Source organism: Macaca fascicularis, chromosome 4 (genome assembly GCF_037993035.2).
Source record: "Macaca fascicularis isolate 582-1 chromosome 4, T2T-MFA8v1.1".
NCBI classification, from domain to species: Eukaryota; Metazoa; Chordata; class Mammalia; order Primates; family Cercopithecidae; genus Macaca; species Macaca fascicularis.
Genome location: NC_088378.1, coordinates 119,419,987 through 119,564,165, shown reverse-complemented (window position 1 = coordinate 119,564,165; position 144,179 = coordinate 119,419,987). Strand labels below are relative to the sequence as shown.

Below are 144,179 nucleotides of genomic sequence, written 5' to 3'. Positions count from 1 at the left end.
AATAAGCTTCTTATATTACAGACATTCCTCTGGCTTCTGGCATTTCCAAGTGGCAAATGGCACTTCTCGGCACTCTGTACTGAAGCTCATCAATGTGTTTTATTCATGACCACACATACGTGTGCAAGGAGTGGGTGTGCTGGGGCAGGAGGGTATGAGAGGGGGTGCAAAAGAGTGGAGAAAGAAGGATGGAGGAGAGTATGGTGGAAAAAGAAAGATTTTATTAAAAATACCGAAAGCAAATACTGCATTCCTGAACTGTATATTTTCCAAAAAATTAGTTGCATGTTGGCAAGTAGCATCTTTTTATTTAATCCACAGAATGCTTTTCAATGAAGAAAAAGGACTCCAAAAGAGTCCCAAGGGGAATTGGCTTGAAGAATTATCAAGAAGCAAACATTTAGAAAACAAAAACCCAATGGAGAGTGTAAACACTAAAAAAATTATCTGTGTGTTACTAGTTCCGGGTATGTCTCTTTGTTATCTTATTTTCCTCTCTCACTTCTCTTTGTCCCTCCCTGCCTCCATCTCGCTGGGTCTCCCTGGGAGGCCCTGCCTTCATTGTGTACATCATAACGAGTCACAGTATTATCAGGCTGGGCCGAATCTCTGAGCATCACTCCCAGGAGGGAGCCTTGGTTCCTTCAGTCCCAGGGACACCACCTAGCCCAGTCCTTCAATCATTTACAAGAATGTTGCTGAGTCCTTCCAGCCAGAGCTGCCAAGCTTCAAACTGCTAAAACAGTGGAGGAACTGAGCCAACAAACCTTCCCTCTGCATCAGCTTTAGGTGGGGAGTAGGGGGAGGTAAATAAAACCAGACCAGGAAAAAGCCAAGAGCATCCGGGAGTGAGAGCTGACATGACTACAAGCTGGGGCCTGTGTAGAGCACCCTATTTCCATGGAACTCACCCAGTATGTGTTGGTCATCATTTACGCCACTCCTACTTCCCCCAAAGAACACAGATTGTAGACACTTGGTATTACAGTTTTGACTCTTCATCAGTGACTCCAAAAGTCCATGATGTACTCATTTATAATTTAACTGAAACAGAAATCTGTGCTCCCTCTGAGGCTGTTGTGTAGAAGTGAGTCATTTAGGAAGTGAGTGAGTCCCAGCAGGCTACCCTGCACCTGCCTCTCAGCTTTAAGGGTTCTCATTTCATTCACAATCTCATTTAATCCTGAAAACAACCTAGCTGATGGCTGTCTTTATCGGCATGTTGAAGATGATGAGCTGGCAAAATCAAATGCTTCAATCAGGTACTTGAGATTTAGATAGTCTCAAAGATTTTAGAGCACTTAACAACATAGAGTCAGAGTATGGTCTGAAATAGGTACATAAGAGAAGAACCTAGAACTTGGGAAAAGATGGTCACTGCTGTCGGCATTAAACCTAGCCATGAGCTTCCAGAATGGCAGCTGAGGCAAGGAGGAAATACAAAAACGTTCAATCAACTAAGTAGCTTAGCATTTCAGTCTTCATGTTATTGTTTACTGAATCATCTATATTTGGTTGTTAGATAGATACATGCTGAAAGACACTTATTCAAAGAGTAAGGGCTCATCAGAGTTTGAGCTTTTGTCTCATGGGTCAGTTCTCTCACTGGAATCCAAGTGACAAATCTCACCATTCACCTCATACTAACACATCATTGCTACTAAAACATGTGTGGTCATCAGTGAAATTATTTACTTCAAAGGTTTATCAAAGAGGACTACTTCTTAGAGTTGTTTTTACGTTTTAAAAAATTACAAAATGGTGTTAAATGTACCCCCAAAAATACCTCAATGGATGGCCAAGAAAAGAAACAGGACAATTCACTAGTAGCCAGCATGCCAAATGATCATAAAAATTTCCAAGGACCATATTCTTCTTATTAGTATGTTTTTCTTATAAATGTATTTGTGATAAATATAATAATAAAACAAGAATGTTAAATGAACATAAATGGTAATCTAGAACCACCAAGAAGCCTCTACAGGTGAATGTTACCAAAACAGAATTAATACTCACTTTAAAGACTGCCCAGAAAATAGAAACAGAGAAAATGCTACCCAATCCATTTTATGAGACTAGTGTAATCTTCATTCTGAAACCATTTACAAACTATACAAACAAGATTTTTCTCTCATTTTTAGTTTTGAGTATGAATGTGATCATCCTGGGTAGAATACTTGCCAATCAAATCCAAAGAGTAATAAAACAATAATAATATATCATCATCAAGAAGACTTCCTCCCTCAAGAAATATGAAAGATAGTTCATTTTTAAAATCTGTTAATGTAATCTACCACACCAATCGATTAAAACAGTAAAATCATCTAATTATTTCAATAGGTGCAGAAAAGGCATCTGATAAATTTCATCAACTATTTGTAACTTTTAAAACAACTCTTAACAAATTAAGTTGATATTTCAAATTGGTAAAAGTTATACACCAAAAATTAGCAGCAAACAACACTTCATAGAGAAACTTTGATGCATTTTCTTTAAGATCAAGCACAAGGTAAAGAATCCCCCTCCTTCCCAGGCCGGGCACGGTGGCTCATGCCTGTAATCCCAGCACTTTGGGAGGCCTAGGTGGGCGGATCATGAGGTCAGGAGATCAAGACCATCTTGGCTAACACGGTGAAACCCCATTTCTACTAAAAATACAAAAAATTAGCTGGGCGTGGTGGCAGGCGCCTGTAGTCCCAGCTACTCGGGAGGCTGAGGCAGGAGAATGGCAAGAACCCAGGAGGCGGAGCTTGCGGTGATTCCAGATGGCGCCACTGCACTCCAGCCTGGGCGACAGAGCAAGACTCCGTCTCAAAATAAATAAATACATAAATAAAAATATTTTAAAAAAAAGAATCCCCCCCAAATCACACCCCCCACCCCCCCACACACACACTACTATTTCAAACATGGAATTAGAAGTTGAAAGGACACAAAGATAGATGTGTACCCGCCCCCCACCCGCTACACCCTTGTTCTGCTCTCTAATCTTTGCACATACCAGAGATTTCGTAAGTTCTGTGAGTACCTGGTTTTCTGCACGTACCAGAGATTTTGTTTTGCACATACCAGAGATTTTGTAAGTTCTGAGGCAAGGTCACAAGACGTGTTTAAGTAAGATAAACTCTTGCTGCCCATAAGCCTGCTCTCCCACCTCAAAGTTTGAACCAAAATATCAGAAATGGCGGGAACCAATCATAGTTAGCCAAATCGCCTTGTTCAAACACTAGCCAATCATATATCTGATTTGTATAATAACTCTATGCCCACTTTTCTTAGACTATATAACACTGCTCGGAGCTCAGTGGGGGAGCTCTCCTGCCCGTCTCGTTTCACGAGCGAGGGAAAGTTCCAGGTTTGAACCTGTAATAAAGATCCTTGCTGCTTAGCTTTGACTCTGGACTCTGGTAGTCTTCTTCGGGGAATAAACGGTCTAGGCATAACAAAGTCTCAAACAACATTGGGTAGGGGAGAAAAGAGGTTTAAACATTGGAAAGGAAGAGATAAAACTATCATTGTAGATGGTATGATTATCCCACAAATAAATACCAACAGAATCAACAGATAATCTATTAGAAAATAAAAAAATTAAAAAGAGAATTCAGCAGAGTGGATGGATACAAGATCAGGCATTAAAAAAAAAAAAAGCAATAACATTTCTTTAATATCAGCAATAACCAACTGCAAAATATGTTTTGAAAATTAGATACCATTTGGAGTTGTACCAAAACCATGCAGTATTTTAATTGAGAAGTTCTCCTTAAAGAAAACTTTTAAACCCAATAAGGGACAGAGAGAATGATCTGAATACATGGAGAGGCATTCTTTGGAATGGATGTTTGATATCATATAGCAGACAATTCTTCCCATTAACCTGTACATTTAATGTAATCTCAAATGAAATTATATGAGTTACTTTTTTTAACAGATCAATTACATTTAGTCAGAAATTAATGAAAGAATTAATATCAACAGCTGGTTAAGTCAACCTATAAAATAAGATAGGTATCTTGCCCTAATAGATAATAAAACCATAGTTTAGTGCAGTATTAATACAAAACAGAACAATAAACTAATGAAAAATATTAGAGAGGTTAGGGACAGTTCCATACACATAGAAAAACTTAATGTAAGATTTTTTAATAGTCCCATAAATCAATGCAGAAAAAAACGCAGTATTATGAAGATGGTGTAGAGAAAATTGGCTCATTTTATGGAAAGCAATGAAACCAGATTTCCATCTAACATCACAATCAAAGGTAAACTCCAGGTGGAGTAGAGTTAAATGTGAAAAGTAAAGCTTTAAAGTTAATAGAAGAAAATGTAAAAGGACACCCTTGATGCCTAGTGGAGAAGCACTTTTAAAAATCTCCAACCATGAAACAAAAATATGGATGAGTTTGATTATATCAAAATTGTGAATTTCTGTTCAATAAGAAACACCCATGCAAACACCAACAAATAGACCTTTGATTCAGAGATCTTTTCAAAGTATAAAACAGGTACTGTAAGTCTAAACAACTAATATTTATAATACACAAGTAAATTCCACCATTCAACAATAAAATGAAGAAATCCAAAAAGCTAACAAGCCTAAAAAGAGATGTTCAAAGTTAGTTATAATCAGAGAAATGCTGACGAAAACAACAGTGAGATATAACTTGACTAGTAGATTTGCATAACATCTAGAGCTGGCTCTAGGAACCATCACGTACTTCTGGAGGAAAGAAAGACTGAAGAGAGCTCTGACACATCTCCCTAGAGTAGATCTGACCAGACTTTGTGACTCAGAATTTCCACTCCCATGTATATATCTTAAATAAGTTCCTATCAAGTCTGCAAATGGCACGTACAAGGATATTTGTGTGTAGTAGAAGCAGAGGGGGATTTGGCAGCAACCTGAAATCCATCCCTTTCTGAAAGAGGGGCTGGCTGAAATGCACAGCATACACACAATGGGGTCAGAAACAATGGTCAAGGTGTTCATGGAGCAACTTGGATGGCCCTTATAACAATATCATTTGGGTAAGTTTAAACAATACATGTGCACAAACAATATGCGTTTTGCAAAAAGGCATACAAGCAAAAGCATACATATTAAACTCATTTTAATTCTTGCTTGGGATGAGGTGGCTGAAGATGAGAAGAGGATAAGGGAATGAGATGAAAGAGGGAAAGGGAGGAGGAAAGAAAAAGAGGCCTTGACCCAACCAATGTTAATGTTTAATAAATTGAGAATTAGTAGCCCAACCTTGTGTTACAAAAGAGGGTAAAATAATATATTCATGAAGAACTTTGAATGTACTCTTAAAAATGAAGTTTTCTTATATAGTTGTCTTTTGTCTATGAATAAGCCCATTACCACCCATCTGCCCTCCTTGGCATCCACCTCCCTCCATCCTTCAATATCCAACTGCAGCAGCAGACACTAGGCAAGAGCAAAGTTAACATCCCTTAAAATGCTGTTATGAAACCATAATGAAAATAGGTCACCAAAGCTGAATAGTTACAAATATATGAATGTGATGTATTGCTCAATTACAAATTAGCTTTTGGGAAATTGATTTTGGAAATCTAACACAGAGTCATCAAGAAACTTAGGTTCTGATTCTCTCTGTCTGACTTATACTTTGAAACAAAGTAATTTTCCTAGCCTCAAATTCTATATTTATAAAATGGGGGAAAACAGTAAATGAAAAATAATTAACTTTATAAGCAAATAAATATTCATCAGGCTCAAAGGCTCAAAAGCCAAAGAATGAAATTAAATAGTTTCCATAAAGAATGTTTCCTCACTCAAGGACAATAATATTCCTTCAGTAGTTACAGGACATCTACTATGCACTATGTACTGTGGTAGGAATGGGTACAAATTTCAACATTTGATATAAAACATACTACCCAGGACAAATTTCAAAGACTATATGCCCAGTAATTATCAAAAGTATGGCATAAGTGAAGTAATATAAAATGAAATGTAAATATATCTATAATTATTAATGCATTTTGATAGGCAAAAAAAGACTGGAACATTAAGACTAATACTGAACCATTTGTTTTGTTTCTTTACTTCTTCTGTTGAATTAACCATCACTCTACACTGCCCCCCTAAAATAAAAGCTTTAAAAGATCATAAAGCAAATGTTTTGCCTTTAAATATGCATCCTATTTCAAATATAAAACAAAAAGCCTTCAGAGATGGTTTGGCTCTGTGTCCTCAGACAAATCTCATCTCAAATTGTAATCTCCATGTATTGAGGGAAGGACCTGGTGAGAGGTGATTGGATCATGAGGGCTGTTTCCCCCATGCTGTTCTCATGACAGTGAGTGAGTTCTCATAAGATATGATTATTTAAAAGTGTGGCACTTCCCCCCTCACTCTCTCTGTCTCCTGCCACCATGTAACATGTGCCTTGCTTCCCCTGCACCTTCCACCATGATTGTAAGTTTCCTGAGGCCTCACCAGCCATGTGGAGCTGTGAGCCAATTAAACCTCTTTTCTTTATACATTACCCAGTCTCAGATAGTTCTTTATAGCAGTATGAAACAGACTGATACAGAAAATTGCTACTGGAAGAAGTGGGGCATTGCTATAAAGATACCTGAAAATGTGGAAGTGACTTTGGAACTGGGTAATGGGCAGAGGTTGGAACAGTTTGGAGGGGTCAGAAGAAGGTAGGCAGATGGGGGAAAGTCTGGAACTTCCTAGAGTCTTGTTGAATGACTGTGAGCTAAATGCTGATAGTGATATTGACAATGAAGTTCAAGCTGAGGTGGTTTCAGATGGAGACGAGAAACCTATTGGGAACTGGACTAAAGGTCACTCTTGCTATGCTTTAGCAAAGAGGCTGGTGGCATTTTGCCCCTGCCCTAGAGATCTGTGGAACTTTGAACTTGAGAGAGATGATTTAGGATATCTGGTGGAAGAAATTTCTAAGCAACAATGCATTCAAGAGGCAACCTGGCTTTTTCTGAAAGTATATAATCATGTGCATTTACAAAGAGATAATCTGAAATTGGAACAAATTTAAAAGGGAAGCAGGGTATAAAAGTTTGGAAAATTTGCAACCTGACCATGTGGTAGGAAAGAAAAACCCATTTTCTGGGGAGAAATTCAAGCTGACAGCAGACATTTGCCTAAGTAATGAGGAGCCAAATGTTAGTAGTCAAGATAATGGGGAAAATGTCTCCAGGGCATTTCAGATATCTTCACTGCAGCCCCTCCCATCACAGGCCCAGAGACCTAGGAGGAAAAATGGTTTTGTGGGCCAGGCCCAGGGCCCTGCTGCTCTGTGCAGCCTTGGGACATGGCACCCTGAATCTCAGCTGATCTGGCCTTAGCCCTGGCTAAAAGGAGCAAAAGTAAAGCTTGGGCAGCAATCCCCAAGCCTTGGGGCCCACATTGTGTTGGGCCCACAGTTACACATAAGCCAAGAGTTGAGGTTTGGGAACCTCCACCTAGATTTCAGATGATGTATGGAAATGCCTGGATGTCCAGGCAGAAGTCTGCTGCAGGGGCAAAGCCCTCATGGAGAGCCTCTACTAGGGCCATGAAGAGGGGAAATGTGGGGTTGGGTCCCCCACACAGAGTCCCCACTGGGGTGCTGTTGAGTGGAGCTGTGAGAAGAGGGTAACTGTCCTCTAGATGCTAGAATGGTAGATCCACTGACAGTTGCACCATGCACCTGGAGAAACTGCAGACACACAATGCCAGCCTGTGAAAGCAGCCACGGGAGCTGTACCCTGCAGAGCCATAGGGGTGAAACTGCCCAAGGCCTTGGGAGCCCACCCCTTGGATCAGTGTGACCTGGATGTGAGACATGGAGTCAAAGGAGATTATTTTGGAGCTTTAAGATTTAATGACTGCCCTGATGGCTTTTGGACTTGCATGGGACCTGTAACCCTTTTGTTTTGATTAATTTTTCCCATTTGGGATGGGAGCATTTAGCCAATGCCTGTACCCCCATTTTATAACACCTTGGAAGTAACTAACTTGCTTTTGATTTTACAGGCTCATATGTGGAAGGGACTTCCCTTGTTTTAATGAGACTTTGGACTTGGACTTTTGGGTTAATGCTGGAATTAGTTAAGATTTTGGGCAACTACTGGAAAGACAAGATTGATTTTGAAATGTGAGAAAGACATGAGATTTGGGAGGAGCTGGGGCAGAATGATATGGTTTGGCTCTGTGTCCCCACCCAAATCTGATCTCGAATTGTAATCCCTGCATGTTGAGGGAGGGATCTGGTGGGAGGCGATTGGATTATGGGGGCAGTTTCCCCTATGCTGTTCTTGTGATAGTGAGTTCTCATGAGAGCTGATGGTTTAAAAGTGTGGCACTTCCCCCTTCACTCTCTCGTTCTCTCCTGCTGCCATGTAAGACATGCCTTACTTCCCCCTTACCCTTCTGCTGTGACTGTGAGTTTCCTGAGATCTCCCCAGCCTTGAGGAACTATGAGTCAATTAAATCTCTTTTGTTTAGGCCGGGCGTGGTGGCTCACGCCTGTAATCCCAGCACTTTGGGAGGCTGAGGTGGGCGGATCACAAGGTCAGGAGATCGAGACCATGGTGAAACCCCATCTCTACTAAAAATAGAAAAAATTAGCCAGGCGCAGGGGCGGGCGCCTGTAGTCCCAGCTACTCGGGAGGCTGAGGCAGGAGAATGGCGTGAACCCGGGAGGCCGAGCTTGCAGTGAGCCGAGATTGCGCCACTGCACTCCAGCCTGGGCGACAGAGCGAGACTCCGTCTAAAAAAAAAAAAAAAAAAAAAAAAAAAAAAAAAAAAAAATCTCTTTTGTTTATAAATTACTCAGTCTCGGGTAATTATTTATAGCAGTGTGAAAATGGATTAATACACTTTCCTTTTAGGTACTCTCCATAGACAAAGGTCTTTGCAATATTTTAAGCAAATTTTAAATGCATATTATGAATATGCCACAGAAACAACAGCATTTCAAACTGTAAGGCTGGAGGCATTTAAATAAAATGGAGTTTCTACTGCTTCTTTCCTGAATATCAGTGGAACACTATCTTAGTGACTCTCCCCACCTACGGTTGCTTAAGCATATTCTCTCCACCAGGTGTTTCTGAGAGTCCCGCAAAGAGTTTGGTCCTATTGTTTCTAGATTCTCTTTTAGCCATTACAACGTTTGTAGAAACAAAACCTTAGTTAGAAGACTGTCATGCAAATGAAGTGAAGGAGGTGGTATTGATAGGTTTCTCAACCCCACCAGCCAAACACCTACTTCATTCTCATTCCTCTCTCATGTATGTTGAACCTGTAGTTCATCATAAGGCCAGGCTTGAAGAACAATGATCCTGTCCAATCCCATGATTTTCTATAAGAGAAAATGAGACGCAGAGAAGGGGAATATGACCAAGGTCAGACTAATGTAAGTCTCTCTTGAAACAAGAAAGTATTATTAACTAGGTAGCATTAGAGCTAAACCTCAAAACCAAATCTCCAACTTCTAGTTTATTCTCCTTTTTGGCCATCTTAGCTTAGCTGTTCATTGTAAAGCAGTTGTTAAGAGCACAGGCACAGGAATCAGATCTCTTGGAGTTACAATTCTGACTCTACAATTTATCAGTGATGTGATCTGTGCGAGTTACTCAACCTGTCAATGCCTCAATGGTATGAAAAGAAGATAATAACGATATCCACTTCATAGAAGTTTCATAAATACTAAATAAGATAATCCATGTGAAGCACTTAAAACAGATCCTGGTCTTTAGTACAGTTTCAACAAATATTGGTTATTGTTATTATTACCTGAAGAAAGATGACCTAAGACATTAGTTTATTATAAATCCTAGTTATTTCAAGAACCTTAATCATATGAATCTTAATTTGATCATATGCTAGAGGCAAACACAATCAGAATCCATTTTGCCAAATATCAAGAGAACATCACTGTTCAATGTAGAAGATTTCTGCTATTCCTCAAAGTTGCCACCAGATGACAGCAGTTGATAATAAGAAAGACAGTTCAGGTATGACCTGACTAATGCTTCCTCCTTTGAAATAAAAGCATCCTTTACAAACTTTGTAAAGCCCTGTAAAACTTTGTAAAGTCCATTTCCTTTCCTCACTACTTTTTTCTTACTCCCACAAGGGTCGTGGCTGACATCCCTATAATAAAAGACACATTAAAAAAAGAAATATGTAACAATTTAACAAGGTTTTACATGAGTCTTCAGAAATGAAGACCCAAAGACCCAGGGAAAATTGTGGATGTTTATGTTAAGTCTGATGAAAGAACTGGATGGTTGTGGAGAAATATGATCCTCCAAAAAGGAGTATGATGTAATGGTAATAAATAGGGGGAGCTCAACAAGGCCTGTTTGTTCATATTCTTTTCTGTGTCTCTGTGGGACATGCATTCCCTGCAGATACAGGGCAAGACACCTGTCACATAAGGACCAACTAATAAACAAGTCTTTAATTCTATCAAACTGCACCCAAGAACCAGTGTTCTCTCTCTGAACTCTCCAGGTCTGAGAATGATCCAGGGATTGCATCACCACTGCATCACATAATTCTTGTTGTAATGCATGTGTTGGCATATGTTGTCTTTTCTACTATCTTATGAATGATTTTTATGTTATTGTATGTTGAAATGATAGCATTTTAGATACAATTTGGTTAAATAAGATATACTGTTAAAATTAATTTCACCTGTTTCTTTTCACTTTTTTAAAAATTTGAAATAATGTATATGTCTCTCATTATATCTCTGTTACACAGTGCTGGTCTAAAGGAGCTACATTTAGAGAGTCACCTTATCAGGAAAGAGCCTGAAACAGGATTTGGCCCCTCACATACACTCCTTGGTGCTATGCCTTTGTGCTTTGAATATGTTAAGTTGCTTCAGCTTGAACTAGAACAAGACACAAAAATTGACTCAAGATTTCTTAGCTCAGTGGTGAAATCCATGTGTAGCAGATAAAAGATAACTGGCTAGGGAGTAAGATAGCAGGAAGCTCATCCTGTCATAAACCAGCCTTAGCCTTGACCAAGTTGTTTAATTTCCTCCTACGTGCTTCCTCACCCAGGGTGGGCTAAGATACTTCCTAAGATGTATTGATATTGTAAGCTTCATGATTAAACCAAGCTATCCTAGAAGAAAACCTAGTAAATACCATTCTAAACCTTGGGAAATAACTTATGACTAAGTCCTCAAAAGTGTTGAAACAAAAATAAGGATTAACAAGTGGGATCTAATCAAACTGAAGGGTTTCTGCACAGTAAAAGAAAACTATCAACAGAGGAAAGAGACAACTTAGAACAGGAGAAAGTATTGTAAACGATGCATCTGACAAAGTTCCAATATCCAGATTCTGTAAGAGACTTAATAAGCAAAAAGCAAATAACTCCATTAAGAAGTGGGCAAAAGACATGAGCAGACATTTCTCAAAATAAAACATACAAATGGCCAATAAACATATGAAACCAATAAACATATGAAAAAAAATTTCAGCATCGCTAATCATCAGAGAAATGCAAATCAAAACCACAATGAGATACCATCTTACAACAGTCAGAATAGCTATTACTAATATTAAAAAATCAAAAAACAACAGATGCTAGCAAGGCTTCAGAGAAAAGGGAATGCTTATACATTTTTGGTGGGAATGTAAATTAGTTCAGCCACTGTGGAAAGCAGTTAGGACATTTTTCAAATAACTTAAAATAGAACTACCTTTCAACCCAGCCATCCCATTACTAGGTATATACCCAAAGGAAAATAAATCATTCTACCAAAAAGGCACAGGTACTTATATGTTTACTGCAGCACTATGCACAATAGCAAAGACATGGAATCAACCTAGGTGCCCATCAACAATGGATTGAATAAAGAAAATGTGGTACATATACACTATGGAATACTGCGCAGCCATGAAAAAGAACAAAATTATGTCCTTTGCAGCAACATGGATGCAGCTGGAGGCCATCATCCTAAGTGAATTAACACAGGAATAAAAAATCAAATACTGCATTTTCTCACTTATAAATGGGAGCTAAACATTGAACACACATGGATATAAAGATGGGAACAATAGGCACTGAAGACTACTAGAGGGAGGATGAAGGGAGCAGAGAAAGGGTTGAAAAACTAATTATTGGGTCCTATGCTTGGTACTTGGGTGAAAAGATCAATCACACTCCAAACCTCAGCATCACACAATACAGCCAGGTAACAAACCTGCACATGTATCCCCTGAATCTAAAATAAAAGTAGAAATTATTAAAAACAAAAGCAAAAACCTTCTGTTCCCTTTCCCTGTGGGCACCAAAAAGTTTTCCCTCCCCTACATCATCTTAATCAGTCTCTAGTCTCTAGTCCCAGAGACCCTTGGATGGGTCTCACCTCACCCAAATATGGAGTGAATCTCATTAAAGGAAAATGAACTGCATCAGTTTTCCTCAAACCCCACCTCACTTCAGTCTCTCTGTTACAGCATGTATTAGTTCCTTTCATGCTGCTGATAAAGACATACCCGAAATTGGGAACAAAAAGAGGTTTAATTGGATTTACAGTTCCACATGGCTGGGGAAGCCTCAGAATCATGGTGGGAGGTGAAAGGCACTTCTTACGTGGTGGCAGCAAGAAAAAAATGAGGAAGAAGCAAAAACGTAAATCCCTGATAAACTCATGAGACTTATTCAGTATCACAATACCAGCCCCCATGTTTCAGTTACATCCCCCTTGGTCCCTCTTATAACACATGGGAATTCTGGGAGATACAATTCAAGCTGAGATTTGGATGGGGACACAACCAAACCATATCATTTCACCCCTGGCCACTCCAAATCTCACGTCCTCACATTTCAAAACCAATCATGCCTTCCCAACAGTCCCCCAGTCTTAACTCATTTCAGCACTAACACAAAGTCCAAAGTCTCATCTGAGACAAGGCAAGTCCCTTCTGTCTGTGAGCCTGTAAAATCAAAAGCAAGCTAGTTACTTCCTAGATACAATGGTGTTGCAGGTATTGGGTAAATACAGCCATTCCAAATGGGAGAAATCGGCCAAAGCAAAGGGGTTACAGGGCCCATGCAAGTCTGATATCCAGTGGGGCAGTCAGACTTTAAAGCTCCAAAATGATCTCCTTTGACTCCAGGTCTCACATCCAAATCACACTGATGCAAAAGGCGGGTTTCCATAGTCTTGGGAAGCTCTGCCCCTGTGACTTTGCAGGGTACAGCCTCCCTCCTTGCTGCTTTCACTGGCTGGTATTGAGTATCTGTGGCTTTTCCAGGTACAGGGTGCAAGCTGCCAGTGAATCTACCATTCTGGAGTCTGGAGGATAGTGGCCCTTTTCTCACAGCTTCACTAGGCAGTGCTCCAGTAGGGACTCTGCATGGGGGCTCCAACCCCATGTTTCCCTTCTGCACTACCCTAGCAGAGGTTCTCCATGAGGGCCCCATCTCTGCAGCAAACTTTTGCCTGGGCATCCAGGCATTTCCACACATCTTCTGAAATCTAGGCGGAGGTTCCAAACCACAGTTCTTGACTTCTGTGCACCCACAGGCTCAACACCTCATGGAAGCTTCAAGTCTTGGGGCCTCCACCCTCTGAAGTAACGGTCTGAGCTGTACCTTGGCCCCTTTCAACCTAGGCTAGAGCAGCTGGAACACAGGTCACTAAGCCCCTAGGCTGCACACAGCACGGGGACCCTGGGCCCTGCCAATGAAACCACTTTTTCCTCCTGGGTCTCCAAGCCTGTGATGGGAGAGGCTGCCATGAAGGTCTCTGACATGGCCTGGAGACATTTTCCCCATGGTCTTAGGGATTCACATTAGGCTCCTTGCTACTTATGCAATTTTCTGCAGCTGGCTTGAATTTCTCCTAAAAAAAATGGGTATTTCTTTTCTACTGCATTGGCAAGCTGAAAATTTTCTGAACTTTTACGCTCTGTTTTCCTTTTAAAACGGAATGCTTTAAACGGCACCCACATCACCTCTTGAATGCTTTGCTGCTGAGAAATTTCTTCTACTAGATACTCTAAATCATCTTTCTCAAGTTCAAAGTTCCACAAATCTCTAGGGCAGGGGCAAAATGCTGCCATTCTCTTTGCTAAAACATAACAAGAGCCACCTTTACTCCAGTTCCCAACAAGTTCCTCACCTCCATCTGAGACCACCTCAGCCTGGACCTTATTGTTCATATCACTCTCAGCATTTTTGTCAAAATCATTCAACAAGTCTCTAGGAGATTCCAAACTTTCCCACATTTTTCTGTCTTCTTCTGAGCTCTCCAAACTGTTCCAGCCTTTGCCTGTTGCCCAGTTCCAGAGTCGCTTCCACATTTTTGGGTATCTTTTTAGCAACACCCCACTCTACTGGTATCAATTTACTGTATTAGTTCATTTTCATGTTGCTGATAAAGACATACTCAAATCTGGGAACGAAAAGAGGTTTAATTGGACTTACAGTTCCACATGGCTGGGGAGGCCTCAGAATCATGGTAGGAGGCAAAATGCACTTCTTAGATGGTGGCGGCAAGAGAAAAATGAGGAAGAAGCAAATGCAGAAACCCCTGATAAACCCATCAGATCTCATGAGACTTATTCACTATCACAAGAATAGAATGGGGAAAACAGGCCCCCATGATTCATTACCTCCCCCTGGGTCCCTCCCACAACACATGGGAATTCTGGGAGATACAATTCAAGTTGAGATTTGGGTGGGACATAACCAAACCATATCACAGCATCAGATCTAAGATCCACTTACCTAATCAAGCAGGTCCACAACAAACTCTTCACTCATCTGCAGCTACATGAGATTAAGAATGCTGGAGTGTGGCTCTCTAAGGGGGTTCCCACAGTCTCAGGAGATAGTTTTTATTATGGAAGCATGTACTATTTCTAATGACCAGGAATGTGCCGTGTAAACCACAGCCTCTGGGGCCTGTTAGCCTGGGGCTCAGATACCTGAAAGGTATCCAAGGGCATCTGAGGCCTCTTAAAGTGTCGCATGCAAGAAAGAGGATTATTTCCTCCTCAGTTGTGCCAAGATGCTGGTATTCTGCAAACTCTGACATCAGAGACATCTGAAGAACAAAGCTCACAATTATACCCATTTTCAAAAGATGCTTAAAATTTTGGAAAAAAAAATTGTATTTTCTGACCATTTTTCCTTTCCATTTGTATTAATTCACCTTAAAGAAATCGCTTTTTATGAAAGATAAAAAATTATAAAATATTTGTTACCCTAACAGTGAAGATTTCATTTCAGTTATAATTTCATTCCTTCTTATATTTCCAGTATTTAGCTTTGATACATTTTTCGGGCTGTCTTTCTAACTGCCATGTTGTTTGAGATATCAAATCAAAGTCATTATATTCTTATTCAATATATCTTTCTCATTCCATGCCATTTTACTTATACTTCTAAGACCACGTTTCTATGCCATCTTTTCATCAATTTTTTTATTTCTTCTAACTTTTCATCAATTTTTTTTATTTCTTCTAGGGATTGTATTGTCAGATTGTTAACTTCAATCAGAAAATCTTTTTGTAGGGAAAATACAACCCTTTTACTTCTCTCATCTTGTCGATTTCTCGTCACTAAGGTATGATCTCTTTTTATTTGCATAGTTTCTGTTAGTAAACTTGAAACTTTATTTCCTTAGAAAATACGTCATAAGGGCCAGGCACAGTGGCTCACCCCTGCAACCCTAGCACTTTGGGAGGCCAACGAGGGCAGATCACTTGAAGACAGGAGTTTGAGACCAGCCTGGCCAACATGGTGAAACCCTGTCTCTACTAAAAAATATATATATATACATATAAATTAGTTGGGCATGATGGCGCATGCCTGTAGTCCCAGCTCCTAGGGAGGCTGAGGCCTGAGAATCATTTGAACCCAGGAAGCAGCGGTTGCAGTGAGCCAAGATCATGCCACTGCACTCCAGCTTGGGTGACAGAGCTAGACTCTCTCTCAAAAAAAAAAAAAGAAAAAGAAAACAAAACAAAAGGAAATAGGTCATCAAATAATCTTAACTATTAAGAATCCATCTATTTTTACTAACAGCCAATGATTAGTAAGCTGCAACCCAGCAGTTTAAATTATAGTATTAACCTATTTTGTTAACTCAGCAACATTAGATTATTCTGCCAGTTGATATAAACTATGGATCCTTCTTCCCTTAATAATCTTAATAATACCTCTTAATAAAGAAACTATGTTCAGTGAACTTCCTCCTGTTGCATTTATTTGTACTTGATTGCCTGAAACCTATTAGACATTCTCTTTTTATACCTCATAGTTGTAATACGGATCTAATTTACCAATGAATTCTACTTAGTTAAATTTGAATTCATTTATTTCTGAAGTGTCTCTTTATTAAAAAGCCCTACTTTTATTATATTTAGCATATGGGAATTTAAGATACATTGTCTTAGCTACTTTGCTTTTAAATATATCTTTCTGCCCTTAAATATGATCCACCTCAATTCTCAGTATCCAACATTTTTAACTGACTGCAGTGAATTGATCACATTCCCATCAATTAGCAATTAATTGACTAAAGATGAAGAAGCATGGTTTAGGAAGTTTGTATAGTTTATTTTAAATAACTTAGATTGTAGAAGAGCCATGATTGTGACCCATGTATCTGACTCCAAATACCCTAAAAGAGCTTAGAATATTACTGGAAAAGATAAACACTCTCACAAAGAGAGAGAGACAGAAATAAATGTTAAAACCCCTTTTATTTTAAACAAGTGGTACATGCAATATGTGTCCTCAACTGAAGTGTATGGTGGGGGCTTATTCAATGAAATCTTCTCAACCTCATCCCTAGTTAAGAGGATAGTTCCAGGAGGAAAGAGTGAGAGATTAGTCAAAGGTCAGCAGAGATAGCCCCATGGATTTGAATGTGATCACAGGACAGGTAGGTAGGCTATGGGGCTGTGGGAGTGCTGTAAGTGAAAGACCCTTCTGGCAAACATCAATCAGAGCTGCAGAAAGGGAGTTCTTTTCACTACCAGCTGCGCCATCTTGCTTTCCATCGTTCAGCTAAGATACACCCTATCACCCTCCCCCATATACCCTACCACTTTCCTAAGTTGCCTCTTCTTCAGAGTCACATCTTCAAAACATCTTTATCAAGTATTGAAAGGAAAAATTACGATAAACAAATATGAAAGCAAAAAAAGCTGAACATACAAGATGGCAGATATGAAACTTAGATAGCTAAACTCTAGTCACAAATTTCTTAACCAGGAAAATGTTCTAAAGACATACAGGTCCCTGCACCTCTTTTCATCTGCAAGGATACCCCTACCTGAAATTATTTCAGGGTGGCCTTGTTAAAAAGGAGATTAGTCCTTTCCAGAATTCAGTTTTTAGTCTTTCAAGGATGCCCCACATTCCCCTCCTCCCAACTAGTCAGTTGCATCCTACCCCCAAAATCAGTGCTCTGGATCAGCCAAATCTGTGATTTCCCTAATCTTTGGCCTCTTCAGGTGAGAAAAGTCCTGTTCCAATCCGGGCCTAAGAAGTCTTGGGGGACTCTGACCCTCTCGGGGCTCTAGGATCATCTTGTATGTGTTCTCCTGGCCTATAATAGTGCTTGGCTCAGCCTTTAGTGAGACTTGGCTTCTTCCCCTTGAATTTCCCCAAACGCAGCATCTAAGCAAAGACTCCATCACTACAGTATAGCATGAGGTGGCAAGTTTCATGTTGGTCTGGCTCAGTCCCAACTTCCCACACCCTTTTGGCCAAATCCCTAATTAAAGCTGTTTGCCAAATGTCAGCTGTGGATTCACCCCCTGAAAACAAATGCACACACAGATGAATCTTTGCATGTGATTTTAGGAGGTTACAGGTATTTGGAATCTCATTCATGGATTCTCTAGAGATCCATGGACTCTACATTAAGAACCCCTGTCTCATAACCTCCCATCTTTCCCAGGTTCTGGTCTAAGGAAACCATACAGTACCTAGCTCATGTGTAAGCACAGATGTCTCATAGCTGCAAATCTCATGTCGTCAATCTATCCTCTAAACTCTGCTCTCCTACAATGGACTAATAACAAAAGTTGAAGCCTTTATCATTGCAGTTTTCAAATCATGTAGCCATACAACCGTCAAAAAGAGAGGGACTGTCTACTCTCTGAAGAAATAATTTACAGGAGAAAAGACGTGGAGAAACAATGGGAGCACTTTGAAAGACAGAAAACTAGCTGAACAGAAGCAGAACTGGAGTTATAAAGGAAGAGGCTGGGCAAGAAGGGCAGTCCCACATGTGGAGGCCTTGATGTAAAACTGAAAAAGTCCAAGCTATCCCATAATAATTTTACCTAGGAAAACCTTTGAGGAGAGCAATGGCTTAGAAAGATGGATGTGGTTTTGAGGAGCAAGATGGACAGCAAGGATGAGGGTCTAGAAACAGGAAAGTCCACAGCAGGATGTGGTGACTAAGGTAAAAGCATGAGGGAGTGGGGGTCTGAACAAGGATAGAAAGAACTTCTCCAACTACATGGCAGAACTATAGAGAATCAATAGGATTCCACAGCAAATTGAAATTGGTGACAAGACTCAGAGGGAGGTAGAAGGGGAAGAGGAAAAGATAATGAAAAAGCTTTGGGCTTAGTTGATTTGGAAGATACTGCTTAAGGATAAAACAAAACAAATTAATTGGATTTGCAACTAGAATTAGTTCAGTTAGAAATGAAGATAAATTTCCACTGCAGTTGTAGCATCTCTTTCATTGAATGTGTTTAGATAAAACATAGATGCTTAGCAAGTTTCTAACACCCAGCAGATTGACTGGATACGCTCTCAGGACAATTTCTGTTTTTCATTCTGTAAGTCCATGAGTCTAACACCATGTAGACATGCTGCCCAAAGTGGCAGATGAAAAGTGAAAAATCAGCCCATCTGGCTATTATGGTACATAACTAAGTTATATTTGTCAACTAGTAGGCAAGGCATTCTAATGAGCTGGATTTTTCTTTCTTCAAATGTCTTGTTATTTCATGAATCCACCCCATGTGAAGCAATCTCCTACTTACAGTGACAGCCTGGGCAGGTAGAACTTGTTTTCTATATATTCCACAATGTGTAAAATTTTGAGCTTCATCAGAACTCATTATTGTAGATGATGCTTAAAAACAATAATACAGGCCAGGCCTGGTGGTTCACACCTGTAATCCCAGCACTTTGGGAGGCTGACGTGGGTGGATGACCTGAGGTCAGGAGTTCGATACCAGCCTGGCCAACATAGTGAATTCCCATCTCTACTAAAAGTACAAAAAATTAGCCGGGCATGGTGGTGGATGCCTATAATCCCAGCTACTCAGGAGGCTGAGACAGGAGAATCGCTTGAACCCGGGAGGCGGAAGTTGCAGTGAGCCAAGATCGTGCCATTGCACTCCAGTCTGGGCAACAAGAGCAAAACTCCATCTCAAAAAATAAAATGAAATAAAATAATAATAATACATAATATTTACAATTCTGTCCAAAGAGCATTATAAATGGCATCTACTCTAATCCTTATAGTAACTTTATGATGTAAGTGCTATTTTTATTATTGCCATTTTAAAGATGAGGTGCTTGAGGCTTAGAGAATATTGAGTACCAAGGTCATGTAGCTGGTAGGAAACAGAGTAGATCCAGGTGTGTTTAACTCCAAAGCTTTTCTATTAGTTTGTGAACAGTTTGAGTGTGTCTAAGCCAGTAGTCCTTGTAAAACTGTATATTCCCTGCTGCTTTTTTTAAAAGTAATTCTTCAATAAATGTTTATTAGATGGATAGATAGGATGGTTGAATGAATGGATAAATGGATGGATGGGGATGTTTGATGAATTAGGACAACCAGTAGGCAATACATATCTGCTAAGAACCACGCTCCCAAACAAAAGCATTTGTAGAGCCTTCCTGTTTGTACACCAGATACTCAGCTGAAGTGCCTCTTCTAGCAACAAGCATAAAGGCAGGAGATGAGTGTGTTTCTCACCTGTGTCAAGTGGTCTGTCAACCACTTCCCTGATGGTTATTAACTCATCATCTCCAGCAGATGTTGTGTTTATCCCAGATAGGGCCCTGGCTCCCCATCTCTCACTTTCAGGTGTTAACCTCACTACATGTGGTTGCAATGCTTTATACAGCATATCTTACCAAAAAAAAAAAAAAATCTAAAAACCACATAGGTTCAGCAGGATCCACATAGACGTGTATAAAGCACATAACTATTTTTAAAGGTGACAGACAAAATGTCTACATCCAACCTTTCCAGACAGGGAGGGCATCTTTAAAAGATAATAAATAGACATGTACTATACATCTATCATTTATGTTTTGCACAATACTAAGAATTACAACTTAATAAATTTAAGTGGAGATGGACTAAAAAATTTATAGATGTAGATATACACACAAAAGTACATATATGGATTACATAACACACATACACATGCACCTTATATATAAGCTATATATGTGTGTATACATAATTGAAATATAATGCAATAAATAAAATAGAAGCAATTACAACACACAGACTGATGAGAAATAATAGAGCTCAGAGCTGGAGGCATTCTTGCCGAGACTCAATGGTATGAAGGGAAGAAACTGTGCCGTCTACATACATTTTTCCTCTGTTGTGGAGAAAATTAACTTAGAGTTCACAACTTTTAGAATATCTGCCCAGCCCACACCTCTCTTTGAGAACCAGCCCCCCAGCATCCCTGTGTGTTCTACATGATCCTGTCCAACCATTGCTAAATAGATACATGACTCAAGTCAATCAGACTCTCCTGAAAATGTGGCATGGAACTGAGAAACGCCTATTAAAGGGGACCTGAGAATGTGTGAACTTGGAAGAGCCAGAAGCATAAAGACAAAGATTATAGGAATCTACCAAGAGAGAGGAATGATGCAGTTCAGGAAAGAAGGATTTTGAGAGATTAAGAAAGTAATTGCCTTGACACCTGTTAGTTTTTAGTTCTTGTTCCAGTACTTTCCTGAATCCCTGCTTTAATTCCTGCCCTTATATCTTTGAGGCATCTTTATATCCTTATAATTGATCTCTCATTTGTGCTTAAACTAGCTCTATTGACTTTCTATTACAGGCAAAGAAGGGAACTATATAAACTTCAAGATTCTTTAGCAAACATAGGCAATAATATAAAACCCCTTATATATCCCACAGTATAATATGTATTTGAGCACAAATCTGACTAATATGATTTTTATCACTGTATTAATAGTAAATACTTTAGAATGATTTTAAAATACATTAATAGAAGACAAAATAAATTATAGTACATACATACAATTGAATTCTAGCCAAACATTTTTAAATGATATATACATCAGAGAGTTTTCAAAATTAGTTATTTTTTACCTATTATGTTCTTATGCTTGGCATCAGGTTCATGGAGCAACTTAATACTGGTCAAATATTTAAAACGCTGACTACTGCAAAGTTTTTCTACAAAAACTAAATGCATAGCTAAATGCATTATGACTATAATGTCCTAGTCATTCAGAACAAAATGAAAACCAATCTGTTCACAGCCATCACATAAGATTCCTCTGTGACTCTCATATGTTAATTATGCTTCCTTCAAAGCCCTTTTTAAGAAAAAATAAAAGGAAAAGAAAGAAAAGTTCAATGATCTTCTAATCCAGCCAGGAAATTAAGCACAAATCCTGTTACCTCGATCCTCAGTAAAACATAGACATATATGCACCTGTCTTTGCACCTCCCTTATTTTTTTATGGAAATCTCTACTTTGATGGGATTACAAAATAAATAAATGTTGGGATTCTCATAATCTAGACACAGGAATAGCCTAATCTAGCACTAGACAGAGAGGGGTTGTCACTAACCCCTCTAAAGCAAAGATAATGGGCAAGGGTAGATGAAAGAGGTGATACCACCAAATGGATAAACCAAAGATAATTTGACAATTTTTGAGACTTCAAAATATCAGAAAGTCATATGCAAAATAGTTTTTTAATTGGCTTTCAGTATCAGTGTTTTTAGTGTGCCATAGTGGAAAAACCCATAGACTTGGAAGTCAGCAACATCTGTGACCAAACAGGATGCCCATCTGCCCACTGGATGACTTCAGGCCAGTCACTGAAACCTGCCAAACCTTAGTTTTCTTGCCTGTATATTTGGACAATAGTATCTTAAGGAATTGTTGTAGAGATTAAATGAAATAAGAGAATGAATACTTTTTTTAAGTCTGACTCTTTGATGTCTACAATACTATTTATGTCATTGACCTTTGGTACCTACCATATGGCAAACCACTTTTTTCCATAGTCATTAGCCTTTATCTTGTAAATATTTTTGTTGATATCTTTTTTTATGACTATTGCCTCTGTAATTACTTAGAAGGTTTAACAAGCTTCATAGATCTCTGTCAATTTATCTTAGGCATTAAAATAAAAATTTGGGAGCCATCAAAATATTTAACAGTAGGCAACCGGTTAAATTGCCTATTTCTCATCTCTTTCTCAGGATGTTAGGTGATCAGTCTGTTTCAAACACACACATACACATACACAAGCTTTAAAAAAGGGCAAAGTGTTTAGAATATACTGTAAGATGAGAAAAAAGTTTACAAAACAGTATTACAATGTGGCCCAATTTTGTAAAACAAAATACGTTTACTAGAACAATACACTTAAAATGATCCCAATTTTGTAAGATAACAGAAGGTGTACCTCAAAAGCTTATTTCTAACAACTAGGATTATGGATTAATTATGCTTTCTTTCTTTTGCATATGTGTGTATGTGTGTAAATAGATAGCTATATAGAAAAAAAAGATAGGCTTCTAAAATACACACAGAATGGCAGTTGGTTAAATTTAGTATAATCTATGGTAAACCTTGAAATCTCTTAATTGTTGGTGCAGTAATATATAAATCAGGAAGACAACTTCATAATTTGTAGCAAGGACTATTCCTTTCCAGTAAAGGAATAGAACGCCTGTGTCTGCTATCCAGGGCCCTGGTTTCTAGGTTTCCTACCTGAGAAGCCTAATTCATTATAAGCAAATAGTCTGGTAAACTCAAAATATGAATAAATGGACTACACTACCCTGAATGTCAGTTTCTTAAAAGCAGGGCTTTGTTTGCTTCCCCTGCTCTATCCTGAGTCCAGCACAGTGCCTGGCACATAACAGGTGTTCAAGAAACATTTGTTTAATGAATGTCTATTTCATCTAGGACACGTGGAAGCCTGAAGATATCTCCCTACTTCCTCACAGAGTAGATATTCATATGAGCAGATAACTAGTGTCCCTCAGACCCAATGTCTCCCTTTCCTCAAAAAGTTTCCTCTGACAGAGTCTCACACACACACACACACATTCCTGTTCATATTAACATTGAATCAATATTCACTGAGCACTTAATACACGCCGGGCCACACGTATTATTTCATTTACTACCTATAAGGCATGTTCTATTGTTATTTTCACGTTGTAGGTACGGAAACTGATATGTAGAAGGTGTAATTTTCCCAAGGGCACACGGCTATTAAGGTGGAACTGGGATGTGATCATGGGAATGTCTGAAGCAAAAAAATTGTCCTTAGCCAATATACTATATAGGACCATCTATAAGCCTCAGACAAAGATTTTATCTTAAAATGTAATGATAGGAAAAAAATCTACCTCAGGAATTAACTAGCTTTTTCCTTCTGAAAATGACACTTATGTAATTGAGCATTTCTCCTTTTTTCTTTGGCTGCCAGGAAGCTCGGAGACAAATGTAAATATGTTGGCCCTTACAGACAATAACTTTGGGTTTTCTTTTCCTAGATCTTGATTTTTGTCTCTGTTTCCACATCCTCTAAGCCTGATTGATATTTCTACTTCTACTTTACTTAGCTGAATTTTTGCTATAATTACCTTAAATTCTCTGGAGGATTTCAGAATAAAATAATTATTTATTTGGGATAGAGAAATACATCATTATGTGTTGACATTTTCATATTTCCAATTCACGAAGCTACCACCTCACTATAACAACCTCTATATTGCCTTTAAAAAAACCAATTAGCAATTTGTTCCAGGTTCATATACTGTATCTTCCTTTTAAGTATATTATGTGGTTGTCTTCAAATGATATTAACTTCAAAATTGCTGAAAAGAAAATAAAGCTGATAACTTAATAGCCCAACCACAATGTGTGGTTTGGTTTCCTTGTTTAATTTTAGACCCTACTTTTCAGTGACATCCGTTCAGACTTGAAACTTCAGTCACTTGCTGACCTTAATTCTTATAGTATCAGATGAAGTCAGCATTACCAAAGGGAAGTCCACCGTAAAACAAATTTGCATGTGCCTGCTAACATATAGGTGTATAATTCTACATGTATTGTTTGAAAAAAAAATGGAAAGTTTTCTGACCCACTTTAAATCAGTGTTTCAGTAGAAGACTAATGATATACTCACCTAAGGAAGAGGTTTGGTTTCCATGAGGTTAGTAGTTATTACTCAAAGGAGAAATTGACATGCTCATATTATCTGCTTGATTGTGAATTTTGATGTAGGGATTGGGGAAACACTGTTGATGGCAGTTGTTTTAAGATGACGTGATATGACACATTTTCTTTCTTGCATGGTTTGGTCTCTAATACAGCTTCCAGTCACTATCTCAGTGCTTTGAGATTAGTGAAGAGGACGTGTTAAAGGCAAGCCCCATTTACTCAGGCGATAAAGGCATTACACATTATTTGGAAGTCACCAGACACAGAATGCCTTTCTATCAAACACTTCAAATGAATAATGACTGTTCAATGTTCTTTTGACCATACAGGTTGGGTTTGTTTTTCACAGATGTCCGAACAGTTTTGTGATCTAGTTCCATCAGATAAAAACAGCCTGGTGTGCACTAGGTAGAGGAAACATCAAAAACCAATAGTAGAAAAAAGAAAATTAGTCACTCAAAGGAGCTGCACAGATGGTCTTCATCTGGGCAAAATACCTACCAAGAGTTAGAATGACCAATGGTGAGGAAACAGGACCCAAATGTTGAAAAAGGATTCTGCCTGCCATCTCTCAGCACTCACCATTAACAATGACTCTACAAAAACATCCTCATTGTTAATCATGCCTTTAATTCATCATGTCATATAAAAAGAGAATTTTCTCCAGCAGGAATTCCAGTACAGGATGAAGCCTGTGCTCACCCGCAAAGTGTTCTCATTCATCAGCTCACTGTCCAGGACGGCCCTCAGGAGCACAGTCATGTGAATACAAATAAGCATTATGCCGGAGAACAACAATGATGCTATCAGGCTGGTACCAAGATTGATACTTCCTATTTAAGAAACCATGTTAATTACATACGTATTAAGTTCTGGTTTTTGCAAGACAACACCGGTAACCTCAGAGATGAACTTCTAGTATATAATAGTATTGATACCTTCAAATTCGGGGTAGATGATCTAGAGCTTGATAAACCGGCTCTAAATCTGAGTCTCAATTAAAGCCTGACTTTATCAACTCCCCAAGGCCTTCCAGATGGCTCTCCATTGCAAATATTCTCCTCTCTAAACATCATGTCTTCCTTTTAAATGTCTGTTTGACATTGCTCCTCTTGTGCTGGCCCATCTGCAAAGTATCAGGCCCCACGTTTAAATTCCAAGAGAATTCTCTCCAGTGACTCATTATTCTCTCTATATTAAGTGAAGATCAAAAGAGTAGTCTTGCCTGGTGATGTGCACAGCATTAATCAAAATGGCTCCAATCTTTTTAAACAGCCAATGTCTTTCATTAACTTTAAGCAGAAACAAAGGCATGATGCCTCCTCCTATATTGAGACCTTTGTTACTTTTTATAAAATGGATATAGAATATGAATTTAAAATATATTAATCTCTCAATGATAACCTTACTACCTAAGCAAAAATTAAAATTAATTTATTTATTTTATCTTTTAGCAAGCCTTAATTTTCCACCACATTGAGACAAAAGACTAAAAAATACTCTGTCCAGGACACAAAAGGAAAAATGTTTCTTTCCATCCCTTACATTATTCTCTATTGCAAGTAGAAAGAAATACTGTTTAATGGCCTAATAATTTCAAGGAGCCTTGAAAATCATTTCTCTAAATCAAGAAGGGCAGAAAAATTTTACCACTATCATCCCTTCAAATGCATGTTTGGCTCCTGGGTATCTTTCCCTGTCTCCAGTTGCATACTTGGCCCCACCCATTGAAGCTCTCAACTCACAACATGCAGTTCCCCATTGCTCGTGGTGATCTGTTTCATGCTCTCAGAGAAGCAAGACTGATAAACCTGGAAGACAATCACTAACAAAATAATCATCCCTAATTTACTACTCCCATTTGTTCTTTACTATATTCATTCTCCAGAAAATCATAGACGATCAAAAGATTACCTGGTGCAAAACTCATTTTATAAGACAGAAAACTAAGCCTCAAAGAGGTGATGTACCCAAGGGCATGGGTAGTTAGTGGCAGATTCACAATGAAAACAAAGGTGTCCTCTCATTCAATGTTCTAGGCACTCTAATGCCCAGTCCAGCGTGCACTACACCTCAACAGTCTCAGATTGAAACCTGAGCCAGCTGCCTCGGCAGACAAATGCAGAGGAAGAGCCCTCCCCACTGTACACACACTCTTACACTTCCAGCTGCTCCTCCAGGGGCCACAGGTTCCAGCTCAAGCAAATGTCTGGGAAATGAGCCATACTCAAGGCTGGACACACTCAGCTCCAACCACCATGTCAAAATGATCATTTTTAAACTTTTGTGAAAACATATTTTGTTTCCCCATTTTATTTTAAAGTATTTCAAAGCATAGCAAACAGGCTGAATTACATAGGCACGGGAGGCAAGACTAGGGAAAACAGCTAGAGTCAGCTGATCCCCCTTCAACTTCAATAAAAATAGTCGACAGTAAGCACATTCTCCCCTCTTTCTTCCTTGCCAGAAAGCAACAACAAGGAATCCTCCACTCCAGGGTGATCCAGAATAGGCTATAGCCTCATCACACTACATTCAAAAGGATTAGAATGCAGAGCCAAAGCACTAGACAACTCAGTAGGGTTATTGAGATGCAGGTAGGTTCTAAGAAGAATATAGAAAATTCCGAACTTCTCAAATAACATTACTCATACTGTCAATTAATCAAAATGTTGACCAGTTATTATTTACTAGTCACTATGCTAAGTGCTACAAAGACCAATAAGACTACTTGTCTTCAGGTAGCTTGCAGTCTAGCAAGAAATGAGCTACAAAGCAAACAAGAAAGTCAATATGTAAATGAATGGCATGCAGTGCACGAGAAATATGCATGAACAGCCCTGTATCAGAGAAGGACAAGCAATACAAAAGCAGTCTGTGAAGACCCATGTTGTATAAAGGGCCACATTAGGCACCACAGGAGTCACAAAGATGAAGAACTTACTAGCCTTGAAGGCTGACCGTAAAATCTAAACATGGAAATAAACACATGTCTTACCCATAGCTTTTAAAGCCAAATAAAACACATTACAAAATGAAATAAAAGTTACTAGAGAGGTAGGTGTAAGCTACATGTGATAGATGGAACTATTTATTTCCAGGTGTCAGGTAATCAGGCCAGGTAATCAGGCCAGACCTAGAAGATACATTTAAACAGGATTTTGAAGTAGCATTTTCATAACCTGAGAATGGGGAAGGGCATTTCAGAAACAATACCTTAACAAAGGGTGGGTAAGCTTTGAAAGAAGGCCTGGAGGCCGGGCGCGGTGGCTCAAGCCTGTAATCCCAGCACTTTGGGAGGCCGAGACCGGCGGATCACGAGGTCAGGAGATCGAGACCATCCTGGCTAACACGGTGAAACCCCCGTCTCTACTAAAAAATACAAAAAACTAGCCGGGCGAAGTGGCGGGCGCCTGTAGTCCCAGCTACTCGGGAGGCTGAGGCTGGAGAATGGCGTGAACCCGGGAGGCGGAGCTTGCAGTGAGCTAAGATCCGGCCACTGCACTCCAGCCTGGGTGACAGAGCGAGACTCCGTCTCAAAAAAAGAAAAAAAAAAAAAAAAAAGAAAGAAGGCCTGGAGAAAAATCAGGACCCCATCAGCCCAGGTCCTGGAGCATGGTGGGGCATAAGGCTAAAAAGGAAGTTGTACGAACTCAAATATTAATTCAAATGCTAAGAGGCTTACACTTCATTCTGTGTGCAAGCTAATGGCAGAAGCAAAGGCACAATCAGAGCCATGCTTTGAGAATCATTATTGCAAGGATGTCAAAGATGGTCTGAGGGAAGCAACTGGGAAAAGCAAGCATATCTCGTCCAAGTGGGTGAGAGTCTGAGTTAGAGGAAGCTTGGAAATAGATGATGTGAGAGATGCTGCAGCTTCTGAGATTGCTGCCTGGTTGTGTGTAGAGGAGGGGCAGTAGGGCTCATTCTGAATCTTGTCTTGAAAAGTAGGTAGATAGTGATGCCAAAACCAGGACTAGGGAAGTCACTTGAAGCTGCATCCTACTTCCTCTTCCATCTGTATCTGCTTCACCTATCAAGGATATCTACCATTACCACTAAAATTCAAGTGCTTATGGCCTCCCTCATTCATCAGGCAGGGTTTGTCTGGCCAGGAAACAGAAACCCCTTCAGGCATTTGCAACAGAGGGAGTTTGAGTCAGAGAACTGGTCACCCTGCTAGTTGAGATTGCCATCAGCAAGAGGCTGTTACCATTCCAAGGCTGCAGGGACAAAGGAGTGAGCAATCCTCTGGGAGACTGAGGAAGGAAGTTCCTGGTTTCTCCCCACTTTCCACTTCCCACTTTTACTCATCCGTCCTCCAATTCCCGTTTGGCTGAGCCCAGCTGAAACCCAGCTGACAGCGGAGTTTGAGCAAGCAGCCTCTAGGGTCAGCCCTCTGAGTTACAGGTAGAGCAGGACAGGGAGGAATGGATCTCAGGACAAACAGGTCCAGGATGCAGCAAACTAATTTTATACTCCAGCCATTGAATTGGAACTACTGGCCAGCCTCCCCCAAGTTAGCATGTAGAATATGGGATACCAGCTGAGTGCCTGAGAGGTATCATTCACCTCAATGGGGGTAGGGACAGAGAAGGGTAACATACAGTCAGCCACATCTATATCCACTGGCCCTTCTTTGTCCTAGCCCTCTGTATTCGTGAGAAGGAACTATTCTCAAGGACCTGAGTTCAAGTTCATCTTACTTAGAGTAGAGAGAAAAGAACAGCTAACTCCTTCTCGCTTTCCTTGTTATCTCCAATCATGTCTCCTCTCCCTTCTAGTTCTCATCACTCTCTACTCCCCACTGCCCTCCTTTTCTCCATCTTCATCACCTTTGTCCAGTTTCCATCCCCATTTTCAATTCCCTCCTAAAAACACCAAGTTGCTTGGTAGCATGCAGGGTTAGAACATGCCTTTAACGGTAAATCTCATGTCTCTTGAACCTAGTTATTTATTCCTTGAGCGGAATAGATATTCAACCAAAGAACTGTTGAATTCAATTAAATAGGATATATCTTATTATTAAAGTATTGATTCATTTTTTGTTTACTTATATCATGGGAACTTGAGTCATTTCTGGAATTGTCTCCACAGCACCTAGCCAAGAAATCTGCGAGGAAAAGAAAGATCAAATGGAAAATCAAGGTGCATGACACCAGAAGACCTATATGTTATGTCAAACTTTTTTTTTCCTCATGAACCATTAAAATAGAGCATAACTCTTCTGGCAGCTGTACATATGTTCATAAATACATGATATTGACCCATAGCATAGCACCTCTGCTCAGTTTCTAACGAGTAAGGATGAAGAGAGGACATGGTCTTTAGGAACATGAATTTCTGCCCTTCCCGTTTTCCTTCAGAAGAAGAGATTCTTCTATGACCTCATTTAGGACGGAAATTTTAACCAAAATGGTGTCACCCCTGAACCCACTGCGACACGCCACGTAAGTGACCACAGAAGGAGAAAAGCCCTATAAAAAGAGAGACGATGGTGCTACATTTTGTCCATCTCGTAGCAGGCACAAACTCATCCATCCCCATTTGACTGGAAGAAGCAACAATGACTCCTGGGAAGACCTCATTGGTGGTGAGTCTGCACTAACGTGCGATGCTTTTGTTGATTTGGACCAGATAGTATTTCCGGACCATGGGCATGAAATGCTGGGTTCTGACTATGGAGATCCAGGAATACCGTATATGTAGGATAGGAAATAAAAGCTTTGGTAGATATTTAAGTCATTGTGCAGCATTTTCAAGAACTGATATACAGCAGTTTGAAAGATAAGATTAAAACTGAAAGATAGCTATATTGGGGCTAAACCACACAAGAAGTGTCACATGATGCTGTGCAGTAAGAAAGAAAATTTATTGAAAGTCTGTTTTTCTGAGTACAAAGGATTTAATATAATTCTCCCACGGCATTTTTCTTTAAAATGGGTCACTATCCTTGAGATTTTGAAAGCCGTAGCAGCAACCTTTGTTTCCATTATCTCGTACCATATTCTCGGTACATCAAAACTATGCACTCTAACTAGATATAGGTGTAACTGTGTTTTAGAATAAATGGGTTTTATATTTTTTAAATATTTAATTTCAAGTATCTTTTTTGCAATCTGATTTTATTACAGAATCAATACATGTTAAATGTAGAACAACTGGAAAATATATCTAACAAAACATGAAGGAGATCGAGCTTTTAGTTGGATGACTGCCAGTAGCACCAACAGCATTTTTAGCACGAATATTGATACCACCTAGATTTTCTATAGCTCTTTCTTCCAATGTGAATGTTTGACTTCACATTGAGTTTTACAGAATGTGGGACTGAGAACAAGGGTGCAGGAGGACATTTCTACCTAGAAAATCAAGGTTATTATTCCTTCCCAGACCTGACAATGATGCATGTGCTGATAGGCTGATGACATGCCATGACTTGACATTTTTACTAAAATTATTGCCAGCCAATGGATAACATGTCTTTCCTAAGTTAAAAGAAGAATGTTGAAACTGTTTAAAAAAAAAAAAAAAAATTAAGTCATGGTGTTAACACTATGTTGGTCATCTACCTAGATTTTTCTCTAGCTGATCTGAAAAATGTAGTATAGATTGTCCTGGAACATTGTGTGTTCTCTATGATCATCATCACAATCAATTTGTTGAAAAGAACCACATAGTAATCCAATCTCCAACCTCTCTCTTGTTTCCCATTCAATTCTAGCTACTGCTGCTGCTGCTGAGCCTGGAGGCCATAGTGAAGGCAGGAATAGCAATCCCACGAAATTCAGGATGCCCAAATTCTGAGGACAAGAACTTCCCCCGGACTGTGATGGTCAACCTGAACATCCATAACCGGAATACCAGTACCAATCCCAAAAGGTCCTCAGATTACTACAACCGATCCACCTCACCTTGGAATCTCCAGTACGTAAAGCTTCCAGATAAAAATACTATATTCTTCATCCCTCTTATGCATCAGGCTGCCAGTTAAATCTCCCCAAGGGTGATTTTATTCATTTAGAATTACCAGTCAAACCTGGAAGGACCACCGTGAAGAGCAATTCTCAAACTTTCTATAGATATTTCTTTAACAAAGCACAGGACAGCCTCCAATAATCCCCATCCTGTTAGATCTAATTGTCACTGACACCAATAATCAACCCAAATTAATTATAATCATTATTCTAATATTTGTGAGACCCTAAGTCTATTGTTTATGTATTCAAAGAATAGACATTTATCAAAGGGGATTAATGTTTTTATTCTCTTAACCAGAGCTACCATTGAGAATATTTATTACAAATAATTAGTAATTAGGGTTTTTTACTTTTTTTCTTTTGCTTATTTTTGTTTTTGAATCCCAGTGTAATAAGTATCCCTGGGATATTTCCACCCCTTTGTGTGTTAGATAGTCTTGATCTTCTTCCTAACATACCTATGCTTCCTGTGTCCTCAGCATACCCAGTATTTAGACCCCATCAAGGGTTAAATACACAAAGTATTTTGATCATTTGACTTTATACAAATAAGTCTCTGTTCTGTGGAGCCTACAGATTGGTCTGATTGTAGGATTTCTTTTCTTCTTCCCATTACTAGGAAGAGTCAAAATAAATCAATTCAAAAATCCAAGCAAATTATTCACTGAGCTAAAAGAGAGTGGGAAGAGAAGGTGATAGAGACACTTAACTTTTTGTTTCCAACCCTTTATCTCAGCTCTGGGCTCTGTCCCATGAATGTGATCTCAGATAAAATTTTGATGTATTCCCTCTTCAAAGACAGATTTCAGCAAGTCAGATAAACAGCTATCTTATTCCAGATGGTTCCAAGTCTACTCTTCCTTTGGTCTTCTTCTGTCTGTCAAATATACCCTAAAAAAGTTATCGTTTGTGTCAAACTTAAATTTTTTCTGTGGCCTCAGTCTATCTTATTTTATTCATTCTTCAAATAAATTGGGGAAAACCTGATCATTGTCTTCTTTTCTGTAACAATTCATGTGCTTATCCAAATTGTCCCCAAAGTTCTTCTTCAAACTAACATCATTTAAAGAATTTGCAATGCCTATAACTTGTCATCCTGTGAACTTGCCTCTCTTCATGTATTCCTGCTTTATTTCTTTCCCACTTTACCAGGAATTTACTTTCCTCCTGATTTTTCTCCCCTCTGCAGCCGCAATGAGGACCCTGAGAGATATCCCTCTGTGATCTGGGAGGCAAAATGCCGCCACTTAGGCTGCGTCAAGGCTGATGGGAACGTAGACTACCACATGAACTCTGTCCCCATCCAGCAAGAGATCCTGGTCCTGCGCAGGGAGCCTCGGCACTGCCCCAACTCCTTCCGGCTGGAGAAGATACTGGTGTCCGTGGGCTGCACCTGTGTCACCCCCATTGTCCACCATGTAGCCTAAGAGCTCTGGGGAGCCCACACTCCCCAAAGCAGTTAGGCTTTCTGGAGAGCTGGCTCAGCCCCTCAGGAACCCTCATCCTTCAAAGACACAGCCCCATTTCGGACTAAACTCATTAGAATTCTTAAGGCAGTTCGTCCAGTTGAAGCTTCAGAGGTAACGCTTGGCCAAGAGATGAGATCTGAATTATCTATCCCTCTTTCCAAGAAGGAATTTGCTTCTTGTTTACTTTTTTAAGGGCTTTATTTATTTTTAATAGTACCAATTTGCTTCTTGTTTACTTTTTTAAGGGCTTTAAGTTATTTATATATTTAATATGCCCTGAGATAACTTTAGGGTATAGGATTCCATTTTAATGAATTACGTACTTTATTTTGTATGTCTTTTTAAAGAAGACAAGATTCTGGGCTTGGGAATTTTATTATTTAAAAGGTAAAGCCTATATTTATTTGAGCTATTTAAGGACCTATTTATGTTTAAGTATTTAGAAAAAGGTGAAAAAGTGCGATTATCAGTTCTGCCTAGGTAAATGTGAGATAGAATTAAATGGCAGCGGAAAATTTCTGAGTCTTTACAACATAAGGATATAGTATTTCCTCCTCTTTGTCTTTTAAAAGGCTGAAAAGAAAGACTAAACCTACTTTCATATTTATTAATTTAAATTTTGTAATTTGTTGAGGTTTTACAAGAGATATAGCAAGTCTAACTCTCTGTTCTGTTAAACCCTCATAATAAAATCATTCTGTAATAATAAAGTTTGGAAAGAAAATGTTTATTCGTTCTCATTAAATGTATTTTAGCAAACTCAGCTCTTCCCTATTGGGAAGAGTTATGCAAATTCTCCTATAAGCAAAACAAAGGATGCCTTTGAGTAACAATGACCTGGAACTACCCAATTCCAAGTTCTCCATTTCACAAGCCTTCAAGACTGACGACCCATTAAGGTTTTCATACTATTAGCCAATGCTGTAGACAGAAGCATTTTGACAAGAATAAAGCAAACAAAATAATGGCCCTGAGGAATGGCATGTCATTACTAAAGATCATATGGGGAAAATGAAACCCTCCCCAAAATACAGGAAATTCTGGAAGGAGACATTTTCTTCAGACTACAATGTCCAGTCTCTCACCTAGACTCAGGCTTCCTTTGGAGATTAAGGCCCCTCAGAGATCAACAGACAAACATTTTTCTCTTCCTCAAGCAATACTCCTAGGGCCTGGCTTCTGTCTGATCAAGGCACCCCGCAACCCAGAAAGGAGCTGATGGGGCAGAACGAACTTTAAGTATGAGAAAAGTTCAGCCCAAGTGAAATAAAAACTCAATCACATTCAATTCCAGAGTAGTTTCGAGTTTCACATCGTAACCATTTTCGCCCCCATGGCCCAGCGTGCTGTCTTGCCCTACTTCTGAAGGCCTCTAGAAATTCTCAGGCCACTCCACAGAATGCTTCTTGAAAGACCTTCCTCTTCGCTCCGTCCTGCTCCATCCCGTGTGCCCCAGCCCACCCAGAGGCCCACGGCTTTTCTCGGCCTTTTTCCCCATTCCAAATCCAGGGGTTAGCCTCTCCAGCCACCTCCTCTCAGTGTCATTTTGTGCTCACATCTTCATTCCTGTCACCGTCCCTGTCACCACCTTCCTACAGGAAATCCCCAGGCAGCTTCCAGGGACAGTTCCTCACAGCCTTTATGCTTTCAAGCTTCTCACTAAAAACCTGCTGCTCGTTTCCGAGCTTTCCCTGAACGGTGGTGATGAAAAGAAAAAATTGTTTTTGTTTTTGTTGGGAAGAGGGGGTTGCAAAAGAATATATATGTCTATATAGATAGATAGATAGATATCTATATATAGAGATATATATGTCTATATATATGTCTGTGTGTGTGTGTGTGTATCTCCATGATTCGAAACCATTATTTCCCACTAGATTTTGGGTGAGGGTGTGGGGGTGGGGAGAGGCAGTTGCTTTCCATGTACTCCTCCCCTGATATGCTTTGCTTTTATTCTCTCTTCATTTTCCCCAGTTAGCACTACCATGTAGCTAGTCATCCAAGCTAGAAATCTGTGTGGCTTCCCCGAATCTTTTTCCTTCTTCCTCTCCCTCATTCCTAACATCCACATATCACCAAATACTGTATTCTCACTTCCAAAAGTTCTCCAAGGAACCCCCTCCTCCCCACCAATACCATACTACCCAGGTTGAGGACTACATCTATTCTCATTTCTCCGCCCCATGAGTGCCACAGCCTTCCACCTGTTCTTGCTGCCATTGTTCCCGTCTCTCAATCCATCCTCCGACCTGTACCAATGATACAATTTCAAATACAACAAAAAGCACCCCCAGCAATCTGGCCCTGCTCCCTCTCCTGTTCTATCCCAGGGTGCTTCCTCCCTGACATTTTGCCCTCGAGTCGTGGCGAAGTTGTTGTGGACACCACCACGCTGTTCTTGACCTTGATGCTTATGCCATGTGGTCCCTTCTGCTGTGAATGCCCTTGCCACCTTCTCCCTGCTGTCCCTCAAGTCACACGCTGCCCTCCCCACTCTCCCCCACCTTTATTGATCTACTCACACATTAACACTTTCTTTAGGTCTCATCTTCTCTAAGAAGACTCCTGGACCCTCACTGCCTGTTATCCCAGATTAGGTCCCTCTCTCTCTTACGGGCTCCAAAAGCACTGTGCATATCCTTTATCACTGACCTTACATACTCTATCAGCTTTACCTATTTGGCCAGTTGGTGGTTCCTCAAGAGCAGAAACATCAGCACCTGACATGGCCGGTAGTACACAGTCAATACTCAGCTGAACTTTGAACCAACAGTCCACAGACACCTCAAAATCAACAAAGACAAAACTAGGCTCGCTGGCTTTACTCCCAAACTGGCTCCTCCTACTGTTTTTTTATCTACTGGAATAGCATCATCTACTTCTTTGAGCCGGAAACCTAGCTTTCTCTCCATCCCTCATTCCCCTCATCCAATCAATGACCACCTCTTCATCAGTGTCTCACATGTCCTCCCCTTCCTTGCTAACTCCAAGTTTGCTATTACAGTTGCATTGTATTATGACACTAACTGGCCTTTCTGCCTTGCTTCTTATATTTAATAATTCAGTATCTCTCAAACTTGTTGGGGAGTCTAGTCATAGTAGTTAATTAATAGCTTCTGAAACAGACAAAGTCCAAATAAACAAAGGTTTGTTTCTTGTGCATGTTACAATCCAGCAGGGATCAATAAGGAGCTTTGCTCTACTTGGCCACTGAGAGACCCAGGCTGACACAGAGGTTCTGACTTTTACAGCACCATCTAGCACTGCAATGTCTAACACAGTAGCCACAAGGAATTTGTAGCTATCGAGCGCTTGGAATGTGGCTAGACGCAGTTGAGTTGTGTTATAAGTGTCAAATACATACTAGATTTCAAATACTTAAGTTTTTTTAATGTAAAATATCTTTTGTTACTTTTTATATTGATAAATGTTAAAATGTACTTGGTTAAACATATTAAATTTATTAAAAATTCATCTATTTTTTTAATGTGCTTACAATAATTATATAATTAAAATGCGGCTAGTATTGTATTTCTGTTGGGCATATAACCAATGAAAGAAAAGAGAAGGCTAAAAACTACACATTCAGTGTTAAAGGGCCGATCTTATTGACCAGAACTCAGTCACACAGACCCAAATTAAAGCCAGTGGAAACTGGGAAATGAAATATTTCTATGGGTCCATGAAAAAGAAATGAAATGGGATTTGGTGGACACATAGCATTACTTCTGCCATCACACATATGATGAATGAAGGTTTGTGCATGACATCGTCTCACAGTCACATAATTCTAAACAGCTGAGCTGTTACACGGCCACTTCCTGGTGGAAGACGGTCTCGGGTGCAAGTAACAGTGACATTATTGTAAAAATAACCTTGAATCAATGCTAATTTTTTTTAAAATAACCTTTACAAACTTTGGCAATTAACACATTAGAAAACAACCCACATGGGACATACCTCACAACTAACAGCTGCACACCTGTGTTTCAAAATTACGCAGCAATTGTTACTCTTCCATCTCTCCCCATGTTTCAAGAGGTCCTCTCTAAAATGTAAATCTGATCACATTAATCCCCTGGTTACTCCTCAGTAACTCCTCCATACCTACAAGATAAAGTACTGCCAATTGTCTTGCATGACACAGAAGATACTCTATGACCTGGCCCAGTCCACCTCTCACAGTATTTCAACCCACCATCCTCCCTCCCTGCTACCAGTATCAATGCCATGCCTAACTGTTCTCACAATCTGGGACTTTGCTTATGCTTCCTGCTTACCTGGAATAGCCTTAGTCTTCCCATTTCTCATCACCATTAAACTGATGAAAATATCAACACATTTCTAAAAATCAGATTAAGCAAAAAGACATCTCTGGAGATGGAATTTGAGGAACTATTCTAACATGTTCCCCAGTTGATTTTGATGCATCATCTCCAGTAGCCATCCATTGACCAGCCTCTGGGAACCATTGATGGAGAACCAGCTAGAGATGCTATCTCAGAATACAGATGAAGATTAACAAAGAAATACATTGATGATAAATATAAATTGGGGCTGGGCACAGTGGCTCACACCTGTAATCCCAACTCTTTGGGAGGCCAAGACAGGAGGATCACATGAGGCCAGGAGTTCAAGACCAGCCTGGCCAACATGGTGAAATGCCGTCTCTACTAAAAATACAGAAATCAGTCGGGCATGGTGGTGCCCATCTATAATTCCAGCTACTCAGGAGGCTGAGGCACAAAAATCTCTTGAACCTGGGAGGCGGAGGTTGCAATGAGCTGAAATTGCACCACTGCATTCCAGCCTGGGTGACAGAGTGAGACTCTGTTTAAAAATATATGTATATTATATATATTATTTTTTATAGATGTTACATATTATACCATATATTTTATATAATATAATATGTTATATATTTTATAAATATATAGTATACATTTTATGTAATATATAATATATCATATATCATATACTTTATGTAATACATAATATATTATGTAATATATATTACATATTTTATGTTTTTAAATAATATACTTATATGATGTATTTTTATATATTACATATATAATTATATGTTTTATATTCTATATTATTTAAATTATATATATATATAAATTGATCTTATATAACAAAGATAGGGAGCAGAGATAAAATTATGTGAAAAACAGAAATTTCAAAGAAGAAATCTGAATAAATTAAGGAGACAATAAGGAAAGTTTTAATGGGAAAAAAAAGATTCCTGGGTTGGAAATTTATTTAAGTGCATCTGAAAACTACGTTTAGACAAATTAATTTTAAAAGATTATAACCAAAATATATTCAACAATTTTTTTAATTTTAAAAATAAAGAACATAAAAGACTCATATCCAGAAGGAATACATAAAATATCTAATCAGGAACCAAAATTATATTGACATCAGACTTTTTTACATAACACTGAAAGGTAATAAAGTAAAATTTTCAAAGCACTAAAAGGGAGAAAGTAAAGGTCAGGCAGCATCTGCTCAGGCAAGTCTTCCTTGACAACCCAATGAATGATAAATTTGTGATATTTTATTGAGTTGCACACTTATGGGTTGTGCATTTTTCTGTATGTATGTAATAGTTTAAATTCTGCTTACGTTTGACGGCTAGTTTCAGGTGTCAACTTGACTGGATTAAGGGATATCCAAATAGCTGGTGATATGGTTTGACTCTGTGTCCTCAGGCAAATCTCATCTCAAATTGTAATCCCCACGTGTCGAGGGAGAGACCTGGTGAGAGGTGATTGGATCACGGGGGTGATTTCCCCCATGCTGTATTCTCATGATAGTGAGTGAGTTCTCAAGAGATCTGATGGTTTAAAAGTTTCTGGCAGTTTCCCCTTCACTCTCTCTCCTGCTGCCATGTAAGATGTGGCTTGCTTCACCTTAGCCTTCCACCATGATTGTCAGTTTCCTGAGGCCTCCCCAACCATGCAGAACTGTGAGTCAATTCAACGTCTTTCCTTTAAAAACCACCTAGTCTCACGTAGTTCTTTATAGCAGTGTGAGAACAGACAGCTGGTAAAGCATTACATCTGAGTATGTCTGTGAATGTGTTTCCAGAAGACAGTGGCATTTAAATCATCGGACGGAGTAAAAAAGATCCACCATCATTGAATGTGGATAGGCACCATACAATCGGCTGAGGGTGCAGATAAAACAAAAAAGCAAAAGAAAGGCAAATTTGCTCTCTCTCTCTCTCTCTCTCTGCCTCCCTCTCTCCCTCTCTTCTGGAGCAGGGATACCCATCTGCTCCTTCCCTTGGACATCAGAATCCCATGTTCTCTGGCCTTCAGACTCCAAGACTTGCACCAGTGAACCCCGAGGTCTCAGCCTCACACTGAGAGTTATACTATTGACTTTCATGTTTCTCAGGCCTTGGGACTTGGACTGAGCCATGCTTGAGGCTTCTCTGGGTCTTCAGCCTCTCTGACAACTTATCATGGAACTTCTTAGCCTCTATAATTGTATGAGCCAGTTCTCCAACTCTGACAGAGAGACGAATCAAAGCTGAGAATTGAAGATGAATCAGTCGTGAGCCCTCTGTGAGCACTGAAACTGGGTCTACATTGCAATATATCTAAATAATGGTTATACATTTTTTTACATGAATCTTAAAGTCAAAGAAATTCTTTGCTAAAAAATAATATCTAAATTATAGTTTAATATTATTTAACCTATACAATATTATATAACCTATACTTTAGATATTACCATCATTTAAGTCCATACTCTAGATAATAATCATCATCTAAGTTCATAATCCAAGATTCAGTAAAGTAAGCAAAAAAATATAAGAGTGGAAAGGAGAGACAGAGTAGAAAAACACAAAATTCCTCTGCCTCAGTGGAGTAAAATCAAGTTATTGCTCCATTCTTGGCTTTGATAAGTAGACAATTTAAAAATGACCTAATGTGATAAATAGGCTAAAAATCTAAAGGTAACCATCAATATATATATATAACAAATTGGAATTCCTATAAACCTTAACACAGGATATAAAGAAACCAAACAATGCTCAAAAACCAAAACAAAAAAAAAAAAATCTGAAAAAAAAGCACAGAAAACATAAACAAGAGACAATATGAGTAAATATTTGTAATTCACCTCTTAAAGAACAGAGTCCAGCTGGGCGCGGCAGCTCACGCCTGTAATTCCAGAACTTTGGGAGGCCAAGGTGGGCAGATCACGAGGTCAGGAGATGGAGACCATCCTGGCTAACACGGTCAAACCCCGTCTCTACTAAAAATACAAAAAAAAATTAACCAGGCATGGTGGTGGGCGCCTATAGTCCCAGCTACTCAGGAGGCTGAGGCAGGAGAATGGCGTGAACCCAGGAGGCGGAGCTTGCAGTGAGCCGAGATCGCGCCACTGCACGCCAGCCTGGGTAACAGAGAGAGACTCCGTCTCAAACAAAAAAAAAAAAAGAAAAGAAAAAAAGAAAAAAGAACAGAGTCCCAAATTTGAGTACTTTTTTTTTTTTTTTTTTTTTTTTTGAGACGTAGTCTCCCTCTGTTACCCAGGCTGGAGTGCAGTGGCGTGATCTTGGCTCACCACAACCTCTACCTCCTATTTCAAGTGATTCTCCTGCCTCAGCCTCCTGAGTAGCTGGGATTACAGGCATGCACCACTACGCCTGGCTAATTTTTGTATTTTTAGTAGAGACAGGGTTTCCGCATGCTGGTCAGGCTGGTCTCCAACTCCTGACCTTGTGACCTACCCACCTCAGCTTCCCAAAGTGGTATCCTAAAAATACTGTGGTATTTTTAGATTTTTAAAAATTAAGTGCTTAGGCCAGGCACAGTGGCTCACGCCTGTAATCCCAGTGCTAAGAAATATCCCAATTTCTTAACTCCACAGTATTTTTAGATTTTTAAAGATTAAGAAATATCCCAATTTCTTAACTCCACACTATCCTTAAAATAACATAGAAAGTTTACAAGTAAAGGGATAAACAAAGAAATATATCAAGCAAATGCATACTAGCAGAAATAAAGATAACATCAATATCAGAAAACATAAATTTAGAATCATTAAATGGGAAAGAAATGTTATGCCATATTGGTAAGATTTAGATTAGCAATGAAAAAAGTTGATAAAATTTATGCACAGGATAACTTTTAAATATTTAAGTCAAAATATAGCAAAAAAAAATTTTAGTGCAGAGACACTATTATTGTTTAACATTGTGTGGAAGTCCTGCCCAGCAATAAAACAAACATTGGAGAGAAAGACACAAAATTATTATTATTTGCAGAGAATACCATTACATACCTAGAGAAAAAAAAAATGAGTTAATCAAGAGGAAAACCATTAGAGAATGCTCAGAAACTGGCTAGCTATAAAATAAATATTTTTAAATCATTCGCCTGTATAGTGGTAATAACAAGTCTAAAAACATAATGAAAAAAAATCATCCATTATGGAAAAACAAAAGCCTGAAATACCTAGAAATAGCCTTATTAAAATATGAGAGAGACGTATATAGAGAGAACTATGAAATAATGATGAATTACTATAAATAACTTGAATAAATGGTCAGAAATACATTGTTCATAGAAGGCAAGATTACATGCACAAAAAAGAAAACAGGCCGGGCGCGGTGGCTCAAGCCTGTAATCCCAGCACTTTGGGAGGCCGAGATGGGCGGATCACGAGGTCAGGAGATCGAGACCATCCTGGCTAACTCGGTGAAACCCCGTCTCTACTAAAAAAATACAAAAAACTAGCCGGGCGAGATGGCGGGCGCCTGTAGTCCCAGCTACTTGGGGGGCTGAGGCAGGAGAATGGCGTGAACCCAGGAGGCGGAGCTTGCAGTGAGCTGAGATCCGGCCACTGCACTCCAGCCTGGGCCACAGAGCCAGACTCCGTCTCGAAAAAAAAAAAAAAAAAAAAAAAAAAGAAAACAATTATTTTCTCTTTTTTTTCTTTTTTAGAAACGGTGTCTTGCTATATTGCCGAGGCTGGAGTGCAGTGGCTATTCACATCACAATCACAGCTCATTACAGCCTAGATCTTCTGGTGTCAAGCAATCCTCCTGCCTCAGCCTCCTGAGTAGCTGGGACTACAGGCACACCCCACCATGCCAATCTTCTAATCTGTTCCTATGTATAATGCAATACCAAACAAATTCTCATTGGTAAGGCTTTATGTGGTAATGTAGCAAATTTCTAAAACTCATCTGAGAAGATTTAAATCATCAGAGACCTGTCCTCAGGGAGTGAAACAGTTTAAAGTTGGCATTTTTAAAAAGTAATGAGATATGAGACTAGAACACTCAATGAACAAATTAAATAACTCGGAATATACCATAGGTGTATATGAAGAACCTAAAATATAGTAAAAGTAAACTGTCATCACAAAATGGTTTAGTGGGGAATTATTCAGTGAACAGGTTTGGGTTTCTTTATTGGTTAACTATTTGGAAGAGAAATAAAATCAAAGTAGAGCTTTCCATTACATCATGCATCCAAAAGAACTTCAGCTAGATTACAGAAGTAAGAGAGAAATCCTAAACTGGCAGAGGGGAAGCTGAGAACCAGTCCATTTTGTGCCACCAATTCTCCAAAGGCTAAGGCCCTAGCAGCACCAGGTCCTGCAGAGCAGGAGCTGGGAATACAGGGGGAAGAGGGGGATTTAGAGGGCCAGTGTGAAAGCTGTTTGAGCAACAACTTAGTCCCCAACTTTTCTTCCCAGCACTCCACTGCTAGGCAAATCCTCCTCCCAATTCCACCAGAAAATTGGCAGTTTATCTCTGAAGAGGGTAAAACAGAGGGTCTTTGGATTGGGGTCTACCAGCATGGGTGAGGGTGTGCAACCACCAAAAATGGAAGGATCAAGTGGTCATATAGATTCTGAATGCCAAGGATGATCCGACTCTCAGGCCCCTTTACTCCTCAGTTTCCAGAACTCTAACAAGACTTTTTCCTTCTGGCAAGAGGTTGAAGAATCTGATCATCCCAAAAGGAAAAGCCTAAATATATTTAGAGGGGGTTCCCCACAAACGGCCCACTCAGATCACACCATAGGGAAGCTCAGAATCCCCAAATTTCCCCACACACAGTGAGCTTCCAATCAGCTTTTATTTTAATCTTGAGCAGACCCCTAAGAAAATAGAACATGAAGACAGATACAAAAATAAACAAACAGAAAAGGGCATTAGGAGGTCAGGCGCAGTGGCTCACGCCTATAATCCCAGTACTTTGGGAGGCTGAGGCAGGTGGATCAACTGAGGTCAAGAGTTCGTGACCAGCCTGGCCAACATGGTGAGACCCCCGTCTTCACTAAAAATACAAAAATTAGCCAGGCATGGTGGTGTGCACCTGTAATCCCAGCTATTCGGGAGGCTGAGGGAGGAGAATTGCTTGAACCCAGGAGGCAGAGGTGTAGTGAGCCAAGATTGTGCCACTGCACTCCAGCCTGGCCGACAAAGTGAGACAGTGTCTCGAAAAAGAAAAAAGAAAAGAAGAGAAATGGAAAGGAAGGGGAGGGGAGGGGAGGGGGGAGAGGGAGGAGAGGGGAGAGGGGAGAGAAAGGGAAAGGGAAAGGGAAAGGGAAAGGAAAAGGGAAGGGAAGGGAAGGAAACGGCATTAGGAGGAAATAGAAAATATGCAAGAAAAAAAATCCTCAAAAATATAATTAATATCCTCAGATAGAGAAGATCCTTGAAATCAAAAAGGATACTACTTTAAAAAGGGAAATACCAAGAATAAAAAAAACAAGATTCTCTTGGAAATTAAAAACATCATAACTGAAATGAAACAGTCAATAGAATCCTGGAAGAGAAAGTTGAAAAAAATCTTCCAAAAAGTAGAGAAAGATTAAAATATGGGAAAAAAGATCAGTGGTCCTATCCAGGAAGAACTACTGTATATCAAAATAGAAAGAAAGAACAGTGAGTAATGGAGGAGAGGAAATCAGTAACTAAACACATGAAAGAAAGTTCCCAGAACTGAAGAATATGAGTTGCCAGAGAAGGACTCATCAACTATCTAAATGAAACACTCACACCAAGCCACATCTTAGTGAAATTTCAGAATACTGAAGGCAAACAGAAAATTTTACAGTCTTCTTGGGAGAAAAACAGATCAGGGCCAGGAATCAGAATACCTTCAGAATCCTCAACAGTGACCTTAGAACATAGAACAGAGTGGGAAAATGTACTCGAAATTCCAAACGAAAATTATTTCCAACATAAAACTCCAAACATGATGAAACTGTATGACGAAGGAAGAAAAAAGACATTTTCACATAAGCAGGATCTCAAATAATTTGCTTCTCATGCAACCTTTCTCACAAAACTACTTGAGGATGTGCTCCATCAAAACAAGATAGTAAACCAAGACATAGGAAGATATGAAGTACAGGAAACAGAGTCAACACAGGAAAGAGAATAAGGAATTTCCCTCCAGGATGGCAAAGGAGATCCCGGAGCGATAGCTGCACCAGGAGTCAAGAGTACCCAGTTTAGATTGGAGCCATGTGATTCAAGAGACAGACATGTTAAAGGATGTTTGAGCAACATCCCTGAAGCCATGGCATTGGTTTTGTGAATCTGAGGACAGAATGGCCAGGTAAGCCTATCCAAGGTTCTTACCTGTCCTTAGCTTCCCTTGGTTATAAGTTCATGAATTTCCTCTTATCTTCTCCTTGCCCCACTGACTGGATTCGTTAAAGGCACTCATTTCCCCTTCAACCACCAAAATGTCTGTGTAGACTTACCTTTGAAAACCGGAAATTAGGTAAGGTAGGCTCAGAAATGGAAAATGCAGAGCACCCTGCTCACTTTGACCCCATTTTGGGTAGAAATTAAGAACCTGCATTTTCAGTTAAGATAGGCTAAAGAGCTGAAGGACAGACTCAGACAGAAGTTTCTCACTCACATAATACTTCAAGTGAGGTGTTCCTAGTGCACATGTCTCCTCCATGTGGGGATTCCAGAACTCAGTCTCCTTTTCATCTCATGGATGTGGGGGAGCTGGGAAAGGAGGTCCCTGGAAGAGCAGATGCATCCCAAATACAACTTTACACTGGATTCTGGAGGCAGCCAGCCAGGTCTTCTTCACTGGCCCTGCCCCGTAGCCCTCAGGGTTCCCCCAAGTCTTCCTCATTATCTCCCCAGAAAGTGCTCTTGTAAAATCTCAAAAAAGCTGAAGCCAGACTATGAGCGAGATAAAGGAAGCAGCTTGGCTCCTGGGAGCCCCCACTAACAGTGGGAACGCTGCCGTCTCCTAACCAGCTGGGTTTGTGTTTGCCCATTTGGTTCTTCAAAACTGAGCAACATATCATTTAAGGATGCAAACATAGGTGTGATACGGCTATAAAGAAAAGCAAGGGAAAGTTGGACAGAAAAGTCAGGGTAGTGGTTCCTCCTAGACGAAAAAGAGGGAGAAAAAAGGGGCACCAGGACTTCAAGGTTCTGGCAAGGTTTCACTTCCTAACCCTCATGCTGTGGTGTCTGGTGTTTGGGTTTGTTGTTTTTCTAATTTTTAAATTATCCTTGTATATTTCAGTCATTGTTTTGCATATATGAAATACTTTAAAATTAAAAGTTTTTTAAAGTTAGGGAAGAAACCACAGAGAAAAAGAACAATAGATTTAGCTACACAAAACTGTAAATCTTCTGTATGTTAAACATTAAACAGAAAGGCTAACAACAAATTGAAAAAAATATTTGTCACAAATGCTGCAAGTGATTAATATCCAGGCTATGAACTATGAACCTGAATACTAAACACAATCCCATCTCACAGCCTTTGTGCTTTCTCCTTGCTGTTCCCTCTGCCAGGTACGCTCTTCCACTGACAGCCTGATGAGCAACTCCCTCCCTTCATTTGTGCAAATGTCTCCTTCTCAGGGAGCTACCTCTGGCTGGTCACCCTGGCACTCCCTTTCCAAATTCCCAACTTTATTTTTCTCTGCGGCATTCATGTCCTTTTCATATCTATTTAATTTTTTTATTCTGTTTTTGTCTCTCTCTCTCTCCACCAGAATGAAAGCTCTGTGCGGGCAGAAATTTTTGTCTGTTTTGTTCAATGCTGTGTCCCCAGTGCCTAGAACAGTATCTGGCACATGGTAGGTGCTCAATGAATACATGTCGAATAAATAAATGAATATGAAAAGTCCATGATAATTGATAAGACAAGCATTAAGAACACTGCTAAACGAACAAAAGATGCAAATAAACAATTTACATGACATAAGGCATCAAAATGTCTTAGAAGCACATGGATAAATATTATCACTAATAAACAAATTCACATGAAACAATCTTTTGTCTATCGAATTAGTGAAACTTGTTTTTTAACTGTAGTAAACAGTTTGGCAAGAATATGCTAAACTGAGCAATTACTCACTGCTAACAAGTATAAATGAATATAACATTCTGAAAAGCAATTTTATAACTTAATTCAAGAGTCTTAAAAGTGTTCATGCTTTCTGGCCCAGTAATTACACTTCTAGAAAGTTATTATAACAAAATAATTTAAAACATATAAAGAGAGAACCAAAACTGTGAATAAAACTTCCATAGTATTTGAAATAAGACATTGAAAAAAACAGAAAACAAATATGTAAAATGCCAACAGGAGGAATGGACAATTTTGACTTTTTCTTCATAATTTCTTATTTTGTATGAGTATCTATTTCTTCTAAAATGGGGAGTGCTATTCATGATCCAAAAATTGGCAGCTTTAAAAATAATTGCTGGTGCGGTGGCTCATGCCTTTAATCCCAGCACTTTGGGAGGCTGAGGCAGATGGATCACCTGAGGTCAAGAGCTTGAGACCAGCCTGGCCAACACAGTGAAACCGTGTCTCTATTAAAAATCTAAAAAATCTGCCAGGCATGGTTGGCGGGCACCTGTAACCCCAGCTACTGGAGAGGCTGAGTCAGGAGAATCATTTGAACTCTGGAGGTGGAAGTTGCAGTGAGCCAAAATCCTGCCATTGCACTCTAGCCTGGACAACAAAAGCATAACTCCATCTCAAATAAATAAATAAATAAATAATTGTTGTTCGGTTATTTCGATAAGTTATTTTCATTCTTAAATAAGTTATTTTCATTTTCATTCCAATGAATGGAAAAAATGAGATTATTTGAAAATGGCTCCAAGACAGAATCAACATTTGAAACCTAAAACCTCAGGTCAAAAAACAAAGAGAAAACAAAAACAGACCACTACGTCTATAGCCTATTGCATCCCCTGGTGGCAGCATACTCAAATAGAAAAACAGTAAAGTGAAAACCTAGTCAAGCTGGAAGAAAACTATATAATCTAGCAAATACTTTAAAAATAAAGCTTCATCTTCAGAAATCAGGAAGAAGATCTCATACACACAAAGCAATGCTAAAACATATGCTTTCATCTTTTTATGTTGTCAACATCAGCGCCCTAGGATTAAAGACCTGGAGCCACATATACTGTGTTCTATGTCACTATTAAGTAACCATTCATGTTGAATGACTCAACAAGTCTACTCTGAGACACAAATTTTCCAAATGGATTATTGATCAAATGAAATCATCTCCATCATTTCCCGAGCCTTGAGGTGTCTCAAGTGACAAATAAATCCAACAGGACCAAAAAAATGTTATGGTGGCAGGGCAGAGGTGGGGACACAGGAGGAAATTGGGTTCAGAAGCTTTTAAATATCAAAATACCATGAACTGAAATATTTGGATAGTAATAGTAATTTTCTACCTCTCAAATTGGGAAAGATTTTAAAATATCATTACACCCACTCTAATCAAGCTTTCACCCTGGCATTACCTCAAAACAGCTCCTGCCATCATCACCAATGACTATCATATTGCCAAATTCTACGATCATTTCTCAGTCCTCACCTTACTCTTCTCTCAGCAATGTTTGAAACCCACCAGTTCATCTTCCTTCTTCCTCTTATTTCCCAGGCTCTTATTCTATGGCTGACCTTCCTGCCAGCAAGTTTTCCTCATGTTCAAAAGCACTATGATTGAAGCATAAAAGACAAATGGAAAGATGAAATACAGAAGCCCCCCACTTATAAGCCCTTCCATATGCCAGGCGTGTTCCTTAGGTTATCATATTTAGCCGTCATGGCCTCCTTCCCTTTGTCTTCAACATCAAGAAATGCATACGATGTTCTCACGTATTTGCGGAACCTAAAAATTAAAACAATGGAACTTATGGACATAAAGAGTAAAATGATTACCAGAGGCTGAGAAGGGAAGTAGGGTGGGATGCGGGGCGGTGGGGAAGGTTAATGGGTACCCAAAAACCCAAAAAGAACAAATAAGACCTACTATTTGATAGCAAAACAGGATGACAATGGACAATAATAACTTGATTGTACATTTTCAAATAACTAAGAGTATAATTCAAGTGTTTATAACACAAAGGATAAATGATTGAAGGAATGGATACCGCATTCTCCACAATGTGATTATCACACATTGCATGCCTGTACCAAAACATCCCACATACCCCATAAATATATGCACCTACTGTGTATCCACAAAAGTTAAAAATAAAATTTTAATAAAAAACTTTAGTAAATAAATTTTGAAACAAAAAAATGGAAAAAAGAAATGCATACCTTTGATGGATTCCTGAGTTATGGACCTCACCAACCTTCCTCTCGGCCTTCGTCTTCAGGCTGCCTGGTTGGAAGGCCATATCTGCAGGCTTCTTCCAGGCTACTAGCAAGAAAGTCTGAGGAAATTTCCTGGAGGGAAAACAAAGGCCCCACCTTGAACAAATCCCAAGACCAAGGGAAATCCTTGCTTCCCGCACTTCTACAGCTGCCCCAACTCCAAGTTTGGCTCATACCCCCACCTGTGAACCCAGTGCACCTGGGTGGATTTCATGGTGGGAGGATGATCTTTTCCCTGAGTATCAATGTTTTGAGCTCTGAAAGATTCTCAAATTGTCCACCAAGAAGCCCTGTCTTATAGACCCACTGCAGGCCTGCCCTGGATAAAATTGTGAATGAGATGAAATCCAGCTTCTTTTGACCCATTCAGTGATCCTTTTCCCCAGCATTTTGTCAACTGGCTGTTGACTGCAGTTCACCTTGCTAACTGAGACCATATTTCCAAAAGGGAAATACATCAAGATATGAGGGATCTGTGGAGCTTGGGTACAGTGGCTTATGCTTATAATCCCAGCACTTTGGGAGGCCAAGGCAGGAGGATCGCTTGAGGCCAGAAGTTTGAGACCAGCCTGGGCAACATAGGGAGACTCCATCTCTACAAGTAATAAAAAATTAGCTGGCACACAACTGTAGTCCCAGCTACTCAGGAGGCAGAGGCAGAAGTATATCTTGAGCCCAGGAGTTTGAGACTACAGTGAGCTATGATCACATCACTACACTCCAGCCTGGGTGACAGAGTGACTCTGTCTCATAAAAAAAAAATAAAAGGGGTCTGTGGCCCACACTGGGAGAGGAGAACTTAAGATGAAGATGTATAAACTTCAAAGTTTGAAACTTTCAGGATAGAGTCAATGATTTACGGTGCAATGGAAAGAATATTTAAAATTCAAACTGGTTTACACAATTGTAAGACAAGTGGGAGCTGTTCCTTCATTCCAAAAGCATCCCTTTATTTACTTCTGCTCATCAAATCTTGCTTTCTATTCTCCCTGCGTCTTTTCCTCAGCTGCCTTGCAGGAGGGTTTTTGATCGTACTATGACATGAGTGGTGTACTTTAAATGTATCATCACTGCTCACACGTTTTCATTTTCAGAGTGAAATGAAGGAATTACTAAGCAATATTAGAATTACTAGAATTACTCTCATGGTGGGACATGCATCAGCAGCAGGTGAGTTAGAAAAGCAAAGAAGCCTTTTCTAAATCACCAAAAACTCGAGATAGCAGAGCATATGGTGAATACATAAACTCATTTCTGAGTTTTTCAGAGCTAATCAAAATCTGGTGTTAGCTTTAGTAATTTTGTGACTTTAGGCAAATTATATGATGTCTCTGTACCTCTATTTTACATCATAAAAATAAAAATAGCAGTAGGGAAAAAAATAAGTTTATTTTGAGAATTAATTGAGGTAACATGATAGTGCCAGGGTGTACAAAATGCTCAATAAATGTGGCTTGTTATTGTGTTTATTTATTGTATCTGCTAGGTAACTGGCTATACTATGTATAAAGTGACCAATGGGAAATTGTGACTTGCCACTAGTGTGGTGGTGAAGTATGAATAGAGAGAGGGTGACCCAACTGAGAGAGAGCTAAGATAACATCTGCTGCCTCACATTTGAATTTGATGCTGGGGTAGATTTCCTCTTCCGCTGCAAAGGCCCCTCTACCCTTCTGCCTGGATTTGCATCCCATTTGGAGGTCAGCCTGCACCATAGTTGCTGCCTTCTAATTGGCTCTAATCAAACACCAGTGCAAGGAACTGAAAAATTCAATGTAATAATGTTTTTTGCTGACTTGATGAGTTTTCTCATTCTTTCAAGTATTCATTGGGTGCTAAATCTGTGCATGTTTTATATTAGGCACTTATGGCAGTAGAAAAGAAACAAGGCCATCTCCCTAGGGTAGATAATACCTAGTATTCCTTCTCCTCCTCTTCTTTCTCTTCTTCCCCCTTCTCTCCTCCTTGTTTTTCTCCTTCTCCTCCTTATTCCAGCTTGCTTGTTTGAGATAAAAGTTCATCAAAAAAGTCAAAAGACACAGCTTCTCCAGAAGTAGGGGTGCATAAATAGGTCCATTTTACAGCTTTCCAAAGCCTTGGGCACTCTTTTGAGGGCCCATGCACATTCGACCCAATCATAAAAATGCATTCACATCCAACAATAAGCATTATTCATAAATAATTATTTTAATTGAATAAATTGCATTCATGACTAATATGATATTTGATTCTATAAAAGCAAGTAGTTTAACTTCATTTTGATGATTGTTAGCTTACTTTGGCATTTTAAATCCAATTAGTTTATTTTTCCAATTCTCAAACATGTTTTGGGGTCTGAAAAGCTTATAAACCCTGAACACTGTGCCCTAGGGCTTTAAGGACAAAACAGTTCTGGCTAACGTTGGGTTTAAATCCTAGCCCTATCTGTTATTTAACCCTGTGAGTTTGAACAAATTACTTAAGCTCTCTCAGCCTCAATCACCCAATCCATCAAGCGAACCCATTCAGACACACTTAGCAAGTGCCAAGCCCATTGCTTTTGAAACCACCTTTGCAAAAATTATAACTGAGGGCCGGGCGCGGTGGCTCAAGCCTGTAATCCCAGCACTTTGGGAGGCCGAGACGGGCGGATCACGAGGTCGGGAGATCAAGACCATCCTGGTTAACACGGTGAAACCCCGTCTCTACTAAAAAATACAAAAAACTAGCCGGGCGAGGTGGCGGGCGCCTGTAGTCCCAGCTACTCGGGAGGCTGAGGCAGGAGAATGGCGTAAACCCGGGAGGCGGAGCTTGCAGTGAGCTAAGATCCGGCCACTGCACTCCAGCCTGGGTGACAGAGCGAGACTCCGTCTCAAAAAAAAAAAAAAAAAAAAAAAATTATAACTGAGGAAATTATGACAGTGAAAGAGATCAGATCTAACCAACTCCATCTTGCTTCTAACCTTTAAGCTGTCCTTGTTTATTCCTGGGCATAGGCTAGACTAACCTTGGGAAGGAATTTAGTTTGTATTTGACTCTGAAACAAAACTGACAATAGCCCTTTCCCGAAAAAGACCCCCTTCTTGTCTTGGGACCAGTCTGCCTTTCTAGGACTAACAAATTAGCTACCAGATTAGAAATGATGGTTTAAGGGTCATGCAGCCTCTGGCTGCAAGAGTCTGAACCTCCCCAAATTGCTCTTGTGGATAACATCACTACTGTGAAACCTAAGATCAGTGCTTGAGATATTTTGCAGACCCTCACTAGATGGATCAGCTGACACCACCCAGACTGGTAATCTGGCTCAAACGGTTCTGTGTTCCCACCCAGGAACAGAGGACAGCAAGAAAACCTCACTTCAACCTACTGTGATTCCATCTCCAACCTGACCAATCAGCACTCCCCACTTCCCAAGCCCCTACCCGCCAAATTATCTTTAAAAACTCCAATCCCCAGCATGCTGGGGGAGACTGATTTGAGTAATAATAAAACTCCAGTCTCCTGCACAGCTGGCTCTATGTGAATTACCCCTTCTCCAGTGCAATTCCCCTGTCTTGATAGATCGGCTCTGTCTAGGCAGTGGACAAGGTGACCCCATGAGGCAGTTACACTTTCCATAGAGAAATAGCTCAATAAATATTTCTTTTTATTTTCTTATTCAGCGTCTACAATGTAGAGTTCCCAACCAAGTTACTCAGAGCTAAATAGATTGAGGTTGAAGTTCCAAGGCTTAATCACTAAAGTTCTCAAGAGGACTGTGTATAAGAAAAATTCTACAGGAATGACAGATTTTCTGAGAAATTCCTACTCTCACACTTCAAGCCTCAGGATTTGCATTCTGTGACAATAACAGCACAACATTATTGGAGAGCGGTACATCCTCAAACATTAATGGAGAGCAGCCATCCTCGGGATCCCAGCCTCAGGCATCTTACTTTCTTGTGTCTTTGTAGGGGGTTCTATGAGGAGACAGGAAGTGATAAGAGAAGCTTACAGGCGGACTCAGGCAGCAAGGTCTGAAACCAAATGCAAGCATCTAGGAACACCAGTGGTGGTGGAGGGCATGCAAAGAGGCAGAGAGCAGTTGGCTGCACCAACTGAACAGCTTTTCTTGGTTGTTCAAAGCAAACACAAATGACAAAATGCAGTTTACCTTTTTCTCAGATGTTACAACTGTCATCCACAGAGCCATGGATCAAATGCAATATGAATCAATCACTTCATTTTTTTTATTATGTTGAGCACTTATTTTGGGTACACCACCCTAGTAGGGGCTATGGCTGAATGATGTGGTTCCTGTCCTCAGAGAGACTACAGAGGGGAAAGCGGGAGTAGGGATGGACAATAAGTGCAAAGAAAGGATTGTGGTCTCATAGCAGGTATATATAGGCTAAATTAGTGAGACAGATTTTAAGTGTCAAGGATGTTCAGAAGAAAGGCACTTCACTGTTGGATGGAATGGTCAGAAAGAGCTTCACCCAGAAAAGGGAATTTGAGGTGTGACTGGGAAGCATTTCAGAGTAGCTGAAGAGAGAAGTTAGAAAAGGAATGAAAGGCTTAGGAAAAACAGAGAAAGAGAGAGTATACAGGGACATGATATGTGCTTTTTCTGTTCCTTTAACTATGAAGGCACATTTAAAATCCAGGTTCAGAAGTTCAGAACCTGTCACAAAAAGACCAAGTCAGAAAGTAGAGTATTAAGCACCCATAAGAGATGCCTAGAAACTTCAAGGGTGGTCGTTTATCCTCACATGTCCTCACGTCCTCAGACACCAACTCTTACCAGGTGAGGGCAGAGCTGACAAAGCTGGTTCTCAAAGCATGAAGCTCATTCTTGATGATTAAGGGAAATCAATATACGTCTGTGGTTAAAAGCAAGAAGGCTTAAAAGGCTCAGATCAAAGTTGACCTATACTTCACATGCCTCATGCCGGAACACCAACATAGGTTACTCTCATGAGTTCCTGAAAGGAGTAACAATGCACAGTGGTTTGCACGCACCGAGATGTGTGCCAAATATGGATAATGGTGGTGATGATGATGATGATGATGGTGATGATAATGAAGATTCAGTCATAAACATTTACTGAAGACACCTTTGTCATTGGTCCTGTGTCAATTATTGGGAAGACAAAGGTAGGAAGGCTGACTCATTCACTTTTGCCTGCCCAGTGCCTTCCTGGAAGAGTAGGGTCTTGGCTGACACTTCCTGGATAATTATGGAATCACTATCTTGGAAGAGTTGGAATTGGTCTTCCAGTCCATTTCTTTGACAAAAGATACAAGACAAAATAAAGTGATACTACGCATATGCAAAAATATTGTCAAGCCTACTTTTTAAGCACTTTATATAAAGAAACACTATAATCCAATGTGATTCATTACCCCAGCCCAAAAAAAAACCACAAAAGTCCTTCTTAATATCCAACTGAAATATTTCTGTCTTAAATTTGGATCATGTAGTTTTATACAAAAAATTTTTACAACTATTAGTTTGGGGGAGATGCAATGGGATATCAAAGAAGCCATAATAACCTTACTTTTTAATCAAGAAAAAAATGAACACACATCATTAATTCAGGAATAAAGCAGCATTGGTCATAACAGCATTATGTAAGGATGTAACACTATGTTAAATTGTATTCAGTGAATTTCATATTGCAAAGTGGCACTACCATTTTGGGAAAATCTGTGGCAATGTGAAGTAAGTAATAACTACACAGACACCTTTGTAAGGAAGAATTCTGAAGCAAGAAACTTGAATAGGGATGAGGGGAAGGGGATGGGAGCCCACGAACAAATAGAGAAGTCATCCTTAGCTAGGAGTAAAATCAGGTCATCCAGAGTTAGAGGAGAGTAAACAGTAAACGGGTCCAGAAATGTGGTTAGATGTATAGCATTTCTAGATGTTCTTTTCTGGGTTGCTTTTATTTTCTGCAAAAAATAAGAAGCAAGGCCATCTACTGAGTGTAAAGATGGTGGAAATTTGAGGAGTATATTAATTTTGGAGATTTGAGAAATATATTAATCAAGTATATCTGGAAATGAGAGGCAATACATTGATAACTGGCATAAAGAGATAAGAGAAAATATAAAATAGTCAGGTAGGAGAGTGGGAGAGCAAATGAATGTTTGGGTAACATTACGGACCCAGTTGAAGTTAGTGGTAATACATTTAAAGTGAGACCAGTCAGCATGGTTGCATGTTTTTCTCCAGTTACATTCAGCAGTGCAGCTTTAAGCACTGAATAAGTGAAGACTGGAATTTAACTGGAGTTGGGATTTTGCCAGTTGACTACGGACCAAGTGAAAGCAGTAAAGGATTGAAAGCATGTGCAAAAAGAGTGATTGAAAGAGGTAAAGGGCTGAAAACATGTGCAAAAAGAGTGTTTATAAGGATTGGCCATGGTATGTATGCTGGTTAAGAAGGGAAATAAGAACTTGAGGACAAATGACAGTAAATTGATTATAGGGTTTAGTAGGGATGGGTTTAAAAGATTGTAGGAGTTAAGGTACTTGACTCTGATATCTAGCCACCAGTAATTGTTTATTTTTCCATTCTACTTGCACCTCATTGAGGATAGATTAGTTTAATCTTCTCTAATCAATGTGTCTGACTCCAAACCAGGCTAGAGAATGGTGAATTTTATAATGTGCAGGATAACCAGTGTGGGGTGTGGGGTAAGGTGGGAATAAGGAATGATCAGTTAACGTTTAGTGAGGAAGCAGTCAAGAGGAAGTATCCACGATAGAATAAAACACTTAACTAGAAGCTGATATTCCCCCTTTAATACTATCCTCCATATAGTAGGTAGTTGCTGAACATGTTTGAGGAATGAAATTGGATGGATGAATCCAGTTGAAAAGATATGATTTTCCTGAGGGAGAGAGTAATGAGTGTGGTAGTGGCAGTGAAAATGGCTAGAAGAGATGGATTTGAGAAACATTAAGGATAAAATCAACAGGACTTGATGGAGTGGTTGGGAAGAAGCAGGCAGGAGTGCAAAGAGGCAAGGATGGCTCCTAGATTCTGACTTGGCTAATGGGGGTGGATGGCAATGTCTTTCAATAAGATAAGGAGTGGAAGAAAGAAGAATAATAGGTTTGGGGCCAATGAGAGTAGTGGATTAGCTTTGAGCATGTTGTGAGATATCTGTGGGACACCCAAATGAAGATGTCCAGTGGAAAAATGGAGAAATGAGCCTGAAACTCAGCAGAGGTCTGAGGATCGTAGGGTAGCAATGTCCCTTAGGCAAAAGCAGGTGGAATCCAAAGCATGGCATGGACCTGTTAGCAAGTATCACGAACCATGAGTTCCTTGGTGTCTCCTTAAGGGAAATTACAGAGTGAAAGGATCTGACAGACAAAGATTGAACCATGCACAATTTTTGTGTCTAAGGATAAAAAAGAAGAGAAGAGCCCACAAAAGAAAGAGCAACCAAAGATGTACACAAATAAAAATTGGAGAGAAAAGCCAACAGAATAGAGAACTTCAAGAAGGAATTGGTCGTCTGAATGAAATGTCAAGAAATGTCCAATAAGTTGAGACCTGAAAGGCATCTGTTAGCTATGGTGAAACAAAGCATTGAGCTCTACAGGAAGAAGGTAGAAGCCTTCTTTGGAGTGGTAGAGACCAAAATCAGATTAGAATAGATTGAGGAGTTAACGAAAAAGTAGGAAGTGGGAGACACAAGAAAAGGCTCTTTTTCGAGTAGCTTGGCTAAGAAAAGGAAGGAGATAGAGTAATGGCCATGGGAACCTATGAGTTATTCATAGTTATTTTTAATTTTGCTTTTTTGAAAACTGAAAATTCTTGAGCATGTTGATAAACAGGGAGGAAACGGTCAAAGGTTGAAGATATAGGAGAAAGTCCAGGACAGTGAGAGTCTTTGGGCAAAGGCATATGGGGATCAAAAGCACAGAAAGATGTCCACTTCTTACCCTGTTGGAAGGCACAAAGGATGGTTCAGAGGCAGGCATGTTTATGTCTGCCTCACTTATTGAAAAATGCATCTGTACGTATGACCTGCACTTTCTCATTAACTATTTCTATACATTCTGGCTTCTTTTTTTTTTTTTTTTTTTTTTTTTTTTTTGAGATGGAGTCTCACTCTGTCATCAGGCTAGAGTGCAGTGGCATGATCTTGACTCGCTGCAATCTCCACCTCCCGGGTTCAAGAGATTCTCCTGCCTCAGCCTCCCAAGTAGCTGGGAATATAGGCGCATGCCACCACACTCAGTTAATTTTTGTACTTTTAGTAGAGAAGGGGTTTCACCATGTTGGTCAGGATGGTCTCGATCTCCTGACCTCAAGCGATCCACCCACCTTGGCCTCCCAAAGTGCTGGGATTACAGGCATGAGCCACCATGCCCGGCCCACTTTCTGGCTTCTAACTCTACTATTTTGCTGAAACTGAACTTCCCAAAGTGTCAAATAACCTCCCAATTTCAAATTCAGTGGCATCTTCCCAGCTCTTCTAAACCTTTGTGCAACATTTACCCAGTTGAGCAATCTCTCTTTCCTAAAACTCTGTCTTACTGTGACACTCTTTCTCACCTCCCTATTAATTTATTCGGTCTCTGCATTGGTTTCACTTCTTTGTCTTGAACCCTAAATGTAGGTGAGCTCCCAAGATCTGTGGCTTCAGCTCTTATCTTTACAAACATAGCATTCAAATTTACTTTCAGTCTCTCTTATGTGGCTTCTGCTGTCCAGGACTTTGTGGTTCAGACCTCTAACTCAAGACATTTGTTAAAAATGGAGTAGATCAATCAGAATCACTGGGCATTGTGAACAGCACCAAATCAGTAGGAGAATGGGAGTTATCAGTGACAAAGTTTCTGATATATGACTATGATCAAGTGACTGTGGCATGAAAACTTGACTATGATCAAGTTTTACTGTGAAAGGCAGTAAAACCCAGTGTCACCTAGGGTGGGTTCAGAACAAAGAGGAATGCCAATCCACTAGAGATAAGAAAATGGGAAACAGTGGGCTCAGCACTAAGGAAGGATAAAACTGGAACCAGATTACTCATAAGGGACGTGTGCACAATAATGCATGTTCTGTGAAGAGAGGCTCATCGGTACAAGATCAAGACAAGGTGACAGAAGAAGACAGGTGGAAAATCAACTTTTCTGATAAAAGCATCATCTAAGATGGATTTGCAACTGGGATTGGCCACTTGTACCTGCAAGCCCCAAGCAGTCACACCTAAATGAAAGGACAGATCTCTTTGGTGCAATGCATGTTTAGATCACTATATTGTAACACGCAAATTAAAAGTACATTGAGATACCTTTACACACCCACTAGATTGACCAAAATTTAAAAATGGACAATACCAAGTTTTGGCAAGGATATGAGAGCACTAGAACCCTCATACATTTCTGGCTGAAATGCAAAGTGATACAGTCTGTTAAACAAAGTTTATGGGAGGCCGTTGGTTTGGACTAGATTCCTGCAGTAGGCCCCAACAGACCAGTCCAAACCAGAATACAGTCACATGTGCTAAGTTCCACATAATTAAGCTGAACTTTGAAATGGGACAGTTTTCCTTAAAAAAAAAAAGGAGATTCCAATCAACCTGAGTCAACAAAATAAGAAAATCCCCCCCTCTGTTTTAACCCTACCAGGAAAATAACTTTGAAATGACCAATCCACTTTTTGTTCTCTGTTTCTATTCTCTTTAGCCATTTTCTAGCTATAAAGCTAATCCCCTCTGCTCAGCGCATCATAGTACTCACTCTATTTCATAGAATGAGATGTTCCTCAATCTAGAATGACAAATAAAAACCAATAAAAATTTTTAAATTACATATGTCATAATTTTGTCTTTTGACAAGTCACTTTGGGAAAATAATTTGGCAATTAAATGTACACTTACCATAAGCCCCAGCAATCCTACTCTTAGGAATTTATCCAAGAGAAATTAAACGTAAGTTAACACAAGACCTATATGTAAAATGTTGCCATAACAGCCAAAAATTGTAAACAATCTGCTGTGGTTTGAATATGCTCCCCAAATTTCATGTGTTGGAAGCTTAATTTTCAAATTCATATGTTGATTGGAGGCATCCAATCCTCCAAGTCTTTAAGAGGTAGCCTTAGAGAGGTAACTAGCATCAGATAAGATAATCAGGATGGGGCCCCTGTGAGGGTACTGGTGGCTTTATAAGAAGAGGACAAGAGACCTGAGTTGACAAGCCTGCTTTTGGCCTCTCATCAGGTGTCCTCCTCCATGTTATGACGCAGCAAGAAGGCCCTTACCAGATGCAGCCCCTCAATCCAGGACTTCCTAGCCTCCAGAAATTTAAGAAATACATTTCTTGCCGGGCGCGGTGGCTCAAGCCTGTAATCCCAGCACTTTGGGAGGCCGAGACGGGCGGATCACAAGGTCAGGAGATCGAGACCATCCTGGTTAACACGGTGAAACCCCGTCTCTACTAAAAATACAAAAAACTAGCCGGGCGAGGTGGCGGCGCCTGTAGTCCCAGCTACTCGGGAGGCTGAGGCAGGAGAATGGCGGGAACCCGGGAGGCGGAGCTTGCAGTGAGCTGAGATCCGGCCACTGCACTCCAGCCTGGGTGACAGAGCGAGACTCCGTCTCAAAAAAAAAAAAAAAAAAAAAAAAAAGAAATACATTTCTTTTCTTTATAAATTACCTAGTCTGTGATATTCTGTTTTAGCAACAGAAAACAGACTAAGACAAATAATTTTATACCAAGAGTGGAGTCGTTGCTATAATGATACCTGGAAATGTAGACTTGGTTTTAGAACTAGGTATTGGGCAAAGCCTGGAAGAATTTCGAGGAGCAGGCTAAAAAAAACCTCAGTGGCCAAGAACAGAGTATTAAGGGCAATTCTGTGGAGGCTCAGAGGACAAGAAGATGAGGGGAAGTCTGGAACTTCTTAGAGATTATTTAGGTGATCATGACTAGAATGCTGATAGAAATATAAACAGTAAAGGCTCTTCTGATGATGTCTGAGATGAAAATGAGCAACAAGATATTGGAAACTAAAATAAAGGCCATTCTTGTTATAAACTGGAAAAGAATTTGGTTGGATTGTGTCCACGCCCAAGGGATTTTTGGAATACAAAACTTAAGAGCAATGGATTAGGTTACCTAGTGGAAGAAATATCTAACCAGCAAAAAATTCAAGCTACTGTATGACTACTTTTATAGCTTACATTAAGCTACAAGAGGGGAAAATGATTTAAAGATGGAATTTATCCTCAAAAGGGAAGCAAGGCAGAAAGGTTTGGAAAACTCTTACCCTGACCCTGTAAAGAGTTAAAAAAGAAAAAAGAAGAAAAAAAAAAAGCAGTTTAGGACAGGAAGTCAAGGATATGACCCAGAGATCATTTTCTAAGGAGATTAGCACAGATAGAAGGAATCACCAAGACAATGGAAGAAAGGCCCTGAAAATATCTCAGAGATCTTCAAGGCATCCCCTTCCACCACAAGCCCAGGGGCCTAGGAGGGCAGAATGGTTTCAAGGGACAGGCCCAGGGCACCTTACATAGGCTTAGTGCCCAGAGCCGCCTTTGGTCTCTGCTCCAGGCATTACAGTGCAGGAATCCACAGCCTCCTTAGCCATGTCTCAGCAGGCCCAAGTACAGCTCCTGCCATAGCTCTGAAGGGCACAAGTGATAAGCCTTAGTGGCACGAACATGGTACTAATTCTGCACACACCCAGAATGCAAGAGCTATGGAGGTATGGCAGCCTCTACCTGGATTTCAAAGAGTTTACACACAGCCTGCGGTCCCACGCAGAAACTTGCCACAGAGATGAGATGCCACAAAGAGGCCCCCCTAGGACAATGCCTAGTGAAGCCATGGGTGTGGGACTGCCACTGGGGTGTGAGACCCCAGAAATGTAGGACCACCAGCGTGCAATAACAGTCTGGGAGAGTTGCAGGTATGAGACTCCAACCTGAAAGGGCTGGAGTGTGAGCTGAGCCCAACAAAGCTAAGGGAAGAGGACTTCTTGAGGTTTTTGGGGTTCACCCCCAACCCCAGTGTGTCCAGGAAGCAACACATGGAGTATAAGATTATTCTACAGTCTTGAGATTTAGTGTCTGCCCTTTTGGGGTGTCAGACTTGCTTGGGGCCCATTACCCCTTTTTTCCTGCCTATCTCTCCCTTTTGGAATGGAAATATTTACTCATGCCTGTTCCACCATTATATTTTGGAAGTAGATAATGTTTTTGATTTTACAGGCTCACATCTGGAAGGGGTTTGCCTTGAATCTGGGATGACTTTGGACTTTGGGTTTGGACTTTTGACTTGGTGCTGGAACAAGTTATGAAATTTGGAACTGTAGGGATAAAATGAATGTATTGTGGATGTGAGAAGGACATGAGTTTTGGGGACTAGGTGTGAAATGCACATTGTACCCTATAAATATGTATAATTATGTGTCAATTTTTTTAACTGAAATATTATACTGCCATAAAAATATGCTTCCAATATGGTTTTCATAACATGAAAAATGTCTGAATTAAGCATCTAGTAAAAATTGTTTTAAAAAATGAAGAAGAAGAAGGAGAAGGAGAAGGAGAGGAAGGAGAAGGAGAAGGAGGAAGAAGAAGAAGAAGAGGAAGAGGAAGAGGAAGAAGAAGAAGGAAGAAGAAGAAGAAGAAGAAGAAGAAGAAGAAGAAGAAGAAGAAGAAGAAGAAGAAGAAGAAGAAGAAGAAGAAGAAAGAAAGAAGAAAGAAGAAAGAAGAAAGAAGAAAGAAGAAAGAAGAGAAGCTTGAGGTGGTACACACACTCTCGTCCTCTCCCTATAGGATGTCCCCACCACGTTGTGATGGGACAAGGCCCTCACTAGATACAACCTCTCAACCTTAGACTTCCCAGCCTCTAGAACTGAAAGAAATAAATTTATTTTCTTTATAAATTACCCAGTCTGTGATGTTCTGTGATGGCAACAGAAAACAGACTAAGACAACCCAAATGCCCATTAACTAGTGTATGAATAAATCAATTTTAGTATATCCATATAATGGGGTATATTCAACAACGGAAAAGCACAAACCACTGGCACACAATGACATGAATGAATCTTAAAAGCACTATACTAAAGTGAAAGAGCTAACTACTAGAGAATACAATCTCAGACTACATGCTGCCAAAATTTTAGCAAAAGCTCTGTTGTAAAAAAAAAAAAAAAAATCGTATTTATATTTGAACCATACATTCAGCCTGCCATTTCACTTCTCAGTGAAGAGCATACAATTTTGCCCAAGGACAAGTTCCAAAAAAGAAAAAGAAAAATATTTGTAGGCTACCATTTATTTCATAAATTGTATATTTTCTTTCTATCAGAAAGTTTAATATCTGCAACTGGCCTTAAGAATTCATTTAACATTTCTTTAACTGAGGGTTTCAGATTATTTGCCAAAGTTTCTTAAATGACACATGGAGTACATAGTACAGTATCTGGTTTGAACATTTTGCCCTTGAATAGATGTTGTTGTTGGGTAAATTATTCACATGTCTTCACTGTCCCACGTAACTTAGACTATATCTCTGTGTTACACTCAGTTGCTTCCCACAAGCTCCTGCCTCTCTCGCCTAGGTCCACCTTCTCTCTCAGCAAGCTCTGTGGTTAACCAAACTGTTTACAGCCCTCCCGATCAACTGATGGCTCACCATAGTGATGCTCACCACAATAATCTCATAACCCTGTTCTCAGTTCCAGACAGAAAAAAGGAAAAAAAAAAAAAAAGGTGCATATGCTTTCTTCATTGCAGCCAAGTAGAAATCCTCATCTTAAATAATAAAATGGGTGAATTAAACACAATCAGAGAGAAAACCACTCCAAAGCCATTCTCTTTGGTGACTCTTCTCCTTCCTTCTAAGATGCTTTGTCTACCCTCAGCATCAGCCTCAAGATGAGGGCTAAAGAAAAATTAAACAGGACAAACTTTTCTTCACTTCTGGAAAAAGCAAAATATTCCACAGTCATTCATAACTTGATCTGGAATACTCCTGAATTGTTACTGTAGTTGCAATTTTTCTAAATCTCTTCAAACTCTGCTAGATCATCAAATCTAAATAAGTTTTAAACAAAATAAGAAGGAATAATTGGATAAAGGACACCAGGAAGAAGGGAGGAAGGGAGGGAGGGAGGGAGGGAGGGAGGGAAGTCCTATAAGGAAACTGTTGTTCCACATACATGACATTTCTAAGTGTTCATTTTGGATTACTCCTTAAATGCCTTGAAATGAGCTTTGAGCATTTTACAACTAAGAGAACTAAGGTAAGATGGGAGTCTGTACATGTGCTAAGTACTCAGATGTGACTTAAAGAATTGATTATCTTACTTATGTTTATGTAAGCAGCACATATTAGAAAATGGGTCCCAGTGCTTTGGGAGGCTGAGGCAGGAGAATTGCTTGAGGCCAGGGGTTTGAGACTAACCTGGACAGCACAGCAAGATCCCCCCACCATATCTAAAAAATATTTGTTTAAAAAATAGCCAGGTGTGGTGACACACTTCTGTAACCCCAGCTACTTGGGAGGCTTAAGTGGCAGAATCACTTGAGCTCAGGAGTTCAAGGTTACAGTGAGCTAAGCTGCACCACTGCACTCCATCCTGGGTGACCAAATGAGACCCTACCTCAAAAAAAAAGAAAGGAAAATAAAATTAAGTTGATCCATCATAAGCATAATCATGACTCAGCTACACGATTCTTCCACTTTCTCATCTCTATTCAGATCACTTTCAATAAAAGGACAAATTTTAGAGACGTATTGTGCCTCAGCTTATTAAGCGATTTTTAATGGACAAATGCATGTGATTGACTGTATATTGTTTTTATCACATGTAAACATAGCATGTCTAAACACCGTAAACATAAGATAGACAAATTATAAGGTCGAGGTCAATCTTGTTAAGGAGATATGTATTAAATTCGTCAATATCTCTCAGCAACTCACAAAAAGGCTATGATCCCTGGGTGTTCTGTTGCTTGAGTATGTTTAGGAATATCTGCCCTAATAATCATAATCCCTATGTCTACTCTGCCAATTTTTTTCATTCTCGTCCGGATCTTAACCCCCCTCCAATTCTCTTCTTGCTCCCCAGAGCACCTTTCTGAGCTGAAGGCCTCCAACGTGCATCTTTTCCTCAGTTACAACCCTTCTTTCTGCCTCAGAGGCACTCTTCCCCATGTCTGCCCTCTCACCCTCTGCCACCTCCTTGAAACCATGTGTGATTCTCTTTCGCCTTGGTATCTTTCATCTCATTTTCTTCTTGGTGTCTTTCATCTCCTCTTCTCTGTGGGACCCTACTGTTGTAAAAGAGATTTGTCCATCTCAGATGCCTGGAAGTTAAACTCCCCAAGAACTCTTTATCCAGCACAAATGCATACAACGTTTTGAGAAAAGTGACCCGAGGAATAATGCTCCTGGTCTTTGTTTAGCAACCTCTCCCACAACGTCAAGCAGCAGCACACCTCAAGATGCAAGGACGAAAGGTGACCTGTCTGCCCCAATTCTTTTAGGCTATGCTGCTGTGAAAGGGTGCACAGGCTAAGTCTTCTCAGGCCTCAGGAGACTCTTGAGAGCTAGTCTCTTGAGAGACTCTTCATCCTCAGTGCTCACATTGCCATGGTCACCTCATTGTACAGATGAGGACAGCTGGGTCCTTTACCAAAACCAAAGAAAATGCTTGTTTTCTTCAATGGCTGAATCTCAGTGTTTTGTCGTAGAGCACCATTCCCAATCCTATGGTAACTGCTACAGCCACGATTGCATCTCTCACAGCCAGATGTGACGACCAGGCAGTCAGAACCTGTCACTTCTACTTCCTCACCTCTCCTTGCCCCCTAAGCCTTTGTTTTTGGCTTCTATGACAATAAAGCAATCAAACTTGATCTCTGAAAAATCATCTTCTAATCGTTTTTTGAAAAATGTCTCCACTCTTGGTTTCCCCAACATTTCACTTTTCTGGTCATTTACTTCCATCTTGGTCTCCTCCGAGATCCCTTTTTCCTTCCCCCAAGAAAATATCCCCCAAGGAGTTGTCTGCAAATCAGCTTTAGAAAAATGACACATATTGGCCCAAGTGACTGGGAAGGGGAAGGGGCTACGGGACCTAAGGCCCAGGAACTGGAACTGAACTCTCCACCTGCCAGGACTCTCGCCGTCTATATCCATCTCTCGTCTCTGCTTGCCTCTGCCTATAAGTGTTAGCCTCATCCCTTCCTACTGCAAAGAAACTTTGCTTATGTGATGGGGAATTGCCCAGGTGCAGCTCATCTGTGAACTCCCAATGAAAAGAGAGCACTTTCTTCTCCCTTGTTGGCTGAGGCTCTAGGTAGTTCCAGTGTCTTGATGCTGTCACAGAGACCGGTACCCTTAGTACAGAGTTCCTCCAATAAAAATGGTTTCTGTATGCTGACATCTCTGAGAAAATCCTAGGAAAGTTGAATAGGTGACAAAACCTTGCAGGGTGCCCACTAGACACTGGAAGCAGCAATAACTCCTGATGGATGGGAGGACTCAGCCCTTGCTAAATAATTTATCCTTCACACTCCCATGAGACTCTTTATCCCAGGCTTTCCAGAACAATCGTTTTCCAAACTGGCATTGCCTGTACACCTGGAAACTTGCAGAAAAACTATAGGAATGAGTGAGAAAATAAATAATAAAAGAATCATAAGTTATGAAGACTTCCTTGTAGATACCAGTGATTGTTTGGGGGGTTTCTTGCCCAAGAGAAGCCACAGGTAAAGTTGTGAAGTTGAGAAGGATATTATTTGGCATCCTACCCTCTTCTTTCTGTCTCTTTGTCTCATCTTCCAGACAGCCAATGACTCCATGCTACCTTTCATCATCAAAACCAAAGACTATACATCCGAGGTCTCTCTAATTTTTTTCCCAAAAGAAAACTCCCTTTTATGGTGGAATAAGCTCAGTTGACAGTAAGGAAAAAGAACCTCATAAAACTAATTCACATTAAGGTGTGCATGCCTAATATACCATCTTTCCCTGGTTTGTGTTTCTGAATCACAGATTATATTGACTCAATCACGAACTATCCCAAGGACTCCACAATTTTTATTTCTGGACTTTACCTTCAGCTTCTTCCTATGAAACTGGATCAATATATCCAATTACCCATAGGCATCATATTTAACATCTAAACTCATTGTCTTCTCTACCTGGAAAATGCTTGTCTTTAAATGGTGTCATCTTGGTTTTGAGCCAAGGCATCCACCCATTGGCCCCATCAGACCCTGGAAAATTTTCCCAGACTCCTCCATCTCCTTAGCCTCCTCCCACCCCCAACACCAATCAGAGATGAACAGTTACCAAATCCTACTGATTCAATCTTTTCCTATCCTCCAGCCCCACTGACATTTCAGGACTTCATTACTTCTTGCTTGAGTTTTAACAATAACATTCAACCGTAGCATCTCCACACCACACCAACCTGAACAAATCTGATCCAATCTCACCGCGTTACCAGAGACAGCTCCCTAAAATGCAAAATCAATCATCTCACTCCCTTGCCTAAAACCTTGAAATAGCTCTCCATTATTTGGAGAAGAAAATCCAAATTTCTTAAAGGACTTAATCCCTTCATATTTTCATCCCCATTTATCTCTTTGGTCACATGTTCTCCTGCCCCCACTCACTGTACTTCATGTTTCTGCTTTGCCAATCATTCATATTTTCTGAGCATGAGATGCCATTCTGTGCCACCGTGCCCATGCATACACTGTGCTTTCCAACCAAAAAGCCCTCTGCCTCCCAATCTTCCTAGTAAACTTCTATTCATCTTTTATTTAATGTATTTATTTATTTACTTATTATTTATTTATTTTGAAACAGAGCCTCACTCTGTCACCCAGGCTGGAGGACAGTGGCATGATTTTGGCTCACTGCAACCTCTGCCTCCCAGTTTCAAGTGATTCTCATGCCTCAGCCTCCCGAGTAGCTGGAATTACAGGCCAGCGACCACACTCAGCTAATTTTCATATTTTTGATAGAGATAGTGTTTCACCATGTTGGCCAGGCTGGTCTCAAATTCTCAGCCTCTAGTGATCCACTCTCCTTGGCCTCCCAAAGTGCTAGGATTACAGGTGTGAGGCACCAAGCCCAGCCCATTCATCCTTTAGATGGAAAACCAATGTCACCTTCTTTGGCAACCCATATAGGACCAACCCTCTATCGAAGAACAACTCAGTGTCACTTTCTTTCATCTTGACTCTGTACTTCATATCTATTTATATTGTTATATTTGTCACACTGTATTGGAATTGTTTTTATAGACATGTAAAAAAAGAAATTTCTGTTTAAAACCACAACCAACTTAATTGCTTTTGCCCTTAGGGATTGGTGTTATTTTTCCCTTGAGTAGAAATGTTTGCAAAATACTTGGAAAGGCAGTATTTGGTGCAAGGGATAAGGTCTCCAGGACCTGCATTAGCAGACGACAGAGAAACAAAAAGCTAAACCATACTATAAATGGAAGGTGGTAAGCAGAAAGGGGGATAAGGTGAGAGCTGAGGAAAGATGGAGTCAGGGGAAGAACTACCAGGAGACAGGAAAGGAGCCCATGGAGAAGTGTTAGCCTCTGAGAATTCCTCAATGCCATTGGTGGCTGAAGAATGTTTAAGAACAGGAATACCTAATATTAAGTGTGGAGTTAATTGCACCATAGTGCTGCTGAGTATCTCCCTCTGTCACTCTACATCTCCGGTGACATCTACCACACATGCAAATGCCCACTGTGCTTTTCCCACAAGGCAAAGCATCTAGGTCAGCTCAGAGCAGTGCCAGCTTGCAGGAGGTGGACCGCGAGTGCAGAAGATCAACACTGCAGCACCTTAGGAAGCCAGCACACTAAAGGAAGGCTAAGATTCCCTAAGGAATCCCCACAGGTATGGAGGGAGAGCCCACTGGGTGGTTTGAACCAGTTATTGACTAAATTTCTATAGACATGATGACCCCAGCTGACAGGGGTTAAATTTACTGACTTCTTTTCTGTCTCCCCTCTCGACCACGAGCATCACAACAGAAAGAATGGTGCCATATTGATCTTTGACTCGCCAGTGGGGAACATGGTGCTGCATGTTTAAAAGGAAGGTTTTCAGAGGGTATCTAGAAAATGGAATCTACCTTACCAGGTTAATGTGTCAACCTTCTAGAAGTGCATATTTTTCAAAGAGCCTTCAAAAGTGATGTCTTAAAGAGAGTATTTCAGCAGCACAGAAAAATGTATTTTGGAGACAGAGTCTCCTCCCAGTGCCTCATAAATCACATCACATAGAAAAATGGTCTGGTTTGCTAAGCTTGAGTTGCAGCCATAGCTGACATTCCTGGAGCCCTACAGGGATAGGAAAAAAGAGCGAGAAGCACTGGAAGTGGAGGAGGCAAGTTTGCCTAAAGACATGAGACAGCACACCCACAAAGACAAATGGTTACCCGCTCCACCCTACTGCCCTTTCATGTATCAAATTCAAGAAGTTTGGTGAAGACAACGGATTTCAAATAATCTTTATGTTAAATATGATTGTCATGCAATGTTAACTTTTATGCATTTAACCTTGAACCACTACGAGTAAAATGAGGGTCATTTTGGAGGCTAGAAATGTAGGTCAGACATCTCAGTTTAAGTTCGTGGAAGGAGCACTCCACCAACACTGACTTCCTTCCCTTGGGGTTACTGTAAGAAGTTGTCTGTTTGGGTCAGATGGTGAGAAGCCAACTTTGGGCCCCGTAGTGCTCTTCATTGTCTCCCACACAGGGCATGCAGCAGTCAAACCGAAACAGCATCCTTGCTGCTTGCTTTCAGAATCCACCACATGGGTGAGTCAGAGACATTTCCCAGTCTGCATCTTCTGCTGTCATCAAACATATTGTTTAGCTGGGCTGGCCACTAGAGAAAGCAAATTGTCTGTAATAGACTAATTGAATTGAATTGGGGCCTAGACACAACGAACCTGAATTATGGCTTTGCAGAAGGAGACATTGACATAGAGATTACAAATGGATAGATCATACCTAATAATTGCTAGAGTGAATGCTCCTCCAGCCTGGAAACAGAATACTTAGGCTAATCAAACATCCAACTTGATGAAGAGTTGCCCATGCAAGAAAGATTTTTCAAAGAAGAAGAAAGCACTCAGATACACATAAGCATACTATTAGTTTTCTATCACTACTTAAATTACCACAAAGTTGTTGGCTTAAAACAGCACACATTTCTCTTACAGTTCACTGGGCCAAAATCAAGGTGTCAGCCAGACTTTGCACCCTCTGGAGGTTCTAGGAGAGAATCATGGTTTGTCTTTTGCAACTTCCAAAGCTGCAGTCCTTGCATTCCTTGGCTTGTAGTCCCTTCCTCCATCTTCAAAGCCAGCTCTGTAGCATCCTGTTTCCATCCTCACATTGCTTTATGTCTCTGTAGTCAAATCTCCCCCTGCCTCCCTCTCATGCAGATTCTAGTGATTACATTCAGGGCCCACCCGCATAATTCAGAATAATCTCCCCATCTCAAAATCCTTAATTAATTACATCTGCAAAGTCTCTCTGGCCATATAAGGGAACATTCGCAGGTTCCAAAGACTAGGACACAAATATCTTTGGTGAACATTATTCAGCTGAGGACATCATGCAGGAAAGATTTTTTTTTTTTTTTTTTTTTTTTTGAGATGGGGTCTTGCTCTGTCACCGAGGCTGGAGTGCAGTGGCGCAATCTCAGCTCACTGCAAGCTCCACCTCCTGGGTTCACCCCATTCTCCTACCTCAGCCTCCCAAGTAGCTGAGACTACAGGCACCCACCACCATATGTTGCTAATTTTTTGTATTTTCAGTAGAGACAGGGTTTCACCGTGTTAGCCAGGATGGTCTTGATCTCCTGACCTCGTGATCCACCCGCCTCAGCCTCCCAAAGTGCTGGGATTACAGGCTTGAGTCACCGCGCCTGGTAGAAAAATTTTCAAAGAAGAAAATCAGATACACATGGGGCTGTAACACAACAGAACATTCTCTTGATTATGTAGAGAACAATATCTAAAGTTATTGTCATTATGAACATCATTTCATCACCATAGTCTAACATCAATTCATCACCATATTCTATTCATATTCTATTCTAACACAGCAATGCTTGTTAATACAGAGTTCTGATAAATAACTGAAACCAGAGGCTCAGCTCTATTTTACTTCAGAATAAATTATGAAGTGTGGGCTTGTTTTTCATTATCTTGGGGCAAACAGGAGAATCTGAAAATCTGCATTTCCAGGAGGAAAGCATTTTTCTGCCTTGCATAAAAAATGTCTTGAAGCTCCCTATTTTTTTTCTGAAAAACTCATGTATGTGGGCCCTATAATTATGCAGCTCTAAAGTGGAGATACTTGAAAAGCCTTGGTTCCCGGGGACTAAATTGTTCTTTGTAAAAGGTGAGTAAAAGGTCATATATCCTGTAGACAGAGTTGCATTTCTTCAGACTATGCCCTTTGTAGAAAAATGTCTTTCTAACTAATGATATATACTGGGCTGTTGTGCACCATTGCTGGTTATTATATAGAGGTGTGTATTTTCATGCTTTTCATTTTAGTTGTTGAGATAGCCAAAATTGCAGCAAAGATATAAAGGCACAACTTTGAACTCCTGCTGAATGACAAAACAAAAAATAGAATTGGGTTAGATATAATTCAGCTTCCTTAGACACAAATATCAAGCTAAGTGAACATTTAGAAAATGTAGGCCAGGTGTGGTGGTTCATGCCTGTAATCCCAACACTTTGGGAGGCCAAGCCAGGAAAAATGTACGAGGCCAGGAGTTCAAGACCAGCCTAAGTCAAATAGTGAGATTTCATCTCTACAAAAATAAATAATCAACCCAGTGTGGTGATGCACACCTGTAGTCCTACCTACTCAGGCTGAAACAGGAAGATCGCTAGAGCCCAGGAGTTCAAAGCTACTGTGAGCTGTGATTGGGTCACTGCATTCCAGCCTGGGCAACAGGGCAAGACTTTGTCTCTAAAACAAAAAGAAAAAAAAGAAAATGTAATAATACTGGGCTGTGGCAGTCTAAAATAATTGTTCTTGGAACCTGATGTGATTACTAGTGCCATGTAATAAATCATCCCAAAATTATATTATGTAAAACCAAAGTCATTTTATTTTGATCACAAAAATTCAGGAAGAGTTCAGCTGGGCAATTCTCTTCAGATCTGGTGAGCAGGCAAGCATCATGGGCATGTAGGCTGTGTCGTAGTAGCACAGGGCCCTGCACTTAAAAGTGCCCCACAGTTGTTTTAATGCTCTGCTTGACAGTCTTAATTTTTTTTAACAATAGGCCCCACACTTTAAGTTTTGCACTGGAATCCACAGATTATGTTGCTTGTCCTACTCATGAAGTTGCATTCAGATATTGGCTGGAGTTTCATCAATCGAAGTCTCAGCTAGGCTGGATGTCCAAGATGTACTCTTCACATGGCTGGCAGTGTGTGCTGGGTGTTGGCTGGGAGCTCCCGTGAGACTGTCAACCAGAGCGTCTACAAGTGGCCTTTCCTGGAGGGAAAAGGTAGTTGGACTTCTTGCATGGCAGTTGGCTCCCCAAGAGTGAACATTTGAAGGGAACAAGGTGGAAGCTGCATAGACTTTTATGACCTAGGCTTGGAAATCATGGAGCCTGACAGAGGTTACCAGGCCTCTATCTGCAGGTGGCTGAGTGGGGCAGGAATTGATGTCTAAAGCCAGACAGTTGGTCAAAGTGGTGAACAATTTCAGAAAAAGTTTAGAGGAAATGAGGATGTTGTTTAAAGATTCCCAGAAAACCCTGGGGACAAGGGCTTGGCAAAGGACTGGACTTCCTATAGGCAAGCAAGATGAGGGCCATTATAATTTGAGTTATTGATGGAAGCTGGCTGACCCAAAGATCTATTGGTTAGCTTTCTAATGAGCTTTCCACAATGCTTAAAATTTTGTAATTGTGTGACTAAGCAAATATTGTAGCTTGCTCTCCCTGACCATTCACAGAAAAAGTGATCCTCAGAAAAGATGCCGTGGTTCAGAGCCTCTCACACAGGGAAGTGATTTGTGGTGGATCTCCCACAAAAGGCAATGGAGCTTGGTGATGAAATGCAGAAGTCTACCACCATATCACTATTATAACCTTCAGAAAGATAATATCTCAATCTGTGCCGCAATTTTCTCATATGTGCAATGGGCCTATTTAGTATTTCCTACCTCACAGAGTTATGATGATGATTAATTAAGTGCATGCATGTGAAGTTACAAGTGTGTATTCTACTGTAACCAGTGAGCAAGTGTTAGCTTTTATCACAAAGCATTCTAGTACTAATGAGAATCATGAAGAATCCCTTGGTGTTCATCTACTGTACAGTAGGAGTAATTATATCATTGCTTCACCCAGCAAAACTCATTTCCATAGGGCAAGAACCACAATTCATTCCAATTCTTAAACCCAAATCACAGTTCTTAATAAATCTCACAAAGTTCAGCAACATAGATCTGAACAGAAAGATCTGTTTTCTTTTATATTTAATTATATTTTTTCTGTACTTTCAAATATAGTAGCCAGAAGTTTGGCATCCCATATGTAGACACACTCAATATCAAAAGGCAGAAGCAAACCTTGCTTTCTTAATGGATCCCACTTGGGGTTTGAGGTGACCGCAAAAGACAAACAGGCTTTTGACAAGTGGTCTGTGGGAAGTCTGAGTGTTTCTTCCCTCAGAGGTTGAGAAGCCCAGGAATGTGAGATCAGCAGATGCCTGGGACCCTGGGGAACTCTTGCCTGATGGATTAGTATCTTAAGAATATTAAGCACATTTTCCATGAGCATGGTGTCCCTTACAAGGGGGACAGTCACACTTAGATCCCACTCCAATGTTCAGCCTACACACCCCATCCAAGCGGTGCCTCCCAGAGTTGGTTTCTGTCAAAGCCATGAGATTGTGGTTGTGGGAAATGGTTACAGGGCTTCTGGTGGTGTCACCACTATAAACAAAATCTGGTCCTCACCTCAGGCCATACAAAGGGCTGTGGTGTGTCACCTATAGATAGCACGTAACAAAACCACAGAGGTAAGCCAGTGGAATCAGAAGGCTCTGAATATGTTCACAGTCACAACCCCAGAACAACTCATAAACTCATTTTTGTCTAATGCATTGATTTCTTTGACTTTGAAAACAAGAATTTAAAGATGGAAACATTCATCCACAGGCTCTGCATAACCACTAAGACTAAAACAGCTGGCTGGAACTGGGAACTGCCCTAAATGCTTTACATGTATTATTTCTTTTAATCTGCTTTACAATCCTATGAGACAGACATTATCACCCCACTTTATAGTTGAGGAAACTGAGACTCAGAGAAATTAACTAATTGGCCCCAAGGTAGGCTATAGATATGAAAACACACACACACACACAGAATTTTGATATGCAAGGCAACTATCCATATACAAAGACATAAACTCTTCTGTTTGTATTACATAGCTCATAATTTTAAAAAGTAATTAAAACAGTTACAAGCATTATTTAACTTTTTAAGTTAATAGTTATTTTTTTATATTTGGAGCAAAAACTCCAAAAATAAAAAAGTAACTAAATAAACTCTGGTTCATCAACTTGAAAGAATTACACAGCTACTAAAAATCATTGTGAATACTTTATGGAAACATTGGAAATATATAGAGTATAATGTGAAGTTAAAAATTACCAAATACAAATTGCATGCATGTTACAGTTACAGCCTTATAAAATATATATCTGTGAGGCAAATGAGCAGAAGAGAAAGAAAAATATTAACGTGATCTATTATTGTGGTAGAGTAATAGATAGATTTTATCTTTCTTAATAATACACTAAACAATACGCCTACCATGCCAAGAACTATTCCAATTACCTTACAGATTATTATTCTATCCTCTCAATAACTTTATGAAGTAGGCACTATTATCATCTCTGTTTTACATTTGAGGAAAAAGAGACACAGAGAGGCTAGGTAACATGACCCAAATCTTTAGCAACTAGTACAGCTAGTAAGGTCCAGAACTGACATTTTAACCCGGCATCTGGCTCCAGTGTCCACACACTTAGTCATTATGCTGTGCTCTCTGATATTGCCGTGGTGTCTGTACCATTTAAGAGAAGAAATAAACATTTTGCTGGCAAGAACATCTTGATGCTCAAATAGTGATCATTTTTTATCTTAGTTTTGAAATATGTTCTTCTTCACTACTAAACAAAATTCTCAAAATCAGTACCCACTGAACTGGCAAGTAGCCAGGAAAAGGTCACAATTTTCAAAGCACACACTTACCTAGCTGAACATGTATCACTCCTAAAACTTACTAAGCTAAAAATATTTTTCTTCCAATTTATACCAGTGGAGAGGGATGCGATAGACATTTGGGTCCAGGGGGAATTTTTTTAATGAATTGAATCTATAGCTTTCTTAACTTTTCACAGATGGAAAATTGATTTAAACATAGGATCTATATACTAATATATACTTGTACTATATATACTATACTATATTAATATATGTATAGAAATTAAAGCAAATTTGAAAACCATGAGGAACAATATAACTGTGGTATTTTTTTTTTCTTTTACGAATGTCTAATCTGCCAGCAAACTGTGGTATTTAAACATAGAAGTGGGTTCTGAGTTTCTTTGGGCCAAGCAAAATGGGAAACCTAAGTCCTCCTGTGCCTCTTGAAATAATGACTCCTAGTTACCAAGCCTACCATTACCTGGTTACTGTACTGAGTAATTTACATTTTTTTAAATTTCAATTACTTTACACAGAGCTCTTAAAATAGATATTATATTGCATTTAATGTATGAAAAGCTGAATCTCAGAAGGACAAAATTGTGTCCTTCTGAGAAAGTGGTAGAACCAGGATTCAAAGCCAAGAGCTGTCTACATATTAAATGCATATTTTCTACCTCTCCTTTTATGGAAGGGAGTCGGAGAAGAAAAACCAACTTTCTATTTTTCTCACTGTAAATTACAAGTAAAATTTATCGGCCGGGCGCGGTGGCTCAAGCCTGTAATCCCAGCACTTTGGGAGGCCGAGACGGGCGGATCACGAGGTCAGGAGATCGAGACCATCCTGGCTAACACAGTGAAACCCCGTCTCTACTAAAAATACAAAAACTTAGCCGGGCGAGGTGGCAGGCGCCTGTAGTCCCAGCTACTTGGGAGGCTGAGGCAGGAGAATGGCGTGAACCCGGGAGGCGGAGCTTGCAGTGAGCTGAGATCCGGCCACTGCACTCCAGCCTGGGTGACAGAGCGAGACTCCGTCTCAAAAAAAAAAAAAAAAAAAAAAAAAAAAAAAAAAAAAACAAGTAAAATTTATCACACAGAGCTTTATATATATAGGTGACTTTTATCCAAATTTGGGGAGGTAGGGAATGGGAAAAGAAGACAGAAACAGAGACAGAGAAAGAATATGTTGGTTTTTTTCCCCTTAGCCAACCATTCATCAAAAAGAACTGGATATGGAAAGAAAAGACTATATGCTTTCAAGTTTCCATGTGGAAACAAAGGTTTCTGTCTCCACACATTATGATGCAATGTTGTATTTGAACACCTAAACTGCTCAACTGCAGCCATTTCTCCTACAGGAAAAACAAAGGCACTCCCAGAAACCTGAGCGCAGAGCGGAAGAACACAGCCTACTCACTCTGCCTCAGAAGTGGCTTCCAGTCACCAAATAAAACAAATTACCCATAAAGCAGTAATTTCTTTCCTTTCAGTGTATGCTGAGGAATCTGGGAACAACTGGACACAGTTCGCCACCTTGTGAGCAGGAGAGGACATGCAGTTTCCTGAAGGACAGCCAACCCTCAGTGCAGAAGCCACAGAAGGAAGCTTTGTGACTCAAGGCCCCAGGCTTCAGAGCACCACATAGTCTCTCTCAGGGCCAGCCTGAGGCCACATAGAGGAATGACTGAAATGGATCTTTATTGGACACCCTACAGCGTTGCTGCAAAACCCATATCAAAAGTCATGAACTTAGAGTCAATGAACCTGTTTCTGCTACTACCTACCAAGTGACCTTGAGCAAGTCGCCTAATTCCTGTGGGCCACATTTGCAAATGAGAAGGGTTGACCAGGTGATCTATAGGGGCTCATCCAGCTCTAAAACTGTGAGTGTACTGTCAGAGTGAAGTTGCTTTCTCTCTGATCTTCTCACTGGCCTTCAGGTTTCTGATCCCTTTTGCACTCTATCACCAAAGCTATCTTGTGAAATATAGCTATCCTCCTGTCGTTCCTGAAACAGAGCTTACAAAACCATCCATGAGTGGCCCATTTGCCCACTGTTTGTTGTCTACTACCAAGTGAATTCATTCATTTATTCATTAAAGAAACATTTGTTATGTGTTCCCCACCATGTCCCCATGTCCACAGTATCCCGAGCACATAGAACTACTTTCAGTCCCCCAGTATACCAGGTTTTTTTTGCATCTCTTGCCTTTGCTCATGCTGTTACATTTGCTTGGAATGCCTTTCCCACATCTTCCTCCAAACTGATTCATATTCATCTCAGTGCAAAAGTCATCTTGTGTCTGAAACTTTCCAGGAATTTCCTATATTTTCCTACCATTTCATACCTTGATTATAGTATTTGGCACACTGCCTTGAAAGTACATGGGTACATGTGTAATGAAATATGATATAATGTTTTTGGTTTTGGGTTTTTTTGAGGCAAAGTCTTACTGTCACCCAGGCTGGAGTGCAATGATGATATCATAGCTCACTGCAGCCTCCAACTTCTAGCTCAAGCGATCCTCCCATCTGTCTCCCAAGTAGCTAGGACTACAGGTGTGTGCCACCATGCCTGGCTAATTGTGTGTGTATATGTGTATGTGTGTGTGTGTGTGTGTGTGTGTGTGTGTGTATGTGGAGAGAGAGAGAGAGATGGGGTCTGTGTTGATTAGACTGGTCTTGAACTCCTGGTCTCAAGCAATCCTCCCGTCTTGGCCTCCCAAAGTGTTGGAATTACAGGCATGAGCCACCACACTGGGCTGAGATGGTATCTTGATACACCCAGTGGTGCAATTCTTTTCCCCCTGAAATTTCCTTTATACTTCCCCCACTACTCAGACAGAGGGTTTTTTATATGCACTACGCCTAGGGTACAGCTATTACTGCCAAAATGAACAGAGAAAACTTTCTTCACACAGATTTGAGCATCACAATGAACTTGTGAGATTTAGAGTAAAATTGTGAAGCTGATAGCTATGAGAGGAAGGTATTTTACATTTTAAGAACCTGAACAAGCCGGGCGCGGTGGCTCACGCCTGTAATCCCAGCACTTTGGGAGGCCGAGACAGGCGGATCACGAGGTCAGGAGATCGAGACCATCCTGGCTAACACGGTGAAACCCCGTCTCTACTAAAAATACAAAAAATTAGCTGGGCGTGGTGGCGGGCGCCTGTAGTCCCAGCTGCTCGGGAGGCTGAGGCAGGAGAATGGTATGAACCCGGGAGGCGGAGCTTGCAGTGAGCCGAGATCGCGCCACCGCACTCCAGCCTGGGCAACAAAGCTAGACTCCGTCTCAAAAAAAAAAAAAGAACCTGAACATTTGAACATTTTAAGTACAAAAGTCAATATTTATATCCTAAGTACAAGATTCTGGAGCAAAGAGATGAAAGAGTTAGCCTCTCCAACCACTCCCATTCCACACCCACCAACAGACTGAAGAGTTCAAAATGGGAGCCAGGCTCCTGCCGACTGTCCATCCTCAAGCCAAGTCCTAGGTGGGAGTGAGAACTTAAGCCCACTTTCTCTCTGGAACCTGGGAGGCAGCAGCCATGCAGATGTACTCTGAGCTAGTGGCATGGTGGAAGTAAAGGAGAAAATGTGGTGTGCAACAGAGGCACCAGAAGACCTCTCAGTTTCCTCAGAGTGGCATGGAGATCAGAATCTGGAAGTTTGTGTGCCTCTAAGATGTGTAAGAGATGGACAAAAGATAACCAGTGACCCCTAAAGGGCCCAGAAGTCAGAGGAGGAAACAAAGTGGCCACCATGGCCCTCATGACCAGGGGCTCTTTGGATGGCCTCTATCAACACATGGCCCTTCATATGCATTTCTTACTTTTCTTTGTATCTCCACTGGCTAGCACAGTGGCCAAGAAATACTTGCTTTGTAAAATAATGTAGTTGGGATAACGAAGCAGTAAAGTGTCCCTAGGGAACCTGAGTTCTGTTTGTACCATTTTCCTTAACTCTTTATGTAACCAATCTCCAGGCACCATTAATAACAAAACAACTCTAACACTGGTGCTCTGATAAGGAAATATGAAAAACAAATGATAGGCATATAGAATTCCAAAATCTGTAGGGCTACACAGTCCGTGAGTACAAGCTGGAATTGCAAACAGACACCTGAAGTATTTTTCAATTATTAATACTTTATTACATTAGCACTGAATATATTAATTTTTCTCCTAACATTTTAGATATCAAATATAAAATTTAGTACATACACACATACATTGTGAATATTTTCTGTTTCCATCCATGCAGGTCTTATTAAGAGTCCTGTGAAGTGGAGGGAATTGGGGATCAGACAGGACTTGTTGCAGAGCACTGGATAAGGAGTGACATTTCTACAGCTTCTTCAGCTGAGTGGATGTACAACTCTTACTGCACATGGTGGACGACGGGGGTGACGCAGGTGCAGCCAACAGTCACCAGCACCTTCTCCAACTGGAAAGAAACAGAGCAGCCTTGGTGCTTCCTCCGGAGGACCAGGGTCTCTTGCTGGATGGGAACGGAATTCATGGAGATGTCTTCCTTTCCTTGAGCATTGATGCAGCCCAAGTGCTTACACTGGGCCTGTACAACTTCCGAGGGATACCGGTTGGGGTCCCAAGTGACACTGCAGGAGGAGCAAGCCAAAGCACCATGGTGAGGCATGGGGGAGGAAGACAGCGAATGAGAGCCCCACAGCACTGGGTGCTCACCTGCGGGGAGGTAGTTCCGCAGGGCTGTGGCACAGGCTCCGGAGCCACACAGCCTGGAAGCATACACCAGCCTCTGGCAGTGACTTACCTTTCTAAGCCTCAGTTTCCTCAATTATAAGATGGGGATTTTCATATTCCATTTTCTCATGCAACTGTTGAGAATGCTCAGTGATACAAGTACATATAAAATACCCCACTGTACAAATGTTAGCATTCAATTCACATTAGATCTCTTATTGGCATTATTATTATTACAATTATTCTTTATTCTCTGCCTGGAGATTGAACGTCACTAGTCAGTCTTCCATCACTAGTCGGACTACAGAGCCTGTTGCTTGGAAAGGAAAGCCACAGTCCCAGAGGTCTGTGAATCTCAGACCTTCTCTCCATTTCTCCTTTAATAGGCCCCTCTGCCTGGAGGCATAAAGACCGCAACATTTATCCTGCCAGCTTGCCACTGTACACACTCCACTTGTAGTGTGACAGGACTCCCACCAAGTTACTTGAGGGTGTGTATCCACTGTCTGAACCATGAAGGATGGGCAGTGAGCCAGGGCCACCAGCACAGCCAAGGAGCAGGCCACTGAGAACCCAAATATCTCAGAGAGTATCTGAGAACCTACCAAGGGAAACAGTCCCATTGGACACACACAGTAGGCAAAGAGCCAGAAAATTTGCTTATGAGCAGCTTAGAGATGGGAGGCAGGGCGGATCTCTAGATCTGTCCTGCTGTGGCCCTAGGGCGCCCCATATGTAAGTCTTAATAAACTCATCTACTCGCTAAGCTGGACTTGTCCAAGTCATTCTTTGGTCTCTCCACATCTTCCCAGTTTGAGGCAGGGGGCACTACAGTCCCAAGGTTTTCTCATAACACACTCACATGAGAAGCTACATGACAACCCCAGAAACACTTCAATTGTCCCTGGAATCTATTTTTATACTTACATTTGGAGAGTAGGAGGGGGTGCTTGGTGTTCCAAAAACCTGTATCTTAAGGCCAAATTACAAAACTGTACCCTGAAGGTCTCCACCTAACATCCCATTTCCCAGACTGGCCTTTCTCCTCCACTCATTCCCACTCCTTAAAGGATAATGTCTAATCTGAGTGGATCTCCTTGAACCGACTTTTCTGTTTCCCATTTATCCTCATGCGGAGATAATTATGCAATCTGCTTTAAAGAACCCTCTCTTCCAACACAGGAAAATTTGTGAATTCTGTCCTAGAGCTACACGAAGCAGAAAAAGGCACAGAGTTTATGAGAATGTGGAAGCAAAATATTAGGACCATCAACCACAAAGGTGAACCTAGCCCAAAACAAGAAAGATGTGAGCTCCCAGGTAAAATGAAATTTTCATTGTTAAGAGGATTTTCCCTTGTATGTTTTCTACGTATTCTACATTTTCTACTTTATGATAAGAAAGAATTAACATATTTTTCCAAAGAATGTGAAGATCAGTCTCATTTGCACTTACGTGTAATTCCAGGGGGAGGTGGAGCGGCTCTCGATGTTACGTGACATGGAAACACGCTGGTTTTCATTGATGATGCCAGTGTCAAGCTTCATACTACCTTCTGGCACAGGTGGGCAACTCTCAGGCTTTTGGAAAAAAGTATGTCCTACTTTGGGGATTTTCCTAGCTGCCACCTCATTCAGAAAGGCAAGTCCCAATATCAACAGCAGCAAGTACTTGACCTGGAAAACAGAAGAGGCTGCAATCAGTTAGAGACTCGCCTCACCTACTAGCAAGAGATGCATGCTTTTGTGGAACTCAGCATTCCTGTCCTTTTATGGGATCAGGGCTTCTCTTTGCACCTCAGTTCCTCACCTGGAAATGGGAACACTCATACCTAAAGGTATCAAGGTGCCAAACTGAGAACTAAACTCATTAGCCTAGCTAGTAAGTGAAGCCCTCCAGAGTCTAAGAGCTTCTAAACAGTGAGACAGAAAGATGCCAGGGTCTGAGATTCGGTTAAAATCCTATCCTGGCTTCCTTGCTGAGCCTCTAGTTTCTCTTCCTTCCAAGTGGATAATAATGCTCATTTTATGAGACTACTAACAAGATTAAATAGCATGTTCTATATAAAACACCTATAAATCTGTAAAACGAAAATAGAGGCTTAATAAACGATAGCTCTTGTTTTTACTTCCAACTTGATATCCCGTGAATCTCCCACAAAATCCTTCCTCCAAGCCACTCCTCCACCTAGAATACACTGCCTAGAATACTCTGTCTGTCAAAATCCTACCCTTCCATTAAGGCCCAGCTCAGATATGATCTCCTCTAAGAACAGTCTCTAAAATGGTTCAATCAGAAGTATGTTTATTATCCTTAAATTATAAAGCTTTGATCATCTAGCACTCAAGCAGCATTTTTTAATTGTCTGGAAATGTAGTATTTGTGTTCCTGTCAGATCTACACCCATTAGATTGTAAGTTCCTGCATATTACACATGTTCATAAACACTTTCGGAATGAATGAAAGAGTGAGTGAGTGAATGAATGAACAAAACGATACAGTTAAATTGAACTATATAGTTAAGCTGACTGCATTAAGAAAAACATTATGCAAAACCAACGTTAGCAAAGTTCCAATTATCCATGCTAATTGAAAGAAACCGGGGCACTAATGATGCACAACAACGGAGAATATGGAAACTATTTCTCTTTAGCTCTGGAGCGTTTTTTTTATACTTACATTGAAACGCCACTTTATCTGGTGTTATAGTAACGTACAAAGAATGAAAGTGCCCCAAAGACCTAATGAAAAGAAAAGCTAAAAATCTTGCCAGATTCCCTTTGTCACAACCATGCTTTGCTCACCCACCATCGCCACTGACCCTTACTGGGGATGAGCAAAGCCCATCACAGACTCTCAACATAATACAGAAGAAGAGCTGAAGGCCGGGTGCGGTGGCTCACGCCTATAATCCCAGCACTTTGGGAGGCCAAGGCAGGTGGATCACCTGAAGTCAGGAGTTCAAGACCAGCCTGGCCAACATGGTGAAACCTCGTCTCTACTAAAAATACAAAAATTAGCCACGCATGGTGGCGCACACCTGTAATCCCAGCTACTTGGGAGGCTGAGGCAGGAGAATCGTTTGAACCCAGGAGGCAGAGGTTGCAGTGAAAAGAAATCGAGCCACTGCACTCCAGCCTGGGCAACAGTATGAGACTCCTTCTTGGGAAAAGAAGAAGAAGAAGAAGAAGAAGAAGAAGAAGAAGAAGAAGAAGAAGAAGGAAGAAGAAGGAGGAAGAAGAAAGAAGGAAGAAGAAAGAAGGAAGAAGAAAGAAGGAAGAAGAAAGAAGGAAGAAGAAAGAAGGAAGAAGAAAGAAGGAAGAAGAAAGAAGGAAGAAGAAAGAAGGAAGAAGAAAGAAGGAAGAAGGAAGAAGGAAGAAGGAAGAAGGAAGAAGGAAGAAGGAAGAAGGAAGAAGGAAGAAGGAAGAAGGAAGAAGGAAGAAGGAAGAAGGAAGAAGGAAGAAGGAAGAAGGAAGAAGGAAGAAGGAAGAAGGAAGAAGGAAGAAGAAGAAAGAAGAAGAAAGAAGAAGAAGAAGAAGAAGAAGAAGAAGAAGAAGAAGAAGAGCTGAAGATAAGTTGCTTTTATTCTCTAGGCTTAGCGTTGTTCAGGCTCACACCTTCCATGAGTTAAGATAGGGAAGGTGATTAGACATGTTGGTTTCAAAGGCTCTCCTTTTCACATTTTGCAGATACTAGAGACAAAAAACCAATAAGAGTAAACAAAAAGGTCATAGTGTCCATTTGCCATACTGAGGAAGCTGATATTAAAAAGAAGTTGAAAGCAAGGTTGACCCAGAAAGGTCAGAATGAGGCTAATTTGCCTTTAGATAATCAGCAAGCATCAACTTTCATCCCCCACAATCGTTCGTTCATTCAACAGCTAGTTCTTGACTTTATAGTGCGGTAGCTCAGGGCATGGGCTTCAGAGTCAGAAGTCCAGGGTCTGTAACTCAATTCCGGGACTCTTAGCAACTATGATTCTGTTTCCTCAAAAAAAAAAAAAAAAAAAAATGTATATATATGTGAAGATTAAATGAGATGATCCACACAAATCATGAAGAATAGTGGCAGCATATGATAAGTATCCAATACTGGCGACTCTAACTTGCTAACTCTATATTGTGCTACACAGTAGACTAGATAGATGTGGAATTCATGCTCATATACCTTCTGTCTTGACAAAGTGCTATGGCTTTTTTTTTTTTTTTTTTTTGTGAGATGGAGTCTCACTCTGTTGCCCAGTCAGGAATACAGTGGCACAATCTTGGCTCACTGCAACCTCCACCTCCCAGATTCAAGTGATTCTCCTGCCTTAGCCTCCCAAGTAGCTGGGATTACATATGTGCACCACCACACCTGCTAATTTTTTGTATTTTCAGTAGAGACAGGGTTTCATCATGTGGCCAGGCTGGTCTTGAACTCCTGACCTCAAGTGATCTTCCCACCTCGGCCTCCCAAAGTGCTGGGATTACAGACCTAAGCCACCGTGCCTGGACTGCTATGACTTTTTTTTTAAAGATGTCAGCTTATATTAAAGGGTCTTAGATAACTTCCCAAGCCTATCAATCACATCTTTAGGGTTCTTAAGTAAATTCCTCCTTTGTGTTTTCTCTTTCCTCTTCTGTGTCATACTCACTGAATCACTATTAATTTTCATTATGAAAGCTTTTAAATACATACATTGGAGTTCTATGATTTAGCAATAATTACCATGTTTCTACCAAGTTATTATATTTGCTAATATAGAGTATTTTAGAAAACGCTTTTACTGGATTTTCACAACTACCTGGTGAGGTAGACAGAGCTAGTATTAATTATCCCAATTAGACAGGTGAAAGAGTTCTGTCCCAAAGGGAATAAATAACTTGGTTGGGTTCACCAGCATATGAGTACCAGTCTCAGGACTCAAACCAAGGTGTCAGTAGTCAGTGCTATTGCCATTGAAGGTTATTTTTATTATTACCAACATTAATCTTAGTTTTGTCTCATTAGAAGAGCCAAGCATTTTAAGCGATGTGACAGCTGAACTAGATGTGCATACGTGTTGTAGGTCACATAGCTCTTTATCAGGAAATCAGATGATGTCTGCAAATTACTCCAATTTGCTCCACAAAGCTTTTGATCTGAAACTGTAGATGTTAGTGGTTATGTAATACAGAGCAGGGGCTCTGAACCAGGCTGTCGCTGGTTCTTAAGAATGATTTAGGCCGGGCGCGGTGGCTCACGCCTGTAATCCCAGCACTTTGGAAGGCCGAGGCGGGCGGATCACAAGGTCAGGAGATCGAGACCACGGTGAAACCCCGTCTCTACTAAAAATACAAAAAATTAGCCGGGCGCGGTTGTGGGCGCCTGTAGTCCCAGCTACTCGGGAGGCTGAGGCAGGAGAATGGCGTGAACCCGGGAGGCGGAGCTTGCAGTGAGCCGAGATCGCGCCACTGCACTCCAGCCTGGGCGACAGAGCGAGACTCCGTCTCAAAAAAAAAAAAAAAAAAAAAAAAGAATGATTTAAACAGTACCTCTCAGAGAAATTCAGAGCATTGTATGGACTTGAACTCTTATATGCCACCTAGAAAGCAGATGAATAGATATTGCTCTCAATCTATAGAACAGGGGACAGAGGCAAGGGAAAGCACCAGGTGAAGGTGAGCTATAACAGGACACCAACCTTCTCAGCCTAGCTTTGCACTTCACTCTAATGTGAGCCCACCTGAGCAATCTGAACATTCACCCCCTATACTCACCAGCAATGTGTGTTCTCCTGTAAGCATGCACCTGGTCAACCGCTAGGTCCATGAGAATTTGCCTCAACTACTTATTGAGGATGTCCTATCTGCCTGCACCTCTCAACTTCTAATTCTATTCCAATGCTCCTTGCATTGTTATGTTTCCTCCTGACAACCCAACAGATTTCTTTAAGGAAACTAGAAATAGAAATAGCTATGGAGCACAAAGCTACCCAACAGAATTGCTTGGATGCAATGGCTTTAAATTCAGAAATCTTGCCTCCGAACCATTCAAAGAGAAGCATAGTGTACTTGGAGCCAGAAAGCTTAGATTGGTGTACCAGTTATTGTGCTTACAGTATCCAGAAAAGTTAAATAAATAGCTTAATTGAGCTTTTGTTCATCTGTATAAAGTGGGAAGTATCCCCATGTACTTCAGAGGATTGATCAGAATTTCCAGGATAATAATAACAATATTAATATGAACAGTTAATACTTACTGAATGCTTTCTCTATCATTACCAGTTGTTGTTTATTAGGATGGCCAAATTAACTGAAACTTAAGCATACACAAATCTGCCAATACAGAGTACAGACTCATTTATTCTCAAAGATGTTAATTAATCCTCCCAATAAATGCCATGAGAAAGATGCCATTGTTATCTCCACTGTACAGTTGAGGAAACTGAGGCACAGAGAAGATAAATAACTTACCCAAAAATCCTACAGTTAGCAAGCAGTGGAGCCACATATGCCTGACATCAGAGCCTATGCCCCTAAATATGGCACTTTGCTGCGCTACATGTAATCTTTAAAATAACACATAAATATAAAATAAATTAAAACATACCATTGCTATATGCCATGAACCTTTTGTGATATTCAAGCTCTTTTAAATTATATGGCTTGTAAAAGGAGAAAACAAGGAAATTACCTAAGCCAATAATAAAATGCAGGATTTCCTAACCTCTGTTTTCATGTGCCTCTGTAGTAAATTCTTCCCAGGCCTTATGTAATGCCAGGCAAGATTCCAGACCTGCTGGGGCTAGATTTTCATTGCATTGACATCTCTCTTTCCTCCAAGAAGAATGAGATGGTGCAAAATAAATAAATAGCAATCAGAGACATGGGAAATTTCCCTTCTCGAGGAGCTGTCCAAAGTCAACACTGGGTGATTTCACTTCTTCTACCCAGGGCACTCCTGCGGTCTCACGGGAATCATTAAACCTTTTGAGGCCTCAGTTTCCTTGGTTAAAATGTATATCTACATAATCCCTAAAGGGCTGGCCAAGCTCCCACCATGAGATAAGAATTTCAGGCCAACCTAACTCTATAATGGATGGCCACAGGAGAGAACCTGCTAGTTGTCTGTGATGCCAAGGACTGCACATACTAACAGCACCTGGGCAAAAGCCATTGGGTGAGGAGCTGCATTTTTTTTTTTCTTTGAGACAGAGTCTCCCTACGTCACCCAGGCTGGAGTGCAGTGGTGTGATCTTGGCTCACTGCAACCTCCACCTCCCAGGTTCAAGCCATTCTCCTGCCTCAGCCTCCCGAGTAGCTGGGATTATAGGCAACTGCCCCACGTCCAGCTAATTTTTGTATTTTTAGTAGAGACAGGGTTTCAAGTTAGCCAGGCTGGTCTCGAACCCCTGACCTAAAGTGATCCGCCCACCTCGGCCTCCCAAAGTGCTGGGATTACAGGCGTGAGCCACTGGGCCTGACCTAATTTTTGTATTTTTAGTAGGGATCCGGTTTTGCCATGTTGGCCAGGCTGGTCTCAAACTTCTGAACTCATGTGATCCACCTGCCTTGGCCTCCTAAAGTGCTGGGATTATAGGCGTGAGCCACCGCACCTGGCCAGGAGCTGCATTTTTATGCCATTATAACTTTTCTAGTTATTTTTTTCTTTTTTGCCACCAGACAGGAGTCAAAATTAAAGTCATCTCTGTTTTTTAAAGAAGTAATTCCAAAAAGACCCCAATCAAACCTAACTCCTTAGAATTCTGTTTTCCTGAAATCCTAGGCATGACTGTCCTTAAACCAGAACGATTGTTGCTACTCACCATGACTGGGCCATGCAGGGTCTTCACTGTCATGTTGCACTGGTTGCTTGCTTTGTGCAGGAAGCTCTTTCTGTGAATGTATCTTCCTGTGTATGCCTGTGTTCTATCAATGAGAGTACCTGTTAGTTATATAGCAATCATTGCCCCGTTTTGATTGACCTGCTTACTGTCTTTAAGTTGTGGTTGACCCAGAGTTACTGACGAATGCAGGGGTTTTTTTTTTTATTCCATTTCCCGAAGGGGAACAAAAGGGGACCCTAAAGAAAGGGATGACAGGAAAAGGACCAAATTTTTCTTTCCTTCTACCCTACTTCCACCCCCAGTGCCCACAAATCAGAGCAACATTTTTAATTTACTACGGAGATGAACCAAGTTAAAAATTGTTGTCAAATCTTTTTTGTTCTCCCACAAATTGCCAACACCCTTGTCACGGACCATATGTTCTACTTTCTAGTCATGCAATATGAATCGTGATTTAAATGGGAGAAAACTCATCCTTAGAGGAGCCTTGGTACTAAACTATCTTTACCTCCATTTTATGAACGGGAAAACAAAACTAAAGAAATGAAATGACATCAGTGAAAGATTCAGAAATGATATACCCTAGTAGTTTTGTTATCTCCCTGAACTAATTATTTTTTAACCCCATGGTTAGACTCCTACTGGTGCTTAATAAATAATCATTATTCATTGTGTTGAAAAAACAAACTGTTTTCCTCTGCTCTCACACCACTACCAGCAATGCAAAAGACTTCCATGACCATATATGTGGGGATTTATCTCCATCAACCAGCAAGCAATCAATTCTGCATCCAACGCCAGCTAAGCATCTTCTAATCCAATTCAATTCTGACGTTATCTCCAGGTAGGCAGAGTCAGATCCCAGGGGTGCCCACAAAACTGCTCCCACTTTAAGCACCAGTCACAGGTCCAAAGCTCTGGGACTTCTGACCGACTGGCCTCAAGTTGAGGTTCCACAAACCCCTTGAGTTTGATTAGGTTTGATTAATTTGTTAGAACAGCTCACAAAACTTAGGGAACACTACTTTATATTTACCAGTATATTCCAAAGGATATTTTTAAGGATACAAGTCAACAGCCAGATGAAAAGGTACATAGAGCAAGGTTTGAAAGGGTCACAAGCACGGAAGTGTTCCTTCCCATGGAGCTGGGGTGCACTACCCTCCCAGCACAGGGATGAGCTACTGTTCACCTTTCTTAGAGCCTCCACAAGTTCAACGGTCCAAAGGCTGTTTGTATCCCATCCTCTTGGGCCTTTTATAGAATCTTCATTGGGCAGACATGATTACAACATGGAAAACTGTAAACAAATGTGATTGGATAAAAAGGGTATAACCTGATATTAATAGGTTGAATGAGGAAACCCAGCCAGGCCTGTCTGTTCAGATTCTTGTTGGCCTCTCTGAACAGCATTCCTTCCTCCTGGGTAGAGGGGAAGACCCTTCCTGAATTGAGGGTCTTATGGCCTATGATTAGACAACGTAAGTCAAAGAATTTCTTTATGACCAGGCCCAAGACAAAAGGTGTGGGAGTGATGTTAGATGAGAGGATATTTTCCGTTTCTATTGTCTTGGGGAGAAAAGGTGGGCAGAAGTTCAGAGAGGGAGATTCTTTTTTCTGAGACCTATTTCTTAGGCCTAAAGTGCTCCAACATTACAATAAAAGACTGTCTTTTTCACCTTTATTGCTCTGAAGCTGTCTGAAGCTGCTTCAGTAACCAAAGACAAAAAAGCTAAATACCCCAACAAAAGATATGCTTATCATTTTTATCACTTGGGATATAATGAGGGCTGTGGGAGTTATGAACCAGAAGCCATGGACAAATATATACATATATATAATATCACATTTATACAACACATAAATGCCCATTACCTTGGCTATCTCTGAGAATGATTTTTTTTTTAACCAAAATGAATTAGCAAGCAGAAGCCTTTAAATGCAAGATTGGCGGCCCTGGCGCTGCAGCTGGGGCAGCAGAGCCAGGACGCAGGAACTGACAGACTCAGAGATAGGCGGACTGACCATGGCTGATCAGCCGAAGCCCATCAGCCCGCTCAAGAACCTGCTGGCCAGCGGCTTTGGTGGCATGTGCCTGCTGTTCATGGGGCACCCTCTGGACACCGTCAAGGTCCGACTGCAGACACAGCTACCGAGTTTGCCTAGACAGCCTCCCATGTACTCTGGGACCTTGGACTGTCTCCCGAAGACTCTTAGAAGGGGCATCACGGGGCTATATCAGTGAATGGCTGCTCCTATCATTGGTGTCACCCCCATGTTTGCTGTGTACTTCTTTGGGTTTGGTTAAAGGAAGAAACTATGACAGAAACACCCAGAGGATGTGCTCAGCTATCCCCAGCTGTTTGCAGCTGGTATGTTATCTGGTACATTCACCACAGGCATCGTGACCCCTGGAGCACCCATCAAGTGCTGGTTACAGTTTCAGGCTTCTTCAGGGGAAACCAAGTACATTGGAACCTTGGACTGTGCAAAGAAGCTGTACCAGGAGTTTGGGATCCGAGGCATCTACAAAGGGACCGTGCTTACCCTTATGTGAGATGTTCCAGCTAGTGGAATGTAATTCATAACATATAAATGGCTAAAAAATATCTTCACTCCTGAAGGAAAGAGGGTCCGTGAGCTCAGTGCGCCTTGAATCCTGGTGGCTGGGGGCATTGCCAGGAAGGGATCTTCAACTGGGCTGTGGCAATCCCCCGAGATGTGCTCAAGTCTCACTTCCAGACTGTACCTCCTGGGAAATATCCTAATGGTTTTGGAGATGTGCTGAGGGAGCTCATCTGGGATGAAGGAATCACATCCTTATCTAAAGGGTCTGATGCAGTGATGACCCAAGCCTTCCCAGCCAATGTGGCCTGTTTCCTTGGCCTTGAAGTTGCCATGAAGTTTCTGAATTAGGCCACCCCCAACTTGTGAGGCTGAAGGCTGCTCAAGACTTCTGGATGCTGGAACTGTCGCTGAGAAGGAAGAGTAGTGGGTAGAACTAAGCAGACTTGGAGAGTGAGGGGAGGGTGACGGTGGGATTAGAGCTCTGTGCATGGACTTGGTGAGACTATTGCCTTAATGACATCCTCTACCTTGTATAACTTGGTGTGTCATTTTGAAACTTGAATTCATTCTTGTCAATGTAAGGGACTTCAAGAGGATTTGGAGATCTAGTAGTTTCTAGACCAGATACAACCTGTGGCAAGAATGCTGCCTACCAGTTGACGGTGGGCCCTACCTCACCCAAAGTGTTTCTCATTAAAGAGGTAATCTCAGCTTCTCACTGGAGGCACTTTGGATGTTTTCAACCAGCTGACCAGGGGCTGAGATCGCCTTCAATCCCTAGCCAGGAACACCCACTTGATTTCCAAAGTACCACCTAATCCTGGGCTGCACATGGGAATTTGGACTTAAGCCCCACATCTGTGTCCAGGTGGACTGGGCTTATATGCCTAGGGAGAGATAACCTATTAGCTGTTGGATTTTGCCTTTTGTTTTTGTTTTTTGTTTTTTTTACATATGCAAGTAATCAAAAGTAAAACTACAGTAGAGCAGCCTAATTTCCCAAGAGTAGGTGAAAAACTTTCCCTCCTACACAGTGAGGACAGTCCCAGCCTGCTGGGATAAGGGTGAAGGAAGGCTCTTTTTGCACACTCTTTTCTCATGAGAGCGCCATATTTTAACAAGAAACAATAAATGTTGTTTCTAATTTTTGAAGAAAAAATGCTTTAAATGCTCTGACATGAAATTTAAATGACCTGCAAAAAGTTAATTTGTCTCAGATCAGTTCAGGTTGTCAAACATTTGTTAAACACATTCTTTATGTCAGGCATTGTGCCCTAGAGATACACAAACATTCCCCAAAAAACAGTAACTTATCTTTTTTTACATCCATTAAGATCGGGTAAAATTACACATAATCTTTTCACAAGGCAGGACACATTCTAGCAGGGCAAAGTTATTTTCCTCCAGCGTAACATGTTTGAACAACTCTTCGCCTGAAGAAAATGAAGAGTTGTTCTTAGGTTCATTGGAAGGCCCTCCAAAACTGATCAGAATTCTGTGATCACAGGCCTTCCATCCACCCTGCTCCCCTCCATGCCTGTGCATCCCTCTGCACCTCTCTCTGGAACAACCAGAAGTGTAACTTCTACAAAAAGATTTCTTCAAATCACCCTTTCAGGCATTGTTCCTTTCTTCAACCTCTTGTGCCAATACTTGGTGTATCCTGCCCTCACATACATGTTTTAGGATAGTTCCCTGGGGTCTTCATATATCTGGGTAACTTTACCCTGCCCCCCAATAATCTCTACCAGCCTCCTTCTCCAAATATACATCCTTAAATATACAATCTAGATTAAACTGTGTTCTATGCAAAGATAGACTCAAGTCCCCTAGCCAACTCCTTCTAACCAGACTGAACCGCCTAAGCCCAACTTATGGAGAATTTTCAAGGCCTCCCCGGGAGTGACCTTCCATGTGCACAGTGAAGCTAGCTCCATGAAATCAAGAGCCATGTTTTCATCTTTGCTTGTATCCCTTATGCTCCCAAAGCAACATGTGCAATAGACCTTTAAATGTGTACTAAATTGAGTGGATTGAGTCACTCATCTTCTTCAGTGATCTCTTTTCCATTCAGAGCCATACCTCAATGCATAGAATATGCCAGCTCTCTTGAAATAAAGAATGAATAAATCAGTTGGAACCAAGAGTGCCTAATTCAATACAAGAGGATTTGCTAGATTGCAGGGGAGAACAAAATGGTTCTTTACATAAGCAGGAGGCAACACTGACCTTTGCTAAATTTGGTCACAGTTTTCCCCTTTGGGGTAAAAACAACTGTCTTGTCAGGATGCCAAACTAGTAACTGGCTATCACTGAGTTCAAACTGAATCAACAGATTCAGATCCTTATCTCATCAAACATTCATTGAGCACTTCCTATAACACAAATCGTGTGCTAATACCAGGGACACGATAACGAACATATGATGGGCACAGCTGACAATGGTGGAACCCTTCACTGACTGGCTCTGTACCACTCATGATCTAAGCTGTCACCAGATTTAAGAGTTTCAAAAGTGCATTGGAGCCATTATTCAACACACTGACAGCTAGACTACTACAGTCAACTCCAAGAGCCCACAAAAAAAGACACCAGAAGACTCTGTTGCCTTAGCCATAAGTTACACACAGCCTCAAATGTAGTAACATATTATAGTTTGTCAAACATCCAAATCAGCAAGATGTTTTCATGCCCTTATGTGTGCTTGGAGCCATGATACATTTTGTTGGAGCTACTATCACAGGTAATAGACTATACTATTAAAGTCTCTGCCTTAATGGGCTTAAAATAGTCATGGAAAAAAGTGAACATGCACATATAACCAATCAGATAATAACATGAGATAGCTGGGAATAATGATAATATAAATGTACACATTTGGTTTTACAAATCCAACTTTTAAAAGGTTTTATTCTCATTTTAAAAAGGTGTATCTAGCCAAGTGTGGTGGCTCACGCCTATAATCCCAACACTTTGGGAGGCCAAGGTGGGCAGATCACTTGAGGCCAGGTGTAGTGGTACACACCTATAGTCCCAGCTACTTGGAGGCTCGGTTCAGAGGATCACTTGAGCCCAGCTACTCGGGAGGTTGAGGCTGCAGTGAGAAGAGATTGTGCCACTGCACTCCAGCCTGGGTTACAGAGTGAGACTCTCTCTCAAAAAGAAAAAAGAAAAAAAAGTGCATCTAATCAAGATATGCTACTGCAACATGACAGTATGTCTGCAGTTACAGAAATTCATGCCTTGAAGTAAAGTGCTGTCATAACAAAAAGCATGAAAAAAAGTGGTCAGGTAGCACATCATAATGGCAATAAAATTGCAGGCTGGATAAATGATAATCCATGCTCTACAATGACAAAACATTTAGTTAAACCATTGCCTGCAATAACTTGAGAGGCAGATCTTGTACCTAATAAACTTGAAGCTCTAGAAAAAGAGATTAGAAAATAGAATGTTAGTTGCATGTGTTTGGATATTATTGTCTGCATTTGGCAAGGTAACACATGAAAGAGATGAGTTCAGGAAAGAGTTGGCAGGTTGATAAACAAAAATGAAAGGAAATGAAGAGAGTCCTGAAATTCAGAACCCTAATTAGCCAGGCGTGGCAGTGGGTACCTGTAACCCCAGCTACTATGGAGGCTGAAGCAGGAGAATCGCTTTGGCCTGGAGACAAAGGTTGCAGTGAGCCGAGATCACAGCACTGCATTCTAGCCTAGGCGACACAGCAAGACCCTGTCTCAAAAAAAAAAGAAAAGAAAAGAAAAGAAAGAAAGAAATTCAGAGCCCTGTAAGGCTGCAAAAAAATTTAAAAATAAAAATAACTATTTCTATCCCTCAAGAGTAAAAGATAAGATTGAAAAAGCCTTTGAAAGAGAAATGCACAATAAAACCTTTCAACCAAGTAAATTACCGAAGGGCAAGAATTAGAATGAAGCATCTGGAAAAAAATTTTAATTGGATACAAGGACTCAATTAAAAGTGTTATAGTTCTAGTAATCTGCCATCAAATCAAAAGAGAGTTATAGGAATAAAGAAACAAAGAAATAGAAATGTTCTAGGAATTATGCCTCAAAAAGAATTGACTCAGATTAAAAGTTCACTAAGTTTTTGAGAGAGTTCTAGAAATTAATCAGGAACCAATCCTCAGTCCCCCAACCATCAAGGAACAAGAACTAAAGCTCTAAGAAAGGTATATTCACCAACACCATGTCAGATGTGACCAAAGAGGTTACAAGGAGAAAAAAGACATTTTTTTAAACCTTCCAAGAAGTGGAGCCAGGGACCACAGAGTAAAAGGGAAGTGAGCCTCTCCCAAAAAGCAGAAAACTACAGACTCCACAAACTCTACATCATCCTTGGGTTTTTTGTTTTTTGTTTTTTTTTTTTTCCTTTTAATGCAAAAGATTTTCAGTTTCGGACTTTTTTGAACCTACTCATTCAATGTTTCCTATTTGTTTGAGTCAAATATTCAAAACCATTATGCACTTTCTAGAATCTCCACAAAATCACAATTCATAGAAACTAACCCTTCTTTTTAAAGATAATGATTAGGTATGAGTATCGTGGCTGACACCCGTAATCCTAGCACTTTGGAAGGCCAAGGTAGGTAGATAGCTTGACCTCAGGAGTTGGAGACCAGCCTGGGCAACATGGTGAGACTTCGTTTCTACAAAAAAATACAAAAATTAGCCAGGCATGGTGGTACACACCTGTAGTCCCAACTACTCATGAGGTTGAGATGAGGGGATCACTTTAGCTAGATCAAGGCTCTAGTGAGCCGTGATCATGCCACTGCACTCCAGCCTGGGCAAAAGAGCAAGATCCTATCTCAAAAAAAAAAAAAGAAACGTAATGATTATTTGTCAGATGAAAACACTGTACTAGGGTCTTCATATGCCAATATTTGTGAGAGTAGAAATTACTTGGGGCTTAGGTAAACAAAAGATTTAAAAAAAAAAAAACAGAAGTCCTCCTTTCCCTTCTGTCTCTGTAGGTTTCTCTCATTCGTTCTCTCTCTCTCTTTCTCAAAGCATGCAATTTCTGATCTTCTGATGAAAAAAGAGCTGGGAGAGACGGCAGTGAGAGAAGGGGATCAGAGGCAAAAGTTGAGAAAAGAAAAGAAAATTAAGGAGAAAAAAAGACTTAGGAAAGGAGTTTCCCCAGAGTGCTGTGTGAGGATCCTGGGCAGAATACAGTTTAAGTGGCTGGACAAAGTTCCAGATCGCATGAGGGACCTCTCAATTCTGAATCTATTCTGTGGACCTGTGAAGGCTTTTGCATTCAAGTTTTATCTACTTATTAGCAGAAACATCATTTATTAAACACTCACTCTGTACCACTCTCTGTGCTGGATAAGAGGAAGAAAAAAGTGCTACCAAAAAAAAAAAAAATTGCCATAACAGTTTTCTCCTTCCAAGAGAGCTGCAAATTTTATGTCAGACCAGATGGCACTTTTGTCTTGAAGAGAACTTACCTTTTTGGAAGTGCAAAGACAGAGCCTATTCCAGGGTAAAGACAGGGAAATTTCTACGTATAAAAAATAATATGGTCAGGCACGGTGGCTCATGTCTATCATCCCAGCACTTTGGGAAGCTGAGGCGAGAGAATCACTTGAGGCCAGGAGTTCAAGACCAGCCTGGGCAACACAGGGAGGCCTCCGTCTCTACACAAAATTTAAAAAAAAAAAAAAAAAATGCTGGGTATTGCCAGGCGTGGTGGCTTACGGCTGTAATCCCAGCACTTTGGGAGGCTGAGGCGGGCGGATCACGAGGTCAGGAGATGGAGACCATCCTGGCTAACACGGTGAAATCCCATCTCTACTAAAAATACAAAAAATTAGCCAGGCGTGGTGGTGGGCGGTAGTCCCAGCTACTCAGGAGTCTGAGGCTGGAGAATGGCGTGAACCCGGGAGGCGAAGCTTGCAGTGAGCCAAGATCGTGCCACTGCACTCCAGGCTGGGCGACAGAGCGAAACTCCGTCTCAAAAAAAAAAAAAAAAAAAAAAAAATGCTGGGCATGGTGGCATGCTCCTGTAGTCCCAGCTACTTGAGGGGCTGACGTCGGAGAATCGCTTCAGCCTAGGCAATCAGGGCTTCAGTGAGCCATGATCCTGCCACTGCTCTCCAGTCTGGGTGACAGAGCAAGATCTTGTCTTCAAAATAATTATAATAATAGGAATTTTAGTTAACCCTAGAGAGAAATGAGGAGAGCTGCCACCCAGAAACTCCTAGTAGCTGAGATGACCAGGGAACTAAGAGTCATGAGCCTTATATTGAAATTGTTTCAATGTGTATGTTGTGCTTTAATTCTTTAATTAATCCTTTAAGTCTCTTTCATTATTTCCATGTCTAAGGTAAACCTCTTTATATACAAAACAGGTTTATGACATCTACATGTGTGTATATATATAGAGAGAGAGGACAACAGCTTCAGGAGGGGAGGCAGCACATATGGATAGAGCAAGATTTGGAATGAGAAAGTTGACTCTTTCTTACCCCTCAATCCTGCAATCTAGGAGAATCTTACTGCTCAAAGTTTGGTCCTGGGAACAGCAGCATCTAGCTTGTTAGCACCTGGGGGCTTGTTAAAATTGGAGATTTTCCTGCCCCAATCCCACACCTACTCAATCAGGCTGCATTTTCACAAGATGCCTAAATGATTCATATCACATGAAAGTCTCGGATGCACCTCGTTAGGGAACATTAGGGAAGGTGCTGAACTTCCCATAAAATTGTAGCGAGGTTCACGGAACACATTACATTTTCTGAAACAGAAATTAAGACTCAAGTATCCTTGAAAGGCTATTGAGATTAAAAACAAAACAAAACAAAATAAAAAAACAGAAGTCTTAAATCTCAGAGCTTCACTCCCTCGTAGCTAAGAACCATACGTATCTTCCTACTTTGGAAGGTTCTTTGGCAAGCGTGAGGATGAAGAGAATAATGGGAAACTGAGGCTGTTCTTTGTCGGCGGCAGCCTCCATGGGCGTGGCCTGTCCTTGCAACCTCAGGCTGGCAGCAACCCCAGGGTTCCGTGCAGACTTCTCTTACTCAGCAGGCAAGCTGATTTCCTGCGTTGAGGTGGATGGAATTAATCAACACGCTGCCAGAACACAATGCCTGGGGAAAGCCCAGCTGAGCATCTGTCAAATGCTGTCACATTTTCCTGGCTTCCTCCCACCAAAATTTCTCCTCAGCTTGATGAGCCTGGGATCAGCAACTTTTGCTCCTGTCCTTTCCCCCCAGTCATCATACTAACAACCAACAGAGTTTTGGGATGATGGGTGGGGATGACAAGCTTAGGCCCGCAAAGATGACCATTCTTGCCCAGGATTAAATTTCCAAGCTTTTAGGCATAGGCCCAAATCTCATCCCTGCCCCCCAACCTCTTTTTTTTTTTTTTTTTTTTTTTTTGAGACAGAGTCTCGCTCTGGGAGACTCGATCTGGGCTCACTGCAAGCTCCGCCTCCCGGGTTCACACCATTCTCCTGCCTCAGCCTCCCGAGTAGCTGGGACTACAGGCGCCCGCCACCTCGCCCGGCTAGTTTTTTGTATTCTTTTGAGTAGAGACGGGGTTTCACCGTGTTAGCCAGGATGGTCTTGATCTCCTGACCTCGTGATCCGCCCGTCTCGGCCTCCCAAAGTGCTGGGATTACAGGCTTGAGCCACCGCGCCCGGCCCCAACCTCATTTATTAAAGCAAATTCCTTTCCCAAACCCTCCACATGCGACACACTCAATTTTCTGCTTTTGCTCCACAAAATAGTTTGAATTTCTGAGTCTTCACCCTCTCCAGGCTAGTGTCTTGTTCCTGGAAAAACCATTTCAGTTCTGCTCACCTGGGTTCCACCCAACCTCAACATCCACGTCCTCAGACTCAAAATCCACTCGTCTTTCCTTCTTCCAAACTCTCATCATACTTTCATGACATTTCATTTAGCAATTAACTAGAGACGATGAGAGACAACTTTTTTAACAGTCTACTTGAATGGCTATTTGTATGTGCTTTGGCTTTTTAAATTTTAAAGTATTTACTCCTCATCTGCTCTCTGGATTTAAACTTGCTGAAGGAGACAACTGTGACTTCTTTCTGTCTTTTGGCCTTCCCACCACTCTCACACCCCTAGCAAATTATTCTACCCATAGCTGTAGATATTTATTCACTTGATTTAATTTGATGTCAAGACTAGCTTATTTCTTCTTCTACCTAATTTCTTGCTACCTTCAATTTCTAATATATCAGTACTCACCACAAAGTTGTCAACAAAATTATTAAAGTGGGAATGTTCTAGAGAAGAGAAAACTTACAGCACATATTTTCAAAACTTTAGAAATTTTTCAAAAGGGAAAGAGATTAGACTGTCTCTAGAACACCAAAGCTTAATGAACATCTGGCAGTGACGTTCCAGAGTGGAGTTATGCATGGAGGGGCTGTTTGGATTGGACTACCTCCAAGGTCCCTTCCAACTTTGTGATCCTATGGAAATTCAACAAAAAATCGTATTTCATTTAAAGATACAATTTCAGTCTTGGAAGTAGGAGTATGTGTGTGTGCACACACACGCGCATGGATGCACACACATATATGGGGTGGGGTAATATATCTTCTGCCCTCTTTAGTTTTCTCCTTCTGTGGAAAACAATCACATAACTCCAAATGCTAAAAATTCCAAGTGTCATAACTGTATGTTTCCCAAGAAGATCCAGATTGAGAAGAGAATAAGAGGCAGCAGAGATCCAGTGAGAGCATTGAAACAACCACACTTCTGAGAAATGTGTTACTTTCACTCCTGCACGGATCTGACTCAGAATGACGATTCTCAGCTTCCCCTAATTTCAGTTGAAATGCTGTAGAAGGACACGATGAAATGGGTTTCCTGTGAGGGACAGTTCTTCATCTGTGCAGAGGTAAGGGCTTGAAGGATGTATGAGGGGCAAAGGAGAAAAAAATGAAGATGGGGAGGTACCTGGAAAGGAAAAGTGGAACCTGCCTGCTCTTCCCCGTCTGCCCTCAGGGCTCCAGAGCAGAGGGTGGGAGCTCCTAAGTTAGCAGGGCTCATTCCACTGCTCTCTCTAATGCTTTAGGCCCTGAGTGGGACTGGGGGCAGGGTAGTGTCAAAGGAAGGTGGATGAGAAAGGACACCAAGGAAAAAATAAAGACTGAAAAGGTTCTTGGCTATGCAGAGCCCAGCCCTTGTTTAAGCTAGAGAGAAGGCTTCTTGTAGATTGCACATTTATGTCAATAATGCAGATTTTGCGTTAAACAACTCAGGAGAATACCACCACTAGCAACTCTGTTATCCTGTGACATCTCTGATACCTTATAGGTCATTTCTAGACCTGGAAACCCATTAGTTTAACCATTAAGTCAGGCAAGACATCTCCTTATCTTTGATATCTGCAGCTATCATAGATTTCAGGAGCCACACAGGTCTTCTCAAACAATCTGGTGCAACCCGCTCAGCTGATGATGGGGGCTCAATGGCTTTCCTACAGATAGCCAGTGGTGAAGAAGCTTGGCCTGGACCCAGGCCTCTTGACTCCCTCTAGACTGTCTACAAATCAAAGGATCCCTCTCTCCAGCTCTTTTAGGGCCATTTTTCCCTGGTCTAACACTATCAGCTCTTTAACAATGTGCTGACAAAGGAGGGAAATAATTATAATAGGAATAGCCCTGAGCTCTGAATCCTGTCAGATCAGCGAGGCATTAGATTCTCATGGGAGTGGGAATCCTATTGTGAACTGCGCGTGCAAGGGATCTAGGCTGTGCGCTCCTTATGAGAATCTAATGCCTGATGATCTGAGGTGGAATGGTTTCACCCCAAAACCATCTGCTCTCCGGCCCCACATTCACCCTCAGACTGGGAAAAAATGTCTTCCATGAAATCAGTCCCCGGTACTAAAAAAGGTGGGGGGTGGTCAGAGGACCAAATTTATAAAGCAAGCAGCACCTTCTCAGTGATACCTATGACTTGGGGTCAAGATACCTGAGCAATTCTGTTCTCTAAAAATGAGAAATGAAATTAGTCTTTGGGCTTTTTATTCTGAACCCTTTTTAGCCTTTACATATTATCTTTGTATGAGGAAGTTTTTTTGTTTTGTTTGTTTTTTGAGATGGAGTTTCACTCTTGTTGCCCAGGCTGGAGTGCAATGGCACAATCTCAGCTCACTGCAACCTCTGCCTCCCGGGTTCAAGCGATTCTCCTGACTCAGCCCCCAAAGTAGCTGGGATGACAGGCAGGTGCCACCACACCCAGCTAATTTGTTTTGTATTTAGTAGAGATAGGGTTTCACCATGTTGTTCTGGCTGGTCTCAAACACCTGACCTCAGGTGATCCACCTGCCTTGGCCTCCCAAAGTGCTGGGATTACAGGTATGAGCCACCGCACCCCGCCTGTATTCCACCCTAATGGAAACAGGATCAGACCAGGTGATTTCAATAATAGCTTTTTCCTTTTTTTTTTTTTGGAGACAAAATCTCGCTCTGTTGCCCAGGCTGGAGTGCAGTGGCACGATATCAACTCACTGCAACCTCTGCCTCCTGAGTTCAAGCAATCCTCCAGCCTCAGCCTCCCAAGAAGCTGGGACTATAGGCACGTGCCACCACACTGGGTTATTTTTTGTATTTTTAGTAGAGACAGGGTTCACCATGTTGCCCAGGCTGGTCACAAACTCCTGAGCTCAGGCAATCCACCCACCTCAGCCTTTCAAAGGGCTGGGATTATAGGCGTGAGCCACCGTGCCCAGCCAATGATAGTTCTTAAGATGCAATATTCCATCAACTTTTCACCTCAGGTTCTCAAAGCTTATACAGTGGTGAAAGTTGCCTTTTCTGCACTTTCTCTGTTAATAATAGGAAGAATTTTTAAACCATTTCCATAACTCTGAATTGCAGATGTTACTGAAATTATTGTCATGAGAAGTCTATGTGCGAGACCTTAAAAATAAACTTCAAATCTCAACCAGACTACATGTGGCAATTTTTAAAAGGTGGGGATGGGATTGAGGATTATACCCAGTGTCAGCAAAGACATAGGACAATAAAAGCATCCTCATACATGTGTGTGGGATATAAATCATCAAGTTAGTGAGCTATACCTAAAACTTTAGGCCGGGCGCGGTGGCTCAAGCCTGTAATCCCAGCACTTTGGGAGGCCGAGACGGGCGGATCACGAGGTCAGGAGATCAAGACCATCCTGGCTAACACGGTGAAACCCCGTCTCTACTAAAAAATACAAAAAACTAGCCAGGCGAGGTGGCGGGCGCCTGTAGTCCCAGCTACTCGGGAGGCTGAGGCAGAATGGTGTGAACCCGGGCGGCGGAGCTTGCAGTGAGCTGAGATCGGGCCACTGCACTCCAGCTTGGGCGACAGAGCGAGACTCCGTCTCAAAAAAAAAAAAAAAAAAAAACTTTAATAATGTTCCTATTTTTGGTCCAGCAATTATACTTCTAGGAAATTATCCTAAGTAAAATAAGCATGTGCACCAAAATTTGGCAACATGGTTTTTCATCACAGCATTATTTATAATCTGAAAAACTGATAACAAATATCCAACTACAGGTATCTGAAAAAACATACCAGATACGTTTTCTGTGGATTTTAAATATCTTTTATTTATTTCTTATGGTTACTTTCTAGTGTTTCACCAATGAAAAGATCCTAGTTTTGTAATAGGAAAAAATATTTGAGCTGTTCTTCATTTAAGAATGTTAACAGGCTCCAGTAGGGCAGTTTCCTGGTAACTAGAGTGCCTACACTAGCACAAGCTTTGTGAGACAATATGAAATAGCAAACACCAGTCATTACCAAATAGGCCCCTTTGCCCTCAGGGCAAACCCCTGAGATGGCTCGGAGAACATCACTAGCTATAGATAGTCTTCCACTTCATCTCTGAATGCCGGTACCCACACACCTTGTCACACTAGAATTCTGTCATCTAATCCACGAGATTCACTCATAGATGTAGCTCTCTCTGACCACCTCCAGCTCCCCAGAGCACTCCCAGCCCTTTGAAGTGAGTACACAGTATGCTGATTAGAATATAGTAGTTGGCCGGGCACGGTGGCTCACGCCTGTAATCCCAACACTTTGGGAGGCCGAGGTGGGTGGATCACCTGAGGTTTAGAGTTCACGACCAGCCCGACCAACATAGAGAAACCCCATCTCTATTAAAAATACAAAATTAGCCGGGCATGGTGGCGCATGCCTGTACTCCCAGCCAGTCGGTATGCTGAGGCAGGAGAATCACTTGAACCCGGGAGGCAGAGGTTGTGATGAGCCTAGATCATGCCATTGCACTCCAGCCTGGGCAACAAGAGCGAAACTCCATCTCAAAAAAACAAAACAAAACAACATAGTAGTTAAGAATCAAGAGTGCCAGTAGGATCTCCACCACATTCTAGCTCTGAAACCCTGGGCAAAGTATCTAATCTTTCTAGGCCTATTTCCTCTATAAAATTGAGATAATAAAATCCATGTCACAGGTGGTAGAAACATTTATTATAATTTATATGGTGCCTAGTATATAGCAGTAGGCCATCGTTTCTCATCTGTCCCAGTCACTGAGTACACAGTTGTGCCTGGGAGCCAAAGTTTGGTTGGGAGTTTAGAACCTATATACATCATCCCTATGTTAAACTCCAATTTTCTCAGCTTTTTATTCTCCATTAGGGTTAAATGTGACCTGTGAACATTTGCCTTCTCCTGCAATCAAAGCTTCAAACATCTGACTTCAAATTCAGTTTCAAAAACATTTTTTGTCCCTAAATTCCTAAACCATTGTTAATCTCAAGTGCCTAATCTGAAGCTTGCTTATACAACTGGATATATTATGAAGTGTCACTCTTAAAACTGGTTTTAAGATTCACCAAAAACGAGTTATAGTAGTTATATTAGGGTAGTAATTTTTGTTCTCTAGCTTCCTGAATATTCCATGTCATATTCGTAGTAATTTTTTTTTTAAATAGTTCAGGTGCAGTGACTCATGCCTGTAATGCCAGCACTTTGGGAGGCTGAGGTCGGAGGATTGTTTGAGGCCAGGAATTCCAGACCAGCCTGGGCAACATAGAGACCCCATCTCTACAAAAGATTTAAAAGTTAGCCAGGCATGGTAGTCCCAGCTGCCTGGGAGGCTGAGGTGGAAAGACTGCTTAAGCCCAGGAGTTTGAGGCTGCAGTGAGCCGTGTTTGCACCACTGCACTCCAGCCTGGACAACAGAGCAAGACTGTCTCAAAAAAGACAGAAAAAAAAACCACACACTTTCATTTTTAGAGATTTTTATCAGGTTTTATTGTGGTTCCTATTCAGGACTACATGCACTGAAATTACTAGAAAAGCAGCACACATATGCAATATTACAGGAGCTGACCTTTCTATTTCAAGGTTAAATAGTGGTACTTCAAGCTAGGAAGGTTTAGCTTGCTACAAAAAGTACCTGCTGGGAGAACTATTATCAGAATGGTAAATCTCAGCAGAGGCTAATATACTCCTACAGGCTGTGGGAAAATACTTAGAGCTTAATAGTAAAAATATTCACGAAAAGACTGAAGAGAATGAGCTAGGATTACACACTGGTTAATAATGGACCAGCCAGAATCCAACACGCATCACTAAGGCGCCAGGTCTGAAAAAGAAAGTAAACCAGGTTTTTTCAGGAATTTAAAATGGAGTTAAAATTAATTTTGTTCTAAAGTGTTTCTAGGATGGCCAGGTGTGGCGGCTCACACCTGTAATCCCAGCAATTTGGGAGGCCAAGGTGAGCACATCACCTGAGGTCAGGAGCTCAGGACCAGCCTGGCCAACCTGGTGAAACCCCATCTCTACTAAAAATACAAAAAATAGACAGACATGGTGGCAGGTGCCTGTAATCCCAGTTCCTTGGGAGGCTGAGGTGGGAGAATCACTTGAACCCAGGAGGCAGAGTTTGCAGTAAGCCACGATCAGGCCACTACACTCCAGCCTGGGCAACAAAGTGAGACTTCACGTCAAAAAAAAAAAAAAAAAGCCGGGCGCGGTGGCTCAAGCCTGTAATCCCAGCACTTTGGGAGGCTGAGACGGGTGGATCACAAGGTCAGGAGATCAAGACCATCCTGGCTAACACGGTGAAACCCCGTCTCTACTAAAAAATACAAAAAACTAGCCGGGCGAGGTGGCGGGCGCCTGTAGTCCCAGCTACTCGGGAGACTGAGGCAGGAGAATGGCGTGAACCCGGGAGGCGGAGCTTGCAGTGAGCTGAGATCCGGCCACTGCACTCCAGCCTGGGTGACAGAGCGAGACCCCCTCTCAAAAAAAAAAAAAAAAAAAAAAAAAATGTTTCTAGAAATTCAATAAAATCTCTTGAAATAATAGGCAACATCCTGGGACACTACCCACAAAGAAGTAATAAGGAAGCATAGAAATCACTGTCCCTAAAAAGCATATTTAACATGGTGACCGACAACCCATTCTGACCTGCCTCTCCAAGCAGTCCAACCCAGGTTTTATCAAGTGGTGCCAGTGCTAACACGTCTTGTGGGTGGAACTGACACTGAATGTAAAGAAAATCATGGCCAGGCGTGGTGGCTTATGCCTATAATCCCCACACTTTGGGAGGCTGAGGTGGGAAGCTCACTTGAGCCCAGGAGTTCGAGACCAGCCTGAGCAACATAGAGAAACACCATCTCTACAAAAAATGTAAAAATTACTCAGGCAGAGTGATGTGCACCTGTGGTCCCAGCCACTCAGGAGGCTCAAGAGGGAAGATCACTTGAGCCCAGGAGGTCAAGGCTGCAGTGAGCCATGTTTGCACCACTGCAATCCAGCTTGGGCTACAGAGCAAGACTCTATGGCAATTTCAAAGAGAAACAAAAGAAAATCACATGCGGCCGGGCGCGGTGGCTCAAGCCTGTAATCCCAGCACTTTGGGAGGCCGAGACGGGCGGATCACGAGGTCAGGAGATCGAGACCATCCTGGCTAACACGGTGAAACCCCGTCTCTACTAAGAAATACAAAAAATAGCCGGGCAAGGTGGCAGCGCCTGTAGTCCCAGCTACTCGGGAGGCTGAGGCCGGAGAATGGCGTGAACCCGGGAGGCGGAGCTTGCAGTGAGCCGAGATCCGGCCACTGCACTCCAGCCTGGGCTACAGAGCGAGACTCCGTCTCAAAAAAAAAAAAAAAAAAGAAAATCACATGCATTACCAGAAGGGACCTCAGAAATCACGTAGTTCCACCAACTCCTTTTCCAGATATGGAAACTATGCACTTTCCTCTAAGTGGCCAGCCTAGCTTGGCATGTTAACTCTGGTACCTAGTGTCAGAAAAGGAACTCAGATGCACATGCCTTTGCTTGCCAGTGCAGGGCTCATGCCACCCTGCCAACCTTTTGGCTCTCAGGTGAGATTTCCTATGCAACCAGAGTTTAATGCTCCCCCATCCTCACTTACAGCAGACGTGGTGTTACCTGGCTCTTGAGGAGGGAGGAAGGGAAAGGATGGCAAGGAAGGGAAAGAGCTTGCACAGAGTTGTTGTTAGGGCTGAGCACCTGAGGCAGCCAGCACACAGGTGATTCTTGCGCTTGCCATATTCCACTGACCAAACCCTCGAGGCAGAGTTCACTTCACAAGCTCAGAATCATTAGGACAACTGATGTAGTCTGAAATCTCCTCAGGAGACATGAGAAAGAGAGGGCTGGCAGATTCACTGGTTTCTGTGAGCCTTTCTCATTATCCCCCTCGATGTTTTCATACCACCCTGCCCTGTTGTGAGGTAACACTGCCCTCAGGAGAAAGCTGAAAATGCATTGCCGAGCTAGCGCCCAGAGGGTCCTCTCTGGGGGAAGTGCTTGCCTCAAAGCCACACTGACCAGAATGTGGGAACCATCAGAGTGGAAAGGCAGGGAAGGGATGAGAGTTCAGGAATGCAGCCAGGGTGAAATCATCATAATTGGTTTTGATTAAAGGATCATGTTTCATAAACATTTGTCAAAATGAATCACTTTGTTTTAATGGGCCCTGGAACTTGCAGTAATCAAACCACTGCCATGAAGTAGTAATACACCAGGCGGGAACCTGCCATCTGCTTTCCCAGTTATGTCTCACAAGCATCCTACAAGGCAAGAATCATCCCCATTTTACAGCTGAAATAAAGAGCAGCACAAAACTTACCTGAAGTTGTTTGGTAAATTGCAGAGAAGAGATTCAATCTCAGCAATCCTTACCAAACTGTCCTTTTTGAAAACCATCCTTTCATGTTGCCACTTCATTTATCCAGGGGAGTTAAGGAATAAGGTGCCATTTTTCAAGATACAACTTACTTCTCTAAGCCCCCCCAAATTATTTTAACTACAGTATTTCAGACGACAAACCTAAATGTAAACAGACTTCTCTTTTGGAATCAGGCACGTAATTTAGTGATTTTCTCTGGTGAATCTGGGTCACCACTGCAATCTCTGCAGGGTGGCAACAGTGATACCCTCGGGGGTGACTGGCCTCAAGACATGTCAGCCCACCTGAGCAGCCTCTTTCTGGTTCCCACAGTAGGTCCTGCAGTGGACCACCTGTCAACAAGCAAGAACCTACCCTGGAAAAGCTTACTAGCTCTTTTCTGTTATTGTAAGTTGGGAACTACACACGCAAGTGTCTTAAAACTCAATGGAAAGGTTGAGTCATGCTATTTTAATACAATTAATATCTATTGTGGCTGCTATATAGTCTTCCACTTACTATTCTTTTGACTAGTTTGAAGAGTGATGAAATGGTCAGCAAAGTACACCTGATATTACAGCTATTATCACAATGGTAGATGCACATATCCCCCCACCCTGTGCCTCAGTTTCCTCAGGGGTGAAGGACAGACTAAGAGTCCTATTGACAGAATGTTTGCCTTTCTAGAACAAATCACTTGAGAAGATCCCTAAAAACTCCTAGAGTTGTTCTTCATAGCTGTACCCCATCAGTAGCACCTGACATCCTCACGGTCCTCCCTGGATTCCTGTATCTCTGTGTCTGCCCTTATTTGGTATATAATCATACTTAATTTTTTTAATAGAGACAGGGTCTTGCCATGTTGCCCAGGCTGGCCTTAAACTCCTGAACTCAAGCAATTCGCCTGCCTTGGCCTCCCAAAGTGCTGAGATTACAGGCATGAGCCACCATGCCCTGCTGTATACTTTATATTTTTAAATTTTCACCAACATATTGACATATCCCCAGCTTAGAGGCCTCAGAGCAGAAAGCACCACTTTTGCACCCACTGCTGAACGTAGCACAACTTCTGACTCATTGTCAATGCTCAATGAATGGCAAATTCCTCCTTCTGGTACCACTGCACTGTCCTTTGAAACTGGGTTCTCTAGACCACTTCCAATAGGACTTGGATCTCGCATCTGTGAGGGGGGGGAAAAAATCACAAATAAAACAGAATTCCCCAACAATTTTGTACTGCTTTTAAGAAAAAAATCCCTTTGTCTTAACGAACCAAAGAATATCTCCTGCTTTGTGGTAAAAGATGACTCTCGGCAAAAACAGAGAAGAAAGTACCTCAGCAATCTTACAGCCAAAAACTAGCACAACTTCAGAGCCACATCTGCCACCAGAAAGCAGCTTCCAGTCCATGTGACCCAAGCCCCCCATAAAGTCACATGATCCTTTTTTTAAGTAACTTGAAAAATTCTTCAAAAGCTATTCAAACCGTACAACAGTAGAAGTCCCACCCTGGCCCCATCACAAGCTTATGTGCATACAGGCTAACCAACCCCAAAGAGTGGACACCCAGGTAGTTTCAAAAGCATCCTATAGGCTGGGCACAGTGGCTCATGCCTATAATCTCACAGTTTAGGAGGCCAAGATGCGAGAATCATGTGAGTCCAGGAGTTCAAGGCCAGCCTGGGCAACAGAGAGACCTCATTTCTACTAAAATAAAAAACAAAAACTTAGCTGGGCATGATGGCATGTGTCTGTGGTCCCAGCTACTCAGGAGACTGAGGCAGGAGGATCACTTGAGCCCAGGAGGTCGAGGCTGTCGTGAGCTGATTGTACCACTGCACTCTAGTCTGGGAACAAAGCGAGACCCTGTTTCAAAAAAAAAGAGGATCCTCTAACAAGATCTCATTATGAGCAAGAACTCCCAGGATTTTGAGGTGTCTGACATATCAGGTATTCTATCTTTATGAAGGGTAAGTTTAGATTCAGGCAAAAAGCGCCAGGCAGAGGGGTAATTCGTTTCCTGGACTTTTACTCACTGGCCTCCCCTGGCCATTTAGCTATTTTAAATTGGCAGGGTTTGGTCTGCACTATCAATTTTGACTGATAAATGCTGGTGCTGCTGAGGAAGAAAACTGTCTCTAGAGGAGACATGACCCCCAGAGAGAGCGCACAGCAGGCTGCTGCCACCGTGTGGTAGTTTGCTGCAAATGCGGGAGCAGCAAACCCTGCACGATTGCTCTCAAGGAAAACAAAATTCAATATATGTATGAAAAACAGACTACAACTATTAAGACCGCGTGTACAAAATGGCTAAGTTTATTCAACATCTCAGATATTCATCTGGATATTGGGTTTGTTTTGTGGTACAATATATATTCGCCTTAACTGGTGCTATTGTAAAGAAAGCTCTTGACCAGCATGACATGCATCAGAGCTTCTCTCCACCAGTTAGAACCACCCAAAGCCTAGTCTAGACCACAGTGCTCTGCAGGAAAAAAAAACAGCGAACAGAAAACAGTTGTGCCCCCCAAAAGTACTCAGAAGTCATGCTATTTACAGTTGGGTTTGTGTGGGATGGGAAGTAGGGCGGATGGATGAGCCAGTGCTTTTGCAATGAAGATGCAATAGTCCTTGTCCTCTCTCACTGTCTCCTCTTTCCTCACCCCATGGCAGCTTTCATGACCCATTCCCAAAGGGTCCACCGAGTCCTGACTCAGCTTCATCACCAACATTCCTCGCCTTCAGTTCAACACTGTTAGTGAGGGGAGCAGAGGCAAAGAGTTGGGTTGGGGACGGGGGGAAACACGGAAGAAACTCTCTTGGCACAACCCAAGTTCAGAGGCGAGGCCTCCTCAGATGAGGAAGATGATGCCCTCAGACACCATGACCTGATTGTCATCCTGCATCTTGCTCAGAGCAGCCTGGATCTCAACTGAAGAGAAGGGCTCTTCGCTGTCCCGGTTGATGGATTCTGTGAGGCGATTCATGCCGACTGACTGCGCATGAGCTTCCCGGAACACATCCAAGAGGGCCACCTTGAATGCCTTCAACCTGCCCCAGACAGGAGAAAGGGGGAGAGGAGTAAACAAACCCAAATGCTCTCAGGAAAGAGCTATTCTAGGAAAAGTCATAGTGTTAATATAGTAGAGGTGTCCCCTCAATATTCTTTCTCACACACACATCTGCCTCTGATGGCAGCATTACCCTTGAGGAGCCCCCTTTAAAGTTAAACTATTATACTAGTGCGTGGAAAATTGGCATTCCCCTTGGCTGTAAAACAGTAACCTGGTCAGCATCAATGGGGGACAATTTAGCAGCACTTACTAAAGCCTTAAATGTGTATATCCTTTGGCCCAGGGAGCCCATTTCTAGGAACTCACCTTACAGCTATACTTGCATGAGTGCACACTGATAAATTTAATACTGTTTTACTGTAAACAGGGAACATCCAAATGTCTATCATCAGAGAATTTCGTTAAATAAATTTTTACCCATCCATACCATGGAAACCCTGCAGTCATTAAAAAGAATGAGATCGGCTGGGTGCCATGGCTCACGCCTGTAATCCCAGCACTTTGGGAGGCCGAGACAGGCGGATCACGAGGTCAGGAGATCGAGACCATCCTGGCTAACACTGTGAAACCCCGTCTCTACAACAAATACAAAAAACTAGCTGGGCGCAGTGGCGGGCGCCTGTAGTCCCAGCTACCCGGGAGGCTGAGGCAGGAGAATGGCATGAACCTGGGGGGCGGAGCTTGCAGTGAGTGGAGATCACGCCACTGTACTCCAGCCTGGGCGACAGAGCGAGACACCGTCTCAAAAAAAAAAAAAAAAAGAATGACATCAAACAAGCACAGTGGCTTATGCCTGTAATCCCAGCCCTTTGGTTGGGAGGCCCAGGTAGGACTCCTTGAGGCCAGGAATCCAAGACTAGCCTGGGCAACATGGGGAGACCCCGTCTCTACAAAAAGTAAAAAATAAACACTGTAAAAAGGTAAAAAAAAAAAAAAAAACACTGCACTCCTGTCTCAAAAAAAAAAGAGAGATCTATACAAGCTGATTCAAGAAGCATTTTAAGATACAGTTGAATGGTTGTCTCTGAGGGATAGAGTTACAATTGATTTCTTTTTTTCTAAATACTTTTCAATGTTTTTCAAATTTTCTTCAGTAAATGCATGGTGTTATGTGTTTAAAGTATAAAAAGAAAAAACGTAAAACTTGCCTATGGAGTTTCTTTGGTGTTCAGTAAACAAAATTCATAGATAAAAATGTCTCCTAAAACCCTGGTGGTAAAAATTCATTTCAAAAACAAATGGCCAAAATATATCTATCCCACCAAGAAGAATCTGAGGTTACAGTAAGACGTAAGTTGTACTTGTTGTAAAACTCTTCTTCCTAACCCCACACAGACATAATTCAAATTCTTAGAGAGAGAATTATTAATAAAGCAAACGGTAAAATTTAAACAACTGAAGATTCCGGGTAAAGGACATCCAGAAGTTCTTCATGCTTTTCTCGTAACTTTTCAGTAAGTTTGAAATTAAATGAGAATATAAAATGTTAAAAGCCGCGGGTCTCCAGCTTTGTGTTTTACTGATAACCAGCAGTTTTTTTCCCACCCTCTCCAAGGGAAAAAAGTCCCTTCCTCAGTGATACAGAATTCTTGAAGGGGCAGGAGCAACATCCCTACTCACCTGGATTCACTTAACTCCACTTTCTGGGATTCCTTGGTCTCCTGTGAGTCTGCCGTCTTTGGAGTGTGTACTTCAGCGGGTTGATGTTTGTAGAGATGGGGAAGATTAGCAAGGTGAAGCCATTTCCACAAACACTAGGGAAATCATCTCCACTCCCAATCCCTCACTCAGCCTGCTGAACACTCCTATTTCCTAGGGTTCTTATGGGGCCAGGCAGAACAATTAGGACAAAGGGAAATCTTCACTGGATGATGAAGGAATTAGTGAGGCAGGAGACCCTCAAAATACATATTATGTGAAATGCTTATACCAGGTATAGCACAGCACAGTTCATCAAGGAGGTGTACACAATAGAGCAAAGCTTCTTCCAAAGCTTTTACTGTGGGTTTCCCCTGAAGCTCTCTTGGGACAAACCTCTTGGACATAGGCCCCAAACAGGGAGCCAAACAAACAAGAGTCCACAAGAAACTAAAGTGCACAGAGCAACTGGAAAAGTCCAAGAGTCACAGGAACAACCTCCTTCATCAGTAAGGGGCGCTCACTCACCTTGAGGCATTTCCTCCTCTGTGTCACTGAAGTCATAGGGGTCGTATGAATCCCCATCTTTGGCATCTGGCTGGCGAGTCTTCCTTCTAAAATACCCAGGGCAGTTAAGAGAGAGAGAAAGTTTGGAGACAGAAAGGCAAGGGAGCCCCATGTTGTGCTTCTAACTATGGAGAAAAGGAAACAGAACCACTAAGTCAAAGTGAAGCACTAGGCTTAGGCCTTTGCAAACTGCTGCTTGTTCTAAACACGACCAAGTCCCCAGACTAGAACACAAACAGGCGCTGCTTCCAATGCTCTTTCCCACATCACTCACCCTTATAAGTTCAACCATAAGCATGAAGGTTTTTCCCTTAGAATTTTTAAGTATATATTCAAAACTCTCAGTGGTTGGGTTGCTGTTCCTACTATTTAGCATTTCTTCAGTAGAGGGGTCAAAAGCACACGAGAAGGTCTCACTCTCTTTCTCTCTCTTTTACCCAGGTTATCTTCATCCACAAACCGTACAGGTCTAGGAACACCCTCCATGAACAACCTGACATCAATAAGCAGCGCTCATTCCACCCTCTACCCTCTACTCCTCTCCCCAGTCCCACTGGAACTTTTTTTGTTGTTTTCAGATGGGATCTCTCTCTGTCACCCAGGCTGGAGTGCAGTGGCGCGATCCCGGTTCACTGCAACCTCTGCCTTCCAGGCTCAAGCAATCCTCCGACCCCAGCCTACCGAGCAGCTGGGACCACAGGTATCCGCCACCACGCCCGGCTATTTTTCTACTTTTTGTAGAGACAGAGTTTTACCATATTTTCCAGGCTGGTCTCAAACTCCTGGACTCAAGTGACCCACCCGTCTCAGCCTCCCAAAGTGCTGGGATTACAAGTGTGAGCCACCAACTTTTTGGCCACCAACTTTTTAATCTCATTTGCTTGCCCCACCTTACCTCTTCCTCTTCTGCTCCTGGTCCTCTTGGCTTTTCTCCTCTTCATCTTCTGTCTCTGATTCATCCTCACTTCGCTTCTTACGTTTCTTCTCCTTCTCCAGAACCTAGGACCAAGGCAAGTGTGGGTGGGCTGGAGGGGTCACTGATGCAGGGGAACTGCATCGAGAACTCCGAGTCTCTTCTGCACCATAAGCAGGAATGACTTCCATGTTTCCAATGGTTTACCTAGCTCCTCTTATCCCTAAGTCCCAGGACCAGGGGCAGAAGTAGAGACTGCTACCCACCTTTTTAAAATGCTGGGAAGTACGTTATATGCTGTTTATATAGTAGGTACTCAATAAATGTTTACTGAATAAAGAAACAAATGTCTAGCACATAATAGTAAAGTGGAAAACAATCTATTTCCTTATAAATCAGGTGTCTAATTGAAATCCAAGACAACCCTTAACCTAGCAAAAAGTGAGGAAGACTTTATCAGACTCACAACTCAACCCCAAAACTAAAATTCACCAGACGGGGGCGGGAGTGGGCAACTAGGAAAAGGGAGTCTAAGCTTTGAGGCTTAATATCTAAAATGACAGAGATGCAATGTCACAAACAGAAATTGGGAAACAGGATGAGGCAAGTTTGAGAGTTCAACTTTAAACATGAGCTTCTGAGGTGCCAATGGGACATTTGAAGAGACTACCAAGGGGAAAGGGTACAGAGGGACAAGGAAGATTACCAAGGTAGCCCTTTTGAAAACACCTACTTTTTTTCTAAGATGCAAAGGAAGTAGGAGTACACAGAGAAGCAGCTGACTGAAAGTATAGCACATCAACTAAACCAGAATCTCTAGGAGCCCTGGAATCAGCATTTTAAAGCTTTCCATCTGATTCTCAGGTACAGTCAAGGTTGAGAATCACAGAGTGTTCCAGAGGAAAGAGTGAGGCAGACTGATCACTGGAAGACAAATACTGCTTTCTGTTGACGATCCAAATGTAGCTGTCAGTCATGGAAGGCTGGGAAGCCCATGCATCTGTAATTTATTCAGAAGAGCCTCTCATACCCTGGCATCTGAATCCTCACCTTCTTGAAGTAAGCATACTGGACCAACTCCACAGCTTCCTCTGCATCCTGCAGGTCCACAGTCTTGCTCATGCGGGCCTTCGCATGGGCTGTGGCCAGTCGAATCAGAGTTTCCAGTGTTCGGGCTGTAACTGGAGATGTCTAGGGAAGAAAAGGGAGGATTGCTTATCCCAAATCCTTTAGGCATGCCCATCAATCCTACTGCACAGAAAGGGAAATGACACTACCAGAAAAGCCCCAGGAGGCCTAAGCAGAGAATTCAGAGCTCTGTGTTCTCTATAGATACCATATAAAAATGAGAAAGATGACAACAAGGATCAAGGAAATATACCCAAGACTGTTGCAGGAAGGAGGAGCAAGTGAACAGGGAAGAAAATTAGGCATCTAACAACTGGAAAGATAAAAGACTACAGTGTAGAAAAGAGAAGGGAGAAAAATCATCAGTGATGGTAGGCCAGCAATGCAGCAGGAAGTCTGCCTTTATATACATTGTCATTTCACCCTCTTAATAACTTGGAGAAGTTTTATACATGAAGGAAATGGGACTCAAAGACCTTCAAGGAGAGTTTCCAAAGTCACACTGAAGGAGGGATAGGAAAGGAGTAATCTGAGGACAAATATGTAGCTTGAATAAACTCAGTCCAGAGAAGGAGAACTCTGACACATTCCTAACAAATGTTTCTCACAGGGACCGGTGAATACCAAACCGGGGTGCTTTTACCTTTTACAATGCTATTGTCTGAATGGCCTTCTTGACCTAATCAATCAGAATGAATTGGAAATGAATGAATCAGAAATCTGTGTTTGGGACTAGATATGTGTACAAGTTTCAGGTGATTCTGATGTGTCCAATCCTCTCATTTTATGGATAAAGAAGCTGACCTGACAGGTGAAAGGATTTGTCCACAGTCCAAAAGCTAGCTGCAGAGCTGGGATCAGACATGAAACTACTTCCAGGCCGGGCGTGGTGGCTCACACCTGTAATCCTAGCACTTTGGGAGGCCAAGGCGGGCAGATCACGAGGTCAGGAGTTTGAAACCAGCCTGACCAACATGGTGAAACCCCGTCTCTATTAAAAATACAAAAAAAATTAGCCCGGTGTGGTGGCACGTGCCTGTAATCCCAGCTACTCAGGAGGCTGAGGCAGGAGAACCCAGGAGGATGAGGCAGGAGAACCCAGGAGGCAGAGGTTGCAGTGAGCCAAGATCACGCCACTGCACTCCAGCCTGGGCAACAGAGCGAGACTCCATCTCAAAAAAACAGAAACTTCTTCTGTCACACCTTCCAGGTCTCCCATTATATGACCCATCACTGACGTATCCTGGTCCCTTCTTGTTTCAAGTTTCCTAAATTACCGTGTATATTCACAATGACATTCAAAACTAAATACATTCACATTTAAAATCATTCATTAAATTTTGTAATAATTTAGAAAGCTACCAGAGTTTGGAAGTCATATACTCCATGACAAGTTCTAATTCCTGAACCACTTAAAAAGCTGGTGAAATCCTAGCCTGCAATAGCATACCTAGAGAATCCAAATTGTCTTGGAATTCACTTACAGACCTCACACTAGGACCTCAACTAAAATAGTGTATGATGCTCAGTTCTAGGTTCAATGAGAGGGCGGGCCACACACCAGAAGTTCGCATGGGGAAAGGAACAGTTAAAAAGAAAGTAAGCTGTTTAATGAGGAAGACAGGTGATACACAACCTCCAGAAAACAAGACCAACAGCCACAGGTAAAAGTTGTGGGGAAATAGGTTTAAGCTTAACAAATATTCTAAAATTTCAAAACAGTAATGTTCTGAGCATGCTGTCACTGGGGGTATTAAAAAGTCCCGGCCAGGTGCTGTGGCTCACGCCTATAATCCCAGCAATTTGGGAGGCCGAGGTGGGCGGATCACGAGGGTCAGGAGATTGAGACCAGTCTGGCCAACACAGTGAAACCCCGTCTCTACTAAAAATTCAAAATTAGCCAGGCATGGTGGCACAGGCCTGTAGTCCCAGCTACCCGGGAGGCTGAGGCAGGAGAACAGCTGGAATCCGGAAGGCAGAGGTCGCAGTAAGCCGAGATAATGCCACTGCACTCCAGCCTGGGCAACAGAGCAAGACTCCATCTCAAAAGAGTCCCAGCAGGGATTTGAGAAGACAGAGTGGGTGAGGCTGGAGTAGATGATCTGGGATCATGTCTAATCCAAGTCTATGTCTATGTCACATAATAAGAGTTCTGGACTTGGGTCTTTCTGCCGCAAAATCCACTGCCCCTAAAAGATTTAGACAAATTTGGGCCGGGCATGGTGGCTCACGCCTGTAATCCCAGCACTTTGGGAGGCCAAGCCGGGTGGATCACCTGAGGTCGGAAGTTCAGAGCAGCCTGACCAACATGGTTTCGAAACCCAATCTCTACTAAAAATACAAAATTAGTCAGGCATGGTGGCACATGCTTGTAATCACAGCTACTCCGGAGGCTGAGGCAGGAGAATCGCTTGAACCGGGGAGGTGGAGACTGCAGTGAGCTGAGATCACGCCATTGCACTCCGGCCTAGCCAACAAGAGTGAAACTCTATCTCACAAAAAAAAAAAAAAAAAAAAAAAAGATTTAGACAAATTCATGGACAGCTATATTAGGTTACCAGAAATTGCTCTGAATAACCATCATGGTTGCCTGTTAGTCATTTTTTCAAAGTCCAGTCCAAATATTGTACTCTCTGGGAATCCTTCCTTGACATTCATACCCTTTCAGGGAAGTCTAAAAGAAAATTAACACTTTCTTCATCTATACTCAAATAGCCTTTCATATTCATTCCTTTGTAAGTACCACACTGAGGTAAATATTTATAAATATGCACGGATGTCTTTCTATCTACCTTTGTGCTTCCCCATCCTGGATCTGAGCTCTTTGAAAAGAGTGCTTATTAATTTTACATTGCTTGTAAGAGAGACTAGGTCACTAGTCTAGGTCACTCGACTAGGTCACTAGTCTAGGTCACTCCTATGTTGGCTGAATGAATCATAGCTTCTGGAGGCCAATGTCATTTTAACTAATGAGAGACATGTTACTTCTGGGGTCCTTATTTCATTTTCCTTTATAAAAGGAAATGATTAAAATTGTGTAACAGGAAACTCTTCAGACCAGGGAAAAAAGTCACTAAGTTAAAATGCTTTCAAAGCTCCCAGATAGCAAGGACTCCTGCCCAGCCATATACCTAAGGGATCCTAGGCCCAGGCTCCCCTAGGCACTCACCCTGGCAGTGTCCGAGCTCATGCTATCTTGGCTGCGCAGGCGTGAATACTCTTCTGCAATGTAGGTGGCCGACTCCTGTGTCAGGACAGGCTTGATGATTCTGGCCACATGGATGTACTTCTTCATGAACGCTGCACTCACCATCTTCTCCCTGGAGCCACACACAGTGAATTCCATCTCCCTGCCACACCTTACCACCTGCCTGGATTAGTGGCGTTGCCTCTCAGAAAAGCCAGGATCAAAACAGACAAAGCCTAGAACCCATTATCATAACTCCCATTTATATGGAACATATACAAGATTCTTCCACATATTTTTATTTAATTATTTCGGGTATTATTTGTGAGTTAGGTAGTTTAGATAAAAAGTTTAGGTTATTATTTGCTCTATTTTGTAGGTGGGAAAACTACAGCTCAGAGAAGCTGAAGTAGACTCAAAGTTTTCTGACTCCAAATTCTGCATTTTTAAACCAACAGCTTTGAAGATTATGCTATGCTTCTTACTGCATCATGACCAAAAATAGAGGTGTAAGATCCCACATTTCATGCTTTAAGCACCTGAACACACGTCTCCTTCACCCAAGTCTACTTACAAAGTCTCAAATGTTTCCTATCTGCTGACCCTTCATCACAAATGGCTACATGACACGTGCCATCTTTCATGTATAAGGCACGCCCACCATCAGTTAGGCATGTCATCCAAACTCTATTTTAAGAAAAGACCTGAACCTGGGCTGAATCACCCAAACATTTACAAGGCAACTGGCCAGGATAAAGGATATATTGTGGACCCAGAAAAGAAGAAAATTAGTCCACATGGTTATGACTCCAGGCATGGTTTTGATCTGGGCACATAATGCCTTAGCTAAGCTTAGACATACACATGTTCTAATATAACACAAATTTCAGTTTCCCTTGAGGCAGAGTTATGAGAATGCTTACTTTTTCTTCTTGGTCCCATGTAGAAGGTTGTCATGCTTCTCATAAATCTGGGTGTCCTGCTGGTCTTCCTGGCTGAAGTTGGGATCATCTGTGGCCAGGATATCCACAGCACTACCCAAGGGCATAGCTGGTATACCCAAGTTAGGAGAAAGGAGAGTAATAAAGAGTTTAACCCAGGGGAAATTGCTTTTTCTATAGCACAAGAAGGGAAGACACCAAGATTCATAAAGAAAGGGCTCAAAAAGAATCAGACACATGGAACCCACAGATAAAGATGGTGGAACTGCCTGGCCCACAGAAGATGCTCAAAGTTATTCCCAGACCCAGAAATGGACAAAAGACATACCTTAGGATAACCTCCAGTAAGCGAGAAGGGGAGGTGGCTAAACAGTTGGGGGCTCTTCAACATCAACCCAGACACTGAAACACCTACCACCACCTGGGTTGGGCCTGAGAAACTACCACCTGTTTAGCCCCTTTCCATTAGTTACTCTTACTATTCTCATAGCCTCACCATCGCCATCCTGCTCCCCAGGTGCTCTGTAACGGTGCATCCGAAGGACATGGTCTGAGATCTCCCGATCCTGCTCAGGATCCATCTGATCCAGCATGATGAAGAGCAAGTCAAATCGAGACAGCAGTGAGTCCTGTAGTCCAATGTTCTCCATTGGAGTCTTATACTGGTCATACTGGGGAATGTGAGGACAACAGAAGTGGGCATGACATCAATAGGAAGAAAGAACAAGGCTGCTGCAATTCTGGGAGTGGGAATGGAAGGCTTGACCTCAAAGAGCAAAACAGACAAAAAACAGTGAAAAAGTGAAGTATTTTAAAGCCATTAAACAATGTAAATCATCTCTTCTACCTGCAACCCTTCTTTAACTGAGCTTCCTAGGAAGCCCCACATCCTACTACAGGAACCTCTAACAGGCTGAATGTAGGTCTCTAAACCAGGCCCCTCATTCCCAAACCTTATTCTGCTCCTCTCATTCCCAAGGCAGGACCTGACTGAGAGATGATCCCTTTCCCCTACCTGTCATAAAGACAGAGCAAGTTGGTTAGGCTACAAGCACTTAGAACTTTTTGGATATGAGTAGATATGAGCAAAATATCAGAAGATATGAGTAAAACCTCAACTAAAATGGTCAATGATGTACAAATCATAACATCTTAGAAACTGGCCAGGCACACCCACTCACACCTGTAATCCCAGCACTTTGGGAGGCAGGTGGATTGCTTCAGCCAGGAATTCGAGACTAGCCTGGGCAACATGGCAAAACCCTGTACCTATAAAAATTAAAAAAGAAAAAAAAATTTGCCAGGCATGGTGGTGCACATGTAGTCCAAGCTACTCAAGACGCTGAGGTAGGAGGGTCACCTGCACCCAGGGAGGTCAAGGCTGCAGTGAGCCAGGATCACTCCACTGTACTCCAGCCTGGGTGGCAGGGTAAGACGCTGTCTCAGAAAAAAAAAAAAAAAAAAATCAAGGGAGTTTTTCCCGGGATTCAAAAACCCCAATACTCTGCTTTCAATTCTGGGCCTACTGGACAGATACCTACCCATCCACATACACTTCACAATCAGAGAACATAACAACTTTTAGGTAATAATGATTTTGACCATGTTCACATTTCAGGTTCTGCCATTTTTCTTATATTTCCCAATCACTCTTGAGAATGACATAAACACACATTATCATTTATTTTACTTTATTTTACTTTTAAAGATGAGGTCTCACTATATTGCCCAGGTTGGTCTCAAACTTCTGGGCTCAAGTGATCCTCCCACCTCAGCCTCCCATAGTGCTAGGATTACAGACATGACACACTGCACCCAGCCCCATCATTAATTTTAAAACCTATGGTTTTCAACCTTGGCTACACATTAAAACTAAACCTGCAGAGCCTCTCTAAACCATAGCTACCAAGAGCTCCAACTCAGAGATTTCAATTCAGAAACTCTGAGCTGGGGACCATGCAACTGTATGTATAAAAAACACCATCGCAACAAGGCGTTCCCATACACTGTAGGATTATAAACTGCCGGGACACAGCATGAGCTCTGGGCTCAAATCCTGGCTCTGCCATTTTCAAGTTTGTGGCTCTTGAACAAGTTACATAATCTTTTGTACCTGTATTTTCTCATCTGTAAAATAAAGATAACTATACATTGTGAGGTAGTTACTGATAGAATAAAAGGAGTTGGTAAATACAAAGCATTTATGAGCATTCATTAATAGAAGTATTAACATGGTACAATCTTTAAAGAGGGTAATTTTGCAATCTCTACCAAAAGAAAAATGCACGTAACTCTTAATCCAGTAATTTCATTAATAGGTATTTATACTACAGATATATTCCCAAATCTGTAACAAAACACACATAAAGGGATGGCCACTACAGCTTCATTCAAAATAGGAAGGAAAAAAAGGAAGCCACTAAATACCCATCAGATGGAGACTAGTTAAATACATCCCTATGATGGAATACTAGAAATGTATTTTTTTAAAAGGAAAAACTCACCAAACCCCAGGCACAGACAAATATGAAAGATTATATCTAGCACATCACAGTCATGATAAAAACAAAGATAAAGAGATAACTCTTAACAAGGAAATAGTGTATTTGCTGGTACATGCTTAAATTTTTGTTTCCTTAAACACTTCAAAGCTGTTACCTCTTGGCAAAGTGACAGGAGAGGGAAGCAAGTCTTTTCATTTTCATACTCTAGCTCTGTTCTGTTTAGAAATTCCTCCGCCACATGCATGTAGTCCTTTTATTTAATGGACTGTTAAATATGTTAAATGGACTGTTTAACTATATTGTTAAAAAGTTACTTTTAAATAAGGAACTTTCCAGGGGAGTCTGCTGTGCAGGAATGGGTGAGGAACCCTGCTCTAAACAAATGATAATAACAAGAAAATGGCCTTATTTTTAGTCTTTGCCCTGGGTCACCTAGAATACACTTCTCAGCCCAGTTAGTCAGCAAAATCAAATGAAGGTGAGGACAATAGCTGAGGCCTGATTCTACTTACCCTGCCGTAGACGGGGTTGGCAGCTGCCAAAACACTGCAGCGGGCATTCAACCGAGCATGGATGCCAGCCTTGGCAATGGTCACTCGACCCTGCTCCATCACTTCGTGGATGGCTGTGCGATCCATGTCAGACATTTTGTCAAATTCATCAATGCAAACCACACCTCGGTCAGCCAGGACCATGGCCCCCGCTTCCAGACGACGATCCCCTGGGAAATGAGGAGGTAAAAATACATGCTACAGTCTAGGTTATAGGGGCCAGAAGGGAAGGATTTCAATCTCCTTCCTAGGAATCTTTCACTTTGCACATGTGAACGCGGCAACGGTGTGTTGGCTGCGAGAAACTTACAGGAAATTCTGGTGGGTCACCTTTTCAGCTTAAACCTAAATATTAATAGTATCTCTTTGTCCCACTTTGACCCCTAAGTAACTAGCTTCTCACAAATCTCCTTTATAGAGTCTCTCTTTGGCCTCATCCTCAAGTAATATCCCAACTAGGCCTCTGCCTTGTCTTCACTGGTCTCCAAATCCCTTCCTCTAGTTCATAAAATAGTACAATCTTTATTTTTATTTCCTTTCTAAAGTGCTAAGACTTTGTTTCAAATCGAAAACATTCCTGTAAATAGATGAACCAAAGACTTAAATAACTCACCCACCATTGCTGAATACTCAGTCCTCTATAATCTGGCCTCAACTAACCTACCAACTGTATCTTCAGAACACAAGCCAGGGCACACAAAGGATCTACGCTCAGTCTCTCTGCTGGGCCTTTGCAAAGGACCCTTATACCCTTACCTGTTTCCTGGTCTGTGGTGACAGCAGCCGTCAGACCCACTCCCGAGGAGCCCCGGCCAGTGGTGGGGATAGCCCGGGGTGCAGTGCAAAGCACGTACCGCAGAAGCTGAGACTTGGCAACCGATGGGTCTCCTGTAGGGTGGGGGCAGTGATGACACTCTAGGAAACTCCCCAGCACCCCCAGCAAGTTCTGCCTTTCTAGCACAGCTCCTGACACAACAGTCATACAGTAATTGGCTTTTAATATTATTTCCTTCGCTTTTCCCTTCACCACTCATGGAAGAATATATCATATACTATAAATCAAGAATTCCAGACATGATAAAAAAAAAAAAAAAAGATTCATTTTAGCCTTTTGATAGGACTGAAATACTGCTAAGTACAGAATGTACAATCTTACATATTATAGGTCCCGACAACCACTACACAAGAACAACAGTCTAAAGCAAATCCCCAACATCATACCTATTAGAAGAATATTGATGTCCCCACGGATGTGGCTGCCATTTTCTAAGTCTCGCTCCACCCCTCCCAAGAGCAAGCAGAGGATTGCTTTCTTGACATAGTCATGCCCATGGATACTAGGGGCCAATGACCTGGCCAGCTGGTCAAAGATATCCTACCGGAGAAAAAACCAATGGCAAGCCTAAGTGAGATTCAATGGGACTTTGTAGAGCTCCACTTTATATACTTTGGCCTATAGAAAATACTTGAAGAGGGCCGGGCGCAGTGGCTCAGGCCTGTAATCCTAGCACTTTGGGAGGCCGAGGCAGGCAGATCACGAGGTCACGAGTTCAAAACCAGCCTGGCCAACATGGTGAAACCCCATCTCTACTTAAAAGACAAAAAATTAGCCAGGTGTGGTGGCGTGTGCCCATAATCCCAGCTACTTGGGAGGCTGAAGCAGGAGAATCACTTAAACCCAAGAGGCAGAGGTTGCAGTGAGCAGAGATCGCGCCATTGCACTCCAGCCTGGGTGACAGAGCAAGACTCCATCTCAAAAAAAAAAAAAAAAGAAGAAAAAAGAAAATACTTGAAGAAACATAGAAACATGTACACTGTTCCTAATTGCAAGTTTCTTCTCTAAGACAAATCACACTATCAGGCCATTATCAGAGTAGGCACAGAGGCAGAATTTCAGAATTTCAAATTTCAAAATTTGTTTAGAGGTTTAATCTCTAAGAGAAAAAAGTATTCCCAGGTTCAAAACATTTTAGGTTTAATAAGAACATGTACTATGCTTGAACAGTAACCTTTATCATCACACATTCATATATGTAGTTCAATTCTAAATGTGGATATACATCCTATCTTAAAAAGAAAAAGATAAGAAAAACAAGTTGGAGAACTAAAACAAAGAAAAAATATTTAAGTAGTAATGCATCACCAATGTCTTCAGTAATTAACAGACTTATTGGTACACTTGTAAGTTAACAGCTATCCTAATATTTCTATTAGGCTCATTTAGCAGCCCAGCAAGTAGCAGGTGTTAAAATTGTTTAATAACAGAATTATTAAAGAACAAACAGCAAAAACACCCTTCATGTGTTGATTTACCCAAAAATAGAAGAAGCTAACACCAAACACTTTAGACAAAAAAAATGTTTTTTGATCTTCTTCTAATCTAGTACAAAAACAGTCATGCACCAAAACACAACTCTTAGAAATCCATTCCCACCCTCAAATTTCTAAACGATGCCCAGACCTTGGATCGGGTTTTACTGAACTTCTTGATCTTGGCTATATCCTCAGCAGAGAAAGAAGGCTGAGCATCCTTGCTCATCTGCTTAACATTACAGGCAATCAGGACAGTCCTGGAACAAACAGAATAAAGAGGAAGCCCGTTATATTCAATTTCTAACATTAGTAGCTAGTACCCCCAGCAGTAGTAAGCCTTTTTAGGCTACCAAACTAGACCAGCCAATCAGAACTGGGGAGGAGGGGGCAGGTAGTTGTTGTGAATTAAACAACTGGTTCTGTCTGTGACCCAAATATGCTGATCATGCCCCACCTCTGGAATTGACCCACAGAGCTTCAGACAGAACTGTGTATGGGGACGAAGCGTAATTAAATGAGAAACTCCCAGGAAAGCCATGAGGCTGTAATCATTGTCACCAATAACTCTCACTTTTGGCATATGATGGTAAGCATCACCAGCTTTATCTGATAGAAAAGAGGTATTGAAGGTATCCTGTCTCCCAGAAAGGTAGAGTGCTCCACCTATCAGATATAACTCTGGAATACGGCAAACTGGAGAAAGGCTATTACCAGAAATGGAACCTATCAACAGCATTACATACACTTTAGGGCAGACCCTTTACCTGAAAGTCCCAGAGGTGTAGCCTCCCTTCTTTCCAGGAAGGCAACGGTAGGTTCCCACCACCTGAACCCGGTCACCAGGCTTTGCTTTATCCACCAAGTCATCATCCAGAATGACGTCCACAGAGCGGGGGAGCTGGCCAGCTGGGGCCTTCTCTGGCATCTCCTGGATGGTGATGGTCTGGTGATCCTTGTAGACAGAAAGGCCATATTCTGTCTCAAGGGGATTGTTCTCCTCATCCTAGAAAAAGGCACACAGAGGGATAGAGTGAACTCTGTCCTGTCTTAAAAATGCCACACTCACCTGTCATGGCAAATAAGATGACTTCATAAAATTTCATTATTAAGGAACTAAAAAAGTCAAGTACCTTCCCTAGTTTTTTGTGTTCCCCTCTGTTTTAGTAACAAGCATCGAATGGAAGGGGCAACCCACAGTCTGAATGGACTATGGTTATATTAACATCTAAATTAAGATTCTTACTTCCCCTCTAAAGCTGAATATATGCTTACACTCTGAAGCAGTTTTTCCACTTCTAGGTAATACCCAACAGAAACGTTCACCCAAAGCCATGCAAAGCATGTATTATGTAATGCTCATAGCAGCATTATGCCTAATAGTCAAAAATTTAAAAGTATAAAAATGCCATCAATAGTGCAAGGGTTAAATAAACATGGTAGAGTCACATAAATGAATACTGTACAGCAATAAAAATGTATGAAACACACCTATACACAACATGGATAAATCTCATAAACACAATGTTGAGCATAAGAAGCCCAACACAAAAGAGTATTTAAATAAAATAGAAAAACAGCCAAAAGTAATCCATGCGGGTTAGACATCAGGATAGTGGTTACCCCTGGGTAACATGGGCCCTCAAGAGGGACTTTTGAGTGCTAATACTTCTTCATTTGGAGCTGGTTACACAGGTATACTCAGCTTGTAAAAATTCATCAAACTATACACTTATGTGAGCTTTCCTGTACGTATACTGAAGTTTTACTTCCTTCACATTTGAATTTTCTAAAAACACAGTTGTTACTTATTGAGTGTTTGCTATGTGCCAGGCACTGTGCTATTACTTCACAAAATTATCTCATATAATTATCACAACTTTGTAAAGAAGATATTTTCACACGTCATGGACAAGGAAACCAGGAGACTAGAAGAGATTAAATAAGTTCCCCCAGGTCACACAGTTAAGTAAGAGTCTGGACTTGACACAGGTATTAACTCCAAAGCCCACGCTCTTAAGCACCATCACAGACAATCTCCAGAAGATCTGGCCCAATGTATTTCACTTTTCAAGAAGCTTGGCCACAGTAATTAGCAGAAGAGTACTTCCCAAGTACTTCCTGAAGAAGAAATTTTAGAAAAGTGGAGACCTTAAGGTCCAAAGAAGACAAAAGAATGACTTAGAGAATACAACTGGCATGAACTAAAGAGACACAGGTTGTAGTCCTTAAGGCCATCACTAACTGGGACCATAAGCAAATTGTTTAATTTCTCTGATCTCAGCATTTCATCTGGAACTACCTCCAGATGAGCTACCTCCAGATGAAATGATGCTAAAGTATGCTTAAGTTATAATTCTAAGATACTCATTCTCGTTTTTGTTTATATGTTTCATTTCTCCACCATTGTGAAGACTGATGGCGAGGACTGGGTCTTCTTTATATCCTTGTCCTCCATAGCACTTAACAGTGCTTTCAATACAGTAGTTCTCAATTAAAATTTGATGAGGGGAGGAGAGGAATTCTTTGATAGAATGAGTTCAGACATCAAGTAATCAATATTAAAATGATCTTTTGTCTCCTGAGGAAAGCCTTGCATTGTCCTCAATTCAGATCAATCTGAACACTAAGAATAAAGGAAGCATTTTCCTATGCCAGCCTTCTCCCAAACCCACAACGAAATATTTTTAAAGATTACATAACAGTCTAGCATATTTTTCTACTTTTTAAAAAGCAGATTACAAAATTATATGATAACGTTGTTAAAACATCTATGTAGGTGACATCTTCTTTTGACTACTCCATAATTTTCTAAAACGAACAAGTGTTTTCTTAAGAAAATAATGAGAGTTACACCTATAATCCCAGCACTTTGGGAGGCCAAGGCGGGCGGATCACGAGGTCAGGAGATTGAGACCACAGTGAAACCCCGTCTCTACTAAAAACACAAAAAATCAGCCAGGCATGGTGGCGGGCGCCTATAGTCACACCTACACAGGAGGCTGAGGCAAGGAGAATGGCGTGAACCCGGGAGGCGAAGCTTGCAGTGAGCCAAGATCACACCACTGCACTCCAGCCTGGGTGACAGAGCGAGACTCCATCTAGAAAAAAAAAAAATAAGAGTTGTGGCTGGGCATGGTGGTTCATGTCTGTAATCTCAATACTTTGGAAGATGGAAGCAGGAGGATCACTTGAGGCCAGGATTTCAAGTCCAGCCTGGGCAACATAGCAAGACCCTGTCTCTAGAAAAAAGTGAAAAAAAAATTAGCAGACCTGGTGGCTCATGCCTATAATCCCAGGTACTCAGGAGGCTAAGGTGAGAAGATTCCTTGAGTCCAGGAGTTTCAGGCTGCAGTGTTGTATAATCGCACCACTGCACTCCAGCCTGAGAGACAGAGATCCTGTCTCTTAAAAAAAAAAAAAAATTGTGAAGCCAGGTGCCATAGCACAAGCCCGTAATCCCAACTACTTGAGAGGATCACTTGAGCCCAGGAGTTTGCAAATTTACTGCACCATGATTGCACCTGTGCATAGCCACACGGCACTCCAACCTAGGCAACATAGGAAAACCTCATCTTTAAACATAAACAAATAAATAAATAAGAATTGTGGGATTTTCATATTAAACTCTGGCCTGCAATCAATCTTTCCTTTGGATTAATCCTTATTTTTCACCCTTTACAGAAAAAAGACTTCAGATATTACAAAACTCCTTGCCTTAAAACAGGTATCTTTGACTCCAACCTCCAAGACAGCTCAATCAGTTTATCCCCCTTACCTTGGTAGGATAGACAGAGCTGGAGGGAAAGGCCACCAGGGTGGTGAGATCAGAATAACGTCGCTCTATGGTCTTCTTAGTAGCAGGACAATAGTGGACACTGCGTACGACTTTGGGACGAACTAGAGAACCTAGGAATGGAAAATGTGCACATATAAACTCACCCAACTAGACGATGATACAAGTGGAACCCAAACCTATGCAAGCCTATGACTCCAAATACTGTGTTCTTTTCACTAGGTTATGATATTTCAATATTACCTTTTGTTCATCTTATTTATATATAGACCACCACCATATCCATGTAAAATTTTAAGTACCACCGATCCCAACTAATGAAATAGGTGGAGTTAGGGTTTGGAATGAGAGCTTGCCAGGAGTTCCAGCTCTCAGCAGAATTCATCATTCTACTAACACCTGTGATTACTCAAGGTCCCCCTAATCAATGTACGCCCTAAGCCCCTCCAAGTTTTACCACATAATTCCAGTGCTCCACCTCTTTGAAGCCACAAGCTACCCAGATCTACTTTGCCTCCCCTGCTTTCCCCACCTCCCTGTCTTATTCTATCTTCATTTCCTTAGTGGCCCCCTTTAACCCACTTACATTTAGTGACAATGCCCTCCACACAGACCACACAGCTGAGGAAGCAGGAGGTAAGAGTCCGCGGGGAGACATGCTTGGAGCCAAAGCTGCCTTCCAATCCTACGTAGAACTCCTCATACTGCTTGGCATAGGTAGCATCAATGGAGGCCACAAAATCCTTTAAGGCCCGCTGGAAGGCAACCAGCTCCTCAAAGGCATTGTTCAGAAGCCTGTACACGGGCAGGAGAAAGAAAAATTAGACAGGGCGGAATTCAAAACAATGGATCCTCAAAACAGCAGGATCATTGAATGGATCATTAAAAACAATGAGAAAATCCAGCTTCTGCTTTCTCCTGCCATCCTATAAGACTCAGTAAAATACCAGAACTAAGGACCAACTTTAATTCAACTTATCAAAGATATAAAAATCATATTCAGCTAAACATTGGAAGGAGGAGCATTTGGGAGGAAAATGCCAACCACCTACTTTTCGGAAAAAATAAAAATAATAATAGGTGCAGGTGAGCTATGAGGACTTCTAGATCAATCCTATTTCATACAAGTCCTCTCCTGAGAGGCTGTTTCAATCTGGCCAAGAGGGAAGGGAGCCATTCTCATTGAGAGCGAGTGTATCTCCTTGCCACTCACCGGTTAGCCCTCTTCTCGTTTTTCCTGCGCAGGTCATTCACATTGACAATCAGCCGGTATTGGTTGTCACTGATCAGCTCCCGAACTTTGCTCTGATAAATTCCCTGATCTTCCTGCAAAACAGCCACCACATATCACCATAGCCACAAATTCAGAAACGTTTCTAAACAGAAGTAGTTCTCACAGCCAGATAGCCACGTCAATCTCTGCAGCAGAGCTGAATCCCCAGTATGTATGTGCTCATCAATTTCTTCCTTTCATTCACTATCTTTAGATTCGAAATACATCCTAAGAGGGGACTGTAAGAATGATAATGACTTCTTCAAGGTCCATGCTGTTATTCCCATCATCATGGACGACTTTTCTGCATGCTGTAATTTCTGTCTTTAGTGGAGAATTAAAATGAGCTCGAGAAGTCTAAAAGGACAGTAAGTGCAAACTTTTAAAATGTTAAGTTGAACCTAACAATGTGAATGTTAAAGGTAACAATGCGAATAGATGGTTATGTTGTTTCACGGTAGTAATCATTTCACCACGCATATCAAAACATGTGCACTTCAAATATATACAATAAAAATGTAAATTAAACGGACTCTTAATAGTCACATTAAAATGGCTTTTCATTTAAGAATTACGTAAAAAGCCGGGCGCGGTGGCTCACGCCTGTAATCCCAGCACTTTGGGAGGCCGAGACGGGCGGATCACGAGGTCAGGAGATCGAGACCATCCTGGCTAACACGGTGAAACCCCGTCTCTACTAAAAAATACAAAAAATTAGCCGGGCGTGGTGGCGGGCGCCTGTAGTCCCAGCTACTCGGGAGGCTGAGGCAGGAGAATGGCGTGAACCCGGGAGGCGGAGCTTGCAGTGAGCTGAGATCCGGCCACTGCACTCCAGCCTGGGCGACAGAGCGAGACTCCGTCTCAAAAAAAAAAAAAAAAAAAAAGAATTACGTAAAAAGTAGTATTTTCCCCAATCATCTCTGCAATACGGAAAGCGTTCTCATACCCCGACCTAAAGGAATAGAGAATCTCAGCTATTTGGTCACATCATCAACCCTTCAAGATAGCTTTTCAACATTCTATGGCTTTTAAGTCTTGGGTTGCACATAAAATCCCCTTGGCCTGCACACAAAATACTTATCTGCATCTTAATTGGTATTGAAAAAGAATGCAGCCGAATTAGGGAGTCTTTTCCTCCTGGTAAAAAGTCAGTCCCTAAAATCTGAGCACTCTGCAACGTGGCTGGTCACTATAGCCCTAGGGCAGCCCCTCCCCCCTCCCCGAGTCTCCCCAAATCAAGAGAGAGCAGTGAAATGCAAAAGGCCGAGGTGGGCTTTGCCAATCTGCTTGCACTTAATGGGAAACTGCCGCCTTTCGCGTGCCCGGACCATCGCTTGTACTTAGGAGAAAGTTGGCTTCCTAAGAGTTCACTTATAGAACACAAACTAGCGAGTCCGGCGTTAGAAGCTACAAGATTGGGGCTGGAGACTCGGGCCCGGCAGGCTCCGCTGCAGCACACGGTATGGAGGTCTGGCGGGCCTCTCGCTTCCCGGGACGCCTCTGCAGAGGCTCCGAGCGCTAAAGCCCCGCGCCGGCGGCTCCCTCACCTCGTCGTCCAGGAAGTCCAGGTAATCTCTCTGGGCCTCGCGCAGCTCCACATCGTCCAGCACCACGGTACCCGCCATGCCCGCTGCCAAAGAACTACCTCTACCAAAGTAGCCCGAAGGTTCCCTAGATGACTCCACCCCGGCGCGAAAACTTCCGAACTTTTCCCGCCACTAAAGGTTACCTCGAGGAAGAGGCGGGGACCCTGGGAGCATATAAACATTATGATTGGCTGAGTTATCTGACGCCGGAATAGCGACTGTCCAATCAAAAACTTCTTCTTCGGGTTTCCGCTGGGCGCCGCGCGGTGGCGGGAAACGTACCATCCGGGATTCTCTGTTCCTCCCCTCCCTCCTCCTCCCGCACTGACGAGCAAACTGACCAATAGGGCTGAGAGGAGGCTCACAGAGGCTGGTCACTGGGCAGCTGGAGGGGACAGGCTGGCGATAGGGAAAGCGCTGCGTTCTGGGAGTTGTAGTGTTTTCCCACCTTTCCGGATGTTTTGCAGGGTTTTCTCAAGCTGCAGAACTTTGGACCCATGCAATGACCAAATTCAGGCCGGCGGTAGGACTTTACTTGAAAGTAAATTAAACGTCAGAAGATGGTGGTTTATAACGCAGGGAGATGAAAACATTAAAGCAAATCATTTTAAAGATATATCCAAATCAGAACTGCCCTCAAGTGGCATCCTAGTGTAAAAGTGGATTTTGAGAATCTATAGGATAGAATGTGGAACTATAGTATCTTAGGGAAAGATTAGTTAAATACCTATTTGCTGATACCGTTACCTGACGAACCCATAAAGACATCGCCGCAGAGGAGGATGAAGTGAAAAGAAAAAAATAGGTGTTTACCCCGCCCCCTAGAGACTGCATCGTGTGTTATACAAATTCTGGAAACCGTTATTACTCCATCTTACTTAATAACGGGTAAATTAAAGGCTTTCTGGTCTTATAAAAAGATCACAGGATCCTTTTAAGTAACTTAGCTTACTGAATGATCAACACAAGAGGGGAAAAAGTGTTTCATGCCCCTTTGATTAAATATCAATCAGTTTGGGAGGCCGAGGCGGGCGGATCACGAGGTCAGGAGATCGAGACCATCCTGGCAAACACGGTGAAACCCCGTCTCTACTAAAAATACAAAAAAATTAGCTGGGCATGGTGTCGGGCGCCTGTAGTCCCAGCTTCTCGGGAGGCTGAGGCGGGAGAATGGCGTGAACCCGGGTGGGGGCGGAGCTTGCAGTGAGCGGAGATCGCGCCACTGCCCTCCAGCCTGGGCGACAGAGCGAGACTCCGTCTCAAAAAAAAAAAAAAAAAAAAAAAAAAAAAATATATATATATATATATATATATATACACACACACACACATACATTAAAAAGTAACTAAAAGCAAATCTGAAACTACAATGATTGAAAGATCATTGCATGTCCAAATTTGTGTGTTTGTTTTTAGTCCGTCGTGGTTGGCTTTTTATTATATTTTTAGTTTTATTTTGAGATATAATGTATATACGGTAAAATGCACAAATCTGAAGTGTACAGCTCAATGAATTTGTACCTGTGCTTACACCCATGTAACCACTCTGCACAATAAAGAGCATGTCCATTGCCCCAGCATGTGTTTTTAATTTTACTGAACAAGAAGCTAAAATACTAGATTGCCCAACACCAGACATTTGATAGCTCTTTATCTGAAATTTCAGCCAACTGATTATTAGCTTATGTTTGAAAGTCTTCAGGACTCACTATATACTGCTAAGTATTCTAAGAATAATCTGCCTAAACTAAATATATATGCCATCTATTTGTGTGGGTATATGTATTTCTAGTTATTATTCACTTTATAGTTACTATGTTTTACGCCATCCTAGTGGGCAGATAAATCGATCCTTAGTTAAAGCAAAAAGGCTGTCATTTGACAGCTTGCTTTTGTGTTAATTAACGGGCCAAAAAAAGAGAAAATTCTAGAATAAAGATCCTGTTTGCAGTTATATAGCAAGAGGTAATTACTGATTTACTTAAGATTTTTTATCACGCCGGGCGCGGTGGCTCACGCCTGTAATCCCAGCATTTTGGGAGGCGGAGGCGGGCGGATCACGAGGTCAGGAGATCGAGACCATCTTGGCTAACACGGTGAAACCCCGTCTCTACTAAAAATGCAAAAAAAAATTAGCCCGGTGTGGTGGCGGGCACCTGTAGTCCCAGCTACTCGGGAGGCTGAGGCAGGAGAATGGCGTGAATCCGGGAGGCGGAGCTTGCAGTGAGCCGAGATGGCGCCACTGCCTCCAGCCTGGGTGACAGAGCGAGACTCCATCTCAAAAAAAAAAAAAAAAAGATTTTTTATCACTTGATCATAACTCTTATTAATTTATTGGACAGAGTACTGAGATATCCTCTGCTCTGGAAAGAATTTGAAATTAACACTAAAAGAACCGGGAAGCTTAGCTCAAACTAGCAAAGAAGTCGAGTCATTTGTAGTAGAAAGTCCAAATGAGTGGAAATCTGAAAACCGTATGTTTGATTCTCACACTTTTTTCTGGGCTTGTTTCCATATATACAGTATAAGATGAAGAAACTGAATTAGAATATCTCTGATAATCTGTCTTACTCTAACATTCCATGAGCTAATGGCAAATTTGGAAACTATGTAAAGACAATTCTATTTAATGAATTAATCATGCCATGGACTTTGATAAAGACTTGATTTATCCTAATATCATCATCTTTAGCTGTGAAGGATACATCAATATTTAATTGGTGTTTTTCCCTTCTTTCATTAGGGCATGAAATCTTTAAGCAGAGAAAATGTGTTTCCTTTGTTATCACCGACACCTCCAAACTGCCCAAAATCAATCAGGTTCTTGCTACAGAAAAATTAGGAGCATTTGTACATATCTCATAAAAAGTCCAGCTGAGCTTACCCCATGGTCCTCCTCTATCCTGATTCAAAATTAAAAAGCACATATAAGCTAATAAAGTAGTATATCTACAGTTTCCATACTTGGGTCACATTCCTGCTTTCAACTTTCTTTCCACCCTAGACTTCAATGGACTCAAGCCTATCTCTAAGGCTGCCTAAACGCTAGGGGGCTCCCTGGAGAGCAGAGTATACAGGAGGATAATGGAAAGAAAACAAGATTGCAAAGAGATTGCAAAATAAATGTAATACTGCCATTTTTCTATGTCCGTAGAGTCCAAAAAATACCCAAAGACACAATACAAATTCCATAATAAATATTATTGACATGAAATTATATATACCTTTGTTCAAACCAATGAATATTATATGTTGCAAAACATTTCAAATAATACCCTGTAATTAATAACTTGTTTAGGCACTCAGGAAAGTGCCATAATTCATTAGCAGTCCTTTGACATTTACTCAAAGGTCCCCAAAGCTTGGAGGTGAGCAAATCTATGCCTCCAGGTGTCACAGCAGCTCAAGGAATCATCTGCAGGCGCAGGCTTGCCCTAACCTAGCAGTTCCACAGTGTGAAGTCAGAATCTTCAGATGCTATAGCATCTAGAGTTTCAAGCACCAAGCCAGGCAGATTTGCTTACTCTTTCTGGCTGCTCTGTATATTAACTGTGCGACTAGGCAACTTACTTAACCACTCTGTGCCTCAGTTTCTTCACCTTTCAAATTAGGTTAGTAGTATCCAACTGAAATAAAGGTTTAAGTATCCAGTGAAGTCATAACAGATGTAAACTACTGAAAAAAGTGCCTGGTATGTAGTAAGCATTAAATAAATGTTAACCATTTGTAGTGGTGGTAAATGGTAGTTGGAGAGCAGTCAAGGGATAGGAGAAGGGGAGGAAGCACTGTAGTGCATTCTGAAACAATTCAGACAACCAAATTCAAGCCCCCTTCCCACTTCCACCAAAAAACTTACAATACAACCAATCCACACACTTCCTTGAGTGGGACCTTTTCCTGCTGGAAGTCCAATTGGCTAAAAAAATAATAATAACATAGGCAGGGTATTGTTTGACTTGGATTCTGACAGTGTTGGAAGCCATCAGATGCGTTTACTCCATGCTCAAGGAACATTATGGAATACCAAATGGACTCCTTTAGAAGACTGTTGTAAAGGAGTCTGATCAGCCGGCACAGTGGCTCACACCAGTAATCCCAGCAATTTGGGAGGCCAAGGCAGGTGGATCACCTGAGGTCAGGAGTTCGAGACCAGCCTGGCCAACATAGACCCCATCTCTACCAAAAATACAAAAAAAAAGCTAGGCGTGGTGGCCGGTACCTATAATCCCAGCTACTTGGAAGACTGAGGCAGGAGAATCACTTGAACCCAGGAATCGGAGGTTGCAATGAGCCAAGATCACACCATTGCACTCCAGCCTGGGTGACAAGAGTGAAACTCTGTCTCAATAAATAAATAAATAAATAAAAGAGTCTAATAACCTTTCTTGTCTCCCTTTTGCACTCTTCTGTTGCTTCCTGGAGTCCTTCCAGTTAGATATGCTAAAAAGAGCCGGAAAATCCAGGAGCCAGACAGAGAACATCAGTGATCCTGATTTTCCCATTAAATATAACAACACAGTTGGCTTGCCAACAATTAGTGATTCATTGGTATTTGCCAAGGTTAATTTCAGTAATCTCATTTCTCAGTCTATAAGAAGTCATCCCCGGCCGGGCGCGGTGGCTCAAGCCTGTAACCCCAGCACTTTGGGAGGCCGAGACGGGTGGATCACGAGGTCAGGAGATCAAGACCATCCTGGATAACACGGTGAAACCCCGTCTCTACTAAGAAATACAAAAAACTAGCCGGGCGAGGTGGCGGGCGCCTGTAGTCCCAGCTACTCGGGAGGCTGAGGCCGGAGAATGGCATGAACCCGGGAGGCGGAGCTTGCAGTGAGCTGAGATCCGGCCACTGCACTCCAGCCTGGGCTACAGAGCGAGACTCCGTCTCAAAAAAAAAAAAAAAAAAAGTCATCCCCATTCTTTTTTTTCTTCTTCTTCTTCTGAGAGATAGGTTCACTATGCTGCCCAGAATAGTCTTAAACTCCTGGCCTCAAGTGATCCTCCCACCTTGGCATGAGCCACCGTGCCCAGCCCCCAATCCTTTTTTTTTTTTTTTTTTTTTTTTTTAGAAGTCTTGCTCTGTCGCCCAGATTGGAGTGCAGTGGCACGATCTCGGCTCACTGCCACTTCCACCTCCCGGGTTCAAGCAATTCTCCTGCCTCAGCCTCCCGAGTAGCTGGGATTACAGGCAGATGCCACCACGCCTGGCTAATTTTTGTATTTTTAGTAGAGACGGAGTTTCACCATGTTGGTCAGGCTTGAACTCCTGACCTCATGATCCACCTGGCTCGGCCTCCCAAAGTGCTGAAATTACAGGTGTGAGCCACCGCACCCAGCTAAGCCCCCATTCTTAATTGTACAAGCCTTTACTGATGCTCTGAAGAGTTTTGCTTCAATGCTTAGAGCCACAGATTTGAAGAAGGAAATGACTAAAATTGAGTGAATATGAATATACATATGAAATGCTCTAATAATAACTCCATTCTGTAAATCTGTCTAGATTTGTTGTAAGCATGCATTTTTAAAGATATAGTCCCTTAATGTAATAAAATGATGTACATTGGCATGGTAGGGGAAAAAAGAAATAAAAAGAAATAAATGGTTTTAAAAATGATGAAGAACTTTAGCCATACCAAACAATCAAATATTAGCTAAGCATCTGTATACCTAATTCTTTCCAGGAGCAAAGATTTTTAGATCAGTGCTGCTTGATAGAACTATAATGCAAGACACATACATAATTCTAAATTTTATAGTAGCCATATTTTAAAAAGTAAAAAACAAACAGTTGAAATTAATTTAGTAATATATTTGACCTAACATATCCAAAATATTACCATTTCAACATGTAATCAATAGTAAAAAGTGTTGAGAGAATTTTTTCTTTTTCCTTTTTTTTTTTTTTTTTTTGACAGGATCTTGCTCTATCACTCAGGTTGGAGTGGAGTTGCTCTCACTGCAGCCTCAGCATCCCAGGCTCAAGCAATCCTCCTGCCTCAGCCTCCCGAGTAGCTGGAACCACAGGCATGTGCCACCATGCCCGGCTAATTTAATTTTTTGTAGAGATGGGGTCTCGCTATGTTGCTCAGGCTGGTCTCGAACTCCTGGCCTCAAGCAATTCCCCCACCTAGGCCTCCCAAAGTGCTGGGATTACTTTTACTTTTTTTTTTTTTTTCCTTTTTGCTGTCTTAAAAATCTCGTGTGTACTACCCCCTCTCAGTTCAGACTAGCCACGTTTCAGGTGTTTCATCACTACATGTGGATACTGACTACTACATTAGACAGAAAGCTTTAGAGTATAAAAATCTCTCTTGAAGTAGTTTATGATTTAGCTTGAAGTAATAGTAACCATTCACTGAACATGTACTATGTGCCAGACACTTTGCTAAGCACTTTATAAACCATAAAATCTCATTGAATTTTTACCTCACCTTGTGAAGTGGTCATTTTTAATCGTCATTTTACAAGTGAGAAGACTAAAGTTTAAAAGATCTCAGAATTCTGTACTAGCAAGAGGCAGGGGTAGGATTTGAACCCAGATCTTTATTACTATATCAAATAGCATTTAAGAATAAATAAGGACTGGGCACAGTGGCTACGCCTATAATCCCAACACTTTGAGAGGCCAAGGCAGGTGGATCACCTGAAGTCAAGAGTTCAAGACTAGCCTGACTAACATGGCAAAACCTCATCTCTATAAAAAATTAGCCAGGCATGGTGGTGTGCACCTGTAGTCCCAGCTACTCGGGAGGCTGAGGCAGGAGAATCGTTTGAACCTGAGAGGCAGAAGTTGCAGTGAGCCAAGATCACACCACTGCACTCCAGACTGGGCGACAGAGTATGAGACTGTCTGAAAAACAAAAAAAAAAAAAAAAACAAATGAATATGTTAAGGTTCAAATGTAGAATCTGATCCTTTACATTCAGTAGAATTTACTTCAATATTAAGTGAACAGGTATTTATTTTAAAATATTTTAATTGAGTTAAAAATATGTGATATAGGCATAGTATCAAGCATCATATTTATTAAAAATAACATATACATTTGCATTGATTGAGGGAAAGCTAATGAGAGAAGGGAGTATTTGATTTGAGGATCAAAAGTAGGCAATATTGCCTCTACAGAGAGGTGGAGCAAGGACATTTTAAGTAAAGGCAGACGTGGCCAAGCCCTTAGGAGATACTAATGTGACTAGAATGAAAGGTCCACAGGAAGGTGAGTACAGAGTACGACTGAAAGCGGCTGGGTACATTGGGTCTGACTCTAGAGGTCACAGCGAACAGAATAAGTACACAGTGCCTGATTTAGTAGGAAAAAGGGAGTCATTGATGGCTTTTGAGCAAAGGAGAGACTATATCAAAGTTGTACTTTAGGAACATTAATCTGGTCAGAGCATGTGTAGAATTAATTATTTCAATCAAATAAAAGGAAATGAGGCCATGGGCCGGGCTCAGTGGCTCATGCCTGTAATTCCAGCACTTTGGGAGGCTGAGGCAGGCGGATCACCTGAGGTCAAGAGTTTGAGACCAGCCTGGCCAACGTGGTGAAACCCTGTCTCTACTAAAAATGCCAAAAATTAGCCGGGTATAGTGGCGCATGCCTGGAATCCTAGCTACTCAGGAGGCTGAGACAGGAGAATCGCTTGAACCCAGGAGGCGGAGGTTACAGTGAGCCAAGATTGCACAATTGCACTCTAGCCTGGGCAACAAGAGCGAAACTGTGTCTCAAAAAAACAAAAAACACAAACAACAACAAAAAAGAAATGAGGCCAGCAAAAGATGTTCCAAAATGGGATCAGAAAGGAAGGGATGCAGGCAAGACATTTCAGAGGGAAAACTGACAGATAGAAAAGCTATTTGGATAGAAACAGGAATGAGGGAAAAGGAGAGTGATATGGTTTGGCTGGGTCCCCACCCCGGAATCTCATCTTGAATTGTAGCTCCCATAATTCCCACGTGTTGTGGGAGGGACCTGGGAGATAATTGAATCATGGGGCAGTTTTCCCCATAGTGTTCTCGTGGTAGTGAGTAAGTCCCACAAGATCTGATGGTTTTATAAGGGATTTCCCCTTTCACTTGGCTCTCATCTCTCCCTTGTCTGCCACTATGTAAGATGTGCCTTTCACCTTCCACCATGAGTGTGAGGCCTCCCAGCCACGTGGAACTGTGAGGCCTTTAAACCTCTTTTTCTTTGTAAATTACCCAGTCTTGGGTACGTCTTTATCAGCAGTGTGAAAACAGGCTAATACAGAGGGATAAAAATTCTATGTAGGTAGCAGAAATTAAACACAGTGCGTCAAGGGCCTACAGAAAGCATACAAATGTTAAAGATCTTTATTTAGATCTTTAGTTAGAATGAACAGTTGTTGTTGTTTTTTTTTTTTTTTTTTTTTGAGACGGAGTCTCGCTGTGTCGCCCAGGCTGGAGTGCAGTGGCCAGATCTCAGCTCACTGCAAGCTCTGCCTCCCGGGTTTTTACGCCATTCTCCTGCCTCAGCCTCCCGAGTAGCCGGGACTACAGGCGCCCGCCACCTCGCCCGGCTAGTTTTTTGTATTTTTTTTTTTTAGTAGAGACGGGGTTTCACCGTGTTAGCCAGGATGGTCTCGAACTCCTGACCTCGTGATCCGCCCGTCTCGGCCTCCCAAAGTGCTGGGATTACAGGCTTGAGCCACCGCGCCCGGCCGAACAGTTGTTTTATAGTTAACACAAAGGAAAAGAAAGTTCAGAGACAGTCAAGTCTCCCAAAACATCAGTAGTCAAAAGAATAATTCAACCTTGACATTTAGTTTCAAAACTTTGTCTGGGACAGTATAGAAAAGAAAGGGAAGTTACATTTTGTTGAATTTTAAAACAAAGTATCATATACAAAGTATGTCTCAATAAGGGAAAGTATACATAAAGTATGACTTAATCAAGTTTATTCTAAAAACCTAAGCAAAGGAAATAAATAAAAGTATAAAACATCATGACTGCATCTGGTTAGAAAGGGGGCTGGAGAGCCAATGCACCTTGAAATGAGTTGAGTATTTCTTTTAACTGGTTCCATGTTATTTGCCTGAGAAACTATAGTTCCTATCCACAGCATTCACACCATCAATGTGATAGGCTGATAGAAGCCAGGGCTTGGGACTACTGAATCTCATTGTATTCTTTACTCACCAAACATTTGACAACACAGGAGCAAAACCTGAAAGATGCTTGTGAGGCACTGTTAGATACAAGCTGCAGAAATGGTTGTATTGATCAATCACTTGCCCTTTAGAGAAATATAATAAAATCACCTCTCCTATCCCTCACCCCAGGTCATACCCACAGCTCCCTTCTAGCATCTTACTATGTTCTTCCAGGTCAATTTCAGGAATCTTTAGATAAAAAGAAACACAGGCCTTTGTTACTGTTCTTCCAGCCCTCTTGTATTCTGTTGGTTTTAGAGAGTGTAGAAAAACTGTTGGAACTCTAATTTTATATTTTATGTGCTGTAAGGATCAAAACAAAAATCTCTGAGAAGCTTAGAGATCTGATGTTCACCTCTTTTTCTCAGCCTTTCACTGGATTCTTTGATGAGCCTCCAAAACATATCTCTGATCTGAAACCAAACCCAGATGGAAATTTTTCCTGGCCTCTGTCCATCTGGTCAGCCACCTGTTTCTCTCTATGCTAATACAGGAAAGGGATATGAGAAAACTGAAGGTGCTGGCTCAGAGCCTGTAGAGGTCTGGAAAAGGTGGCTTTTAAAATAATCATTCTTTATTCACTGGCATGCTTCAGTGCCACCTTCATTACTTGGAAATGCAAAGTACTCCAACAATATTTATGAAAAAAAAAATGAATGTCAGAGTACATACTAAAATTTCAGAGCTGGAAGTCACTTTACAGGCCATTTAGTCTAAAGCTCCATTTCATAGTTTAGATAACTGAGGTCCAAAAAAATCGATTACACTCTAAAATTAACATATTTAAAATGAAATGTTTTTTAAAGGTAGAGAAATACTCAGGACAGAACAACACCCTCAAAGAAAAGTAGATTTGAGCAAATCATACTTTTAGAATTCAAAAATACATTACTGAAAGATTAAATTAATGGACTGGTTGAAAGTAGAGCATACTTATTTGAAAAGAGATAAACTAGGAGATGGAGCTGAGGAGTGCTCATGAGATGGGCAGCGTTGGGGAAATGGAGATATATTATGAAAAATAATATAATATTCTTTGCTTAGGATTTATATTTTATATCCTTACAAATGCAAAAAACAATGGTAAGCAAATAAATTGGTAAACACAAAGGTAATCCAAGAAAGTCTTGATTCTAAAAATCAATACTAATAATAATGACTAGAAGGCCGGGCGCAGTGGTTCACACCTGTAATTCCAGCACTTTGGGAGGCCGAGGCGGGCAGATCATGAGGTCAAGAGGTCGAGACCATCCTGGCTAACATGGTGAAATCCCATCTCTACTAAAAATATGAAAAAAATTAGCCAGGCGTGGTGGTGGGCACTGTAGTCCCAGCTACTCGGGAGGCTGAGGCAGGAGGATGGTGTGAACCCAGCAGGCAGAGCTTGCGGTGAGCCCAGATCGCCCCACTGCACTCCAGCCTGGGCGACAAAGTGAGACTCTGTCTCAAAATAAATACATAAATAAATAATAATGACTAGGCGGAGAGTTAAAAACTAGATGTAAATAATTAGGATTGTCTTGCGGCATTTTCTTTTTTTTTTTTTTTTTTTTGAGACGGAGTCTCACTCTGTCGCCCAGGCTGGAGTGCAGTGGCCGGATCCCGGCTCACTGCAAGCTCCGCCTCCCGGGTTCACGCCATTCTCCTGCCTCAGCCTCCCGGGTAGCTGGGACTACAGGCGCCCGCCACCTCGCCCAGCTAGTTTTTTGCATTTTTTAGTAGAGATGGGGTTTCACCGTGTTAGCCAGGCTGGTCTCGATCTCCTGACCTCGGGATCCACCCGTCTCGGCCTCCCAAAGTGCTGGGATTACAGGCTTGAGCCACTGCGCCTGGCCACGGTATTTTCTTCAGCGATGGAAATGTTCTGTATCTGCTCTGTCCAATCTGGTAGCCATTAGCCACATGTAACTATTGTACATTTGAAATTTGGCTATGCAACTAAGGACAATAATTTTTAATTTTATCTAACACTGATTAATTTAAATTTAAATAGACTCATATGGCTAGTAGCTATTGTATTAGACAGCACAGTTTTAGACAATAATAACATGGCAAGTGACTAGAGCCAATCGAAGTTAAAAATTTAAGATCTTTGTATTATTTGGGAGGAGAATGCAGATTTTGAAGGCAGTTGTTTGCGTTAAAAATGTAAGGATAAAGGCTAGAAAAATCAAAATAGATTGTATCATTTCTAAAGTAATAGAGGAAAAGGAAACAAAACACTATAAATAAACAGAAGATAGTAAGAGAGGTGAAAAAAATAAATCAAAGAAAAGCATAGTAAGTAGAAAGCACAAGAAATACAATGGAAATAAATAAGCAATGAACTAGTTTGTTCTTTGGTGGAATAAAAAAGTTTAATGGAGCTACCATATGAGAACACTGAGTGAAAATATCAGGTAACAAAAGATATACACAGTATTAGGCCTTCTTATATAAAGTTTCAAAACATACAAACTTACTATTTATTTTGCTAACACAAATATATAGCAAAATATAACAATATTCCTGGAATGACACAAACCCACTCTTAGAAGAGGGAGAAAAAAAGGGTGGGTCTTTGGTTGAATACAAATATTTTATTTAAAAAAATACTTGAAGGAAAATGTTAATATATGCAAAATGTGGGTAGTGAGTGTGAGTTTCAAACTATTTTCTGTTTAAAACTGATAATAGTTTCTTTTCTTTTTTTTTTTTTTTGAGACGGAGTCTGGCTCTGTCGCCCAGGCTGGAGTGCAGTGGCCGGATCTCAGCTCACTGCAAACTCCGCCTCCCAGGTTTACGACATTCTTCTGCCTCAGCCTCCTGAGTAGCTGGGACTACAGGCGCCCGCCACCTCGCCCGGCTAGGTTTTTTTTTTTTGTATTTTTTAGTACAGACGGGGTTTCACCGTGTTAGCCAGGATGGTCTCGATCTCCTGACCTCGTGATCCGCCCGTCTTGGCCTCCCAAAGTGCTGGGATTACAGGCTTGAGCCACCGTGCCCGGCCAATAGTTTCAAGCTATTATCTTTTATAAATAAAAATTAAAATTCAAAAGGAACACATTAGGCCAAACCATCCAAATACTTTCCTCTTTTCTTTGTGTTGGGTTATTTCTATCTAACTGGTTTAGATCTTAGGAATTAAACTTGGTTTCTTGTTGATTAGGAAAGTTCTGTCCACAAAATAATAATTTAACACAATTATTAATGCCCTTCGCACAGCGGAGGACTAACGAGCTGGATATCCCGTTTCCACAGGGAAGTTCTGTTTCCTTAGAATAGGGGTGATGTGGTTTAGATGTTTGTCCCCTCCAAATTTCCTATTGAAATGTAATCCCCAGGCCAGGTGCAGTGGCTCATGTCTGTAATCTCAGCACTTTTGGGGGCCAAGGCAAGTGGATCACTTGAGGTCAGTGGTTCAAGACCAGCCTGGCCAACATGGTGAAACCCCATCTCTACTAAAACTACAAAAATTAGCCAGGCATGGTGGCACGTCCCTGTAATCCCAGCTACTCGGGAGGCTGAGGCAGGAGAATCACTTGAACATGGGAGGCGGAGGTTGTGGTGAGCCAAGATTATGCCACTGCACTCTCCAGCCTGGATAACAGAGCAAGACTCTGTCTCAAAAAAAAAGAAAAAAAGAAAAAAAGAAAAGAAAAGAAAAAAGAAATGCAATCCCCAGTCTTAGAGGTTGGAGGTGGGGCCTGGTAGGAGGCGTTTGGATCAAGAGGGCAGATCCTTCACCAAATGGCTTAGCACCATACTTCTGGTGATAAGTGAGTTCTTGTTCTGATCTGGTTGTTTAAATTGTGTGGCATCTCCTGTCTCTCTCTCTTGCTCCCACTCTCACCGTATGATGTGCCTGCTCCCCCTTTACCTTCTGCCATGATTGTAAGCTTCCTGAGGCCCTCACCAGAAGCCAGTGGACATTTGTTCCATGCTTGTGCAACCTGCAGAACCATGAGCAAATTAAACCTCTTTTCTTTATAAATTATCCAGTCTCAGGTACTCCTTGATAGCAGCTCAAAAATGGACTAACACATGGGGTTAGCAACACCTTCCCACACCCCCAGTGGATACCTGAAATGGCAGGTAGTACAAACTACATATATACTACATTTCTTGCTATACATATGATAAAGTTTAATTTATAGATTACATTCAGTAAGAGATAAACAAGAATAATCAATAATAAAATAGAAAATCATAATATACCAGCATCACTATTCTTACATTTTGGGCCACTATTAAATTTAATGAGGGTTGTTGTTGGGAAGTGTGGGGATCCTTGGTTCTTGTCTTCTGGCAAAAAGAATTCAGCCAAGAGACCAATTAGTGAAGCAAGCAAAAATGGTTTATTATGGAAATAAATGTACACTGTAAGAGAGGAGTGGGCTGACCTGGCTGGGAACAGCCCCGAGAGTTCTGCAATGTAGTTTTTATGTTGAACTTTTTGTTTAAGTTCTGGCCTCTGTCTCAAGTCTGCCTTTGTCTTTGTCTGGTTTCCTGGCTTCTGTCTTAAGTCTCTGCCTTTGTCCCCATCTAGTTCCCTGCCCAGCCTTGTGGGACCCTCCCTTACTATTGGTTAATGTGCGTGATTGGGTCCCAGTGATCCATATGAATCCTACCTAATGCAGTGTGTCTCATAACCACCACCCCAGGAAGGTCAAATCTGTACTTACTCCGACTGTGTGTCTCTTAGGAATTCCCCTTTTGCCCTTTTCAAACCCTCCTATTAGCATGTAGTTAGCTACATTCTGACAATTTAACCACAAAACGATTGATTATTGGGCTTTTTTTTTTTTTTTTTTTTGAGACAGAGTCTCTCCCTGTCATGCCCAGGCTGGAGTGCAGTGGCACAATCTCGGCACACTGCAACCTCTGCCTCCTGGGTTCAAGCGATTCTCCTGAGTAGCTGGGATTAAAGGTGCCGGCCACCACGCCTGGCTAATTTTTTGTATTTTTTTTTTTTACATATTTTTTTTTGTGGGGGGATGGAGTCTTGGCTCTGTTGCCAGGATGGAGTGCGATCTTGGCTCACTGCAACCTCCACCTCCCAGGTTCGAGCGACTCTCCTGCCTCACCCTCCCGAGTAGCTGGGACGACAGGCACATGCCACCATGCCCAGCTAATTTTTGTATTTTTAGTAGAGACAGGGTTTCAACATGTTGGCCAGGATAGTCTCGATCTCTTGACCTTGTGATCTGTCCGCCTCGGCCTCCCAAAGTGCTGGGATTACAGGCGTGAGCCACCGCGCCTGGACTAATTTCTTGTGTTTTTAGTAGAGACGGGGTTTCACCATGTTGGTCAGGCTGGTCTTGAACTCCCAACCTCAGGTGATCCACCCGCCTCAGCCTCCCAAAGTGCTGGGATTACAGGCCTGAGCCACCGCGCCCGGCGATTACTGGGCATCTTAAGGCATGTTTCAGGGCATTCCTTTCTGCATACCTTGAGAAAGTAACATTTCTCAGTGTCCCCTCCTTGAGGGGACATTCCTTTTGGTATTTCCCCTCCTCTCTGCTCATATTTAGCATGCATGTTTCAGGCAGTCTCTGAGGTGCTAGATTTTACAGTGCTTCCTCTTCCAGAGGCCCCCTTTCATGATCACGTCTAACTATCTGCCTGTTCTAACAGGGTCACTTGAACACAAGCACTACGATGCCTCAACAGTTGATGTGATCACCAAGACCCTGCTAAGTGACTAATGGGTGGGTGCATACAATGGGCAAAGGGATGATTCACCTCCCAGGCGGAACACAGGGGAACAGCAAGAAACTTCATCATGCTGCTCAGAATGAACGACAATTTATTATGAATTATGTCTGGACTTTTCCATTGAATATGTTCAGGCCACAGTTGACTGTGAGTATCTGAAACCAAGAAAAGCAACACTGCAGATGAGTGGGGACACTTGTATTCAACTCTGTTCTATTAATGGAATTACAGAGTGCCCTTAGGTGCCATTTTATAGCAGTAGAGAAGGAGGAAAGAAGAGACAGAAGAAAAGGATAAGGATAGAAAGGAGTGAAGGGGAAAGAAGGAGAAAGGGTTGTGGTAGAGGGCTCCCAATTGCCTTTGCTCACACAGAAGCTACCAGCACCATATCCCTATAAAAGACAGTAGGATGGAACAACCTAGTCTTCTTACTTTGACATTTTTCATTGGGCCCTTCTTTCATCATATTGCAATTAGTGTTTACATGCCTGTTTACTCCAGTGAACCATGTCTTGTTCTGCTTCTTACTCTGAGCGCTTAGCCCAGTGCTTGACATAGAGTAGGCCTTAATAATGCCTGTTGAATTAACACTGAATACACAACTTCAGATCTTAATTGATTTCTTGCCCTCTTGTTTCCATTGATACAGCTTCCTTTTGTTCCGTGAGCCCTCCAGGCCTTCCTCTTTTGCTTCATTTAATTCATGGTCCTTCTTTCAGGCCCTCA

General features: G+C 41.5%; 3 protein-coding genes and 1 pseudogene across 6 annotated transcripts; 2 read left to right on the top strand and 2 right to left on the bottom strand.

Moving 5' to 3' along the window:
- The first annotated feature begins 29,977 nt into the window (after window positions 1-29,977).
- Window positions 29,978-33,419, top strand: IL17A (interleukin 17A). The gene is made up of 3 exons (XM_005552759.4): window positions 29,978-30,061; window positions 31,193-31,395; window positions 32,638-33,419. The coding sequence occupies exons 1-3, from the start codon at window positions 30,035-30,037 to the stop codon at window positions 32,873-32,875; spliced, it is 468 nt and encodes a 155-aa protein (XP_005552816.3). The 5' UTR covers window positions 29,978-30,034; the 3' UTR covers window positions 32,876-33,419.
- Window positions 33,420-77,967: 44,548 nt separating this feature from the next.
- Window positions 77,968-106,962, bottom strand: IL17F (interleukin 17F). 3 transcript variants are annotated; one of them, XM_074037836.1, is made up of 5 exons: window positions 106,173-106,297; window positions 87,563-87,670; window positions 86,350-86,452; window positions 80,016-80,236; window positions 78,086-78,457 (listed from the first exon to the last, which is right to left on the bottom strand). In XM_074037836.1, exons 3-5 carry the CDS (start codon window positions 86,380-86,382, stop codon window positions 78,220-78,222), a joined length of 492 nt encoding a protein of 163 aa, XP_073893937.1. In that variant the 5' UTR covers window positions 86,383-86,452; window positions 87,563-87,670; window positions 106,173-106,297; the 3' UTR covers window positions 78,086-78,219. The 3 variants fall into 3 exon arrangements, with proteins under 3 accessions (XP_065399998.1, XP_005552814.1, XP_073893937.1); XM_065543926.2 differs by lacking the exon at window positions 87,563-87,670 and having other exon boundaries at window positions 77,968-78,457; window positions 106,173-106,962; XM_005552757.5 differs by lacking the exon at window positions 106,173-106,297 and having other exon boundaries at window positions 77,968-78,457; window positions 87,563-89,204.
- LOC123572953 (mitochondrial carnitine/acylcarnitine carrier protein pseudogene) lies at window positions 88,397-89,304 on the top strand (annotated as a pseudogene).
- Window positions 106,963-107,413: 451 nt separating the features above from the next.
- On the bottom strand, window positions 107,414-128,690 carry MCM3 (minichromosome maintenance complex component 3). Of its 2 annotated transcripts, XM_005552756.4 has the most exons (17): window positions 128,545-128,690; window positions 126,938-127,050; window positions 126,311-126,519; window positions 125,707-125,837; window positions 122,696-122,934; window positions 122,080-122,188; window positions 120,840-120,993; window positions 120,375-120,506; window positions 119,580-119,788; window positions 117,060-117,234; window positions 116,546-116,672; window positions 115,605-115,755; window positions 112,358-112,498; window positions 111,290-111,393; window positions 110,356-110,441; window positions 109,810-109,879; window positions 107,414-108,166 (listed from the first exon to the last, which is right to left on the bottom strand). In XM_005552756.4, exons 1-17 carry the CDS (start codon window positions 128,620-128,622, stop codon window positions 107,968-107,970), a joined length of 2,427 nt encoding a protein of 808 aa, XP_005552813.4. In that variant the 5' UTR covers window positions 128,623-128,690; the 3' UTR covers window positions 107,414-107,967. The 2 variants fall into 2 exon arrangements, with proteins under 2 accessions (XP_005552813.4, XP_015304808.3); XM_015449322.3 differs by lacking the exon at window positions 126,938-127,050.
- Window positions 128,691-144,179: the final 15,489 nt, after the last annotated feature.

Coding starts and splice junctions, on each gene's coding strand:
- IL17A (XM_005552759.4), top strand. CDS start 30,035: ATGACTCCTGGGAAGACCTCATTGGTG. Junction 30,062..31,192: donor CTGGGAAGACCTCATTGGTG/GTGAGTCTGCAC, acceptor ATTCAATTCTAG/CTACTGCTGCTGCTGCTGAG. Junction 31,396..32,637: donor ACCTCACCTTGGAATCTCCA/GTACGTAAAGCT, acceptor TCCCCTCTGCAG/CCGCAATGAGGACCCTGAGA.
- IL17F (XM_065543926.2), bottom strand. CDS start 86,382: ATGACAGTGAAGACCCTGCATGGCCCAGTCATG. Junction 80,237..86,349: donor CCCTGCATGGCCCAGTCATG/GTGAGTAGCAAC, acceptor TCTGTTTTCCAG/GTCAAGTACTTGCTGCTGTT. Junction 78,458..80,015: donor ACCTCCCCCTGGAATTACAC/GTAAGTGCAAAT, acceptor CTCCTCCTGCAG/TGTCACTTGGGACCCCAACC.
- MCM3 (XM_005552756.4), bottom strand. CDS start 128,622: ATGGCGGGTACCGTGGTGCTGGACGATGTGGAGCTGCGCGAGGCCCAG. Junction 122,935..125,706: donor GCTCTGTCTATCCTACCAAG/GTAAGGGGGATA, acceptor GCCTTTTTCTAG/GATGAGGAGAACAATCCCCT. Junction 116,673..117,059: donor TGGGGAGCAGGATGGCGATG/GTGAGGCTATGA, acceptor TGGGTATACCAG/CTATGCCCTTGGGTAGTGCT.